Source organism: Vitis vinifera, chromosome 19 (genome assembly GCF_030704535.1).
Source record: "Vitis vinifera cultivar Pinot Noir 40024 chromosome 19, ASM3070453v1".
Lineage (NCBI taxonomy): Eukaryota > Viridiplantae > Streptophyta > Magnoliopsida > Vitales > Vitaceae > Vitis > Vitis vinifera.
In genome coordinates this window covers 3,608,810-3,728,031 of record NC_081823.1, presented here as the reverse complement: position 1 = coordinate 3,728,031, position 119,222 = coordinate 3,608,810, and the positions used below count along the sequence as shown (strand labels likewise).

Here is a 119,222-nt window from a genome sequence, read left to right as displayed (position 1 = left end):
CAAAATCTAGTATTACCTCAACAAACATAAATTGATAAATAGAAGATATTATAAATGAATATTTTATTTATTAATAAATTAATAATCTTAAAATAATAATTTTATATAACATATAAATAATATATAAAATTGTATAATTTATTAATTTAAGATATTTAATTTTTTATTTTTTAAGATATTAATTTATTTGTATTATGATAAATTTATCTTTATCGAAATAATAGTATACTTTTAAGTCGTAGTTGATAACTGAGATTTCAATTATAATTTTTTTTTTACTTTCAAATTTAATTAAAAACTATTAAATTATAATTTATTATTGAAATTAAAAATATATATTTTAATAATAAATTATTTATATTTAAACTTAAGAATTTAGTATTAGTTCAATAAACATAAATTAATAAATAGAAGATATTATAAATGAATGTTTTATTTATTAATAAATTAATAATCTTAAAATAATAAACTTATATAACATGTAAATAATATATAAAATTTTATAATTTATTAATTTAAAATATTTAATTTGTTGTTTTTTAAAATATTAATTTATTTGTATTATGACAAATTTATCTTTATCGAAATAATAGTATATTCTTAAGCCGTAGTTGTCATATATATATATATATATATATTACAAAATTAGTTAATGAAATTAATTACAAAAAGTCTACTACAAAATGTAATTTTTAATAGTTTAATTAAAGTCACAAAAAATATTCACTAAATATTAATATAGTGGAAAATAAAAAACATATATAATCTCACATGGAACCTATGTGTAACTAGATTTTTAAATTTAAATATAAATAATTTATTATTTAAGTATACTTTTTAAATTTCAATCATAAATAGTAATTTAATACTTTTTAATTAAATTTTTAATTAAAAAAAATTAACTAAAGCAGCAATCGGCAACTGCGGCTTTAGTTCAAATATGAAGTCGCGATTGTCAATTGCGGCTTTAGTTCAAATATGAAGTCGCGGTTGCCAATTGCGGCTTTAGTTCAAATATGAAGCTGCATTTGCCAACTGCGACTTTAACTAAAATGATGAAAAAAATATATTTTTTAATGATATGGCGTCTACATGACACCAAAGAGGTCAAAGAGACCACTTTGAACATAAATTTCAAAAAATGGCTAGATGTTACATTTTTTTTAAAAATGGACCATTTTGACCCAAAACTCCCTACATTGTTATGATCAAAGCATATGGTTCAATTTGTTGCGTTTCTTTATGGCTTTGGTTAACTGGTCGGCCACCTCACCGACGATGCAAATTGCTTTTATTTTCGATCTGATAGTGTTTTTATTCAAAATGTTTTTAATAAAAATCCTTTATAACATGATTATTTTATAACATTATAATTTTTAATATTTAAAATTTTTTATCATTCAAATATTAAAAACGTTTTTTAAAATCACTCCAAAACATACTTTAAGTAATTTTTCAAAATTTTAAAATTAATTTTTAAATTTTATTAAATACCTAACTATTTTTTTAGAAATACTTTTTAAATTAAAAACGCTTCCTAAAATAAACATAAACACTGAACGGAATTTTAATCTAACCCACTAAAAACTTTAGTATATTATTTTTTTAATAAGTTGCTTATCATTCATTGATAATCCCTATGTCAACAACGCTATCCTTTGAAACACTTGGGGAAAAGCAATATGGATTAAAGAGCCAAAAAAAAGTGCTACAGAAAATATATGAGTATGCTCGAAAGTTAAGAACAAGAAAACCCGCCCCATGTGTTTATCTTTTTAATTCAATTTGATATATTAAATTTAAATATGAAATATTTTTAATACTTTTAATTATATATACATATATTTAAATTTTTATTATTATTTTTAATTATATATAATATAAGTTATATAATTATGATATTATCGATTCAATCCCAGTCTAATCACCAATTTTACCATAAAATTTGAGGGAAAATGTGAAGAAAATAAAATATGAATTCAAAATCAATAAATTATTTTTATTTGTTTTTTCGAACTCATTTCACATGGTTTCATATGTTATATAAAGATTAAATAATTTTAAAATATATAAAATTTAAAATTAATTTTAATTATATTTAATTTAAAAAGAAAATTATGATAAAATCATTTTTTTTAATATTTTTTTCTTAATATTTTCCGATAACCAAACATATTCAGAATCCTATTTGAAAAATGTTTGATTCATTTAGCTAAAATTGTAGAAATGCAAATAAAACGTAGAAAACTATTTTCCTCTAATAATCAAAATGATTTGTCTTATTTAATGAAGGGCTAAAAATTTAAGGGAGAATTATGTTTTGGGGTTAGATGAGCCCCCAAATTAACAAAAGGTCCATATAATTCTTCAAATTGAGCCCAAGACCCAATGAAAGTATGAAAATTGAGTTGAAGGATATTATCCTTTAGTATTTTCAAAAATGTCCTTGGCTGATTTTGAGAAAAAAAAATATTTAAAAAATATTTTTTATTTTATTTAATATTTTTATAAAATAATTTTATGTAATTTAATATTTTTTAAAAATACTTTTATTTAATTTAATGTTTTTGAAAAATAATTTTATTTAATTTAATATTTTTAAAAAATATTTAATTTATTTTTTTTTAAAATACTTTTATTTAATTTAATATTTTTGAAAAATAATTTTATTTAATTTAATATTTTTAAAAAATATTTAATATAATATTTTTTTAAATACTTTTATTTAATTTAATATTTTTGAAAAAAAAATATTTAATTTTATATTTTTGAAAACTACTTTTATTTAATTTAGTATTTTTGAAAAAAAAATTATTGAAAAAAATTTATTTAACTTAATTTTATAAAATATTTTATATATGTTTTTTAAGGGTATATTTGTCCATTACTATTTCATATCATTCAACTCAATTTGAAGAGTTATATGGACCTTTTGTTAATTTGGGCCCCTATCTACCCCCAAAACATAATTCTCCCAAAATTTAACCACAAAATTGTCCATATTATTACAAGAATCATGATTTAAAATTGGCATTAATTATCATGAAATTATTTTACTAATAACCAAATAATATTTTTGAACTATTCATTAAATTATCACCTTATTAGTAAATCTCATTAAAATTAAAATTTTCTACTAACTTTAATTCCTTTTCCTCATATGTATATTTTTTAAAATTATCATTAATAACCCACAATTAATTATTAAGAATTAATGCATGCTAATTAATAAATGACGTACGGTAGAATCTCATACCCCTTGGAGGTGATTTGAACCCATCTCTTTTGCCTGTCCAGACAAGCATCATAGACAGAGCCACACTCCGGTGCATCACACCCCACCTTAAGACCTTTCTCCAAATTCCGCCACCTCATCTAAAAATAAAACAACATATTTGCAAACCCTAGAACTGCCCGCGTGGATCCAAGTAAGGATAAGGGTGCATGGTTCTAAGGTGGGGGTGGTTACACTGGAACCTTCATGCCGTTTGGCAAACATCTGATGTGTATAAAAACGTGCGTCTAAGTTTTGTTCTCGACCTCTGTGTCGAGTGGTTTTCTTTGGCTTTCTCCTTCTGTGATCATCTCCAATGGCGGCTGCTGCTTCATCTGCTTCATCGCCCAAGACCTGTGGCCATTGCAAAGCCACCAACTTGGTGCAATCTAAGAATGGTTGGACCCTCAAGAGCGGCGAGTTTGCTTTGCTCTGCGAACCCTGTGGGTGAGTACTACTGCCTTTCTTTTCTTTTCTTGTGTGTGTGTTAAAGCGGGTCGATCTGCTTTCATTTTCGAAGGATTTTCTCGGTGGGTTTGATTGTTGGGAGGATTTTGGAGATGGATTTTGGTGAGGTTTCTGATTCATGCATGATGAGGATGAGAAAGTGTTTGTGGGTTGGCGATCAGGGTTGTCTGGGTTGATGCAGCGGCAGTGGCTTTTACTTTTTTTTTTTCCATTTCAGACACCACTTGAAATAAAAATAGGCATGCCAATATAATAGCATGCCTTCTCCTCCGCTGAAATAAAATAAAAAATAAAACATAAAAAACAAGTTAAGAAAATAACTTTTGTTTTTATTTTTTATTTTTATTTTAAACACCATATTAGCGGGTTTTCCATTATCCAGAAACCAAAAAAACACGTACGTTTTGACATCGAAAACTGTTTTCTCTTATCTATTCCTAAAAAAATAAAATATAGAATGTTTTCAAAAAATATATTTAAATTATTTTTCTCGCTTTCACTTATTTTCTAATAATTATTTTAAAAAAATAATTATCTAAATATGTATAATAATTAAAAATAAAATATTATACATAAAAATTATTTTTAAAATATTAAAAATTGGTTTAAAAAATGTTTAAATTTCCAAATAAACTTTTATTTCATAAAATATCATAAAATAGTTTTTAAAAGTTGTTCTCAAAAATTATTTTTTTTTAAAAATTACCAAATAGGTCCTTAATTTTTCATTTTAAATAATTATGAGATCTCAAATGAAAAAAGGTCTTTCAAATAAAATCCTATAAGATTATATATTTATGTTATATGTTGCAAATTAATTATTTTTCTATCTTTAAAATTTTGAGAAGAGATACATGCAATTTAACTTAATTGGATATTTCCAAAACGACTAACAAAACAAATCAAATGTTTGGTTTGATGTTTTACATTGCATTTTTATTTTACTCATCTCAATTTTAAATTTTATTAAATAAAACTTATCTTTTAATCAAATTTGATGGAAAATAGTATTTAATGAAAATTTAAATTAATAACAATAAATATGTTTAATCCAACCTCCTCTTAACAAATGAAGTAAAAAGAAGAGATGAGGGCTTTGGGAATATAATTTTATTTTTGGGTGATTTAATAAATTTGAAAATTTTGAGTTATTGAGAAATAAAATAGGTATGAAAGGATATCTAGGGGGCATATTTAATATCATTATAATTTAATGGTTAATAAAAACAATATTAAACACATTAAGAAACTTTTTATAGATTAAAAATATAAATATTTATATATGGTTACCCTAAAAGATAAGAGGCAAAACAAATTATTTTTATGTTATGAGTAATGATAGATAATTTTTTTAATAGTATTTTAACTTGTTTTTTTCCATATATTAATCAATGTTGAATCCTAGTAGCTTTTTCATGGATGCAATAAATAAAAATAATTTTTTAAATAATAAATTGTGGAATCTTGAAAGTTATAGGCTGATATCAAGGATGACAACAGGGTTGGTTCATGATAAATCACCCTTATTCCAACCCTATTTTATTTATTTATATATATTTCAATCCTCACAAAAAAAAAATTAAATAGGTAGGAAGGGGCTGGCATAGGAAATTTTCCTACTTGTCGTTTATTTTTTTTTAATATTTTATTTTATTTTTTAAAATTTAATTAAAAATAAATATAATTTATAAGTATTTATGATTTATTTTTATGAAAAATAATATTTTATTTATATTTAAAAAGTTGAAAATTTGAAAAATTTAACTAAAATAATTTTTTATTTAAAATTATATATAATCAGGGTGGTGAAGTCGGACAAAATCATATTTGAGTTTGCTCCAAACCTTTTTTAGATTTTTAAAAACATTTTAAACATGTCCTAAAGCTGTTTATCTTTATCCTAATCCTTTCTCATTAGACATTAAACATGACGAATACTTGAAAAAAATTTGTCACGATCCCTACCTCATATATATGTTTTGAATCATGAAAGGAAATTTCCTATTTTATTATTTAATTTAGTTTAATTTTATATTAAAATGATAAATCTAAAATATGTAAGTTTTAAAAAGTGAATTTTATTTTACTTTAGTTTTAGAAATGATTTTATGAAATAAAAAATATGAAATTATTTTTCTTATTTTTAAAAAAATTATTTTATTTTTTGAAAGGTAATCATAGATTAAAAGGTTTTTGGAATTTTAAAAAATAAAAATAAAAAAGCGATTTCGGTAATTGGCCTTACAAAAATAGGTGAAATAATTCATTTTGGAGAACAATTCACCGCCCTTTTCCTTCCTGATTCCTTCCCAACCTCTGCTCCAAAATTATATCTCAGCTTCTCAATTATTCATTATTCACTTTCTTTTGATTTGTCTCCGTCTCTGATATATAGCCTCCTGCGGTTTCCCACTCCATTCATTCAGGAAATTTGTGGAGCTTTTAAATGAACTGGGTATCACGGATTTCCCACAAATCTTTAAGGAATTTAGACGCATATTCACACCGATGTGGGTAACTGATGCCACAATCTACTTACGTTTGCGTTGTGTTTCTATCAATCTTCTTATAAATGCATCTTGTTCAAAGGCAAAATGGGTTTGTCTCTAACGTTTATAGGGAATTTCTATGCATGTTTGGTGGTCTGATGAATTTTCCCTTGTTGATTTTATGTGGATTTGATTGCTTCTTGTTGGGGTTTTTTCCCCGTTGGTGTAAAATGGTGTATTTAGATTTTTGGCTCTGATTAAACTGTCTTTTAAAAAATACGAGTTCACTTTTTACATTGAAAAGATGAGTATTATGTGGAATCTAACTTGTCATTGAAGTCATATTTTCACATGAAATCCAACTTGGCACAAACTACGGTAGTTTTAGAATTAGTTTTGATAGGATGGTTTTTAAAATTACGGTACTTGTGCAGAAAGCCCCATGTGAGGTGGCATGTTAAGTTTTAGCCAGCTTTTTGTTCATTATTAGCTCAAATCCTAACAGTCGAAGATTTGGAGCAAATGGTAATTACGAGGACAAGGGTATTTTTTCTCTGTGTTGGAAATTGGAAGTAAATGGTTAGGCCAAAGTAGATTAATCACAATCCAAGCATTTGTCTTTGCAATTCAAGTCTCATTGCTGCTCTGCTCATGTGATGTGCAATTGTGATAGGCATGCGAAGACTGAAGACTGAAGTCTGAAGGCTACTGTTTAGATCCATGATTAAGTTGAATCTCTGTCGTTACTTTTATGCCTTCTCTTTGTATTCTGAAATAGTAAACTTTTGTTTGGAATTTTGCCGTGTTTATAATAGTCGTAAACTTTTGATTTTAATCAAATTAATTACTTTTCTAGTTTTATATCTTATCCATATAGTTTCTTTCTTCATAGAGCATTATGATTTATAAGTTAAGAATGATAATGCTTTAAATGATAGATGATAGATGCTATTGTTTTTTAATCGTGTCATGACTTGAGTTTTCTATGCTAAATTGTAAGCCATGAAATACTTTTAGAAAATTCAGAATTTAATATGTTAGATACGTAGCTATAGATATATTTCCATGGAACAAAATTGAATCAAATTAAAGCAGGAAGTATCCCCAAAAACAGCAGTAAAACCCAATTGCTTTATGTTGTGTGCTTGAGGTTGGATTTCATTTGTATTATCCTATCAAAAATTTATGTTATACTTGAATAACAGACATAATGGAGCTTTGGGCCCCTGATTTATAGAAATGTGATTTTGGAAATGGGGCTTATGGTCATAAGCATCATGGCTAATTGAGACACAAGCTCCTACAAGAAATGTAGGTTTCTTTTTCATTTTTTCTGTTTTTCTTCATATTTAGGCTCTTGATGATCTGTTATTCATTGGCTTTCATTGGTTTGTTCTTGGAAATCGTCCTCACCTATGGAGGGAAGTCTTCATTCTAATCTTTTCTTTTTATTTTAAAATAGGAAAATAAAGAATATAAATTAAAAAGGGCCTAGCAAAAAAAAGGATGCAACCTAAATACACAAGATGTATATGGATAGACAACACTAAAGGTTGAGAATGATTTTAGTCATGGTTTCCTATTGGATTTTGCATGAAGAGTTCTGATGCTTTCTTATTTTTGGCTTTATTAAGTAGATGTGAGGTTTTCCATATGGATCAAAAGGTACTCATGTTGTAAGCATAGGGTCAATCACCATAACATATGTAGCAACCAGCAAGTATTTAGCATGTTGGGAGGAATAAGTAGAGAATTTAATGGAGATGGAAAAAAGTACTAGCAAAATGTGGATGATGTTCCAATTTAGGTTTAGGGACTTTGGGTGTCTCTAGAAAGCTTTTAGGAGGGGATGATATAATTTCCAAGCTCATTTGTAACCTCTGTAGGTAATAGGTAGAGGACCCAATTTTTGGTGGACATATGGTTCAAGGAGTTGATCACTTTCTAGACTTAGTTCAACATTAGGGTGAATATAGCTGCGCTGATGGTAAATTATTGAAACTTAAAAGGGGGTCATGGATTTTGGTAGTCTAGGTCCCTTAGAAAGTTACATGATTGAGTACTTGATTAGTGGGGACTTCTTATCCTTTTTTTTGGGAATGGAAGTTGTTAACGTTAGGAATAACAAGTTAGTGTGAGATTTATTTCATAATGATTGCTTTTTGGTTATGTTACAAGTTGTTGTCTCAAGGCATTGGTTTGCCTTTTTTGTTTGAGCTCTGTGAGTGTTCCTTACTCCATCCAAGCTTAGTTTTATGTTATATTTTGAAAAAAAATTCATTATTTTTTTTGGTTCAGGAGGCTTTTTGGGCAAAGCTTGTGACTATCAAGCAACTTATGCAGCGATCATTGTGATGTGTTGTGAGAGGAGAAATTAGCAAATCACTTGCATATTCATTGTTTCATGGTCCATTGTGAGGTTTTGTCTAAGGTATTCTTCAAGCTTCAAGATTTCTTGTCCACTCTCTTCTAGAGAGGCCATGAGTAGCAAAGAAACAAAGAAGAAAAGTTTAGAAAAGGCGTCAACTTCAAGTCAAATGGTGCAAGTCAACCTCCCTACTAGTGCTTGGCTTCTACAATCCCTTCCAATGCATATGGAGATATGACGATTGGCAGATGAAAAGAGAGTCTAGGGTAATGGCTCAAAGAATGCTTTTGGCCCCAAACAAGCTTAATCGGAGGTTGGGTTTAGGAGGAGGAAGAGGAAGAAGAATAAATAATAGAAAAAGAATAGACAAAACCTAATAGAAGAAGAAGAAGAAGAAGAAGAAGAAGAAAAGGCTAGAGTCAAAAAATGAACAAGAGGCAACAAATACGATTGAAGAGAAGAAATGATAGGGACTATCTCAGTTTGTTCTTGCTTTTTACTAGTATAAACTCTTGCCTTTCAAATTCTCTAACCTCCAATACATTGCACGTATGACCTTGTCTTCCAATCCTCTCAAAACTAGCTCACATTTGATTTTGAGCTCTTTGAGGACCAAGATCCTTCCAATTAACATATTTTTTAGTCCAAGTTATCTTCATGTTTTTCTTTTTCCTAACTACAACATAGACGAAGTGGCTAAATTGGTTAATGCTCTGTATCTTCTTTTATTTTTACTTTTATATCATAATTTTCCATGTAGTTGCTTTAATTTTTTTTTTTTTTTTCGTTTTTTTTTCCTTTTCAACTCTTCACGATTAAATGGGAGATCTTCCTCTAATGGGAGTCTTTTGATTCTTAGTTGGTAGAGGCAACATTCTAAGTTGACCATGGTACATGGAAAAACCATCATCAATGGCTAGATTTGGTGCTAAAGCTAGCTAACCCTCTCAGGTATCTATTAAATGTAGGTTTCTTAGATCTTGTCTCGCCTTCAAATAGTTGTGTTAATATCCCTTTGGACATCCTATGTTGTGATAATCTTAATGCATTCTTGACCATTAATCCATTTGTCATTGACATGCTAGACACGATGGACGAATCTATCAATTTGTTCTTTCTATTGACCATTAATCCATTTTGTCATTAACATGCTAGACATATTGGATGGATCTATCAACTCATGCTCTCTCCATTTTGAATCTCAGGTTTTTAACATTCTATTAAAACCTCAATCCCAAGCTAAAATTATGGTTCAAACTAGGTCATAAATATTTTCCGTTGCTTGGTTAAAGAAGTAATAACAAGTTAAATATGGCCAAACTGAAATCATTGAACTTACCTACTTTCTTGGCCCTTTCCATAAAATATTTAGATTGCTTCATTTGTATATCATTGTTTACATTCACCAATTTTTACATTGTCTCTCACTCTTTTCTTCTAATATTGTGTGATTCTCCCCAATTATTCCTAGGTGAAAGGATAAGCTCCAAAGATCTCTCCAATTATTCTCTCATGCCTGTCTTCTAATTGTGTGATTCTATCCAAAGATCTCGTGCAAGATTCTCTTGAATCATGACTCTTATATTTGGAACATATTATTGGCAATTATGTAATTGCAATCTTTAATTGATATTTTTATTTTTGGAAGCTGATCTATATGTTTTGATAAGCCTTCCCTCCCCTATGCAATTAAATAGTACACATTCTCTTTCCTATTTTAGTTTAGATCTTTTATGCTGCCAATATGCAACTTGTTTTTTATCTTGGTTTTTTCTTGTTCTATATTGGTGAAGAAGAAGTGGTGCATGCTATCATCTCATGAAAATGGGCACATGGTAGCAATTTGTATCTTGAGTTATGGGCTTGTCATAGTCTTGATCAAGCAGAAAAAATGAAGGTAAGGTAAGAAAGGATGGTCGAATGGCTCTTTAAAATAAATAAATTAATATAAGAAACTTTGTGGGGATGGGGGCAAATGGGGCCCTTGTTTCTCAAGACATTTTAATGATTAGGAGTTGGGTGATGTGGAAACTTTGTTTAAGAAATTACACCCTTTGGTAGTTAGAAGGGGTGTGGAGGACATTCTGAGTTGGAATGATTCCGAGAATGACAAGTTCTCAGTTAGATCTCTATATTGCTCCTTTTCTAAAGGACCTCGAGATCCTTTTCCGTTCAGTATCATGTGGATGACTTGGGCTCCAGTGAAGGTCAACTTCTTTGCCTATGGAAGATATGGTGTTATTTGTGCAAAGTTGAGGAGGAAACCAGAAATTACTTGCTTCTTTTTTGTTCCAAAGCAAGAATGTTGTGGAGTTTGATTTTCTCCCATTTTGGTGTGGAGTGGGTTTTGCATTCCTCAATTAGAAGGAATTTGTTGGGTTGACATGACTCTTTCATGGGTAACAAATGGAAGGAAGTGTGGAGGGCCGCTCCTTTGTGCTTGTGGTGGACTATTTGGAAGGAAAGAAATAGGAGGACTTTCTTTTAATGATGTGGAGCAATCCGATCAAGCGATTAAATCTGCATTTTTGTAAAACCTATCAAAAAAAAAAATTGCTTTTTTGTATACTTTTGCGAATTGGGCTAGGGTGTATATAGAGGACCATACTCTTTCTATGTTAGATTTTGTAGATTGGTTAGGTTCTTAATAAGGAGAAGGTTTCCTTAGCTTTTTGTTTTTATTAGGATTTGTTTGTATACTTCGTGTGTAATTGGTTCACCTATTTTAAGGTGCTTTTAATACATGTCCTCTTTTTGCCTATTAAAAAAATAATTAAGAGAATGAATAAAAGAATTAAATGGAAAAAATAGGAAAATATAATATGTATAATTCTATTATGGTTGAAAGTAGTGTGTAAAAAAAATTCATTTGCCAAATTTTGTGTTTGGGCTAATATTTCATCTTTCCATATCATGTTTGGGTTGCCTAGCCATGTATGATTTGGTTATCTTACCTAAGTAGTTCTATGTTGGGGAAGATATGAAATTGCCTATATAAGATTGAGGGGCTAAAAGCATCATACATAAATCAAATGCAAGAGAAAATATCTCTAGTCATGGCATGGTGGTGGAACTTTACCCAAGCTATAAGAAGTTACATTTGTAACCGGGAGTTGCATTGTAATATTAAGTTTTGTATTTCATTATTACAAATCCTTGTGCATTGAAAGTAATGAGTTGTTCCTTGCTAAATAAATTTAGGGTTCTTATGCTCCGTGGAGAACCTATTTCTTAGCTTGGGAAGTAGTATGGGGGAAGATCCTAACCATAAATATTCTCTTGGGAAGAGGATGGACGATGGTAAACAAATGTAGCCTTTGTAAAGTAAGTGAAGAATCAACAAATCACATTCTAATACATTGTTGGAGCACCATAAAGTAAGTGAAATTTATTATTAGCGATTTTTGGGCTACAATGGGTTTTTTTAGGAGATATTCATTAAATCCCTTTTGGAGTAGTCTTGTGTCTGTGCCTAATTGGGAATTGATAATTGTATGTTGTTGGATTCTTTTTAGGTAGCCTTAATTGTGGTTAATTTGGTCTTTATGGTGGTTGTCTTGACTAGAAGTTTTATGCTCTTCCTTATATTCTCAGTACCCATGTAAACTACCCGTTTGAAATAGAAAGGTGCAATATTAATAAATGCATATTAGATCATAATGAGACATTCCTCTGTTTTCATTTAGAAAGGTGGAAGCTAAGACAAAAAAGGAAAAAGGAAATAAGGAGTATTCCAAATTGTATGTTCCAATAAAAAAAAATTGTATTCCAAATTGTATGTGAAAGATGAGAAGAAGGGAAGCATATATGTGTGGTATATATCTCATCTATATTAAATTGTAGACTAAAAAATGATAGAATCATTGTTATTGAACCAAATATGGTTGCCAATAGAAATTCTAATTTTATATATTTAGAATGAGAAATTGTCATCCCTTTCAAACCAATTGGGATACCTCAGCTCTGACATGTCTCTTGGGAGGAGTAATATGAAGCTCAAAATTATGGGTGTTTTCAATATTGCCATGGTAATTGGTTTGTGGTTGCTAGGGAGCATTGTCTTTTGTTAGGAATTGCTTGATTTATCTTTTGTTTGTCTATCAAAAAAAAAAAAAAAAAAAAAGGATGAAGATGAGCAACATACAAGTCTTTTAGTCTAAAAGGGAGCAGAAGATGTGAATATAAACAATAAGGATTTTGGTCTCCCCACCCTATGTCCTCACATATGTGGGCCTTCAATGCATCCTAATGAATTGAATATGGTGGATGATGTCATGATAGTCCAGAGAGATAACAACAAAATTGACATCCCCAACCATTATTATGCAGCCCATAAATGCTACTAACGACATGACGCTATAAAGAGACACCTTCTAGGGAACCATCAAAACCACCTTCTTATAACAACTTTATTCCTCTAAGAAACAAAGGCATCCCTACCCAGCCCAACCCACCACTACTACCAAAGTAACTGCTACTTCAAACTTAAGTATGCTCTGTTAGATCAACCCAGCCAAATGATCTTTGTTTCCTTCTCTCACACTTATTGACATTTCCCTCTAGATTTTCCCTAATAGCATGTTCCGCAATAGTCTCATTCTGGCACAGTGAATTAGAAATGTGATTTGTAGATTCTTCACTAATTTTACAAAGATTGTATCTTCTCACCACCATGTACCCTCTTCTCATAAGGAGATCAATGGTTAGGATCTTCCTCCATAGTCTCCCATGCAAAATGCCTTAATGGGTCTCAGGTAATCTGAATTTCTTGAGCAAGGATCAACACGAAATTCTCAGTATATAAGGAGTTATAAAAAGATTTCATTGACAGCACGAATGAGCTTCATAAACTGATCTGCATCCCCCATCTCCCAATCCTGAAATGCATTCTGAAATAATGGGACCAATTGCATCTACGCGCCCTTACCTCCAACAATTCTGGCGCTCTAGCATTTCTAGTAGAGGCTAGACTGAAAAGCTAAGGGAAAACCTTTTACAAAGTGCACTTTCCACCCATCTAAACCAAATTGGTTCTCAATCCATGCTTGACCCAAATAGAAGTTCCACAACTGAACTCCTCTTGCCCCCTTCTGGTGTCTTTCCATAGATCTAATCTAAAAGCCTCTCTCACATTTAATGAGCAACATCTTCCATCCAACTCTCCAAACCTGCCTTGGATTATCTTCCTCCAATCTTGCATTTAGGATATGTCATTTTCTTTTGTTTGGGATCTTGTTTGTCAATAAAGAGTCTATTTTTTTTATCAGAAGCAAAAAATCCATTCATATGAGTGGCAAAGCACATAGAAGCACAAGAATCCCATGCTAAATTACACAAACTGACCAAAAAAGAGTATAAAGTTTCTTGATTCCAATAAAAAAAGTAGTATGGGATGAAGCTTGAAAGATTATGCTAAGCATGACGTATTTTCTGATATTTGCTTTTGTCATTTGTGACTCCAGTTCTGTTTACGAGGAGGGAAGATTCTGTGAAACTTTCCACTCAAATGAAAATGGTTGGAGGAAGCGTGTTGCTTGTGGAAAGGTGAGATGAAAACTTGCCCTTTGCTTGGCAAAAATTTTGCCTTCTATTGGTGATTAACATCACATAGAAAACTTGCATATCCAAAACTGTATCTTTTCAATTCACTTGGTGAATCTTTTTTTTCAGCGGGTTCACTGTGGATGTGTGGTCTCTATCAACACAATTATACTATTGGAAACCTTTGGAGTAGCCTGTTTGAATTGCGCAATGAACACCTCAACTATTGTAAGAATGAAATGCTCTACAACATATTTTTTCTTTTTTTTTTTGCTCCTTATGCATATATCTCCAATCTTATAGTACTATCATCCTGGATCCTAATGATGTCCTGCTTGTTTACTTAGCAGCCATATTTCTAGGTTGCAGAATAATTTAATTTTATCAATAATATTTCCAAGTGAGAGTGGAAATGAAGCTTAAAAGGTATTTTATCCGTTATAAGCTGTTATATTCATACAACCTCCTGACCAAAGCCGTCTGAGTAGTCGGGATTAAGTTTTATTGGGTTAATGTTGAGCTGCGCATACCGATAAGCTCATAAGTTCATTCATCATTTGGATCATAATTCTGGATTGGGATGTCTGAAGTCTGCATTATCTAGCATGATTAGATATATATAAGGAACATGACCTAGAATAGTCTTATATTTCCATCTCATTTCTGAAAGAATCTGCCACTGAAGTAGATTACATATGATACATTAACATTCTTTTTTCAGGTTTCGTTATCTTCTGATTTATTAAAAGTTGATTCACAAAAGAAGATTCCTTTAATTGTGAACTATGATCGACTGGACCCATATGAACTTGACTGCTTCCAGCACTAGATATTAGCAAATGGGCTTGAATCTAGCTAAGCTTCAACCTTGGTGTATGTTGAGAGAGAGAGAGAGAGAAGAAAAACCTTAATTCTCATTCATGTAATTTCTACTTACAATTGAGAAATATATATATATACAAGGCTAGGAGTCCTAACTACCATACATGTGACCTATATTAACAAGGAAAGATTATACACTATAAATACATTATATTCAACACTCCCCCTCAAGCTGGAGCATATACGTCATATGCACCAAGCTTGTTACAAATATATTTAATCCTAGGACCTCTGAGAGATTTAGTGAAGATGTCTGCTAGTTGATCATTTGAATTAACAAAACTTGTAGCAACACATCCTGATGCGATCTTCTCTCTAATGAAATGACATTCAACTTCAATATGCTTGGTCCTTTCATGAAAGACTGGATTGGATGCAATATGTAATGCGGCTTGGTTATCACAGATGAGTTTCATCTGTTCATCCTTTCCAAATCTCAACTCTCGAAGAAGATGTCTCAACCATATGAGTTCACATGTTGCCAAAGCAATAGCTCGATACTCGGTTTCAACGCTAGATCTGGTCACTACATCTTGTTTCTTACTCTTCCAAGATATTAGATTACCTCCAATAAAAACACAGTACCCTGAAGTGGAACGTTTATCTGTGAGTGAGTCAGCCCAATCTGCATCTGTGTAACCAACAACCTGAGTATGACCTCTGTTCTCGTACAACACACCTTGGCCTGGTGTACTTTTGATATATTGAAGAATGCGGATTACGGCATCCCAATGGCTATCACATGGTGACTTTAGGAATTGACTAACAACACTCATAGGAAAAGAAATGTCTGGACGAGTAATGGTGAGATAGTTCAATTTACCTACGAGCCGTCGATATCTGCCGGGGTCTCCTAAAGGCTCCCCCTATCCTGGTACAAGTTTGACATTCGGATCCATAGGTGTGTCTACCGGTTTACAGTCTAACATATCGGTTTCTTCCAGGATGTCTAAAGCATACTTCCTTTGGGAAAGGACCACACCAGAACTGGATTGAGCTATCTCAATTCCCAAGAAATACTTGAGTTTCCCTAAGTCTTTGGTCTGAAAGTGGGTAAAAAGATGTTGCTTTAGTTTTTGAATACCATCTTGATCACTGCCTGTAATGACGATGTCGTCCACATAAACAACCAAATAAATACACTGCCCCAAGGAGTTATGATGATAGAAAACTGAATGGTCTGCTGTACTGTGAAGCATGCCAAACTCTTGAACAACAGAACTAAAACGGCCAAACCATGCTCGAGGAGATTGTTTCAAGCCATATAGAGAACGGCGTAACCTGCACACTAAACCAGACTCTCCCTGAGCAACAAAACCAGGAGGTTGCTCCATATAAAATTCCTCGGCAAGATCACCATGAAGGAAGGCATTTTTAATATCCAACTGATAAAGAGGCGAAGAACACATAGCAGCCATGGAGAGAAGCAGACGGACAGAAGCAATCTTGGCAACAGGGGAGAATGTGTCACCATAATCAGAACCATAAACCTGAGTATAGCCTTTAGCAACTAAGCGGGTCTTAAGGCGATCAACTTGACCATCAGGACCAACCTTAACTGCGTAGACCCAACGACAGCCAACGGTAGATTTACCAGAGGGTAAAACAACAAGATCCCAAGTGTCATTAGAGTGCAGAGCAGCCATTTTATCCACCATTGCCTGTCGCCAGCCTGGATGGGAAAGAGCTTCATGGGTGCTCTTTGGAAGAGAAACAGAGGATATAGCAGAAACAAAAGCAAAATAGGGTGAAGATAATCGATGATAACTCAAAAAATTGTAAATAGGATGAGGATTACGAGTAGAGCGAGTACCTTTCCGAACAACAATGGGTAAGTCATTAGGAGAAGGCAGAGCCGGGGCAGGTGAAGCCAAAGGGATAGGAAGTGAGTCAGCAGGTGCCTCAGCAAAAGGGAGAGGAGCAACGACACGAGGGCGACGATGATAAACCTGAAGTGGTCGAGGAGGCATAGCATCAGGTGGGGAGACAATGGGAATGGGCAAGACTTTAGAAACAGGAAGAGACTCAGAAGTGGTGGAAAATAATGGTGAGTCCGAAAAGAATGGTGAGTCCTCAAAGAAGGTGACATCAGCGGAGATAAAGTATCGATGAGTCTCAAGGGAATAACAACGATAACCCTTCTGAAGTCTGGAATATCCCAAGAAGAGGCACTTCATGGCTTTGGCGGAAAGCTTGTCCTGTCCAGGAGTGAGAATATGAACAAAGCAAGTACAACCAAAGACACGAGGAGGAAGGAAATAAAGTGGTTGGTCAGGGAAGAGAAGGGAGTGAGGAATCTGATCGTGTAAGACAGAAGAGGGCATACGATTAATCAAATAACAAGCGGTAAGAACAGCGTCCCCCCAAAAACGAAAAGGAACATTACTATGGAGGAGGATAGTATGAGCTGTCTCAACAAGATGTCGATCGATTCTTGCGTTCAGCTACCCCATTTTTTTGAGGAGTATGAGCATAAGAAGACTGATGAAGAATCCCATGATGAGACATAAACGAAGTAATGGGGTTGAAAAATATTCCCTGGCATTGTCACTGCGTAACACACGAATAGAAATATTGAATTGAGTTTGGATTTCAGCATAAAATTTCTGGAAAATAGAGAATACTCAGCTCGATTTTTCATTAAAAATAACCAAGTACATCAAGAATAGTCATCAATGAAAGTGACAAAATACTGAAATCCTAAAGTAGACGCAGTCCAACAAGGACCCCAAACATCAGTGTGGACAAGCTCAAAAGGAGACTTTGCCCGATTATTCAAACGCTTTGGTAACGAGAGACGAGTATGTTTCCCAAGCTGACATGACTCACACGGAAGCGACGAGAAAGTGGAAAAACGAGGGACCATTTTCTGGAACTTGGAGAGACTGGAGTGGCCCAGACGATTGTGAATGAGGAGAGGAGCATCAGTGGAAATGCAAACTACAGGAGATGAATCCGAGGTGAGGTGATAGAGGCCTTGAGACTCACGTCCTATGCCAATCGTCTTCCCCGTACTCCGGTCCTGCAAGGTCACAAATTTATCAGAAAAAGTAATAGAGCAATTAAGAGTACGAGTGATTTTGCTGATGGAAATAAGATTAATAGGATATTTAGGAGTATAAAGGACAGAAGTGAGAGGTAGAGAAGGCAGAGGAAGGGCCAAACCAATACCTTTACCTACAGTTTGAGAACCATTAGCTAAGGTAACATTAGGTAAAGCAGAGGTAGTAGTAATAGAGGAGAAAAGATCCTTATTACCAGATAGGTGATCAGAAGCTCCAAAATCTAGAATCCAGGGTCCAAGAGAAGATGTGTGGGTAAGGCAAGCCAAGGCATTACCAGGCTAGACAACAGAGGCAACAGAAGCCTGAGATGCCTGAGATGCGGAGGAGCTCGGAGGCTGAGGCAGCTGAGAATCAGAGGACTGGGTCACATGGGCAGTGCGAGGAGGCCGTCCATGTAACTGATAGCAACGATCGCGTGTGTGGCCAAGTTTATTGCAATAGGTGCAATGAGGACGTTGGCCTCTACCTCGGTTACTATTGCGTCCTCCTTGAGAGCTAGTGTGAGAAACTAACACAGAAGAATCTGAAGTGCTATCAAATGGCAAAGTCTGAGTGGAGGAGATACGGAGGAGGCGAGAAAACACATCATCCAAGGACGGATCTGATAAACTACTAAGAATTTGATCACGGACAGGCTCAAGATCCGGACGGAGGCCAATAAGAGTAAGAACCATGAAGAACTTGCCAAGCTGTGTTTGTTGAGCCCCAACATCAGGAATAAGAGGCATCACAGTCAAGAACTCCTTCTTAAGAGAGGCAATCTGGCCAATATAAGTAGATAGATCCAAGTCCTGTTGGCTGATATGGACAATAGCAGAAGCTACCTTATAAAGACGCTGGATATCATTCGTGTATAATCCTTTGGCCTGAGTCCAAAATTTAAAACAAGTTTTGTAGGCCCGAAGATGAAGAAGAATCTTAGGATCAACCGATTGCCATAATACACTACATAACTGTGCATCTATCTTCCTCCACTGTACGCGGTCAACCTCAGGGATATCTGCCTCCTGTGTAATCAAGTGATCCTCATATCCTTGACCCATAAACCAAAGTTCAACAGAGGTAGACCAGGAAAGATAATTGTCACTGCCAACCAATTTCTCTGAAGTAATCATAGGAGATCCAGATATAACAGAGGAAAAAATGGAAGTTTTAGTAGCCATATCTACTTATCTGGAGAATGAAGTATATTTGGATCGAAGAGAGCCCTAATACGGTTGCAGATTGCGGCATGGCACCACTGGAAAGGGAGACGGCTTCAGATCGCGGCGTGGCACCACCGGAAAGGTAGAAGAACACTTCCTTAGGCACGTGCAGGGATTAGGATGGAGAAAAAGTAGCCGAAGCTCGCCGGAAAAACTGTTTGGAGGGTCGGCGGAGGCAAAAAAACCCTAAAAGAGGTACATGCAGGGCTCAGATGGCAGAACCAGGGATGAAGGAAGGCTAGTCGGCATCAGGCGAGGCTGGAGGAGGAGGCGCGTGGCCAGGAAAGTCCTCACGCGCCCTCACGCGTTGGTGCGTGAGATGCAGTCGTCGGCCGAAAAATTGCGCGTGGCCGGCGCGTGGATGATCTTTTGGTTCCGGTGCCTTCACAAAAGTTGGAGATCTCCTCCAGGCGCTCCTTTTGGTATGGTCAGTGTCGGAAAAAGACGTCGTCGGAAAGTTCGTCGGAAAAGTTTGCCGGTGGTGAGTGTTTTCTGACGACGATCCGACTGACCAGAAAGTATTGGGAGATGGGGAAGGTGATCGGAATGAAACACGGTCACCGGAAGGTTTCCCGGAGTTGATGACACGGGAAACTGGAAAGAATTAGGTTTTCTCCCTTGGCTCTGATACCATGTTGAGAGAGAGAGAAAGAAGAAAAACCTTAATTCTCATTCATGTAATTTCTACTTACAATTGAGAAATATATATATATACAAGGCTAGGAGTCCTAACTACCATACATGTGACCTATATTAACAAGGAAAGATTATACACTATAAATACATTATATTCAACAGTGTAAATGCCAGGCCCATGTCCAGCAGGGCCCACAACAAAAAAATATGGGCCTTCTTTTAGGTGGAGCCTTAGGAAATCACCTTAAGTGCCTTAAGAAAGAGCATGCTATGGATACTGGCATTATTTAGAAATCAATTATTCATTGAATAAAAAACCCAGGGACTATTATTCAGAAATTCTGTTTGTCTTTTAAAATTCTTCATTACTGACCTAATAGCTTGTATGAATAAAAAGCCCATGGATTACTATTCCTCCTAATGTCTCAAAATTAATGCTGTACAATTGTATTGCCAGGCACCAAATCAATGTGATTCCCCTTCCTGGAGTACTACCCTTGCTGAGTCTGTGCACAATACGAGTAGCCCCTGTGAAGTTGAAGAGTCCAATAACAGTGACAAAGTGAATGGTAATTGTTTAACTTCCTCACTTCTGTAAAATAAGAAAATTGGAATTCATTTGTTTTATTTATTGGTGGCTTTAAGTTTTTTGCACCGGATGTATTTTCAAATAGGAATGCTGATATAGATTTCTAATAATACTCCATGAGAGGGTACTACATGAAACCATCCATTCTACTCAAGGCGCTTTTGTTCAAGGGAGACAGATATTGGATGCGGTTCTCATAACCAATGAGATAGTGGATGAGAAAAGACGATCAGGGGAGGAAGGAGTTGTCTTCAAAATTGACTTTGAAAAGGCTTACGATCATGTGAGTTGGGATTTTTTGGATCACGTGTTGGAGAGGAAGGGGTTCAATCCTAGTTGGAGGAAATGGATGAGTGGTTGTTTGTCCTCGGTATCTTATGCAGTCTTGGTGAATGGAAACGCTAAAGGGTGGGTTAAGGCATCTAGAGGCTTAAGACAAGGCGACCCTTTATCCCCTTTTTTATTTACTTTAGTCGCAGATGTCCTGAGCAGGATACTATTGAGAGCAGAGGAAAGAAATTTGTTGGAGGGTTTCAAGGTGGGTAGAAACAGAACTAGGGTGTCCCATTTGCAATTCGCAGATGATACCATTTTCTTTTCTAACACTAGGGAGGAAGAACTGCAGACTCTCAAGAGTCTTTTGCTAGTGTTTGAGCATATTTCTGGGCTTAAGGTCAACTTTGACAAGAGTAATATTTATGACATCAATCTTGATCAGAATCATCTTTCTGGGTTGGCTGAATTGCTTGATTGCAAGGCTTCTGGTTGACCTATACTCTATCTGGGTCTTCCTTTGGGAGGGAATCCCAAGGCTTGTGGCTTTTGGGATCCAGTGATTGAGATAATATCAAGAAGATTAGATGAGTGACAAAAAGCTTATTTATCTTTTGGAGGAAGGATAACTCTTATCCAATTTTGCCTCACCCACATGTTCTGTTACTTCCTCTCCTTGTTTAAGATACTCGCTTCAGTGGCTGCAAAAATTGAGAGGTTGCAAATGGATTTTTTATGGTTAGGGATTGGGGAAAGTAAAAGAGATCATTTAGTTAGTTGGGATGTAGTGTGTAATCCGAAGGAAAAAGGGGAATTGGGATTTGGGAAGATTTCTCTAAGGAATCTCGCTCTCTTAGGGAAATGGTTGTGGAGGTACCCTAGAGAGGGTTCAACTCTATGGCATCAGGTCATCTTAAGCATTTATGGATCACACTCTAATGGTTGGGATGCTAACACTTTAGTCAGATGGTCACATTGTTCTCCTTGGAAGACTATTGCACAAGTCTTTCAAGAGTTTTCCATGTTTACTCGGTTTATGGTAGGAAATGGGGAAAGAATTCGATTATGGGAAGATTTTTGGTGGGGGGACTAATCTTTGGGATCCCAATATCCAAGACTATTTAGAGTAGTCTTGGATAAAAATATTCCTATTTTTTCAATTCTCGGTTCTATTCGTCCTTTCTCTTGGAACTTTAATTTTTGCCGTAACCTTTCAGATTCTAAGATAGAAGATTTAGAAGGCTTCATGCGGTCACTTGATGGTTTGCATCTATCACATTCCGTTTCAGATGCCAGATCTTGACCTTTATCTTATTCAGGGTTTTTTTCAGTGAAATCTTTTTTTTTAACCTTATCCCAATTTTCTCGTTCTCCTCCGGTTTTTCCTTCTAAGTTCGTTTGGAAGTCTCAAGTCCCTTTCAAAGTGAAGTCCTTTGTCTGGTTAGTGACACACAATAAGGTAAATATTAATGACATGCTACAATTGAGAAGACCCTACAAAGCTCTTAGTTCTGATATTTGTATTGTGTGGATGAAGTATGGGGAATCAGCAGATCATCTTTTCCTATATTGCTCTTTGACGATGGGGTTGTGGCATAGATTATTTCAATTAGCCAAGATGGATTGGGTCCCCTCGAGGAGCATCTTTGACATGATGTCTATCAAATTTAATGGTTTTGGTTCATCTAAGAGGGGGATAGTTTTGTGGCAAGTTATGAGCATTGCTTTAATGTGGGTGGTGTGGTGGGAAAAAAACGCAAGGATTTTTGAGGATAAAGAAAGGAATTCAGAGTATCTTTGGGATTCTATTTTTTTCCTTGCTTCTCTTTGGGCTTTCTGTTCCAAGGTTTTTAAGGGGACTCCCCTTAATGTGTTACAACTTGACTAATTAGCGGTGTGTAATTCCTAAGGATTGGTCTAATCTAGAGTGTTAGCTTGTTTTACTGTGAACTTTCTTGTTTTTTTATTCTTGTAGTTTAGTTTTCTTTGGTGGGAGGATTTCTCATCCTTCTCTTGTACTTCTTTTTTCTATCAATATATCTCTTTGTCGTTTCTTATCAAAAAAAAAAAAATAATACTCCATGAGAAAAAGGATACTAATGGCTTGCAGTGTCATGATCTTCTGTGGTTGAAAACAATTTATCTAGTAGAATGAAAAGAGTTATTCCTGACTCTGGCCTGACCCCTGTTGCTGCAGGAAGCAAGTGCGAGGCAAATGCAGTTGCAAAAAGTGGTCAGTCCCCTTTTCATGATACTCCATTGCAAATGAAAGCTCCTCTGCCTAATGGGCAGCCTTGTGGGAGTGGTGCAGGACAAAAGGGTTTAGATGCTAAATACCAGCCTAGGATAAGTGATCACGAGCTACAACAGATCTCCAGAGAGTATCCACTAATTTCCATTTTGTTTTCTTGGTTTCTTAGATTTTTTGGTGAAGAAATTTGTTAGATTATTATCATTCATAATTATGCAAAGGAGTTGGGTTGCCTTATTTTTAAAATTTTCTAGGTCTAAGTTTTATCCATTGTTGAGCTGGCCATAACTTTGGTGTAAAGTTTTCATCCCTCTATTTTGTTTCTAGTTCTACAAACTTCATCTTATAAGCCAAGAATCCTTGATCATATCTAAGCCTAAATTCTGTTGTCACTCCTTTGTTTGAGAAAACATTGACCATTTCTGATGCTGACTACAAGCTGGGCCGCCTGGTGATACCCAAGAAATGTGCACAGGTGAGACCTTGCACGCCTTTATGTAGAATTTGAAATTATCTGAGCTGTTAGAAGATTCTTAGCATTAAATTTTAATAAATGTTGGTAGTTTATACACATGCTACGCATGCTTTGGTTGGCAGTAACTGCAATCTGAAGGGTGGTGTAAAAGGCTCTTTTGTGAACCTTTTCCTATTTTAATTCATAATGTGATGCATCAAGTCATGAATTTCCACTTGTTAGTGCACAAAGTGCTGAACCATCTTTTGTGTGGCTGTTTCATTTTGCATTATGTTTTCATTTGCTTAAATTTTCCCCATGTTTTTTTCCATGTGTTTTATTGGGGAAAAAAACCCAACTAGTGGAACATATTTGGGTTGAAAAATGGGTTTGCTGTTAGGTTATATTGGCTGCAATGATGATTCTTTAGTGTTATGATATTTTTTTACTATGCATGCTATGTGGGCTTCATGTATCATGTCTCATCATCCTTGTTGATTCCAATCTACCAGAAAAATGCATGAATGTGGTATAATATTATATACAATTTTATGCTATAATCTGTTGTATTAATAACCACCTACAATGAAACAGGAATATTTCCCTCTAATTTCTGGGCCTGAAGGAGTCACTATAAGAATCCTGGATACAAGAGGAAGAGAATGGGTATTTCACTACCGTTATTGGAGCAATGCTAACAGCCAGATGTACGTACTAGATGGGCTTAAAGACTTTGTAATTTCAATGCAGTGGCAAGCAGGTGATGTAGGTAATTTATGCAATTTACTGTTGATAAAGGTTAGGGGACCTTTTGTGTAAAGCAATCGGTTGATAGGTCTATCTATTAGAACTGGCATTTGGATGGCATTTTGTCTTTCTTATTATGGTGTAAGTCATAGACTGCACTGCAGTCAGCAGTTGTTATTTTGATTGCGATTTTTCTTGGGTTGGCACAGCTTGGCATGGCACCTGGCTTTTTTTTTTTTTTCTTCTTTCCCTTATTTCATTATTATTTCATATTTGGATTTGGTTTCTCAATGATATATGTGTTATATGCATCTTCCAAATGCACCTTTATACATCAACCACTCTGTTTCTAACTTTCCTGTACAAGTTGATAAAATAAATGTTCATATTGGCTAACCTGAGAACATCACCCTGAAGTTTGAGAGGTGTTTATGCATTTACTTGTGAGCTATTAATTTTTATTCTTGAGCATAATATGATTTTTCTTAAAGGTGGGGCTAATATACCACATATTTCTGCAGTAACATTTTATCGGATAGAACCGAAGGGACAGTTGGTTCTGGGGCTCAGAAAGGCTTCAGTGACTCCACCATCTCACAAGGTATGGCATACTAAACTAACCTTGTCTCCAAGTGTATGTGTAAAACAGATTAGTGTGCTACATGAATAAGGAAAATATTAAGCTTACTTAAAATTGTGAAGGCACAAGACATATATCCATATACATGTTCCTGATGCATGCATTCTTCCTCCATTTGATATGGTAAACATGTCATTGTTATTTCATTTAATTGACCGGCAGCTGTAGTTGTATTTTCCACTAAACTCTTGACCATCGTGCCTCTTTTCCGTCCTTGTGCTACACATGAATTAAAAAATTGCTGAAAATCAGTGAAATTCCGATCGACATGTTGGATTTTGGTGGCTGTTGAAGCAATAATATTGGTCAAAATATCGGCCAGTCAGTATTTCAGTGAATTTTTTTTTTCCCAATACAGCTCAGTTTTTTTTTTTTTTGAAAATATAACGTTATTTTCACAATAAATCGCCAGCCACCAGCCATCATCCATGCACCAGCTGGCTATTTTAAAATAAATGGAGAGGAGATTGGGGTTTGAACCCTGGCCTCCCAGGTGTTAATGATGGCCTGCTGCCATCAGGTCAATTTGGCCTTCAATAATATACGCTATGCATAAATATATATACCATAAGTCTTTACTCCTAAAACATCAATTACATATCCATATAAAAATGAAATATTAAAAATTAAGCATTAAATACAAGACAAATATAATGTCTTGATTGTTCGAAATATAAATATGACTATCTTGTATAGTCTTTTTTATATGTTTTGTATAACAATTAAATACAAGACAAATATAAATTTGTAAATAAACTTATAAACATTTTTAAATAAAAATAATTATATATACACACACACACATGCATGCACACACCCACGTGCGCACACACACCCATTTACAATTACTAATAGCTATGTAGGGTCTTCCATCCTGAAATTTGTCCTTTGTATTCACATTCTTTTTGCCGTTTGATCAATTAAGGGGCCCTGATTTTATGAAAGACCTTAGTTTTCCTAACAATTTTGGCTTGGAAAAATGTATCAAGATATCACTTTTTGATAGGAAATGAAAGAAAGATTTAATAGAGAAAGAGGATGTGCGAGAAATATAAGTCATTATTTCTTGAGATGGAAAGAGTATAGAAATAAGGTTTAGACAGCAAAGAATGGTTGGTCACCTCACCTGAGGGCTTTTCAAGGATATTGGTACACTCTATGATGACATTGCCATAATCAATATGGCATCAAACTCCTAGTAGCTCTAGAGGGCTTTCCAAATATATTGTTATGACTTCCCCATGAGTTGGAATTCTAACCTTTGTCCTGCAACTCATAAATGCTAATGTTAACACTGCAATAATAAATTATATTCCCCTAGGGAAACACCACAACCACTTAAGAACCAAGCTCTATTGCTCATAGCAATCCTCTCAAGCTAATGCCCCACACTTAATGCCTACCAACTTCCCCCAATCCTCCCTATTTTATAATGAGACATAAACCTAGGCAAATTTAGGAATTTGTAATTTACTAGGAAAAAATTTGAAGACTAAGTAAATTGTTTATTGAGATTGTAAAATCCCTGAGAAAGTGTGTAACTATTGTACTCATGATTCACATTATGGAACCCTAGAAAGAGAATTGAAAAGACTAAGACTTGAACATGAGCATTCGAAAATTAATTTGGTTTTATGCTAAGGATATCAATTGGGAAGTTATTTAATGAGACAGTTTATGGGAAGGTCTAGAGAGAAGAAGAAGGATTTCTGTATGGTATTTCTATATTAACCTAGAAAAAGCTTCTTTGATAAGGTCTCTCTCTCGTTGTGAATATGCAATGAAAGCAATATATTAATAAGCACTAAAAAAAGTGCATCAAAGTACATGGAATGGATGCAAGGGTGCCACAAGGCAAAAAACAAGATGAGGGAAACAAAAAACAGTCCCTTCCCTTATTTGCATCTTAACCAATTGACAAAATCTACCTTAAACATGGATAAATCCTCTAGGTGGGCTGCTTTTGTATACTCCCTGTATACCTAGAGGGCACTAGTTTGGTGTCTCCTCTTTCATTTTAATACACTTCTCTTTACTTATCAAAAAAAAAAAAAAAATCCCCTTTGATCCACTCCAAAAAATCATTCATAAGAAAAAGATTTAAGTTCTTGAACTGATAGGTCTACATTCTCAAATGCCCTCTTATATCTTTCTTTCCAAATAATCCAAAACAAATACAAAAGAGCAATGTTTCATACTTTCTTCTGCTTTTTCCTAACAAAAAATCCATGCCAACTTAGTAGAGTTGTTTTAATTAATGAATTTAAAACCCATACTATTCCAAACAAGATTCTTCCTCAGCTTTGTACTTAAAATATCTATTCACCCAAGTCCATTCTCTCCTCTTTAATTTATCCATAGTCAAGGTTCCTTTCCAAATTGCTTCCCAAGCAAAAAATTCACTTTTGTTAGAACTCAAGAGTTCCAAATAATGTCCAACCAAAAGGAATAGGATTTAACAGAAAAGTTACCACTCTTTGAAGGCATTCACAATGCCCTATCCTCAACTCCAAAATCCCCCTTAATCTTCCTCCCCACTTTTCTTCCTCAAACTTCCAGATAATAATCTACGTCCAAAGAGATTCCCTTTTTGACACAAACCTCCAACACTACTTACTAAGGAGAGCCTTAAGCGGAAAGATCATGAATTCCCAATGTCTTTTTTGTTTTTTTGCATGTAGGCATTCAACCGATTCACCAAGACTTTTTTCAAGTGTGCCCCCTCCCCACAAAAATTTCCTTTGAATATGTATATATATATTTTCTGTGTGTGTATCTCATGCTCACTAGGCATCCTTCTTGGAATAAAAAACATAGACATAAAATAAATAGGAAGACTAGAAAAGGTACTTTTAATTTAACCCCTCACCTTTTGTTAGATATTGCTGCTTCCACATTGCAAGTTGTTAGATAGTGTACAATTATTTCAGTTATTTACTTTTCCTTTTCTTTCCTTATTGTATTGTGGGTCCCACTAACATGTATATATATACCCAAGTCCAATGTGTATTATTAACAGTTTTTCAATAACAAAAATTAGGGATTCTCTATTTTCTCTCTTTTCACATGGTATTAGAGCCTAGGGAGAAAAAAAAACCTAATTATTTCCGGTTTATCCGTGAATCAATTCTGGGAAACCTTTTAGTGACCGTGTTTCATTCCGGTCACCTTTCCCATCTCCTAAAGCTTTCCGATCAACCGTATTGCCGTCAGAAAACCCTCACCGCCGGCGACTTTTCCGGTGAAGTCCTTTTCCGACACCGACCATACCATCAAATGCACAAGGAGGAGATCTTCAAGTTTTGTCAAAGCACCGGAGGGAGATTTTCAGCCACGCGCGTTTCTTCTCCGGCGGCCTGAACCTCACGCGTCGGCGCGTGAGGGCGTGTGGAGCACTTTCCGGCCACACACTTCCACCTCCAGCCACGCCTGACGCCGTCTAGCCACCCTCTATCTGTGCTTGTCCCTTCCGAGCCCTATAAGTGCATTTTTTGGGGTTTTTTGTCTCCGCCGGCCCTCTAAACAGCCTTTCCGGCGACCTCCAGTGACTTCCTCTCCACCCTGAGCCCTGCACGTGTCTTAGGAAGTGTTCTTCTATCCTTCCAGTAGTGCCACATTTGTTTTTCTTTACTATTTGGTCTCTCACAGCCGCGGATCCTCGGTTTTTTTCTTCTTTCAGCCGCGATCTGAAGCCATATTAGGGCTCTCTTCGATCCAAACATATTTCGTTCTCCAGATAAGTAGATATGGCTACTAAAAATTCCATTTTTTCCTTTGTCATATCTGAATCTCCTATGATTACTTTAGAGAAATTGGTTGACAATGAAAATTATTTGTCCTGGTCTGCCTCTGTGGAACTTTGGTTTATGGGTCAAGGTTATGAGGATTGCCTTGTTACGCAGGAGGCGGATATCCCTGAGGTTGACAGAGTACAATGGAGGAAGATAGATACACAATTATGTAGTGTGTTACGGCAATCAGTTGATCCTAAGATTCTGCTTCATCTTCGGGCCTACAAAACATGCTTTAAATTTTGGAATCAGACGAAAGGGCTATACACGAATGATATCCAACGTCTTTATAAGGTGGCTTCTTCTATTGTCAATGTCAGACAACAAGACATGGATTTATCTACTTATATTGGCCAGATTGCCTCTCTTAAGGAGGAATTCTTGACTGTGATGCCTCTTACTACTAATGTTGGGGATCAACGAACACAGATTGACAAGCTCTTCATGGTTCTTACGCATATTGGCCTCCGTTCAGATCTTGAGACCATCCGCGATCAGATTCTTGGCAGTTCCTCCTTTCCATCTTTGGATGATGTGTTTGCTCGCCTCCTCCGTATCTCCTCCACTCAGACTTTGCCATCTGATAACACTTCAGATTCTTCTGTGTTAGTTTCTCAAACTAACTCTCGAGGAGGACGCAGTGGTAACCAAGGTAAAGGCCAACGTCCTCATTGCACCTATTGCAATAAGCTTGGCCACACTCGTGATCGGTGTTATCAGTTACATGGGCGGCCTCCCCGCACTGCCCACATGGCCCAGTCATCTGATCCTCAGCCGCCTCAACCTCCGAGTTCCTCCACATCTCAGGGTATTTCCCTCACTAACAGTGAGTATGATGACTATCTCCGCTATCAGGCCACCAAGTCAGCTTCTGTTGCTTTTGTTGCCCAGACTGGTAATGCTTTTGCTTGTCTTACCCACACATCTTCTCTTGGACCTTGGATTCTAGATTCTGGCGTTTCTGATCACATATCCGGTAATAAGGATATTTTCTCTTCTATTACTACTACCTCTGCCTTACCTACTGTTACTTTAGCTAATGGTTCCCAAACTATGGCTAAAGGTTTTGGTTTAGCTCATCCTCTCCCTTCCCTACCTCTCCATTCTGTCCTTTATGCCCCTGAGTGTCCTTTTAATCTTATTTCCATCAACAAAATAACTGAAATAACTGTACACTATCTAACACATTGAAACATCTTCTTCGGGAGTTGAGATTTGGAAAGGATGAACAGATGAAGCTCATCTGTGACAACCAAGCCGCTTTGCATATTGCATCCAATCTAGTCTTCCATGAAAGGACCAAACACATTGAAGTTGACTGTCACTTCATTAGAAAGAAGATCACATCAGGATGTGTGGCGACTAGTTTTGTCAATTCAAATGATCAACTAGCAGATATTTTTACTAAATCTCTCAGAGGTCCTAGAATTAAATACATTTGTAACAAGCTTGGTGCATATAACATATATGCTCCAGCTTGAGGGGGAGTGTTAGATAGTGTACAGTTATTTACTTTTCCTTTTCTTTCCTTATTGTATTGTGGGTCCCACTAACATGTATATATATATACCCAAGTCTAATGTGTATTATTAACAGTTTTTCAATAACAAAAATTAGGGATTCTCCATTTTCTCTCTTTTCACACAAGTCTTCTCTAAAACCTCTCTTCCACCATATCCCAAATTGTTGTATATTTGTTGGACACTCCCTAGGGGAGATTGAGATATGTAGATATGAGCATCCCTATTTTGCACTCAAATCTAGCCACTAAATCCTCCACATTTCTACACCCCAATTGGAATCATATCACTCTTTTCCAAATTGATCTTTAACTTGGAAATTGCCTCAAATCAAATTAAAATCCAACTAAGATACATCATCATGTCTTTGCATGCCTCACAAAAAATTAGGGTGTCATCAAAAAACAAAAGATAAGACACTAGAAGGGTGTTGCATATAGAAATAAAGGAGGGAAAGAGGGTGTTCCGAGTGTTTTATGATTGTCGAAACCTTGTAGAACCATGGGAAAAAGTTTAGAAGATGGGTTTGAGCCCAATCATACTTTACAATGTAGAATGGTTGAAGGTCAAGAGACAACATGTCTATAAAATGAGCATAGTGAATAGGCACTAAAACAGAATGAGTAAAAATGCAGCTTTTCTAAAGTTGAGACTAGAAATTAGTGATTTTTTTTAGGTAGCTAAATTTTGTTAAAGAAACCCCCTGTGCACGTAGGGTCCCCCCAGCCCCCTCCTTTCTATTAAGAGCCTTTTGATAGATTTCTGTTTTGCCTACCAGAAAAAAAGAGGAAAACAAACAAAAAGGAGGGGGAACAAATGTACACAAGATGCAGACATAGAGTGTCACAAATAGCAAAAACTAAAAAACAACATCTTAACCCCTTCCCTAAACAATTGAAGAAATCTAGATGGAGCCAACAATCCTTTGACCTAGAGAACATGGTACAAACATTGAAAACTAGGAGGCAAATTGAGAACCTAAAATATACCTTTCTATTTTTTTATTTTTATCTCAGTTCAATTGTCCATGGGGAAGGAGCAATGATTTTTGACCACAAATGCCTACAAAGCTGTGGGTAAAAATTTATGAGATGGAAATTATTAAGCTAACATGAGTCATGGCAGTATAAATTTTGGAGTTGAGAAACAATGTCTATAAAATGTGCACAGTTGATTCATGGCATAGACATGGATGGATGATCATAAAAGAAAAGATAAAATAAGAGCAAAAGCAATCATGAAATTAGAGTTATTACCAATTGAGGACAAAATGGGAGATTTGTTTAATGTGGTCTAGAATGTGCAACAACTAGCAACATGAGGCGGTAAACCATATTTTTATGAATCTTCAGATTTATTTTTAAATTCAAAGTTTTTTGTTAATATCAGTCATTAATTCAATTTATATATCTAAGTTTGCCGACATAAAAATGTTTCACTCTCTTAAAAGTTTTATGCTTTTTTCCTATTATAACCTGATGTTCCCAAACAACATTTTTTATTCTCTCAAGGCTATTGTGAACTGTGTGCCATTGAAGTTCTCTGCCATTCTGTTATCAAAATAACAAATCAGTGTGCCAGAAAAGCCTGTGTGTGTGTGTGTGTGTTTATCTAAAACAATTTTTTTTTTTCCTTTTCATGTTTACAAAGGGAAATTAATTTTTCTTTTATATTATGTTGGTTGAGATGAATGAACAAGGTACCTTTAGTAGCTGAAACTCAATTTTATGTCTTTGCATTAGAAAACTACTATCATAGTAGTGAGTTCAAAATCCTGCAACCCAGGCTTTCTATCTAGCTGCAGTAACCTCCTATATGAGATGACCTTCCCTCTGTGAAAACCCTAATTCTGCTGTTACAACTTGGAGTATTACTTGTGGTTCTTTCTTCATAAACCATAATTTCTCATACAAAAGTCTTAAAATCAGCATGGCAACCGTGAGAACATTTTCTATTGGGTTTGGTAACCAACCTAGTTAGTAATGAATGAACCCTAGCCAACCTTTATAACTAACCTGTAGAATGGGAAACCTTTATTTTTTCCACTTATGATGTTCATGAATTGAGAGGTTGGCTGTAAGTATGATGACACGTATTGTAAAGTAAGGAATATGTATGCATATATATATATATGTGTGTGTGTGTGTATTGATGTATGTATATATGTATGTTTTGTGGGGTGCTCTTAAATTAATATATAGGAATCTCCTGAGTTGCATGAAGATGTGGAATTCATCCTCTTATACCTGTTCTGCATATAGTATATAAGTGTCTTTTCATATACTATACATGTACTTTCCAGTGCTCTTTTCGAATTATTTATCACATGTTTAAAGTTATAATGTGACTGAATGAAGTTAAAAACCCAAGGGACAAAAGTTTGGTGAAAAAAATAATGTGAAGAAGGATTTAAAGTGAATGTTTCTAATAAAGATTGTCAGTAGAAATTCATCAGCCAATTTATACTTCAACCATTCCAAAACTAAAAAAAAATGGTTGAATTTCTAAACAATCTCTGGGAACAAAAATATTAACTTTGAAACTTGAAATCTGGGAGAGGTTGTTACCTATTTGATATCAAATTTGGTTGGAAGTTTATTCCACATGTGGTTGATAGTCTTGGCAACAGTTTTGCAAAGTGTGTTTCAATTTTTAGTTGCCCATTTCCTGGAAATTAAGTTTTCTTCTGTTAATATCTTTTCTGTCACTGCAGACTAGAAAAAGGCTACATCTAAAGCGAACAAGGACCCCCCGATGAATTTTGACAGGCAGAATTCACTGCCATTATTAGGCATTTATATACAATTCTACAGAGAGCTGAAATACTAGCGAACCATCTGTGTCGTTGGTTGGAGACTTTGGCAATGAATTGTGTCGGCAGCCAAAAACCTCTCCAAAATTTTCATTTCTTGATTCTGAAACTTTCTCCTAAATAATGGTCAGCTCATCCTTTAAACTGGACAAATAATAGCATACCCTAGATTTTACAATTTTTCATTGGAAGTTAATAGATTGTTATATAAATTAACAATAACGATCTTGTGTATGGATTGCATTTATTTATTTGCACCATTTCTATCATATGAACCACCATGGATCAAGCTGGTTTCTTAAAAAGAGTATTGGTTATTTATTTACAAATAAGAGGTTATATCGGAACTTCATTGGCATGAGAGAATATATATGGTTATATTGTAACTTCATTGACATGAGAGAGAGAGAGAGGCTCTAAGCTCTTGTTTTCCTCAAACATTTTAAGGGAGAGTGTAAAATCTCTCTGGAAATGCTTAAGACATTTGTTCATTTAACATGTTCTAAATCATTATATTCCTTCAACATTTGAAGAGAGAAGGAGGAAGGGAGGGAGCACAACCGAGAATTTTGTTATTTTCCTTCAAAAATTGGCTGGGGTTGGGGCAGGCATTTGTTCTCTTGGCATGTTCTAAACCATTGTTTTCCATGGGGACACAACTTAGAATTTAGTAATTTTCTTTCATCTAAAGGAGCAATGTATAACACATCTTTGTTTCTTGGTCTCTGGTGTTTATGCTACTGATTTGTGATTCTTGTGGATTCCTTGAAACTGTTATAGGAAGTCTTCCCCTATGCTAGATTCAAATGTGCCTGAAGCTGATGTATTGAACTATAACTGGCATCATGTATCCAACCAGGAATTCTATTCTTTTTGTGGCACAATCATTCATCTTTTCTTTTTCTTCAGTGTTTTGAAATAACATTTTTCTTACACTTATAGCTGCACTATATGTATTTCTACATGCATGAGCATAGATAAATGCATCAGTCTGAAGTTTTGTGGTTGTGGCAATATATCCATTAATAAGCCAAAATCCTTTTTTCTTTTTTTCTTCTCCTTGGCGTCTGTTTTGTGAATTACTCCCCTCTCTCCATATTCACACAAAAAATGGTAGGATTATTGTATGTACAGAACTGTAAAAATAGACATCTATCTACACAATCAACATTCCAACATCTATTTCCTCTCCCCTTCATGTTTCCCCTTGGTCATCTCTCCCATTGGGCCCATTTTGTGAAACTACTTCCCTCTCCCATGTTTTAGTAACATGTTTGTTCTTATAAGGTATTCCCCTCTCCCTTGCTCTTTCTAAGGTTTCATTGAGGCCGATTAGTAAAATCCATATTTAATTGTGCTACTATCATATCCTCTCTCTCATTGTGTATCTACACAGGAATCCCACTCCCTGCTATCCAGGTGAATTTAGTTCTCCTTTCCATGTACTATAATTCATATTATTAGCTAAGTCAGCCAATACCTGACCTTGTCTCCTTGGTTTTCACCCTTATGAAGTTATCACCCTCCCCTATTTTCCCAATTAGTTTTCCAGATTTATTAAAACATTTAAGCCTCATTTGAGAATTGGGATAACTTCATTTTTTTGACTTTATAGCTAGAAGTTGAAGTTAAAGTTACAATTTTTAAAGGGTAACATTGGTGTTGTAAAAGTTTTAATAAATAGGAAAGAACTTCTTGTACAAGGCAAAATTGAACTTCTATAAGAAATAACATTTTTTTAGGTTCCATATTAAGCTCTTTTTTAAGTCAAACTCTTTGAACAGAATTAGTCAAACATGTATAAAAACTCTTATTGAGCTTAAACAAGAGCTTTTGGCCTTTCAAAAATGAATCAAAACATGTCCTTCGTAAAGATTTGTATGATTAGTCTATTAGTTAAGCCAATACCTTAGCATTTGGGTCCTCTATCTGCCTTGTTAGAGCTTTGACCTAAGTCAACTTGATTTTGTGTAGACTGTCCATTATCTAACAGCTTAAACTCTTGGGTTAAATTGGTAGCTTAAATCAAAGCCTTAGTTCACAAGTGGTCGAGAGTTTGAACCTCAATGATGTTTATTTCCCCATTTATTGTGTCCACATTGTAAGTTCAAAAAAGGTTGCCCATGAGGTGGGGTGCTACAGCTTAAATCGAACTTGATATGCATTGCCCCCACTAAACAGGGAGCCATCAGCTAAAATCTCTCTTCTATCTTCCTTTTCCTTTTAGCTTTCTTTCATCTGTTCTTTTCACCATTGATGCTTTATACTGAGAATGAATTCTTTTCACATTAAGTCCATGCAGACATGCCTGACAGGTCTTCTGTTCATATTTTATGTTTCTTCATTTCTAACTGAATCTCGTGGTAGTGGGTCTTTTGATCAATTTGAACCATGATTGTTGTCATTTAAGGAGAGTGGTAAACCGTCTGAGAACATTATATTTGATCAATATTCTATCTTTATTTGGTTCATATCTAGTCTGGTAAAAACTTGATAACCTGTATGTGCTATACTTAATTATTGACTGTTGCAGGATGAGCAAAGGGAGGCCTACCTTGCCCCCAAAAGGTGTGCTGCAAATATGAAGCCATATTATGCATAAGCTACTATTCTTTGAAAGATTGAAACACATTTTCAGATTGCTTCTATGCCCTTGCTGGGTTGAGTTTAGTTTTGAGTCCTCACTTTTTTCATCTTGGTATTATTTATACTTGTTTTTAATCCATGGTGGCCTTTTATGTAAATGCCACAAGTTTGTTGATTAAAAATAGCAATCAGATTGTTGGTATAGCAGATTGAATCAGGTCCAGTTCCTCATATCAAACATTTGTCCAGATGAATTACCCACACCTCCCTCTCTGCAAGTTTCTTTACTATTGAGGTAAAACATTCCAAAGGTTCTCTCTGAACTTTCTAATATTACAATTAGGTCTGATTTGAGCTTTGTCTTATGTATTCAGGTTAGTCGTGCTTTCTGCACTCTGGCACAGGGGATTCATCCTCTTGGGCATCAATATGAGGTGGTCAAAGGAGAGGATGAAATGATCAATTTATTTATTCTACATCTGCACATTCTCAGTACTCCTTGAGCAGAAAACATTGATGATGTATCTCTGAATGTACCATTTCTACTATCTAGTTTAGAAACAATGTAAAGATCTTATGAAGATGTTTTTTTGTTCAAATTCTATATGGAAATTGAAGATGTAATTATGTATTTCCAAGAGTAAATATTTTCCAGCATTTGAAATCAAAGGGATTTTTATTAATATATCCATGTAAATATCTCCCTCTCCAACTATCGGTTATTAGCTACATGGTTATTTAGAAATCAAAGCAGAGTTTGTGAAATGATATCTCGTTTGGGAGTGAATGGAGGGAGGATTGGAGGGGATCCTTAATACTTGAAAATGTTTCCTTATAGAAATTAGGTATTTCATAAATTTTTTAAAATCTAAAGAATCATTTTAAGTGAGTTTTTGTATCGACATGTTTCGAATCATGTAGATGTTGTTAATTCTAAGTGACCCTTAAAGTTTCAAAATGTATTTATATGGTTAAGAGGAGTTTATAAATACATATATGTGTATATATATATATATATATAAACATCTCACATGGAGGTGACGAATCGACTTTAATACTATCTATAATGATCCACTCCCGATCATGTACATATCGTTTGCTTTAAGTCTAAAGAACTTTTAAGATTTAAAAATGTGTTTATAAGGTTAAAAGGAATGTAACATTAGATTTTTTTTCCTTCAATGGGATATTATAATCATCTCTTTTATCTACACAATGTTCTCATGTTGTGTTTTACAGGATTATGAGATCAAACAGATAAACACTCTTTATGAGAATAAATAAATCCCGTATTAAGGTTTAGAATTGATTTTAATACCATTAGTAAAAGTATTTTAATTAGAATTGTTTTGTATGGATATATTTTTTTATGTTGGAAGTAAGATTTGAGAATATCAATGATTCCTTTTTCCTCTTTGTCCGTTTATTTTCAATTGAACAAATATATGAAATGTAATTCAGAGTGGGAATAAACCCTTTAATTATTATGATTTGAACAAAAAAAAAAATTAAGTTAGCAAGGTTGGTTAAATTTTCTTGCATAAGAATATAAAAATATAAAATTACATGGCATCTCATTGAATTTACAATGAAATTCAATATATATATATATATAAATTTTTAACATTAATTTGGAAAATAATCATTAAATAAAAGACAAATTCTTAGTTCTTGGAACTATTTTACAATTTTTTTTTTGCAAGATTTTAAAATTAATTTAACATTTTTTGTGATTCCCATATAGTGGTGTCGTGGCAAACTTTGATTGGTTCGAAGATTGCTCATTTGAAACAGGGAAGCAACTCTCTCTCCCCCGTCGAAGTCGTTTCTGCCTCTGATATTTTCTCCATTCTTCCTTTTCTTCTTTCTGACTGCGCGAGATTTTTCCCCTGAAGCTACTTTCCGGAGAAACAAACAGAGGCTAGAGAAAGAAATTGAATAGTTACCCCTTAAATAGTTCCGGTTTTGCTCGTATTTCTGAGATGAATTTGGTCATAAATCATCGCCACAGCAGTTATGGCACTCCTTTTTGCAAATTCTCAAGCCACAAACATGAGACTGGTGAGTCAATAAACGACCCATTTTTTAGTTATGCTTAAAGATATTATATTCCATGCTCTTCTCTCAAATTTTATATTCAAAGGCAAATATAAGGTGCCCGTCAGAGTGCCTAAGAGGTCTGCCATGGCTGAGGATCTTACCCAAGATATTGTATCATTGTCAAAGACTGAAAAAAGTGGCAGCTTTCTAATTAAGACAGCTGCAACTTCCTCTGCATTTGCAGGTAATCATCTCCATCCTTTACTTTATCACCTTACATTATCCTCCCTTTCATGCCTTAATTTGGGCTTTTGAGTTTAATTACTTGCATGTGAGTTTACATGGTATTGTGATGTCTGGGATTAGAGTAGTGGGTTTGTAGGAAAAGTATGAATTTTCCTGTAGAAGTTTTTTTTTCAGTGAGAAATTCTGAAAAGACAAAAAAAGTGGGATGGGTGTTTGAATAACTCAATTTGGCACCAATGAGGAGAGTTACTTTAATAGAGAGTTTCTATTTTCTTTGTCAGCTTTTCCCCTTTCTTCTCTTCATATAGGGGGTGGATTTCATTTCTAACATGATTGGAGAATACATTACTTTAACATGATTGGACAATCTCAATTCCTTTAATAGAGATTTGCTATTTTGGAATTTTGCAGTCTATTCATGATTATTGTGTCTCCTTTTGTGCTTTAATTGTTATTTAACTGAGGGTGTACTTGAAATTTCTGTAGCCGGTATTGTGAGGGGTAAGTAGTTGTTCAGAATAGTGCATGAGTTATATTGCTTGTGGGGTACCTAAGTATGGTGAATTGCAATTTCCTCTGAGTAGTCTTCAGTCAACATTGCTTTGGTTGAAGCATACTACTGAGATGACTTGTTAAAGCAATCTGAAGTTTGGCGTTTTGACCAGTCTGTTTTGCTGTGAATTGCCTTAATACATGAAAACTCCAATGCCTTTAAGGGTCCTTTTCCTTCATTTTGTATGCAGATGCTCCCGTTTAGCTATTTTCTTTTTCATTTTTCAAAAATCCAATGCATTTAACAGTGTTCAAGCCTATTTCAGTTGTTTACAGATTGCTCAGTTATTAGACTTGTGTAGGTGTTCTTTTAATTCTCTAGGTAATTTATTTGCAATTCTGGTGATTATTTAAACCTCTCAATTCTGAAAAATAAGTTTAGAAATTCTCTTTACTTTATATTGGTGAAGAAATAAAATATATTCTTTTGGTGAAAAATAAATAAAACATGTTGTTTACTCTTATTTATTTGAATTTCTTTCGAGGATGAAATTTGTACAAATAAATTTCTGCTTTTCCGTTTTCTTCCCTTTATCTTCCAGTTTATTGACAGCCATCATGAGGATTTTGGTGCACTTGCATATAAACATTATTCCTGTTTCTGATGTTCCAGCAGCAAATTTTTTTGCAACAACAGACATGGCAAAGGCTGCAAATATAAAGGATATATTGGTGAGAACTTTTTTAATGTGTTTGCATGGATATCCTTCAACTTTATAGTAGATTGTTTCCTTTTTAAAATTTAATATATATTTTCGTGCTTTATTGATTCATTTGTTATTAACCTTAAGGATATTTTCATTTCATCTGAGATACATGTATTCTCAAAGGAAATTTTGAAGATAGAATCTTTGAGTTTTAACAAGATAAGAAATTCAAGATTGCAAGAAAATTGTGCAAACATGTCTTGGCTTGGCACTTTGATGGGCATTTATATGAGGTGTCAACAAAATGAATACTTTTCAATTGTTTGACAGATTTATCCTTTTTCTTATTTCAAATATTGTCCTTGTTGTCCACAAGATCAAAGTATGGACTACATTTGTTTTCTTTAATATTGTTTTTTATCTTTGCCCTTTTTCATAGGAATGATTATTATATGAAGCATGATCATTGTTTTCCTTTTTCTACTCCACTTCATCTTGGTTATTTGATTTTTATATCTTGATATGATTGTATTCCCCTGATGGGTTATTGAAGTTTCAAGCCACCATATACCCATAAAAACAAAATGGACTCCTCTCAAATGCTATGTAAAACAAATTGTTTTCATTTATTTCTGGTTTGATCTTGCTAATGTTTTACAGAACAAATATGCTAAATGGCTGTTTGTAGTAGATTATTTATATTGGAATATTAGATGCAAATTATATTTCTCATATAATCTCAAGATCCAAAATTATTTTCTATTCAGGAAGGGGCTACTTCTGTTTATACTTTGGCCGATGGGAGCATTGGAGATTGGTTTGGAGGCTTCCTATATTCAGCTGGACAACAGGCTAATGCAGCTGTTCAGGACCAGTTGTCAGCTCTCAGTTTCACTAGGTTTCCTCATAGACTCTTTCTCTTGACTTGAAGTTGGTATTTTTGATAACATGTAAGCATTTTCTTCGTACCCATTGCAGTTTGGCAGTTATATTTGGGGCAGGTCTTGTAACCAGCCTTTCTCCTTGTACATTAAGTGTCTTACCACTGACCCTTGGTTACATTGGTAAACCTTTTTAATATTAAATCTTGTAGTGATTCACTTTTTCATAACAAGCTATCATTCTTTTGAATCTTTTGTCATGTCTGATGCTGATTTATGAACTGGTTGAAAATCATCCAGGAGCATTTGGCTCGGGGAAAGGCAGAGCAGAGGTAATGACTTGCTAAATGAGTTCTATTCATTCCTACATTCCTCTATGATTCCTATTTCTTGGCTTATCTGTTGGAAAATCTGTCATAGTTGAAACATTGAATTAGCTCAGAAACATGACAATTGAAAAAGTTAAACTGTCACATATTTTTAACTAGATAAAATAGAAAAAGAGAAAAACCATTTGAAAAGGAAACTACAAAACTATAAGCACTTCTACTGCCAAAGTGCCAAATATTTGAGGTATTAGGTGAGTTTTTGGCATGGGTGCTTTTTCTTCGAATTTTGAATTTCTTTTGAGAAAACCAATCAGTCGGATTAAACCTTGCTGTTTGTTACTATTTCCTTCTTGTATATTTAGTAAATATGTTAGTGCAGCTTGCTTTTTCGAGCTTCAATATATTATTGTATCTTGCTTTTGTGAGCTTGGCATCCAATTGGATTTCACATTTAATTCTCCATTAAAAATTCAATTGCCGATCAGGTCATTGGGAATTCAGTTGCATTCTCTTTAGGATTGGCAACAACACTAGCAATCTTGGGTGTAGCAGCCTCATTCGCAGGAAAGGCATATGGACAGATAGGACAGGGACTACCTTTGGCTGCTTCTGGTTTGGCTGTTATTATGGGTCTTAATCTCCTTGAGGTACTAGGTCATTTTCTTATTTTTCAGTATCTTTTTATCCTTGGAATAAACTTTGGATTTTATTCTGCATAGATATATAAATTGTCATCTAGATCCCTTTTTCATAACAATAAAAATCCTAAAATTTCTTATAAAACTATAGAAGCCATAAGAATATGTGGGTTTTTTTTTTCTTTGTTTTGTTTTGGCTTTTTTAGTCAGAGCCATAGGAATATGTGTTAGAAGGTAATATTAGGTGCTTCATGGTATTTTCATGTTTACATTGTGTGGAAGACTTACAGTTTGTTTAAGCAATACCTATAAATATGGTCCATTGTTATGAGAAGGTGGTAATTGGTTTTGATGAATAAATTTGAGGTTTTGAGTGACCATGTACACTTTGGCATGCCTAAATAGGACTCTGTTTTGGAAAACTTTAGGAACAAATTGGAGACTACTCATATATTCAAGTTTCTAATTCACAACTTATGTCAGTTTATTTGTCCATATTGATCAAGTTATTGGAAATGGACTGCACTTTGTATTACCTATAAGTTCATACTCACGCAGAATTCTTTCAATCGTATGTAAGATTTGAACTTTGTTAATGATGATCTAGTTCTCACATCATCTTCCATGGGCTTGTCTGGCTTTTGCCAATTTTGCAGATAATTGAACTACAACTTCCCTCATTTTTTAACAACTTTGACCCCCGTTCTGCTGCGGCTAATCTCCCTTCAAGTAAGAGTTTTTGTTTTACCTCCATTTCTCAAGTTTCCATGATTTGGGTGAAACTAAATTCTCCAGGTGCTTGCAATTTTGATAGCTCAACGATAATCTGGACTCTCAATTTCTAAAAGAACTGAAATTTTTGTATGCCAGGTGTGCAAGCTTACTTGGCCGGGCTTACGTTTGCATTAGCTGCCTCACCTTGCAGTACGCCTGTGCTGGCTACTCTACTTGGATATGTTGCTACATCAAAGGTACATCAGAATTGATTGAATAGCATAATGAGAGTCATTTAGGGCCTAGTTGGGAATGGTTTTTGCAAATAGTTCTCAAAAGACGGTTTTTTAGAATAGTTTTCAAAAATAATTCTCTCATGTTTTATAAAACAAAAGTCTGTTTGGGAACTTGAATGTTTTTAACCTGTTTTTTGCATTTTTAAATATTTCTTAAAAATAACTTTTATCCGTTGAGTTTCATTTTCATCATTCTTCATATTTGTACAATTATTGTTTAGAATAGTTCTCAGAAAACAAGTGAAAATAACTGAAAATAATTTAAATATATTATCAGAAAACACATGTTTTTGAGTCTGGAAAACAGTTCTCAAACGGGCTCTTACTCTCTCTTAAGTATTTTTTTGAGGGGAAAATTTTTTTTTTCTGTATTCTACAAAAGATTGCAATGCATGAAAGAATCAAAGAAATTAAAAATTAAAAGAAACCCCCCTGAAAGCAATCTATCCATGGAAGTAAATAACTAACACGACACAATACATAACAGGATCCAGTGATTGGAGGCAGCTTACTTTTGACATACACGACTGGCTATGTTGCTCCTCTACTTCTTGCTGCTTCTTTTGCTGGAGCATTGCAGGTATCTGTCCGTCTTCTCTATAGTCCTTTTGTTAATATTGTTCATTAGCAAAATCTAATGTATGGGTGTTTGCAGAGCCTGCTTTCGTTCCGCAAGTTCTCAGCATGGATTAACCCAACCAGGTACCTCCTCCCATATGTGATGTTGCTTTCTTAGATTTCCTTGTAGCTTTGTTTCTAAAAGGTCTTCAAATCTGCAGTGGTGCACTTCTGCTAGGTGGGGGAATCTACACTCTCTTGGATAGGCTTTTCCCTACCTCAATGGTCATGTAGGGATCTCCCTTCCAAACATATGGTAACAAGTACTGTTGTACAGGGGGGGCGCAAATATGGTAGGATCAAAGATTACAACATGAATTTCTCACTTTTGAGATTCAGATATTAAAACTTGTGTTTGGAGAGAAAAATATTCAGAGAATCAGAGAAAACAAAGCTACTCCTTGGTTGTCACACCAAAATATTTGGTGAGAATTTGAGTTGAACTCTCAACTCTCTCTGCAACGAATGTAACCAAGTTAATTCTACAGCAACATGCACTAAAGCATGATATTCCGACTCATACTTGATCGAGCTACTACATTATGCTTCTCAAAGTTCTAAGACAAAGTATTTACTCCTAAAAACGCTATAACTGTTGGTAGATCATCTATTATCCAAGCAGCTTGTCCTATTAGTTTCAATGAAGCTCACAAGAGTTAAATGCTTATTGGATTGGAATTGAAGGCCATGGGTTATTGTGCTTTTCAAGTAATGAAGCACTTTTTTAGATGCTTGCCAGTGAGCATTTGTAGGAGATTGTAAGAACTAACTCAACTTGTTGACCATATAGGAAATATTAGGACTTGTAATTGTGACATATTGTAAGGCCCTAATAGTACTCTTGTAGAGTGAGGGTTTTGCTGTTAAGACCTCTATCTCTTTTTGATAAGATTTCCCTGAGCTAGCAAGAGTTGGTAGAGTTTTAGCTTCATTCATATTTGTAAGTTTAACTAAATCAACAATATGTTTGGATTGAGCTAAATACAACTCAATAGTTTCTTAAAAAGCTTCAATTCTAAGGAATAGTGTAAAGGGCTAAGATCCTTTAGGGTAAAGCTATAATTCATGCCACTTATTAACTTCGACACAACTGTTAAACTACTATTTGTGATCAAGATGTCATTTGATATAAACTAATAAGATTAACAAAATACCTTTGATTTATACATAAGCAAAGATACATTAGATTGTGAATTGATGAAACACCAATCCAAGAGTGCTTGCTTTAAGTCAATCAAATGAAGCTTTACGGGTCTACTTCAAACCGTAAAGGACTTTTCTTGACTTGCATACAAACCAAACTAAGGTTTGTAGAATCAATAAACCCCTTAGGTTGACTTATATACATGTCCTCTTATAGCCATTCAAAAAAAGCATTATGTAATATAATTAGTGAATATCCCATCTTTGTTGCACAACAAGATTCAAAACAACTCGAATAGTAGAAGGTATAATAATTTTTTTTTTTTTTTGATAGATAGTAGAAGGTATAATAATTGAACTATACGTTTCAAAGAAATCTACTCCAGGGATTTGATGAAGCCCCTTTGCTACCAAATAAGCTTTTTACTTGTTTAATGAACCACATGGATTGTATATCAAATTGAATGCCTATTTATTTCTAACTACTTTATACTTGGACTGATAGGGAAACTAAATCCCAAGCATGATTCCTCATGAGAGCTTGAAACTTGACATCCATGGTGTTTTTCAATTAGAATCATTAAAAGCTTGTTTGACTAAGAGAGGCTCATAAGGACCAAGAGAAATAGGCAACAGATGCTTAAGGGTATTAAACAACTTGGACTTGTATAGTCCAACTTTGTTTTGGATCACCATGGGATGAGTTAAAAGATTTGGTTTAGTGGTAGGTCTATTTGCAGGGTGGGTCAACCACAATGAGATTTAAGGGTGGATTAGTCTCCAAAGGTGGAGTGATATCTAAAATAGAAAGTGTTAAGGGCTCAACTTGTGTATCATGGAACTGTGAAGAAATGTTGGTTTCTATTCTCTCAAGAGTAGTCATAGTTTCTTACTTATACACATCACTCACCAAAAATACTCTTCCTATATGAAAGGTTAAATACAAAGTTGGAAGTATATGTGTGGTCGAAGAGGAAAAGCACCCGTTAGACAAGAGAACAACTCCATCTAAGAAAAATCTAATTCGTTAAAGATTATATTCCATGAAATGAATAGTCAATCAAAGAAGACACAAATATCCATCATGAATTCAACTATATTCAAGAAAAAGACATTTGAAAGAATGAAATTGAAGTTTATGTATATTGTAGGGCCATATGAGGGTAACATAAGTAGCTGAGAGTACGAAAAAGGAGTGAGTCATCAGTTTTTGGAAAGAGAAAGTGTTTGAACGAGCCAAAGTTGGAAGACGATTAATCAAGACAACTGCAATATGAAAAGCCTCCCATTAAAGGGATAAGAGCGTGCAAGCTTCAACTAACAAAGTCAACCTAAGCTTGACAATGTGATAATGCTTTCTTTTGGCTTGACCATTTTGTTGATGGACACAATGAAATTGAATCTCGATTTGTGAAAGAAAGACAACAAATGAACGAAACTCAACTCTCCCCTTCCCTCCTCCCTCCCCCAATCGTATGGACTTGTTCAAGGAGTTTGAATTAGTTAAAATGCCTTTGAATTTTTGTTCAAGGGGGTAAGTCCATATGAAATGGGGATAGTTATCAACAAGATGAATATAATATCCATAACCAACACTTTCAGAAATTATGCCCTCCAAAAATCATTGTATAATCGCTAATGATGAAGTACTTTTGGTTTCATAAATAGAGAAAGTACATGACTTTTGTTATATTGACAAGTAGTACAAAAATCAAGACTTTTATTTAGTGAAGAATCACCCAACTTTCAAACTTGACTGAGAACCTTAACAAAGGTTGGTTACATCTTTGATATCATGTATTGGAACTCAAAGATGTAAGAACCGAAAAACAAGCTAAAGTAAGATTATTCTTGACACAACAAGTTGGCGACACAACATGACTAGAATTAACAAGAAGATTTGGCAGGTTTGAGGAGTTTAGATTGAGAATCGACCTTTGATTGTGGATCATGTAGCAAGTAGAGACTATCTTTAAACTTTGGTCAAAATAGAATAGTTCCCATAATTTTGTCCTTAACAAGACAACAATTAGCATGAAATTCCACAAAAAAACATTTTTATCTACTCTAAAGTTGGGAAATATTGGTTAAACTTCTTTGTAGTTTAGGGAACATGTAAGACATTTTCAATATGAAAAGAGGAAGAGGAATGTGTTGGGAAAATAGCTCGAAGTATATATGAGGAATGGAAAGTTGCTTACCATAACCGATAGTAAGTTTCTCTTGGCCTCCATATTCTATCTTCATTGCAATGTTATCCAAGGCAACAAGCATAGGATCAAGAACAGTTTTAGGCATAGTAATGAAAACAATAGGAGTCTTCTTGTTATCAGCATTTGGAGTCGGTGGAGCCGGAGGCTGAAAGATTTCATCTACATGAAGCCAACAGATAAAAGGCAAACTACAGGCAGAACTTGAGATCTCTAGAGTAAATGGTTGTCATGCTCGAGCTTGATCAAGCGAGTTGTGCTCAGGGTAATCGTAAGTGGCAAGCAGGATTTGTCTTCCGCAAATTCTCCAGACTTGAGATCACACAGGCAGAACTCACTAATACCAACTAAAGATTGTGTTTGATTGTGATTGGAGAGAAATATTTAAGGAGTTAATGGAACTACGAAAAAGAAACTTGTATTAGAAGGAGATACAGCCTTCCAGAAACTTCCACAGTTGTGACAAATCCTATAAATCTGTTACAAAAATTAAACAAACTTCAATTCAAACAGCCAAATCTGTCTTCACAAAGATGATGGAGATGATGAAACCTGGCAGGGTTCCAGGAAAATGGTTTCAGCCGCAGGGATGAACAAACTGGAAAATAAAATTCCTTCCAGATTAAAATAAAAGCAGAAACATGACTTAAAAAGACTTTAATTCACTTTCCAGACCCCCCCAATATTTTTCCCCAAGTCTACCGTGCCCCACGGCGGATCATCTCATTGTACTGATTCAAGGATTCCTGCCTCTGCAACCTCATCTCCTCGTTGAACTTCTTAATGAACGCTTCAACTCGCCTGTTCAGCTCGTCCTGACTCAGCGACGGCTCTCTCTTCATCTTCCCCGATCCCGGCGACGACGCCACCGACGAGTTCGTGCTACTCCGGTCGGTGAACGTCTCTGATTTCTTCACCTTCTGCGGCGTCAGATCGATGCTGCAGCGCTGTGATTCCAGCGAGTCAGCTTTCTTCAGGTGCCTCGTTAATGGCATCGGACGCCCGTCCGTTATCGTCTTCCACGTGCTCTCTAACGTATCGTGCCGTTTCGGCTTGGATACTCCCAGTACCTTCCCAGCTGAGCCAAAGAAACAAGGAAAAATAATTAATATTAATTAAAAAACCCATTAAGGCCTAGGCTTTTGAGGGAATGGTGGGGGTAGTCTGGACTTTCAATAGTAAATCTGATTTGAAAAAAGAGAGTTCGGATGGTGGTGATACCAGCGGCGACGGCTGGTCCTGATTATTCTGGACCGTGACCGATACCGGAGATATCTGATTCTTTGGTTTCATTTGTTGAAACTACAGGGTATAGGTGGTCTGGAACACCTATTTTCAATTCCAGTTATAGCATTCAGGAGATTCACCGGTGCAGGATTTGTAGTTGGATATTTGGAAATGTAACAGTAACGGTCAAATCCGCTAAATGCGCCGGGATCCAAAACAAAACCCTAACTTTCTTGCTCGAAACCCTAGCTTACAGATCTAAGTAACACTGTTCGATCAAGAGGGAGAGAGATAAAAAAACAAAAAAAAACAGAAGTACCTTCAGGACTGGATTTGACGGCTCTCCGGTGACCGAATCTCATAGAAACAAGCGGTTTCTCAGCAGGAATCATGTTTTCCATAGAATCTTTCCTCTCCGGTGTCCACGAAGACCTCGAGATGGTGAACTCATCACTATCGTTCATCTCCAAACCTTTCATCTCCGTCTTGGCATCTGGAGCCCTAGCTTCCACCACCGCATTCGCGTCATAAACATATCCGAACTCCGGCCGCAGCTCCACTACATTCTTCGAAACGACCCCGTTGTACGGAACCGCGTAGTCCATTGCCACAGCGCTGGAAATCGTAATCTCGGCTGTCTCCGGCGGCTCCTCGACCTTGTGCTGAAGCTTCGAGGACGCGACGATGATGATGATGATAAAGTTGATGACAAGGTAGAGATACGGAGGTCTCAACCAGGACAGAACAAAGCTCCAAATAGAAGGAACTTCCGAGACTGCAAACTCCACCACCACCGGGACGGAGATTTTCAATGCCACAGCCATGGACACCACCCCAGTAGATATGAGCAACACTTTCAGGGACAACCCCCAGTTCGTTGAGTCCGTTGAGAGTATAGCCATTTTTTCCGGCGTCGAAGCTTGGAGACTAGTCGGTATTTTTACTTACCCCTTCCGGCAATGGCCTTGGACAGAGACAGAGGCGCTGAAGATTTGAGAAAGAGGAACAAAATTACGATATATAAGCGGGGAAGATGAGATGATGGATGGGGCCCACGGCGTTTATTAGACCAGCCAGATAGGACTGGGCTACGAGAATGATACATGTGGCAGGTGGTCCACGTAAGATTATAATACGTGGTGTTATGCAACAGTGATTCGTGGCGTCAATATACATGTGGCAGAAGTCGACCTTTCCAGGTAAACATCAGCCAACAATTTCCTCCTTATTTTTTCCATTATTTTCCTAATTTAAAAAAAAAAATCTAATTAATCTCTGGCACATCGAAATACTGCCGTTACTTTCATATTTGAATATTCAATGCAATTCACTATACTCATGTATGTGTATTTATCATGTCCTATAAAAAAAAAAAAAAAAAAAAAGGAAATTAAATGCAATTCCTTGTAGTCATTCAGATAGAAAAAAAAAAATTATTTTGTTAACATAATAATGATGTTTGCGTCTAAATTAATCCGGCTGGTTTAGCTTTTCATGGTCTAAAACAGGCACGGAAGCGGCTGGCGCTGTCAGACCATTTGAATTTTTTTATAAGGATTTTCCCCAACGGCCATATTCTTGACCGTTACGGTCCAGGAGCCTACTGGCCCAGAGGCTCTGCCTCGGTGGCGCGGTCTTCCTCTAAAAGTCACCATAAAAATGAATAAAATTTTATTTTATATTTTTATAGAAAGGAGCTAAATGAGAAAGGTGGAGTGATTTGGTACGGCATGGCCCACCGTAATGTCAAAATACCTTGAAATGGACAGGGAAAGATGAAAGGAGGTGAAAGGTGTTGGGCCCATAGGATGAGAGCACCATAAAGAATCTTCTAACGCACTTCTTTTTCATTGGGAAATGGGGACAAGGCACGTGAGATTTGACGTCTTTTGTGACCGCACGTACAAACTCTAGACCATGGTATTATCATTGTGATTAAGTTAACGTTTGAAAACTGTATTTTAAATAATTCAATTTTATAAAACAAAGATTTCCATGTGCATGATATTTGAGTAGAAATAGAAGTTTTCTTCTTTTTTAAAAATATTTGGGAGTTTCACTTTGACTTTCAATAGTGGGACTCTTTTCAAATATTGAGGTCTAATCAATTGATTTTAGCTGAAAACTAATGATGGGTGATCAAAATTTTGATCACGGCACGATGAGAATACGCTAAGGTTCACTGGGTTTGGTGCATATGTAGGTAGAGAGGGAAGGGCCGTACACGTAATTAAGTGGTATGGTCAAATAAGAAGGCGTTCTATAGAAGTCATGTGACGGCCATGCGTGGTCTTGTTTACTCCGTATGTGTGTGATTATAAAACGCTTAGGCAGCTCGGTCATAAGTCGTGTCTAAGGAATGGCCTGTCGATATCGGTTCATGCTTGGATGATATGCAACAAGTTGGATTGATTAAGATTGGGAGACTGACATTGCGGCTAAGTCTTATTTGTTCGTTGTATTATGCGGAAATTTTTTGAGTTGGGACAATGAAGAGGACATTGAAAAGAATAGGACGTAAGTGTTTGTGTGATTCTCCTTGAGCCCCTCCCACCGCCGATCGGAGTGGTGGAATATGAAATTTTTTCTGTCATGTCAAATAGAGAAGAGGATGAAGGGAGTTGAAAAAATGGCAAGAGTGAATGCTGGACGTTTGGACGGAAAAGGCATGGGAATGGGCCCAAAGGGGGGTCAGAGATTTGAGGTGTGGAGTTGCCGGCTTACTGCAAGTCCACGTGATATGCACCGTCCAGTGGACAGATGAATGACAAGTGTGAAACCAAATATATGATCTCACTGGTCTTTAGTTTCTCACTTCTCATCTTTCTTTTACCTCTCAACTTCTATTGTGGATATCAATGGTTGTTGTCCGTTTGAATATATTTTGTAGTTTTTATTTTTAAAATAAAAAAAGCTCATATTAATTTTTATATAATATACAACAATTTTTACAAATTTATATTAAAAAGTAATAATTTTTAAAAATTATTTTTAAAAAGTTAAGATATAAATAAAATTTTACTATCTCAACTTTCAATATTTTTAAAAATTATTTTTGAACACACAAATTCATATTTATGCTCCTATTAAAAAAAAGTCCTATTTTTTATATAAATTTTATTGTTTATTTCTATTTAAAAAAAATAAAAAGTAAAAAATATATCCCAATAAATACTTAAAATATAAAAACCTATCTAAATATAAACTTTAAATTATATTAAAAATACAAAAAAAGAGAGTTTTTTTTATCAGTTATAAGGACCACTTTAAGTGAATCTTTCAATCTATAAGAGCAACTTCTACATCTTTATCAAATACCTCCATTTTAACAATAAAAAAATTAAAATTGGATGCATTTCTAAAATTTTCTATATAAAATATAATAACTTCTATACAAAAAAAAATATAAATTTACCTTATGATTCTAAAAATTAATTTTTAGAATAAATTAAATTTTTAAATAATAAAAACTTTTTAATATCTTCTATCATATTTTTAATATAGAATTTCTTTGGTTGGTGTTTCCAAGAATTGTATTTTGTTTTCAAAAACAAAAAACATTGCAAATGTGTTTGAAAAAATGGATGATTTTTGTTTTTTGTATTTTTGGAGTTCTTAAAAGGTCTTTTTTTAGAGTACAAAAAAAAAAAAAGGTGTTTTGGTGGTTCTTTTCACCATTAAGAGAACAATTGCTCTCCATGCTTTCTTTTTCTATTTTTTGTGTTTTCAGATATGGTAATAATGATAGCATTGTTGGACGGTAGGGGTGTCGACACTAATTGTGAGTTGAAATGGGAGAGGAGAAAGAAGAAAAAAAAAATGAAATATTTGATTAAAGGGGATGAGAAAAAGAAAAAAAAAATGGTGTGACAGGTTTTGAGTATGGAAGAGAAAGGAAAATGTTATGGTTTTCAGAGATGACGACAATGATGGCATTGCTAGACGATGAGGGGCGTTGGCGGTAATTATGGATTAGAATGGGAGAGGGAAGGAAGAAAAACAAAAGAAAGAAATATTTTAATATATGGGATAAAAATAAAATAAAATGTTTGGATGAAGGGAAAATGGGAAAAATGTAGAGGAAAGGGAAGGAAAATGGTGTGATAGGGTATGGGTATGAAAGAGGAAGGAAAATATTGTGGTTTCCTAAGATGACGAAATAACGGCACTACTGGATGACAGGAGGGTCGATGGCAACTGTGGACTAGGATGGAAAAGGAGAAAGAAGAAAAAAGAAAAAAGAAAAAAATGTTTGGATGAGGGGAAATACAGAAAATGTAGAGGAAAGGGGGTGGGACGGCAACGGAGAGTTGTTCAAAGGAAAGAAAAAGCTTTCAAACATATTTTTTACTTATCCTAAAATAATTTTTTTTATTAACTCAACCAAACATGTTTTTATTTATTTATAACAACGGCAAGAGAAGATCATCAATATTTAAAACTGCAAGAGAGATGAATATATATAACTCTGGCCATCAGAAATGTGTAATTAATCAATTGAGCATAGGGTTTTGCAATTATGGAACCGGAATTCACAAGCATGCATGCAAGCACTTCAAAACCCATCTTTATTATTCTCCAAAGACTACTCATACAAATGAACCACCACCCAAATGACAAAAGGGAAAAAACTGAAAATTGCCTCTACAGATATAGTTTACAACCCCCCCACCCCCACCCAACATCTCCATACAGGAGCAAAAAAAACTCCAGCTGCTATTTTTCTGGTAATAACTACTGTGGTATCATATTCATACGAACAAACTCATGTCATTTTCCCCAAGGCTACTTAGGGTTTCGAGAACATGCCCTGTGTTAATGACGAGAAATCATATTCTTTTCCTGGCTGTGTAGGAGGCGTAGCTGGTGATGCTGATGGCGGTCTACTCACGCTAGTGGTTGCGACACCATTGGTGGGAGCAACTTGGCCCATAGTATACATACTGCGATTAAGAAAAGGTAAGATCAGTTGATATGAAATGAAGTCTTTTGAGTAAATATAGAAGACTTGGAAGTCTCGATCTAATGTGTATCTTGATTTTGATGATATAATCTTTGTTTAAAGCAGTACCTAAGTAAAGCAAATACGGTTTTCAACATGACAAGAGAATCAAGATACAATCTTCTAAAAATGCCATGAAAAGAAATATAGTGGTGTTCATTCATCATACTGATTCCAGAAAAATAAATTAATAAATAATCTAGGTTTGAACATTAAAGCACTAACCTGGATGTTGCAAATGGAACTGAGTTCCCAGCTGGATGTGTTGGCCCCATGTTTGCAGCCTAACTCAAGATGAAAAATAACAAAATGAGACTGGGGTTACGGAAATTCTAATTGAAGTTAAGGATCAATATATATAGTCTACCTGCATAAATTTCTGCATATCGTTGTTCCCTGCAGCTTGCATCATCATTCCAGGAATTTGGTAGCCCATGTTTGGCCAGTTCTGAGTGGGTAAATCGGTACCATTTGAGCTATGTTGTTGTGCATTGATGGAAAACTTTGGGGCCACACCTGTGGATTTAGCTGCAGCAGCCATGAGAAGGGACTGTTGCTGCGCCAGCATGGCAAGTTGTTGTTGATGAAGAGAAAATGGTGACACCATATTGGACTGGAAGACATCCAAACCATTAGATTACATGATACAGTGTCATTTCATTTATGTAAGACATCAAATAGAACATATCTATTTTCCTAGTAGAACTCAGAGCAATAGATATTATAATAATAGTTCTCTAACACAAACTGAAAACTGAAGCAGGATATCCATATATATATATAGTCATCAAACTTTATCATCATATGATCAATGTGATGAAAGCAACAAGAATCAAATACATGATGCTGTAGCATATTACCTTCTCAAAAAGACTCATTATATCATTCTTTACATCTTTCTGGGGCTTATCTGAGGCAGCTGGCATGATTGAAGGTGAATCTTTAAATAGATCCTCAATTCCAGAAGTGGACTGGGTATTACCTTCAATTGGTTTTGCAGGAGCAGTTTTCTCAGCTGTTGAAGTTTGTTCAGCAGCTGCAAGTTGTTAAGCGTCAAAATCAATGGCAATATTAGCTGAACCATCATATAACAATTTTAACAAGAAACTATTGCCATTATAATTTTTAAGAAACAAAAAGAAAAGGTATAAATAAAGCAAAAAAAAACAGAAGAAAAATTGTGAAGGGGAAAAGGAGATTTAAGACATACACTGGAAACCAGCCCATGCATTATCATCAGCAGAGGCTGCCTCTGAGCCATTTTCAGTAGGATCATCCATAGAAAGCATGTTAAAAAGATCAGTAGCATAATCAACTTTAGGGGGAGGAACTACTGGAGTAGAATCTGCAGCCTGCTTAGCTGATTCAGCTTGTGGCACTGATGGTTCTGGTTTCTGAGTAACTTGATGAGGCTTTGGAATAGGGGCAACCTATTCATAAATCAGGTGTCAGCATCATAGTTCTAAAGCTGCAAACCTTCTTTTTCAATGCAACTAAAGGTAATGCCAACATCATTTAGAAACAAGTAGAGTATCAACTAGAACCATTAGGAAAGATGCGTTTACCAAATCTAGAGAAACCATGGGTCTAGGAAGTTTTTCTTTTTTCCTTTCTGTTTCTTTGTTAAAGGAAAAAAATAAAATCATAACCAGGTCCTGTTATTGGGTTTTTTGCAATGGTTGGATTAGCAACAGACTATCCTTCAGCATTTTTGCGTTAAACTGGCAGCTGCATGGAGACTCAAAACATGTTCTTCAAGGCTTGACATTCCAACAAGTAGCCATAGCACCAAGGAATGGACCCTAGTGTCACTGACTCAGATGTTTCCTAACTAACTATGCGACACTTAGATAACTCAAGACGCTTGGAGATGCTAAGTCAGCCTTCCTCAAACTTAGCTTTCAATGCTAAGCAATGTTGTATGACACGGAAACTAGAGACTACCACACACAAGTCATGTAAAAGCTATGTATAAGAATTCTCTAGAATCCTCTACACTACTCCAAGGACTTTTACCCTTTTATCAAGATGTGTAGATGCCTCTGGGTCCTGGAAGCTTTCTGCCCCTCTATAAGCTCAAGTGAGGGGACATTTGAGGAGTATAAGAATAACAGCTTAGGCAACAAAGTCCCAAGTGCATAGATTGAATCATTGTAGTTTTTCCTTTGATACAGTGCATAGATTGAATTTTAATCAGTTCAACATATTGTTAGAATCCTATTGACACCTCTTGATTAAAAACATAATACATGCATTCTAGTGGTGTTATGTTTATACAATGTCTCATTATATCTGATATATATATTGGGCATACCCCTGGCTGGTCCTCACACCAAAACTCATAACAGATACCTGAGCTGGATTTGAGTGTTTTGCACCCAGAAAATTGCATATATGATGATCAATGAAGAATTCATATTTATTGAAATACTTGAGCAATTGTAAAATCTCAGCAGAAACTACTCAAATGAAAGAATGTAGACTTATCATTGGTTATCTTTGACACTACATAATTAATACAAGGTAATGTATTGCACATGTATGTACAATGAGAGCATTAAAAGACTTCATGTCCTTTGTGATATCTAGAAATTGTGATAGAGGGAAAATAATGAGAGATGTCATTCAAAAACCCCCCACAGCAATTTGATGAAATGAGATGCATGCAGTAGGATTCAAAGAGCATAGCCACGCAGTGTAAAAAGATGTATGATAAAAAAATACATATGTTCAATTGAATCTAAAATATCAACCTAGTTATGATGTTAAACCCAAAATGCCACATTGTTTTTGTCTCAAGAACTCCCACCTAACCAGATATTTAAATCATCATATCTTAAGCAAATGTCAATAGGAGAATGATCTACATGATCCACACCTCATTCTCAAAGTCAGCAGCAGAAAGAGGATTTTTCTTATCACAAACCCAATAACAAATGCAACAGGCAACAACATTTAGACACAGTTTCTTGGAAACAAAAGAGTAAAAACAATAAATATAGAGGTGACCAAATGCATGTAAGAACAACTTCACATACTGGCTCAGGTCCTTTAGGAGGCACAGGAAGGCTAATCCTTGTAGCAGGCCCGTTATCTTTTATACTAGGTGCCTGAACATTCTTCTTTTCCTCAAATGAATTCTCAGAATTGCTGGTATTTCCACTCCCACCTCTATCCCCAGGCCTATGCCAATGTGCGGATGCCTTTTCTTCTCGACCCTGAGAAGTTGATCTTGGTTTTCCATCCTTAGGAATCCATCTCTTATCTTCATACCTGGAAAAATATGCATTGATTAGACTATAGATATGCACCTTTAAGACTGGAACCAAGTATGAGACCAAAGAACAATAATACACTGCAATTTTATCAAGGACGATAAGTACTAGCTGACAGAAATGACCAGAGGCACATACTTTGCACGGATAAAATTCTCAATCCCAACTCTATCATAGTTTGGAGGTAGCTCTGCTTCCCAATAACTATTTGCCTTCTCATTTCCCATAGCTGCATCATGAACAAGAATCATGTTGGTTTATAGTAGACCCTTTCTCAAGCTGGAATCAACATCAAGAAGAAACATCCCAAGCACATGAACCACTAATGAAGCTTACACTGAATAAATGCAACCTGTTCAGGAAGCCATGTGTCCAGTGTGGCAGACCTCACCTGCACCAACATCCAATATGAATATATAATGCATAACACAGAAAATAAATAATCAACATTCAAAATGTAGGAAATAATTTTATAGGACAAATGTTGGCAGCCATATTTTGAGGGCCGCGGATCTTCAGAATATGAGCACAGTAAGAATCAGTGGATAAACAAAAACAGAAGCTGATGTACTGACTACAAAGCAAAAGCAAAAGCCAGTTGGAGGTTCACCTAACCCACCATAGAGGGATGGGTACCCCCCTTGGGGGCATGTATAGTTGGATAATTAATTACAACACAAGGTATTATCAATGGTCAAGGTGCACTAGAAGGGTCTAGATCTCGAAGACATGAGGCAAAAACATGATTTATGCTCCAGTTGAGTAAATTCCATATTTTCCACAGAACTAAGCACATATTATATTGAAAAGTGACAAAAATCATAACATGTCATGTAATTTTTGCACATCATCTCAATTGGTTAAAGTGAGACACAAATAAAAAAGATTGCGTGGATCCTCCACAGGCCAATAAAGAAAGCATTTATATTTCCACATAATGAGGCAATATGCCAAACTATGAGATATGCAATGTAATGCAGCAATAGTGCAATGACAAAAATATCTTGAGTTTAAACATATATCATATTTCGATAAGATAGTGTTGTTATTTTCTCTTTGGTTGTTCACAACTTTGAATGGGAATAATCAAATTGATATTTCTTATGATAACCATCTTACATAAGACTGTTTTCCTGGGAATATCGTTGAGTGCTTTAAGAAGTTGCCAGACACTTGCCAGGGGAATAGGACAGCTTGATGCTCCTAAGAAGTGCCCTTTCCAACTTGTCAATTTACCCTTTTTGTGATCCCTAGTGTGGTTTGGCTATGGCTGAAGATGACTTGACATGAAGTCCTGAGGGTTGGTCTGCACAGGGAAGGAAAATTGCTCTTGGTTAGGTTTTACTGTCTGTTCTGAAAAGTCTAACCAGTGTGGTATTAGAGACACTTTGAAGATTAACACCTTGCTTCACAATTGTTTTGGAGGGTTTGCTATAAGGCAGGACATTTGTGTAGGGAAGCTAATGTTTAAAAGTTTTGGAAACATAAAGCAAAACATTTGTAAAGAGAAGCTGTTTTGTGCACATTTGGGGAGACTAACGGAGATTGGTACGCTTGCCTTCTAGCAAAAAAGGAATGGGTTTATGGAACAAGTCTTTGGACAGCTATCAGCAGACAGACTGATATCTTCCAGTCTAGCTGTCATATCTAAGAGGGAAACAGCCTCCGAACTAGGTTTTCATGTGATGTGTGGCAAGGAAGGACTGTTCCAAGAGACTGCTTCTGGGACTCTTTCAACATAGCTGCTAATAAAAAAACATCGCTAGATTTGTAGAATGAGGATGGTTGATGTCATTGGAATCAAAAATTTTGAAGAGTTTGCAAGATTGGAAGGAGTTAGTGTAGTCATTTTGAATCTGTTCATGGTGGGATTAAAAGTTGGATTGGCATGGAGGACCCCTCAAACACATGCTTTTCACTGAAGTCTTTCAGCAAATCTGAGTGCTCAGGTGCCTTTGTTCCATTCCCATCTAAGGCGGTGTAGCACTGCAATGCTCCTTTTAAGGTTGGTTCCTGTCTCTGGGAAGGACTACGGAATAAAATTCTTACAAGGGATCGACTCATGAAAAGGGATTGGTCTTTGGATAAGACATGAACTGTAGATGTTGTATGCTTTAAGTAAGATGAGGAATCAGCTCAACATATTCTTTCCCATTGTGGTTCCAAGCCAATTTGTGATTTTTTTTTCTTGATAGACAAACACATTTTTGATGAAGGCATCGAACAAGGAGGCATACACTATGCATGCAGGGGTATACAGGAAGCAATTTCTTGTCCTGTTTGGAATGTCTTAAGTTTTACCTCATTCTATGAAAAATATACTTTCAGCTTAGCATGGTGATTTTGCTGGGAAGGACTTTTATGGTACATTTGAACAGAGCAGAATCATAGGAATTCTTTATGATTTAGAGTGTTCCACATACAAGTTGAAAGATGTTCTTCTCAAATCTCTGTTTGCTTAGTCAAGAGAGCTGTGGGGGTTGAGAATTTCTATTTTAGATTGCAAGGGCAGGAATTAAGGCCTGTTGTAATTACTTTTCTGTATTTTTTGTCTGTGGTACTTGCACTAGTATTGGACCCCTTCTTTGCTAGGAGCTTTCTTTCTCTAATAAATAAATAAATATATGTACCCAACCAAACCCAGCACCCCCCTTCTTGCCTATCAAAAAATAAACATAAACAAATATATTATTATTCTTAACAATGAAAGTACTCAAAAGCCTGTAAAAATAAAAAACAAATAAATAAATAAAAAGCAAGAAAACAAAAGAGCTACAAATGCTATTTAAGTGTTCATTGGCACATTATTACTAATCGAAATTAAGCAGTGGCTGATTTTCTTCTTTGTTAGGGGATGGTTGGCTTGTCTAGGCATCAAGGAACTCCATAGGCAGTAGTGCAGGTGCTTCGTTCCCCATGTTGTTGTACTATTCTTAAATCAATTCTCACATAAAAAGGAAAGGCAGATAAGTATCCAAGTGGGTACTAACAGTCTCTCATATCAATTTACCAATTTGACAAAAGACCCTAACCCCACCAAGAAACACAAAAAAAACCCAGCCTGACACACCCACAACACAGCTGCCCCAAATATAAAAAAAGAAAAGATATATTGCTTATCCAGTTAAGGTTTTCACAAAGCTTAATCATACGTGTCTTCCTCTTTCTATGGGTTTTACAAAAGTAACTGGATTTTTTTATAGATTACCAACCAAAGGAAAACCACTAATATTCAGCTTTACTCCAGCATTAAACAAAGCATAAAACTAATAAATTGATCACCTTTGATATGTGTACCCCAAGGCTTCTATGGATCCCAGAACATTGCATGCATATAAATATGCCTAGATTCACACTAGCCCATCTAGGACCTCTGCATGGTAAAAAATTCATTATTAGCAACTCATATAGATAGAAAGTAATGAACTAAAGATAACTGTTACTGATCAGAAGATCCATCACTCTTAATTTAATTCTTATTTTTTTTCCCAATTTAGTTTTGACCATTTTAGTAGCTAGGGCCTTTCTTTTGGATTGTTTTGATACATACTTGCTTTTGCAGTCAGCACATTCTCTGTTCTCAGGCAGTTTAAGAAGGCCTTCTAGTATCTGGAATTATGGACATTAAAAAGGAAAATCAATTTAAATAAAAAAAATACATAGATGGATTAACAAAGCCAACAAAAGATGCTTGTTCAGGGACCCTGATCTGAAAGCATATTATAAGTGCATAGGATGACAAGAAAAAATTGTGTACAAAGTAAACAAAGACCAACAAATAACATGGATCAACAGCGTAAATACGGCACCAGCATGATTTTTACAATTACCCACTGGCATAAGATAAATACTTGTCCTATTAATAAAGGCTCTTCTTGCAAGGTAATTAGATGCATTGGCACCCACCTACATGATTTTAGCTTACAATTTAATAAAGGCTGTTCTTGTGAGGTAATCAGATGCATTGGCACCCACCTACATGGTTTTAGCTTACAATCAATTTAACTCTGTCTGAAGATGAGAACAATAGTACAATGGTTAGATATTTTAGCACATACTCATACAAAAATATGATTGGATTTCTTGCCCTCAATTCTCTTGAGTTTGGATTGTTTTGATTGTTGGTTTGTAATATAGATCATCGTTCTTGTTATTTACCAAATCATATTAAAAATACTTGTTTGTTTCTGATGAAAATATATATTCATCTGAATATGGCATTAAAATGACAGGTCATTATCAAAAATTGATATGACAGGGTCATTGTCAAAACATCAATCTTTTTTCCTTGATTAAGTTCAGTAAAAGCAATTTTCCATTCATGTTGTCATAACCACTTAGATGCCTCAAGATTTTTAGGCATCACAAGTAAAAACAAGGATAAATAAGACACCTTTAACATGAAGATGAAAAGAATGAAAACAAAACTAGGGGCTAGTATAGTATTTACTTGAAACAAGACATCACTGCAATTATAAAAGGTAACTTTTACTCCAACAGAACTTCATTCATTCCAAAATTATAAATAATTTGTTGAAGTATTGAACTTATTTGTTAGTCCATGGTTTAAAGAATGCTTAATATCCCATTTTTTTGATAGATAAAGAAAATGCATTATAAATAAATAAGGGTATGCACGATGTATACAAAGCAGCTAAACAATACTTAATATGCCATTTGCACTAATGAGCATATGGAAGTGGCTGTCTCATCGAATACTTCTTCTTTGGGAAGTGTTCTCCCAAGTTAAGGAGTCAAAAAAATGAGTCATGGTCTCATATCTACCACATCAAAATTTGACTCAATGGTGGAAATCTGACCTCCATTTCAGTGCATATTGACACACATGATCAACAGATGTTAGCATATCAAAGTTCTTTCATGGGAAATAATTAATGTGAACATAGTACATATTCACCAGTAATCTACCACACATGATGTGCATGTGACATAAAGTGATGTTGGCATAATGAATGCAATTTCATTGTACTGATTAGTCATGTGCAGACTTTAGAGGTTGTTTCAGAGGTCAATGGAGGGGTTATTTCATGAAGATAGTTAAATTGAGAAAGGAGAAAGAACCCCTCCATTAGTTTTTAGGTGGTGTTTTGAACCAACTAAATTTACCACCCTTAGCAAGCCCTTTGCTAGTTTTTAGGTGGTGTTTCTAACCGACTATGTTTACCACCCTTAGCTTTTATGACCGATAAATTTTGTAATTATGCCTAAAGCTACCCTCCAAATTCATGATGTGCATCAAATTGAAGAGTTCTCTTAATGCAATTGGGGATGGACCAAAGGTTTTTAAGCCAAAGCACCACTTGAAAACAGTGGCAGCTGTTACAAGAGCTGAATCCCTGAGAATATGATAAACAAATGTTTTAACTAGACAAATTGGCATGCGTGTAATAACGATGTGGTGAATGGACAGTAGGAGTAGATCATATCTGAATTCCAGGGTGAAAAGTAGATTTGCGAGCATGAACTACTAAATATAGATTAAAAAAGGGGAAAAAAAAAACAAAACAACACCCGCAAACCCAAATAAAATTCCAAAACAAAAAGGAAATTTTGTATCCCTTGACTGTACCCTTTTCTTGATTCTACATATTCCAGACACAATTCTCAACCAAATTTTACAACATTAAAATATAAATGGCACATCAAATAAATGACTCTAAAATTAATACAAAAACAAAATCAGACTGTGAATCATTAAGGCAGACGGCTCTACAGAACATTTTAACCTAATCACCATTTATTCATACAAAATCAGCCCCTGAAATCGGAGCAATGGCTTAAATGTAGGGCAAAATAAGAACTAAAATTAATGGTACTAACAATTGGAAACCCAATGATCCAACTTCAACTCTACATAAATCCCTCATCAATCACACAAATACCAAACTGAAAAATTGAGAATAGCATCATCAGAATTAGCATCAATGGATCAATCAATCATTCAATACAAATCAGATTTAGCGCATTTATGGACCAAAACATACAGATCAAATCCAAACCAAACCAACCCAATACGATAATCGCCCGTTCGGTCGCTGAGAAACCAAAGAGAAAAAAAGGGAGGAAACAAACACGGTAGGATCTTATTACATCATATTCAAACCCAACCCCCGCTCCTGTAAAGATTCCGAATTTTCCTTCACCTCCCAAGATTTCCCAGAAACCCAACAAACAATTACAAAATTGAATCAAGCCCCATGACAGAGAAGAAAACAATTGGCTCATAAACCCAAGAAACTAAAAAAGAACGAAAAAAACAAACTAGAGATGAATCAAACCTTTCTGTGCCTGGCATTGAGCTCCTTGGTAACGTTGGCCTTCTCGTTCATGATCTCTGATGACGGTGATGAATCAACGGCGTGATCTTTCTCTCTCCACCGTCCGATTATCTGACCAAACCTGTGAAGAGAGAAAGAAAAGGGGAAGAGAAAAATGGCAACCGCGTCTCTCTCCTTGACTTCATTTCTTTTTCTTTGATTTTCTATACTCTGGCACGTGTGGGGATTTGATGTTTGTTGATTTTCCTTTCTCCTTCACGCGTGATGGCTGGCAAATCTTAGGCCCCGTTTGGGAAATGACAAAAGTAAAAAAAATATTTTTTTTTCTATCGTGACTATGTATTTGATGGATTAAAAAATTATATTACAATAACAAAAAAAATTACTTGAAAACTAACCCTTATAAATACTTTTTATCATTTCAAATATTTATAATAGGTTTTCAAAGAAAATATTATTTTTACAAAAAAATAATGAAAATATTTTAATAAAAAAAAACTTTCAAATAGTTAAATTTTAAAATTTGAGTATTTAGTGACCATTTTATTCGAATAACCTTATAAAATTTTATTATTCTTTTAAACTAATTTATAATTTTATGTAATAGAAGTCATAATAAGAATCATACATTAGCCTGAATTTTTTCTTTTATTTTTATTTTTTAATTTAGAACATGTTTGATCCTACATTTTTAAATAGTTTTTTTGTTTTTAAAAGTAAAAAACTATCTAAAATTTTTTAACACCGTTTAATCATTGTTCTCTATAAACAACTTTTAAAAACAAAGTAAAATAAAAAACAAATAAAAATTGTTCTTACTAGTTTTTAAAAACAAAATAAAAATATGGGTCGTTTGGTCATATTTTTTTAAACTTATTTTTCAAAATTTTTTTTAAGTTAAAATAATAAAAATAGTTTTTAAAAATAAATTTCAAAAAGTACGATGAAACGGGCCCTTAATAATTCCATGAATTTTGGAAAAATGCTTATTTGAATTGAAAAGTCTAATGTATACTAAGAAACCTTATTATTAAAAAAATGAAATAAACAAGCGAGCTTATGTAAGAAACCTTAAACGAATATAGCAATAAAAAAAATTATCTATATTTTATGAGGATATATAATATAATAATATGTGCCTTATATACAATAATCTGATATTTTAATTTTCAACCATTGTATGTCTTAATGTCATTTCTTAATTATTTAGCTTGTTTGACCAATTTTTAATGAATACTAATCCACGAAATTTCAGCAAAAATTGAGGGCTTATTTGATAATTATTATTATTTTTTATGATTTGTTTTGAGAATCATTTATTTTTTTAGAACAATTTTGAGGTATTTTCAAATTTTTTTTAGAGTTTTTTAAATAAAAAATTTTAAAATATGAAGAATACTTTGTATATTTTTGCATTATATGTAAGTGTATAATACATTTATAAAAAATAAATTGAGAAAATAATTTACATATTTGGATTTTCAAAATTACGATATATTTGTCTCAAAAATGATTTTTTGTTTTTCAGAACAAAAAATAATAATAAAATATATTTAATAATAAAAAAAAGTGATATTTTCAGATAAATATTTTTATTGTTTTAAGTTATTTTCACTTATTTTTAAAGATAATGATATAAATATGAAAATAATTGAAAATAAAGTCATATGTATAAAATTTATTTTTAAAAAAATTGGAATCATAAAAAATAAATTAAAAATATTTTAAGTTCCAAACAAACTTTAGGTCTAAAATAAAAACTATTTTTTTGAAAACAGTTTTCAAAAATATTTCTAGATACTCCTAACAACGGTTTTTTAAAACTATTTATGAAAATGGTATCCAAAAATTACTTATTTTTCCTTAAAATATATGAAATTAATATTCATTGTCTATAAGAAAATTATGTCATATAAAAATAAATGTTTTAAAGAACTAACAAAAATAAAAACCTTCCATTGGCCATACCCCTACTTTCTTCAAAAGTCAAAACTAGCACTATAAATGTTAAAAGCTAACCAATTTTGCCTCTAACCTATCTTTTTTGTGCACCAAAATGCAATATTATTAGCAGGCAACATATCAAAAACCCCATGATTACAAGTGAGGAAGATGGCACCTCCAATCCAAAAATTTAGTGAAATATGAAAGGACTTAGTGGGAATCTTTTGTGTGTCCACTCAACAAGTGGGGTGTCAAAAAAGTTCTATGAGGTGGCCATGTGATAACAAACCCCTTTTTTGGGGGTCCAAAATAAATTAGGCAAAAAATAAATAAAATAAAAAAGGAAAAAAAATAAAGTTTGATTTTGTTGAGGTGTCTTAGTCAATTGTGTTTCATATAATTGGCTTTCAATAGCCTTCAATCTAATGATTTAGTCAAAACCCTCCAATGGGGGCTCTTCTTCAAACTTTTGAGGCTTTCATGCCATTGACTTTTGCCTTATTCATATATATGTTTTTTTTTTTTTTTTTGATTTTTTTGGAAAAAAAAAAAAAAGTTGATTTCTTATTCTTTTTGTGATTGTACGGGAAATGGCATCCAATGAATAGTGGCTTCAAGCAAAAATTTATAAATATTGTAATAATAATATCAAATATATCCATAAAAATAAAATTATTACATCATAAAAATAGCAAAAATAATAGAGATAAAAGAAGAGACATAATATCTATGAAGTTTAATAAAAATGTTTTTAAATTATCACATCAATTCACTAACTTCAAACAAAAAAATTATAAATTTAGAAGATTATCAAATTGACTAAAACTATTTACATTAACTAAAGTCACACTCATATCTTGGTCCAAAATACTTAAAGTTATGTATGAGCTTCTAAACTTTGAAAACTAACCCATAATCCACGTGGAATCCAACAAAAACTAATTAAACCAAAAAGCCAAGAAATTTCCACTAGGAGGAAATTGGTTTTCCAATACCTATTTCCAAAATTCAAGTATTTTGTGACAAGTGACTGAATCTATCATGAAGACCAAATGTGTTGCCTTGTAGACAAATTATGAGATTAGGCAACTTAGGACTTAACCTCTTAGTAAACATCCATTTATAAATGAGATTAATACCATTCGTGTCTGTGTTGTTATAGTCAATTTCCAATAGCTAAAGTTAAGAGTAAAATATATAATAGAAATGACAAATATATAAGTCCAATGTATAAATATTGTACGATAATTGTTTTAGTCAATGACCATATCCTTAGATTTTGCGAGGAAATAGTTGAATTTGATCGTCCAATAAAATCATCAAATAAAAACAAGTGAAAGAATGGATGAAGTTGACGCCTAATATAAAATAAAAAATGATGGTAACCCGACAAGCAATAATAAGATCATAGGAATTAAGTCCATATAGATAGTAACAAGCCATTTTTGGACTATGTCATGCACCATTTATTATTTATACATGAGAGTCCAATCCTATGATGTACTTAGTGCATGTTATGGTAGGTGAGCACATATTCTTAATTAATGCCACATCTCTTATTAGTGGTGTGTTTTGATCACAAACACACTCAATGGATTCAACCATATGCAAGTGGAAATAGTGTTTCTTTTCATGAAAGCTTAGACAAGTCTAGAGTTTTTCCAAATATCCAAGGGTTAATTTTATTGATCTCTCCTAAGGTTTTGGCTAAATATATCTAAACCCCATTGATTTTAAATTTCATCATGTGCCTCCCCTATCACTCTCATTTGAAATTTTCAGTCACCTCCCCTATAATTTAAAATAAATGAGGTATGTGATGAATTTTCAAATAACTGAGGATTAATTGTATTTAACTAAAACCTCAAGGGAGATAAGTGGAAATATCTCTATATTTTATGTGAAATTTATTATTACTTTCTATTTCTTGAATTTTTTTTTCTTTTAATTGGTAATTGCTGGTTGATACTTTTACTACATTTCCTTGAGCAAAAATAAAAAAGGGGTAAATTTTTTAGATGGAAATCACATTTGTGTCTATCACATTGATAGTTGCAACTTGCATCCATGATAATGAATAATTTTAGAACAAAAACATCTCTTAACAAAGTTTCTAAACTACGATATTCTTATTCATTCACTCATCTTCTAACATCTCCATGCCCTTACTAAAATTTATTTTAAAAATTTTTATTTCTCGCTATGGATAAACAAATAAAATGATAGTATAAGTGTAGAAGTATGTTTGTTATAATATTACTTTATTTCTTTTTGTATTTTTTTGAGTTGGAAGAAGAAGGTGTTATTAATGGTGTTCGGTGTTATAAAGTCCGATGTTCTATAAGCGTTTGACACTATATTTTCAGACATATATATAATGTTTAGAATTATACATCCAAACACCTAAAACTATACCTTTAGACACTCTATTGACCAAATAATTGAACTTTGTTCGTCTTTATACATCCCAACGTTTCTATTGTGTACAACCTTCCCGTTTTGATTTTTTTTTTATTCGAACTTTTAGGTCCGAATCTCTCCAAGAGTTCGGTCTTCTAGGTTTGAACACCATGAAACGAGTTATTTATTTATTTATTTCTATTGCACTCTCCTCATGATTTTCTCACCTGTAAATCAATTCTAAATTCTTTTTAATTGTTTTTGAACTGTTTTTACAATAAGGTTTTTTTTTTTATTTATCACAAATTACATAAAGAATAAGCCCTAAAAGTATTCATATGATACATTATATAATTCAAACAAAATGTATAAAAATAAAAAATAATAATTTATGGTTTCGATCACTCTTCTTTTATCAAATGAGCTTTAGAGAAGATGATTTTTTTTCTTGTGATAGGATAAGATAAGTACATATTCTATAATATCAAATTTCATTTGATAGGAAATGCATTTAAAGGGATATATATATATAAAGATGAATGATATATTTCACTACTTATCATATCCTATTTTTGGTTCAATATATGATAGAACAAATGATGAGATAACTCATTTTATTTCATCATCAACCACACATGTGATATAATATATTATCCCTTTTATTATCCTATGTTATGCTATATCCAATCAACCAAATACGGACTTATGATTTATGATTGAAACAATATAAATTGAGAGAAAAAAAAGGAAGATGAACGGGAAAGGAAAAACGAGAAATATAATTTAGATAGTTTTAAATTGTAGTTGAATGTATTAGTAAAATTATTATTTTTAAATGGATGTATAAGTAAAGTTCACATAATGATGAAATTGGTGGGTGAAATGGGTTTATTTGGTAAGGGTTTTTAAAAATTATTATTTCATATTTTGTTCAACAAATATATGTTTGTAATTTTCTATGATTTTAAATATATTTTAAAACTATTTTTTATATGAAATGCTTTATTTTTAATCATTCTTCAACTTGTATAATATTTTTGACTTGTATAATTATTTTTCAAAACAATTCTAGGAAAATAAGTGAAAATAAGAGTTTGTTTAACGGTATGATTTAAAAACAGTTTTTTGATTTTGAAAATAAAAAAAATTGTTTTTAAGAATTTTGATATTGTTTGGTTGTTGTTTTCTAAAAATAATTTTTAAAAACAAAGTGAAATAGGAAATAATTTTTAGAGAATAATTGAAGTAGTTTTCATCGCTCTTTTTTTTTTTTTTTTTTTTAAGTTTGTTTGACCGTATTTTTTAAATTTGTTTTTAAAAATCATTTTTAAATTAAAAAATAAAAATAGTTTTCAAAACAAGTTTCCCAAAACACACGGCGCTGATTAAAAAAGGTTAAGAAAAACCTATTTTTTCTTTACTTAAAATAAGTTTCTTTGATTGGAATCGTATAGAACATTCTAGGGGGTGCGGTGTAACCCGCCCTTTTTCCTCTAAAAACGTATCGATTAGAGAGAAGGTGGAGACTTGTGGGGGCCTTCCGAAAGCACCGCCTGTAAGTACTTTTTCTACGCTTATCGTCTTTCGTGCTCTGTTTGGCTTCCGAGAAATCGGAGGAAAACGTTGAAAAAGAAAAATCGGAAAATTTTTTACTGTGTTTTTCTCAGCGACCAAACGGACCATTAGGCCTACGTTGTTTCCATTTTTTTTTTTTTTTTTTCTGTTACTAAGTTTAGCTTCTGTTCGGCATTGCGGATTTGCGGTTGACTTTGTGATAGATGTTTCAGGGTGCAATTATATCGAAAACTTGCTTGAAATTTTCTTTGAATTAAATGTTGATGATTCATGAAATCCTGATCATGTTGCAATCCATACCTCGTTTGGCTGTTGACAAAATGTGGAAAATTAAGAAAAGCGAAAGATAACAACATCCGCAGAATTGAATCGTGAAATCAGACATGAAATAAAGCTACAGAATAGTGTGGTGAAATCAAACATCATGGAAAGTTCGTATTTTGTTTAGATTCGGTCTTGGTTGTGGATGGTACTAGACAGGAAGAAAAATGGTATTATTATGGTGTTTTGGTTGTGATTTGGGAAAATTTTCATGTGATAAAAATGATTTAACTTCTCACTCGCTATTTAAAGATATGAACAAAGCTGGAGAAACAATAGCCCATTGAACTACCAATTATAATTTGAATTAATTTTTCCTCGATTGATTATGGTTTTTCTATTTTTCCATAATTTTGAAAATCAAAGCAAAATTGCTTATAGCTTGTGGATTGGACATGTTTTCAAGATTTATTCGAAAGGAATTTAGCTGGGGTCGGATATGTTTTCAGTCATCATGAATTTGATGACTTATATGAGAAGGAATTGAGGTTAAAATTTTTACTGTCAATATCATTGATTTAAGTTCCATGCAACATTTAGACAATTCCAATTTGCACAACTTAAGCATGCTTGCAGAGTCTAAAAGTTGAATAAATGAAGAGAACACAGTTGGAACACTTCAAAGAATACAAGACTATTCTCATAAAAGATTACAAGTGTAGCTCTTTGCTATACCTCAAGAGAGGCCTTCACCTATTTATAGGCTCCTTGGGACAGATTGCCATTAACACTGAATGGGCTTACACAACTTGGAAGAACTTTACACTTCTTTGAGAATGTTTTGACAATCTCTAACAAGCTTCAAAAAGTGACTTTAACTCGATGTGGACAGCATCTACCTTCATGCTTCACTATAAATACAAGCAATGACCTCATTTGAACAGGGCATAACATTCAACTCCAAGCCATCTTCATTATTTTGAGGCTAAAAGATTGGTAAAACACAGGAGTCTTAGTGAGACAATAGTGTTATAATAGCCTAATGACCCATCTCTTAGGTACCAATTTTGCTCAAGCAATAAATTTTGTACCTTTTGCCTTGTTAAGAAGAAGATAATTATATGTGCTATCTACGTGAGTTAGGACCTGGTTTTGGGATGGTCTTTGGTGTCTCTTGTACCAAGTATGAAGAGTAATGCTCATGTCCAAGTTCAATCTTAAAAAATTAACATGGAATTATAAATTGTTTAGTTTAAGTCACTTTGGTGTATGGAGCAAGTCGTGACTGTTTGTTTGTCTGTGTATATACTGTACTCACATGGATAGACCTGGCCACATTCTTGACTAGTCATTTGTTGTTTTGTTATCGTATTATTAGTTTTATGCATTTCTTTGTGTTTGTTTATTCGTTGGTGTGCCCACAATAAAAAATCATTTTCTTGTTTTTTCTGGACCAGGTTTACTAGAAAAAGGAACCCACTTGATCATTTTAAGGGCAGTAGCGTCCTTGATCAGACTATGGAGAGTGGAACTAGTACTCAAGCACAACATCAATGGAAGCAAATGGATTCCGAAGGGAAGAAGGTAGCAGTTCATGAAGAAATGAAGAGAATGAACCAACTTCCTACAAACAGCACTTATGCAACGCATCGCCTGCGAGTCCTTAACAAAATATTGCAACTTATATCCATTCAGGTAAACAACCACTGGAATAGCTCGAATAATATTTTATATGTAAATTATATGTTGTTCTTTTTGGGGCTTATTACTTTTGTAAATATATATTGATTTTTTTGGGAATTATTGCTTTTGTAGTCATTTGCAAACTTTTGATAGTTGCTGGGTTGATATGATTTTGAATATGAGATCAGGTGAGAGAATGTATATGGAAAGGTGAGTCACCCTCGAGATATGTTAGATAATTGTTCAGATTGGTAACTAGGAGTAGGAAAAGTAATGGTTTTGAGACTGTGTTGGACATACTTTGGTCCTGATAAATAATCTTATATATCAGTTTTATAAAAATTGTAGTTATAAATTGTGTGAGGAAAAAACTTAATGAACAATATTTGTCCATATAGATGTTCTTGTGCTTATAAATTGGCGAGGACAGTCGATAATTTGAATAGATCATCGCAATCCTCACACTTAAATGCCGCCAGCTCTGCCTTCCTATCCATTCCCTTGTTTGTGAGGCACAAGCAATGAATAGAAATGGTGTAAGTTTGATAAGAACCAACTGGAATCATGGCCTCAATAATGGGTTGGCAAATGTACCCAGAAGTGGGCTTTCAGCAATTCAAGTTTAAATTCTTCACAGATCCTTAGGAAGCCCAAGCAATCAGCTTTACAGCCTCTTATGTTGATGTCTGAGCATTAAAAATCAGTAAATTTTTTTCCTTAATCTATTGTTGGGCAATTTCGTGTTAGTTCAGATTTAGTTTTGAATCTGGAAGATTGTGAAATTAGAAAGGAGGCTAGGGAGTCATATAAGTCTTGGGTGTTGAGGGAAGAAATCTCTTGGAGACAAAAGTCTAGGGAATTGTGGTTGAAGGAGGAGGACAATAACACCAAATTCTTTCACAGGATGGCGAATGCTCACAATAGAAGAAACTGGCTGTCCAAGTTGAAAGTGAATGGCTGTTGGCCTACGGAGGAGAATGATTTAAAAAATAGTGTGGTGGGGGCGTTTCAGAAGTTGTATTCAGAAGAAGGGGGGTGGCGTCCTTGTATTGACGGACTGTCTTTTATGCGGTTAGCTAGGAGTGAGGCTGAGGGGCTGGAGATTCCTTTTTCGGAAGAAGAGGTGTTTGTAGCACTCTCAAATCTAGGCAAAGACAAAGCCCCCGGTTCGGATGGCTTTACCAGGACTTTTTGGCTGTTTTGTTGGGATGTGGTGAAGGTTGAGATTATGGGTTTTTTTTAGAGAATTTCATAAGAGGAGCAGATTTGCAAAGTCATTGAATGCTACTTTCCTGGTTCTAGTCCCAAAGAAGGGAGCTGTAGAAGATATGAAAGATTTTAGGCCAATCAACCTTGTGGGTAGCCTCTATAAGTTGTTGGCCAAGGTGTTGGCTAATAGAATTAAAAAAGGTTATGGGGAAAGTGATTTCGGAGTCCTAAAATGCCTTTGTGGAGGGTAGACAGATTTTAAATGTAGTTTTGATTGCAAATGAGGTTGTGGACTCAAGGTTGAAAAGCAATGTAGGGGGTGTGCTATGTAAGTTGGATATAGAGAAGACTCATGATCATGTTAGTTGGAGTTTCTTGATGGTAGCGCTTAAAAAGATGGGCTTTAGGGAGAGATGGATAAAGTGGATAGAATGATGCATCTCTATTGTGAAATTTTCTATTTTAATAAATGGTTCTCTTTTTCGGTTTTTTCCAAAGCTCGAGGGGATTGAGACGAGGAGATCCCCTCTCCCCTTATTTATTTGTGATAGTCATGGAGGTGTTTAGTTGTTTATTGAGAAGGGCTATTAGTGGGGGCTGGAGGGTGAGAGGTAGGAATGGTGAGGGGATTCTAATCTTGCACTTGTTATTTGCGGATGACACATTGGTGTTTTGTGAGGAGTCTCTAGACCAGTTGACTTATCTAAGTTGGCTTCTCATGTGGTTTGAGGCTTGTTTAGGGTTGAGAATCAATTAGGAGAAGAACGAGTTAATCCCGGTGGGTAGGGTGCATGATATAGAGGACTTGGCCTTGGAGTTGGGTTGTAAAGTGGGTGGTCTCCCTTCCTGCTATTTGGGTTTGCCTTTGGGGCCCCCCTTAAAATCAGCGGCTGTGTGGGATGGTGTTAAAGAGCGATTTCGAAAAAGGCTTGCAACGTGGAAGAGGCAGTATATTTCAAAAGGAGGGAGACTCACTCTAATCTGAAGCACTCTATCTAGCATGCCTATGTACTTCATGTCTCTCTTTTACTTGCCAAGAAAAGTGAAGTTGAGATTGGAGAAGATTCAGAGGGATTTTCTGTGGGGTGGGGGAGCTCTTGTGCAGAAGCTGCATCTTGTTAGGTGGAACTTGGTTTGCTTGGAAAAAAGGAAAGGTGGTTTGGGTGTGAGAAATTTAGCTATGATGAATATAGCTCTCTTAAGTAAGTGGAATTGACATTTTGCCAATGAAAGAGAGGCTTTTTGGAAGCAAGTCATCAGTCACAAGTATGGTGAAGAGGAGGGGGGATGGCACACTCGGGCAGTAAGTGGGAGATATGGTGTTGGGCTCTGCAAAACAATTAGGAAGGATTAGTTGTTTTTAAATGGTAGGTTAGCCTACCAAGTGGGTAGTGGGCAAAGAGTGATTCTAGACGGACAAGTGGTGTGGAGATGAGCCACTTTGTGAGTCCTTCCCTTCTTTATTTTCCATTTCTTTGTCTAAGGATGCTTGGGTGTCGGATGTTTGGAACCCTGATAGTGATGGGGATGGTTGGACCCCTCTTTTCTCAAGGGCGTTTAATGATTGGGAGATTGAGTTGGTGGAGCGTTTTTTGCATAAGATCCAAGCCTTTCGGGTGCCAAGGGAGGAGGAAGATAGAGTGATTTGGACAACATCAAAGTGTGGCACTTTCTTAGTCAAGTCTCTTTATTCTATTTTGGAGCCCGGAGTTTCTCCTTTGTTCCTTAATGGTAGTATTTGGAGGGTGAGTGTGCCTCCTAAGGTGGCCTTCTTTCCTTGGGAGGCTTCTTAGGGCAAAGTCTTAACTTTGGAGAAACTTCAAAGGAGGGGGTACTCATGGGCAAATAGGTGTTTTCTATGCCTCTCTGAAGTAGAAACGGTGGATCACCTTTTTACTTCGTTGTGTAAGGACGCGGGTTCTGTGAAATCTTCTTTTCTCCCTATTTGGTGTGGCTTGGATTCTCTCGTGTACAGTGAAGGAAACTCTTCTTGGGTGGCATGGAGTGTTTGTGGGGAAAGCTTGTAAAAAGCCTTGGCAAATGACCCCTTTATGTATATTTTGGTCAATCTGGAAGGAAAGGAATTTGTTAGCCTTTGGGAATGAGGAGCTTTTGCTTCAAAGACTGAAATATTCTTTTGTATGTAATATTTGGTTTTGGGTTAGGGTGTCTATAGTTTCAAGCCTTTTTTCTCTTGTAAGTTTCTTAGATTGGTTAGGCTCTAAGTAAGGGAAGGTGGTGTGTTTCTATCATTTCCCCCTCGGATTGCGACTTTGGGCTGTTTTTGTATACCCTGTATACTTTGAGGGCACTGTTTTTGGTGCTTCCTCTTCTCGTTTAATATACATCATTTTATCTTTAAAAAAAAAAAAAATCATCATTTTTTTACTTTTTCTTATTTTAGATTTGATGTATCATGATTGCCTAGAAGAAAATCAAATTATATTGATTGGGTCATGCGGTTTTCTTGTGGCCTTCATGTGTCATAAGGATTTTGATTTCTATGTTAGCAGTAGCCTTTGAACTTGATTGTTGATTAGCTTAAGCTATTTAGGGAGTAGTGTTTGTGTACTATTCAAGAGAGAAATATGAAAATCCCAAACTTCATACAAATGCCTTTTTCTTACATCTAAATTCTTTGGGGTGGGGGAGCTTTGGAGAAGAAGCCTCATCTTGTTAAGTGGGCAATTGTTTGTTCAGATAAAAAGAAGGGTGGTTTGGGTGTTAGAAGCCTTTCTACTCTCAACAGGGCCCTTTTGTGCAAGTGGAGTTGGCACTTTGCGGTCTAAAGGGAGTCTTTGTGGAGGCTTGTCATTAGTAGGACGTTTGAGGTGGAAAAAGGAAAGTGGTGTACCCGTGAAGTAAGGGAGGGCTATGGGGTGGGATTATGGAAGGAAATCAGGAAGGAAGGCTTCCTAATGTTTAAAAATATTGTTATTGTTGTTGGTTTTTTTTTTTTTCTTTCTTTTTTTCTGTGAGGGATTGTAGAAGAGTGAGATTTTGGAAGGACAATTGGTGCGGGAACAATACCCTTTGTGATTCTTTTCCTTCTTTGTACGCTTTATCGGATTCAAAAGATGCGTGGGTAACGGACTGTTGGGATTCTTTGGGGGAAGAGGGGGGTTGGAATCCCTATTTCTGTAGATCTTTCAATGATTGGGAGGTGGAGGCGGTGGAAAGGTTCCTTTCGACTTTACAAGGAGAGAGGTTAGTCATTGACTTGGAGGATAGGGTGCTTTGGAAAGAGATTAAGGACGAGAATTTTTTCTGTAAAATCCCTTTATAGTGTTCTTGAACCTAGAATTGCAGTCCCGTTTCCGTGGAACATCATTTGGAGCCCTTGTGTTCCCACTAAGGTAGGTTTCTTTGCTTTGGAAGCTTCTTGGGGGAAGGTTCTAACCCTGGATCAACTAAAAAGGAGGGGGTGGGCCATAGCTAACAGATGTTTCCTTTGTTGTGCTGAAGAGGAGTCGATTAATCACATTATTATCCATTGTTCCAAGGCTAGGGTTTTGTGGGAACTTGTTTTTGTGTTGTTTGGTGTGACGTGGGTCCTTCCGTATTCGGCTAGAGACACCCTCCTAGGTTGGCATGGATCCTTTGTGGGCAAGAAGCATAGAAAGGCTTGGAGGGCAACTCCTCTTTGTTTATTTTGGTCGGTTTGGAAGGAAAGAAGCAGGATAACCTTTGAAAATGAGGATCTCTTGGTTCAAAGGTTGAAATATTCGTTTGAAAATGAGGATCTCAAGTCTTCAAGGCCAATATAAATTGCAGGAGGTGTGTAGAGTCTGATTCAAGAATGCTTGGAATAAAATTCTCAGCCTAAAGTAGCTAGTTTAGCTCACTAATATATATATATATATATATATATATATAATAGATATGTTGTTGGTTGGTTGATTTAACCTTCCTTTTCAAATTATAGCACAATGGGAAATGCATCTTCACTAAATCAGGTGAAGTACATTTTACTAATTTACATAATGAACTATTACTGATTCTTTATGGTTTCCCTAATTTTAATTTAAAATTTGATGCCCTTTTGTTTTTGTCCTCTCTTTTGTATGACAGAGAACTACGTCACAAGATGCGGAGTTGGAGTTGCTTTTTGCTGGGCTTTCTCTGTGAACAAGAATCCAACTTATGTTTGCAGAGGTCAGTTTATATTGAATTTATCATATGGAATAGGATCAAGTTTGTAGTTTTCCCTGCTATGATCTGTATTAACTCTTGGATTTACTTATATATTCATTCATTGCTTCTATCTTTTGGAATATACTGAAATACATGACTGCCCTCCTAAGGATGGAGCAACCTAAAAGATCTTTGTGAGCTTTCCTAAGCTTCCATTCTACGTCATCCTTCAATGAACTTCTGATGCTTTTCTCCTCACTATCTCAATTGTGTATGGTGGAATTTCTCATGCTTTGGAGCTCTCTTCATGGCTCGTTACACTTACAAATAAGTGCATTCTTCCTTGCTGCAAACATTGAAGTAATGAACTTGACTTTCTATTTTCTCACATATTGCCCATGAAAAAGTTCTTAAGAGAAATATGTTTCTAGTTCTATTCTGTATATTATCCCTTCTGGTTGTGCATCTCATGACACTCCTGTCTCAGCTTTGCTTATTTATGGACTTGTTCTTGGCTGCCCAAATTTTTTATGAAGCATGTGGGTTAATATTAGAATCGTATTTTATTTGTTTTATGAACATGTTCTTGGATTGCCCCTACATCTGATATTCCAAAGCATGGAGGCATTAAAATTTAATCATATTTGTTTTTTATATGATACTATGTAGTAGTATCTCTGCACTCATTCCCCTACTTGAGCCTTTTGATTTGACTGCTTTTCAGTCCGCCCAATTGCACTAAAATTACACATGGTATATTTTATTCTGTTCTTAATATCATGAATTTATTGATTTGGTAATATTTCATCAATTCTCATTCTAAGTTAGCAACTACCTGTTCTTAGATTTTTGGAGGAGAACTGTTGTATATGAAAAACCCATCATCAATCTTCTTTTTGGATAGCTTTATCTCTATCCAGTCAAATTGTAGAGGGAGATCCTGCAACTGTTATATCTTGGGTGAATAACAAGGAAAGGAGTTCATGAAAGTTTGACAATTGGATGTGCAAAATCATGGATAATGCAAATGAGTTGGGTTGTTCTCTCTTGGATTCCTTGTTCAGCAAACCGAGTCGAAAATCAGTTAGCCAAGCAAGGAGTAGAGCATACGACCTCCTTTGTTGGAGATTTCCTTTCCATTTGAGTGTCCAATTTTTTTGCTCCTATTTATATGCAGGTTTTTACGAGGGGGGACTAGTTTTTGTGGTTTTATCTCTTGATTACATTCTACCATCTGTTGCTCATCTTTGAAGGATTGCTCATGCTTCTTATATTTATCAATTGTTTGATGAATGAAAATATTTGTTTCTGATAAAAAAAAAAAAAAAAAGCCTTGTTCAAGAATATGTTCGTTCTAAGTACTGTTTTGAGTATTAGCTGGTTGGATATGCATTGTTGATCCATTACTTTTAACTACTTAGGGTTTTGGGTTAATGGGTAGTTTGATAAGATATTGAATCCTTGGTTTCCGGAAGCCCCGGTTTGAACCTTCTATCTGACCATTCTCTTATTAATTCAACACTCCAGCAAGAGGTGATTGCATGTGAGACATGGTGTTAAGCATTAGTTGGCTTCCATTATCTAACTGCTTCAGCTTTAGGGTTAATTGATTGTATGACATTCAGTAGAATCAGTACATAGATTTCAGTTCTTCTCGTCCTTGGAAAATAGCAGTAATTTCTTGGCTTGAATATTTATGAAACACAGCTTTTGCAGATGGTGTAATACTCTTTACATGTCCTGATATGTGACTAAATTCATTGCAGAATGTCAAGTCTTGTACACTATATAAAAGTGAACATATGTTGGGTATGCGGAGGTTTGTGGAATATCGTGGATCGACATGCTGTGTCTGCTACTGAAATATCGTGTAATGGCATGCTCTGTTGTAAGCTAGGCTTGGTGAGAGTGCTCTGCTAGTTCTTGTTTAAAAACAATTGTCGACTCTTAGACTGGACGCGTATGTAACGAATGCTAATCACCTGTTTTCACTTTATAATCTTGCTAATGGTAATATAGGGTGGTTACTAATACTTAGATCCTTTAGGGCTTGTTCCAAAAATAGAAATATAAATGAAAAAGAATGTAAATCATAATATTATATAAAAATATTCCAAAAATTATGTAAATGAAAACTGTTATTTTCTTGTAAAAAAAAAAAAAATTCATATTGTTTTATCAATCTCACCAAGGTCTTTTTTTTTTTCTTTTGCTTAAGAAATTTATTTATTTTTTCTACAATAAAAAATTTGAATTTGTTTGCTAATTTAAATAAGAACCATTATTTTTAAAAAAAGAAAAAACGAAAGCAATATTGGAAATTTGTTTGGTGGTTTAATTTTCAAAAACCTCACTGAAAATATTTGTTAAAATTGAATTCAGGTTGGATTTATTTAGAACTATTTTGAAAAAATAATTTTTAAGAATAATTTTTAAAAATTGTTATCTAATAATTTATAAAATAATAGTTTGTTTCGAAATCTAAACTGTTTTAAATTTATTTTTAATATTTTAAAAATAATTTTTATGTTTAATGTTTTATTTTTAATTATTTTATAATGAATAATTATTATTTTTAAATCCCTTATAAAATATGTTAAAGTAATTAAAAGATATTCTTTAAAAATATTATATTTTTTGTTCTTAATAATACAAAAGAAGATAATAAGAAAACAGCATAAAAATTATTTTTGGAAATTGACCTAAAAATATTATTTTCTATGCTTTGAATGATACACATAGTTTAACAGTTAAAAATAACATGTAATTAATGTTTTATTTTTGAATATGGAAATACCTATAAACATATTGTTTATCACAATGCAATTACCCATTTTTTAAAAATATTTTCATATATGGTGGAATCATTTTCAATTATTTCGGAAATATTTTAGAAAATCTAGGGTTAATTTGGCACTTCGGCACTTTCAAAATCTGAAAATTTTAAATAGTGTTATTTTATTTTTCTTTGTTGATATATTCCAATAACTACATTATTTAGCAAATTCAGGGCATAAATTGTTAAATTTTGGAAATAATTTACTAATTTGGATTCTACCAATAAATTCTTCCCCATTTAAGCGAAAAGGGCGACATTTTGATTTGTACAATAAGGGGGTTATGTAGAAGAAAAGGGTAATTTGGGCATTCGAAAAAAACTCTCCCATCTTGTCTCTTTCCTGTCACGAACTTAGTCATTCATTAAGCTCCTGCAACACTTAGGCAAGTCAAGAAGCTTGATCTTATTAAGTTTCCCAATACTTAACTTGTTAGACTAAGACGTTCACGACTCTAAAGCTTAAGAAGCTTAGTAGACAACTCTTTAAAAAATGGAAGCTCTTATTAACTTAAGAAACCCTTTACAAGTACTTGGAAGCTCACTTACTCCAATGAAACTCTTTGGAACCTTAGAGGGTTTCTTATAATTCAAAACTATTCTAGAATATCTTACGTCATTCTATATACAAGTCTATGTACAAGAGACCTCAAGAACTCCTCTCATGTCTTCCACCGTAATATAAAGTTGTGTTCCATAAGCTTCCTGGCTCCCTCGGGAGGTTCATTTGAATCAGCTTGTGACATTCCGCTGTCTCAGACACTCACTCTCGACTCTTCTGCTTCAAGCCAATGGCGGCGTGGACAGCTGTGGCTCGTCAAGCTGGGAACTTGACTCGGCTTTCCTCTCCCGCTCCTCTGGCTACTTCTCTAATCCATCGGCGAGGTCTAGCCAGCGGTGGCGGTAAGTTTCTCCCTTTTATTTCTCACCTTCTCAATTTGTCGTCTTTTTCTTTCTCTATGCTTTGGTTGCCGAGAAAACAGAAGAATGGAAAAGCAATCGACCTCTTGAATTTTACGATTTTTCGTTATATAGGAGGTGTATACACACAAAAAAAAAAAAAAAAAAAAAACGTCTGGGCTAGTTCGAAGTGAGTTTAAAACTTAAAAACCCTTGTTTTGTGTTGTTGTTTCTCAGCAACCAAACAGTTTAATTATGAGGTTTGTTAATATTTTAGGAAACGTTTTTTCTGAAAATTTTCCATTATTTGGGGAATTAATTATACAGCATTAACCCAAAGTAATTTGACAGGTTCTTAACAAAATGAAACCCGAAGTGGTTTTGGATGTGAGTCATCTGGCACCGTCTTCTGTTGTTTTGTTTTTCTTGAATAAAAAAGGGAAATGCCTTTTTTGGTTGTGGAATTTATGAATTTTATATGTTCTTATGGGAAAATACTAAAGCATTGAATCGGTATGAACTTCCGGTATCAACTATTGAATGTGTGTGATGAAATGAAGGTCATTGAATGATGGTATAAACATATGAGATTATGGTAAATGGTATAAATCAATGTGACTCGGGTGCAAAGCTATAGGATGGAAGGTATGCACATGGTGCTGCCTTTTTGGTACCCATAAAAAATGTACCTTTCGGTACTGTAGTGGGACTGGTTCTTAGAACATGAACCTGTGAATTAGGATGTTAACTGGCAATGGTAAAGGGAAATGATATTTCTCTGCTACTGAAAAACTGAACTTGTTCATTATTTATCTTCAGAAACTGTTTATATTTAACTTTGGTTGTATTATAGATCATCATGGACCTCCGAAGGTGAACTTTTGGCAGGATCCCTTGAGCCCATCCAAATGGAAAGAAGAGCATGTGAGTTTTATTTACATGTTTTGATGTTTTGTATTTGTCATCTTATGCAGTATGATTGAAAACTTCGCATATTTTAAGGGACTTCTTCCAACATAAATATCATGATAGTTTGATACACAATCCACATGCATTGCTTGTATGTGTGTGTGTGTGTGCGCGCACACACACACACAGACAGAGTGTAATCTACATATGAGCACACTCAAGTGCACACACACAAACTCACGTTCTTAGACACGTTCAATGTCTTTCACATGCTTGTATGTTTGCCAACTAAATAGCTGATCCTGAGAAAACCCATTACTCAGACATGTTCGATGTCTTCCCCTGATATGAAAACCATGCAACTAACAAGGTTTTTCCATTTTGTCTTCTACCTCCTGCGTGAGGGACGGGAGCTTATGCATCATCATTGTTATCCAGGATTATCATGTGATGTCTCTGTTGCTTCTAGGCCTGTCAGTTGTAACTGAATAGGCTACTACTCAATCTCTTATATTCACAACAGCTGGAATCACCACATTCCAACAAGAACTTGAGCATCACTCCTGCAAATTGATGGTCTCCGTCATACTGTCCCAGCCCAGGAATCCCACACAAATTTCTCCAATTTTCTTTCAGACCTCTACCCACTATCCATAGGTGAAAAGGAAGTTAGTAAATTGGAAAATAATGTAAATATCTGAGGACTGACCTATTGGAGCCACTTGTGAAGAAAAATAATCAGACATTTTTTTTTGATAGGTAATAAAAAGGGTTGCATTAGAAATGTGTAAAAAAGGGCAAGAAAAATAATCAGACATTATTATCTTTCAAATTAAAGTCTTGGTTATCTTGGCAGCTCAAGTTTCTGAAGAGAAGAATAAAATGGATTTGAAATTGCTAAATGATTGTAAATGTGTGCTTTATTCTATGAACCGAAGAGACTGAGTTTCTATGAGGTTAGTCTTTGAAAAGGAGGATTATTCGAATCAACTTAAAAGAGCTCTAAATTCCAACTACTTGGGACTTATGAGATAAGCACCTGGTATTCTCCCTACTATGTGCTCTGTTCAAGGTGTGAACTTTAAACTAAATGCATTTCATTTTTTTTCCTTTTCCGCCCTGACCAATTGCTGTAGGTGCTGGACGATTATGATTTAGTGGGGTATTTCCAATAGATATAGAACCTATGACATCAGAATATTTTCTGAACTGATGTTAGACTTGTATGGTTCCACTTATTTTGCCTCTCGTCTTGTCTGATTAGATCACTATGATGTTCTAGATAATCTATAAATTATCTGAGCTAGTTGGGGTACTGTTATGATACTGGAGCTCTTTCCATTTTGCAGTTTGTTATCGTCTCCCTATCTGGCTGGGGCTTACTCTTCTATGGGGGCTATAAGTTTTTCACCAAGGGCAAGAAGGACAACAAAGAAGAGGTATTTGATTATATCCTCAATTTATTAGCTTGCTATTTTTTTGGGTCTTTTTCCCCCACTATTTTTGTTGTTGTTGTGGATGCGGGCATGCCTATAGTCATTCCTATATCCTTTATTCGCCTTCATCTAACCTATCATTCCCTTGGTGACAATGGCCATAATAAAAAATTTGTTTGACTTAATCCTTTTTGTGAACATTTTTTTAATTCCATGGATCAATGTTTTAGCATGATAAGGAAGAGCAAAGCTGTTTTTTGCCATGATGATTTAGCAGGCATGAAAAAGAACTTCATTTTTCCAGTTTGGATCTCATATTTAATTTCCAGGTATTTAGGCAAGCAAGGCAATTTTTTTTCTGCTGTGCTGAAATTTCTGATTCCATATTTTATGTTGATCTGTATCATGGTGCCAGTTAATTTCCCAATTGATTTATACCATTGTGCCAGTTAGTTTCCTCAATGCCGGGCCATCATGAAACTTACCACCATTGGAATGGTTAAACCCATCCAAAATGCTACTGGAAATCACTATAATCTTTCTGAACCTGACTTGCCTCATCTCTTGGCAGAAAGTTGGAGATGCTTCCCATTAGATTGGCGTCGGTTTCATCATCCAGAAATAAAGAGGTTTTCCAGGGCTAAGAAGTAGCTCTAGGGCTAGAGGGTGCTTTATATGTTGACAGATTCCGGTTTTGGGTAGTTCCGGTTGTACATTACTCTTGGAAAATATGGTATGTGATGAATGCTGAGACCCTGATCATTTTCTCTTCTGCTTGTCCCTGTGGCCATGATGATAACCTTATTGCATTCTAAATACACATCTTAAGAGTTAAGCCCTTGTTCCTTTTTCTCAATAAAGATAAAAAGAGACATTCTTAAGCATTGAAATTCATCAAGCTGCTGGAGCAAATTATTACAAAGCCCTAGGTGATGTGGTCAATTTTTTTTTATGTGGCCTACAAGTTCAAAAAATACACAATACCATAGGGAAAAGATCATGGAGTCTGTGTACCAAAAACTAATGTACAAAAGGTATGGCAGAAAGACATCATCTTGGTCAAAAATTTCTTCACTGAGACTGCTGCATTTCTCGGCGGCATGAATCTGGCCATCTTTATTCTGTTCCAACAACAATATACCTGATGTAACAACTAACATGCAAGGGCAGCACCTGGAGAGATATAATGCCTTATAAATATCGGGCAGTCTGGCCAGAAACTGAAAAGATCCTTGAATTTTGTACATGATATGAATTTATCTACTAATAATTCAACAATTTTCTCCTATTGTAACTCCTGAACTCCCAAGTTATTACCATCTGTGAATAACTCAAGGAACAGAGTTGTAACCCAAAAATAGGATTTAAATTGCATTAAGAAATTGGTAATCATTCACTGGGGTTCTATAACTAGTTCTATACAACAAGTTGACAAAATCAATAAGCTCAATTATTGAATCAAAGACTGGTATCATAAACTGGTTGGCGACAATGATAAAAGTTGGCAGAGGCCCTGACAAAAATTCAGCATTGTAGCATTGTTAAACATTCTTCAATGGTAAATATGAGCAGCATGTGCCCAGATAAAAATTAAGAGGTGGACAGATATTGATAGATCATCAAATTCAAGACATACCAGGAGTTGTATGGCTGCAAGGAATCATTCTGCATCCCTTATTTCTGCTTCAACATCAACTACAGCTGTGGAAGATTCCTTTCCTGCACAAAGCACAGAGAAAAAAAATTCAAGAATTTTTTTTTGGTTGGTGGTTAAAAATTTAAGCAACTCAACGGTTCTCGAGAATTTTCTAGTGACAAACTCATTTTATTTAGTTCATGAAAACAGGTAGATATTGTATGGTCCTCAAAAAGTCTGGAGCACAGAGATAGTATAAACTCAATAGGCATGTAACATTGAAGATCGAAACAAATATTAGGACTAAATGCTGCAGAATATAAAGGGGCTACCTTTCTTAGAGCCAGGAAAGAAGTCACTGAATGCTTGCTCGAATGTTGTAGCTTGGTTGGAGAATTTCACAGGTTCCTTTATAAACTTATTATCCTCCACTGAAATGCAACAAAAATATGTTTGACAAAGAAAGATGAGGAGACTAACTTCATTGATACAACAAAGACAGGAATCTGCTTCATTGAATAATGTGTGTGCATATATATATTTATTCATTTTTTTTATACTAAATACTAGAGTGATGAACAATCCCATCAGCTATAAGATAAAAGTTTAACAAATATAGCTTAGAGATGAGATCTGACAGATGTTAACTTTACAAGTCAATCTCAGAGATATCTAATATATTGCTGTACAACAAAAATCAAATGGCCATTAACCAGTGGTTCATTCATCATACTCAAACAATACATCTGAGAGTATTCCAGATAAAAAAGGGGATGATATCAAATATCTTCTTGTCGTTAAATCAAAGAGCCCGGATTAAGGTTTAATAATGAGCTCAACTTTGACAATTTCAGCATTCTGCTCCTAAGGTCTGAATTAGGTGGCAAGGGATTGGGGTGGAAGGTTAGATTCCATATAAAAGATGGCTTATTATTTGATTGAGTTTCAGGCTCTTTCTCGATATTCTCAACTTATAGTTTCAAAACCAATTTGGACATATCCACATAATTTTTTTTTAGTAATTTAACAGATTTAGATGTTCAGAGAAACTTGGAACTTCCGGTTCCGTTGCAATGTTGTCAGGACTGAAATTGATTTCAGAATTGATAAATTAAAATCTTGATTTTGACAAAGCTCATAATCTAATCCAATTACTACCTACTGAAATGAAAAAGAAACTAAAAATAAAAAAGGTAAACTTCAGTCTCATCATCATCACCAAACAGGGCAAGTCTGGTAATCAAATATGGGGACTTTGGAAATTAGAGAATTATCTGATTATTATAATTTCAATCAAGTTTTGGATTTCATGGGCGGACAATAAACTCATATGTGAGAGATGTAACTCCAATCCAGAACAGCTAAGGACATTAAACATAAATATTGTCTATTTGACTTAATCTATCAGCAAAACCACTTGGAGATGGAATCGAGTTGAACTGAGAGAGGTTCTCCAGTAATCACCCATTTCTACCATTGTAAAACGGTGATAAAGCATTTTCACACATTTAGAGAACTTTAAATCAATCACATGAGCATGTCATTACCTGAGAATGGTTGACTACAGTAGGGGCACAACTGCAAATCGTTGTTCATAAGAGACCTGCAACAGATGCACATTACTGGCCAAGTTAAACAACTTGAGAAGGGAAGATAAAATAGACATGAAAACTTCATAACTTGGCATTATATCAGAGAGTTTGAAATTATTCTTACTTAAAAATCTGAAATTCATTTCCACAGTTTGGACACTGCACATACAACAGAGAGGTAATTAACGAATGCTGGAGACCACAGAGCCAGTTCAAAGATACTCCTCACATATAGCAAAGGTGCATCACATTCACATTATACAGTCTTTTGAATAAATAAACAAACCACATATGGTAGCATCAGAAAAAATGATGTGAACTCTATATGCTAGGGAGCATCACTATGAGATGGATAAAAGTATATCAATGTCTGAACAAACTTGGGGATTGTCCAGGATAACCATAGATCCATTAGTGACATGGAACATCATCGCTTCATATATCAGTCTCTTGGACCAATTTAGGAGGACAATCCATGGGATAGAGCAAATCTTTGCTGGGTAATATAGACAATCAGCACAAGGATGCTAAATATTCACTTAATGCTTGTGTTCTTTTATCTGTATATGCTATTCGATGGTTTTAAAAGTAACTAATATATAGTGCTTTTGGATGATCAGATCAACTTGGAATCTCTGAACAATAGTCGAGTAATACATAGTTCTATTGGATGATCAGATCAACTTCGAATCTCTGAACAATAGTCCATCCTCCAAATGTTTCTACAATTAGATGAGTTCCATCAATTATTGGGACCATAAATTGATTCCACACTACATAAACTGCCACATGCGACATTAACTTTGTATGGTTACACATTCTGGCAACAAAATGTTAATGAACAAACAGCCCTTCCATCATCATCACCAAATTTCTTTCTCAGTCCCCAAATATTAGAATTTGAAAAGGAGTGGTAATGCCACAAGCATAAACTTAAACAGAAAAAGTACCTATTAGCAGACAGCTAAATTGTGATATAGATATCAACATTTAGGGTTCACTTAGGGCAAAATATGTTTTAAACTCCAATTCAAAATATGTACAACAAATGATCATATCATACATATCCACAAGATTGGCTAAATTCTAATTTTTTGGACTAGTATACTTGTTTCATGTGCCCCATAAAACAATCAACAGAAGAAATCAGAGATACATTCAATAGGCAACACAAAACCACAAGTTAAAGAAGCCTCACAGTGCTTTGAACTATATCCCTTCCTGCCCACCATAGAAAAGCTCCTAAGCCCACGATTGGTAAAAGCACAGCGATGAGCTGCAAAATAAGTGTCACCCGATGAGATCCAAACACATAGTTTCATGTGAATGTCAAATTGAGTAGTACCAAATAAAGACAGCACCAATTATGCTCGCAAAATCATCCATACATAAGAAAATCTCCCAAATAGTTGCTGTATGGTAAAATGGATGATGATATTGTTGTTCTGATAAATGTTTGTATCAAACATATTACTAGATTCCAGGGATATACTGCAAATTTATACTTTGAACTTCTCATGGCATGAGGATTTCTTCTTATCTTGACCACACAATCTTGCTGTGTTTTGTAATAGTTATATAGCTTGCTCTATTTCTTTACTGCTTTGTGACAAGATACTAGGGTTTATCCTTACAGCCATAATACTTATGTCAAAGAAAAACTCCAAAACCAAATCAATTTAAGTATGATAATGTTACAGCAACTTCTGTATGCTTGACTTAGCTCCAACAATTTGTCAAATCAACTAATCACACAAAGTTGGGATACGTTTTCAGAATTGCTGAACAGAGTATGCTCAACATGGTTCCATCAATTTAGCAAATCAACAAAGACATCTCACAAAGTTGGATAAGGTTTCAGGATTGCAACATAGAGAAGTGAATTTATCAACAACAAAATAATGCATCAAAATGTATAACTAAACATGAGAAAATTCAACAAGAGAGTGATAAATCTTACTACATATACCCAGGTTGTATTTCAATAAGGGAGAACAAAAGAAGAAAGTTTCCACAAGCCAAGTCCCAGAGTTGCAAGGACACATGAAAATTAATCAAATAATATTCCAAACGAAGAAGATACTGACCCAATCAATCCTACCCCAGATTATATGTTAGCGAGAGAGAGAGAGAGAGAGAGAGAGAAATACCCAAATGGAAACAATAGCATCCAAAACCCAACCAAGCTGCCCAGTCACTGAAAGATACGTCAACCCAATTGCCAGAGCAAGATTGCCCAAAATCCTAGCAGTGCCACCATCATCTTTCCCACCACCACCGCCACCACCATTAAACCCAAAACCCTGATTAAACCCAACCACAACCACTCTTCTCTTCCTCCTCCACCTCTCATCCCTCAAAAAAACCCCAGCTCCACCCCCGCTCCCTCGCAAGAAAGACCATCTCTTCCCACCACTCCTCAATTTGAACTCATTTTGATGAAAGGCACCATTATTTGTCCTTGAAAGACAGTAAAATTTGATGGGTTGTGGCAGCTTCAACCCAGAATAGCTTTGCTTCTTGCACGAATCATTACACAAGCTGCTGAAGGCGGAGAAATTGATGCAAATTTGTAAACCTGTTGACATGGCAAGGATGGAAACTTCAGAATCAAAGCACAGACTTTTCTTTTGGGTTTCTTTACGAAGGATTATTCATGAGCTTCAACTCCAAATTGGATAAACCCAAGTGGATTTTTTTTTGGCTGCATAGTCAGAGAGTGGAAAGCAACTTCTCTAACCAGAGATTTTCAACCATACGTGGCTTGAGGAAGAGTCTCGAATGTACAATTCTAAAGTCTACAACTCATCAGGTTCACAATATTCTCAACAGAATCATCTTCTTTTTAGAATTATTTATCGAAACTCCAAAAAATATACTAAAAACATAAATATTTTTTTTTAAAAATATTTTCTTATATTTAATTTTAATTTTAAAAGACATAAAATAAAATCAAATATAATTAAAATTAATTTAAAAATTATATATATTTTAATTATTTAATCTTTAAGTATTAAAATAAGTGAAATTTAAAATAATATATAAAAATAATTTATTGATTTTAAATCTAATTTTTAGATTTTTTATTTTTTTTTTCTATTTTCTTTTCTTGGTATTCTTAATTAAATTTTTTTTTTTTGACATTATTTTGTTCAAAAGTTTCTACTAAGTTATAAATATTTTTATTTTCGTAAATAATTATAATATAATTGCGTCTTGAATTGCTTACTTTCATAAATTTCTTTAGCGACAGAGTTTAAAAATAAGGTATGATTATGGTTTTCATAATACAATAAAATACAAAAAAGAAAAAAAAGAAATAGGGCTTTGGACAATAAATCAATGTCTTATCTTCAAATAAGAGAGCCAAACACCTGGTATGCAGCAAAGCCCCAGACTGGAAATTTCTCCCCTTAACTTGCATATTAGACAGTTGTTTGGCAGGTGAGAAACTGATTCTGGGTCCATTGTTTCAGGGCAGATGAGTAACAATGAATGATAAGAAGGCATTTCATTCAAAATGGAAGAAACAAAAGCATGGGCAGAGCAAGGAATTGTTCCAAGATACCTACATGAAAACAGCTGCCTTCTGGGTACATATTTCTTATTTGATACTTCAGCTTCCTTTGAGTTATAAATACAGGCTATTAAGTGACCATATATGACCAATGTACATAATGCAACAAGTAAAGATTGATACCCAAATCCAACAGTAGAAGGATCTCCATATTTGGTTTCTAAATCAATCTTTTTTCTTGTCTGATTTCATGGTTGATGTTGTATCATCTCTGTATGGTGCTACATTGAATGCATACTGCTGGAAAATGGAAAAGAAAACCATCTCCACACACACCATCACGTTCTGTAGGGCTTCTTCAATTTGCTCTACTTCTAGCCAGAAATGATGAGATTTGATCATGCCCATTGCCATAAGAATATCGAGCAAGACTCCCTGCAAAATGAAAAGCAAAAAAAAAAAAAAAAAAAAAAAAAAAAAAATCAAATAAGCTGTTTTGTAAAAAATAACCTTGTACATGAGTGAATAAATTATCTCTAAGTCATAGGTTCATTGGTGGCAATGGTTTAGGGTTACCAGTCTGAGAAAATTACTGTAAGATATTCAAAATCGAGATTTGAACTATCAATTTTTTTTATTTAAAACACGGTGATTTTGAAGGCTCAGAGATAGCTACCTATGTCACAACTCACCAACCTAGCTCACTAAGCCCATAAATTGATTTCTGTACTTAAAGAACAAAATAAGATAAATGGCTCCCTACTTGACCATTATGGAACTCATAGGTCTGACCAGATAAAGACAGCCTCTCAACATATTATTTCTTGGGAATTATTGAATAAATGAGATCATGAAGAGATATGAGAAAAGTTCAAATTTCTTAAAACATCAGAGCTGTCTGGTAATGAATTTGGAAACCTAGGTGGTAACTGTTGATCCACTTAATGGAGATTCGCATTTGTAATAAGGTTTCGATATCTTGGTCAGATTACCGTTTTGTATGTATCTTGAGATCTTGTACTACACTCATCATGACTCATAACCAGAACAAAATTTAAGAAATTTCATCAAAATTCAGAACCTTGCAAAGCATGACCTTGGTTCCTTAAGTGGAAAGGCATGATAGAGTCAAGTAGTTAAAACTTAAAAGTTGACAAGTATGGGAGGGAATGAGGATGAAAAGCATACCTGCCAAAAACAGAAGAATACAATCCCTTTTACACACAAGAACTTGGCAAGAGGTTTGTGTGGTTCCAACTCTTTGGCAAAGACATGGTAAAACAGCACAAGAGAATATAAAGCCACCGAAACTGAAATGTTTAGGATGATGGTGAATGTCCAGCTGACCCAACTGGGGTATATCCTAAGAACTTGAAGAGTTATCATCAAGATGGAGCACACAGGGCGGACTATAACAAACTGCCATGTCCAGTACTTGAGTAGCTTCAATGTATGATGGTTCAAATGGACAGTGTGAGGCTGCAATTCAAAAGGACAATGTGTCAAATATACATTCATGAGTCCATGACCAATTGAAGTTACAAATAGGTTAAAGCACAAAGCCTAGTTTGACAGAGATCCAGCCAAAACCACTAAATGAATGCACACCCATATATATGCTGTAAACATGTAAAAAAGTTGGCATTCAAATAGCAGCTTGGTTCAACATGTCAGGCTTAAGAACTTTCCAATGATCCAGCCAAGCTGAATAGCGAAAACCAGTTGATCAATACCCTAGTCAATTCTAGAATCTTTGACATTTACGGTAACGTTGAACATGAACAAGATTTGTAAACTTCTTGCCCACTTCATTATATGAGCTTCTTGAAGAATTACCAGTGAAAGGTTTCATCCATGAAACCAAAATGAACCAGTTAGAAATGTGCTCAAACCAAACAAGTTGAAGGATTCATTATCATTATCATTATCATTCCCAAGACCGGCTTCCTCTATTGAAAGATTCATCAATATTTCCTCCAGAACCACCAAAAAGATAGTCCCCTACACATGCAAGAACTTTCTATCTCTGGGCATGATGCATCAGCCACCAGATAAATCTCAAATTTCACTATCACCTAATATTTACCAATGTAGCTGAAGTTAAGAGAGCCCACCTGATGATAAACTAAGCAATGCTGAAGGTAAGTGATCTGCTGATTAGGCAACTTGCTTTTACTTGATGCACCAGTTTGGAATTAGTCATTTCATTTTAATCAGGAGGTAAATTGTCAAAAGTTTATTTGATATCACCAACCAATAAGCCGCTTGTAATGAAGATAAATTCCCAAACAAATTTTACAAGGAATGCTTTGTGTTACTGAAGAATGGATTACAGAAATATTGAACTTGAAATTTCCTAGAGTTACTCCACCCCAAGATCCCTGACTCCATCCTGTAACCGTATGCCTACTGGAACAGATTCTACACAGTATCTGGGAATGTATGCCTTGGTTCCAATTTCCATTCTTCAAAAATTTTGATAAGGAATTCCAATGGTTAGTGCCATAGATCATTCCAAAACAAAACTCTCATACCATCTCCAATGGAGAAGACAGCCCCTTTAATATTCAGATGAACCTTTAAAATCTCCTTCCAGAAACCTCCCCATGTCATTCCCTCATATTATCTTCCTACACCTTAATTTGCTTCCACATCCCCTCTCAACAGGTTCTCACTCTCCATCTCAGATATGTAAAAAACCAGTACCTAAAAGAGTCCATATTCATTAGGAAAAAAATGGATACTCCATGATTATCATGCTATTAATTAACATCACAAACCAATATTTACAATGCAATTCTACTGCTCTAGAAATAGAATGCATATATCATTTTCGAAGCACAACAAATGGATGAAACAAGAAACCAATAATAAGACTACTTTACCTGGAAGAGAGTCATGGGGAATGAATGGTGAATTTGTCTTCCTTTGATTTCATCAGGAACTATATTTTTGCTAATGGATATGTTCAAGTAACTATACATCAAAGCCAAGAACTTAGCTATAACCTGCCACAAATGAAATGTGAAAATTATTAGCCATAAAGGATTAAACTCGTGGGTACACTTTTTACATTAAAATTTTGACAAAAAGAGCATAACAATTTATTTCAAATTCAAATGCCCCATTCAATGGTCTTACCAGAGCCTCATAACATTCTTTGATCGACTCCAAGAGCATAAAAAATGCTTTGCTCCCCTGAAAATCTAACAAACCAACAAAGGAAACAATAGCATATACGGGAGCCATGAAAATGATAATTAATATGGCTTTTTGCTCCTTGGGCTTCTTCCAGTAGAAAGAATGTTCCCAGAGTAGTTGTACTGTAAAATGCATGGTTAGCATCACACAGAAACTGGATCCCAGCAGAGTAAGTTGTCCGGGATTCATTGTAGCTATATCTGTCATTTAACAAAACGAAAACCCAGAATTAGTACCTAGAAAGGATGTTTTAGCTTCAATTCATGATCTAAAGCTATGCCAAATGGCCCAAAACCACAATCTTGCTGAGCAAAATCAGATGTGACGCATTAACCTTTTGGAAAAGAGACTTTTAACATGGATCATAAAATTGTCAATAAAGAGAATCTCCGATTTCTGAGACAATTATCTCATGTATCCAGAAACATCTCTTTATTTGAGGTTTCGTGTTCCCAGCAAAGCTATTTCTAGACAGAAAATATGATTACATGATCTGATTTTTTATTTCACCTACATTTCCTAGAAAATGTCACTAAGAAGAGAACAAGGTTAGATAAGTGTATTTTCCAGATTTTCCAACAGTTTAGCAGCTAGAAAATGTAGGAAAATAAAAGAAACTGAAGTTCTTAATTTGATTATCCACTATTGGATCACGAGAAAATAATAATTTCCAGTATTTTCCAGACAAATTTCCTATTCTTTGTCACAAACCAAATGGAGTATGAAATATAAGTGAAGAAGATCACTCACAGTGTGTTTGGCGTCTCAGAAAAATCGAAACCACAGAAAATGAAAATTCGACCAAGTGTGTAAGTCAAGTTAATCAACTTATGGAGGTTGGAAAAAACTACGAAGGGGGCGTCCACATGCTAAGAAGCGTGGTGACTTCTTTTCGTCCGTTGGATTGAGAATCTTCGAGAAGTTTTCCTTGTGATTTTAATCTTTATTTTAGTATATTTTTATTTATTGTAATAATTGCATTATTATTTCCTTTTTTAATAATATTTGTCTGCATTTCTTTTCCAAGTATAAATCCATCTCCTAAATATTATTAATCAACACAATTATTACAATCTAAATCTTATATTTATATTATAATTATTTTAGACAAATAATTCCTAAAAAAAAAAGGAAGAAAAAGAAACATTGAATTCTATTAATTTTAGGAGAAAATAAAAAAATTCAACTCACTCACATAAATTTGCATCCAATAATAAAAAAACAACAACATTAATAATAATATCAAATAACCAAAAAAAAATAAAAATTCAACATTATTATGAAACAAATAAAAAAAAAATTTAAATGGAAATTATTTCAATATATAATTTATAAATTAAATTAAAAAATTAAGTTGAGATAAAAATTCAAAAATAATTTGAAGTGGAACAAAATGAGGTTTTAAAGAACTTGCCTCATAAATAGCATCCATGATTAATTAGTTCTTATTTGATTATGTGGCATTTTATAGATAGAAAATAATTTTTTTATCATCTAAAAAATAAATCATATTTCTATTTAATTGCCCTAATTTTTATCTTATCTTATATTCATGTATAAGATTATCATGATTTGAATATTTAGAATGTGTTTCACAGTGATTTTAGAAAACGCTTCTACCATTTTTAACACTTGAATGATAAAAAATTTCAAGTATTAAAATTGTTAAAAACGCTTACCAAACAGGTTCTTACTGTTATGAACTCCATTTTCCATTTTTTTTTTTTAATTTTGAAAGTGTTAAATGGCTGAATAAATAATTAAAATTGAGAACTGTCCAGAAGTATTGAACACTTTACTTGCATTGGCAACTCCATCAAAATTTAATCCAAAAAAAAATAAAAAATCACAGCTGGTTTGAACAGCACCCATGTAACTGTGAAGTCAGGTAGCAGCTCCATTTATCAACTGATGAGTCACAAACCGAGTTCTTCAAATTCCCACCTGCTGATTGGGAAAAGAGTCATATTTGTTATTACCTTGAAGCCAAGATTGAGTTGAGTTCTGCCAGGAAAAAGATATTGTCAGTCACATTGCAATGCGGTGTTCAACTGATCCTCCATTGAGATTGGTGAAGATGGTAACTTCAGAAGAAAGCAGATACATTATCTGGATTTCAAAACCTCTCCTAGAACCAGTCTCCATTGTGTCCAGTGGCTACCACCCTGCATTGGAAGATTCGAGGAAAAAAGGGTACAAGCACAGTGAGACATCTAATTATTCTTCTGTTGATGTCTTTGGGTGGCTCAGGAGTAGGTAGAAGATGATTGTCAAGCCTGAACTGGGAAAGGAAAACAAGGTGATGCAACCACGCACCTGGCAGAACATGGCAAATGGCTCCCTCAGCAGCCCATCGCATGAGAGCTCGCTTATACTTCCATCAATGAAGGTTCTATCAGCAAGGATAACCTAAACCATGAGAAAGAACAATATAAAAAATTCCATCGGCTTCATTATTGAAAGAAAAGAGATTGCCTCACTGCCTTTTGGTACATCATCAGGTTTATCAGTTTAATGTAATGTAATGACATTACAAATATGACAAGGAAAAGATAGTATATGTCTGTACCAGATACAAATACCAAAAAGCAGGAACTGCTATCAAGGAAAAATGTAATATTTAGATCGAAAGACTCCAAAAATTCTGCAATGGATTGAATGGTTCCGGACTGCAAGCTCCTAATTGCTTATCCTATGTGTATGATGCTACTAGCAACACCATTTTGTTCTACTTGATTTGGAACTGGAATATTACATGATGCCTCTAAATGCTTAAAAGAGCTTCCGGTTCATTAAAACATTACATCAACCTCCAGTGCATATCAGGTCCTCAGGTTCATGAGGCATTTTACGTGCCATTTGTTAGTTAGAAATGGGTTATACAGATGCTGTTACTGATGTTGCCATGAGGGAGAAAATGTTAAAAATTAAAATCGATCCCTTAACATTATCATATTTGAATGAAAAATTAAATATAACAAGACCTCAGATGCATATCCAGGAGTGGAACCCACGACTGGTCTGGTGAATGAACCTACTGGGGAGCTTCTCTGTACAGCCTCACAGAAAGCAAGAAGACACTCTCGGGTTCCAAGCTGTACTGCCTGGAAAACAGCACAGAGTAATTAAGCTTATTTTGCAAAGTTCTTTCCAATCTTTAATATTTATCAAAACTAATCTAATTATGGGGCATACACTATGAGTAAGGAGTACTACAGTACAACAGTGACCATGTTAATCACCAATTACAAAAGAATAGAGAATAACAGAAGCAACTAGTTGATGGGTGCAAGCAAAGATTTTCTCACCCAAGCCAACAATCTCGATCATTAGCCAAATGGACTGGAACTCATCTAAGAATGAACCATTGAATGTTGCAATTTAAAAGAATGGAGACAAACTAGGATAACACAAACCTGTACTGTATCATGCCGTGGTACTCTAGGAGGTGGCTGAACCTTAAAACCTTTAGAAGCCATGACCTCCGCGATCAGAAAGCCCCCCTTGCAATAAAGAAGAAAAAATTGTCATTACAAGTGTAATTAACAATACCGCATCAACTTAGAACAAGCAGATTCCAAATACCTTGATTGCCTCCCCAACCATTTGATGTGAAAGGAACAACCCCTGAAAGAAAGTCTGCATAATATCACCTGGGGTTGAACCACAATCCATCCCAAGCCCTGGTGCAGAGAGACGAGCTGCTGCTGCTTTTACCCATTTTTCCTTTCCTGCAACATATCCACCACAGGGTGCAATAGTTCCACCATGGTTTTTTATTAAACTGCCTGCAATTAAATCTGCACCCTGCTCATCATTAATAGTATAATGTTACCCATTAGAGAAAATAAATAAAGTTTCTGTGACATACCACCATTGGAGGTTCGACATTTTCTGAAAATTCACCATAGCAATTATCCACCATGACCAAGCAGTTTGGATTTTGCATCTGCATAAAAATGCATGACTGATGATTGGGTGGAAGTTTATGAGTATGAAAGCTACAGAAAATGGTTGAAGCATTTGCTTGAAAAAGAAAAAGCCATAATAATCAACTGCTTGAGCTAATAGAATTGTGGGATAACTTTGGCTGTCAATATTGTGGAAAAACTCAAGGTACTACTTAGAAACTCCTTTTATATCTAGATTCCAATTTGATAAGCTGCAAATGATGGTAATAGAATATATGATAAAAGTATGACTTATTAAACCGTTCTTAATTGAATTGGTCAAATTTCAGCCATGTCTGATCAAGTTTCTAGCATTTAAACATAGGGAATACCATGCAAGCCTGAGGCTGATGCATCAATTTAAACCTGAATCCTATGCTGCTTCTTGTTGTGATCCCACTTCACTGATCCATATCAGGTAAAATTATAGTTATGATAATTTCTACCACACATCTTGATTGTTTTACCTTGATCATCTTTATTGCTCTTGCTGTCTCCATCTATGCTTAAACTGCGGCACCATGAATATCTGCATGACCTCTGTATGAGTGCACACTTTGTTTGAGGTTTCAAAGCACCCATAAGTGCATCCCAGTCAAGTCCCCCATCCTCAGCAAGCTGAACCATCATGTGTCAGATAAATTACACAACTGGGAAAAGTTGAAATTTTTTTTTTGCTTTGTGAGTTGTAACTTACTGGAACTTCTCGGTAGGTAGTTCACTCCAAAATCTTTCAGGGAACCCAGCCCATGAGAATCTCTAATTCCAATAACTTCCTCTAAGGTGTCATGAGGACCACCAGCAACTGCTAAAAGCTGATAATTATATCACTCTAAAGCATATCTCATTGACAAGCTGAGCTGAAAGCTTTACATAAATACAGAAGATAACTTTCAATTAAGAATGTAGTGAAGGGAAAATCAATCGATAGCTTACCTCATCCCTGGCCTTTGGAAGGCAAACAAAGCACAAGTGATTGCATGAGTACCTGAAAAAACCTAGAGGCAAAATAGCAATGTCTATTAACAAAGTGGCAGACAACCCCAAGCAGTAGAAGAACAGAAAGCATGAAGAAAACCTGTGAACGGAAAATTGCAGATTCAGCCCCAAAAATTTCTGCAAAAGCTTTGTCAAGTGCTTCTCTACCCCTGGTTTCCTCATGACCATAGCCGGTGGATCCACCAAAGTGCTGACATAAACATAATTACAATACATTGCACATTAAACACAAAAAAAACTTGCCTCTTAGAGTTTACCATTAAAAAGGAATAGGAGTCAAACAAACAGATGCACATATGCATATACAATAAGTTCCAATTCTAAGATGAGCATGAAACTAAGTAGGCTACCAAACAAGTACTGTTAGGCTCATGAAGAAGGTTCAATTCAGTTAAATCTTGAAAAGGGTGATCTGAGCTAGGATGAAGCTTGAATTGGGACCGAATCCAACCAAGCTGAACTTGAACACCGCAAAACCCAGATAAGCTCATCCACAACATTAATGACTATGGCAACAGCAATGTTCATTGACATATTCTTTGCCCAAGTATAAATGGAATAAACACCATTCATCAAAACACCATTTTACAGAAAATATCTCAATAATCTCTCACTTACATGATATCCTACCCGGGCATTCTGGTAAGCCTTAAGAACACGGGCTGTGTTGCGGGCAACCAGATTGTCCACAGCTCTGAACTCTGAATACAATGAGTCCACTGCTTTCACAACCTGCAAAATAAATATGTTAAAATTTGCATGTTAGCTGCAAAAACAGGCTCTCTGTGCATAAGGCAAACATTAGGCTTCACATTTTCAGCAAGCCAGGGCAAAAGAGAAGGCTTATCATAGGGTTTTGGAAAAAAATGGAATTTTGGTTTCTACTTTTACTAAGGAAAAGGAAAGAAAAGAAAATTTTCAAATCCTATTATGCTGTTTTATATCCATATAAAGAGAACTCACCAACAGACATTTTAGTTTTCTTGGTCCCATGTAAATAAAAATTCAGAGTTTCAAAATTCAATTTCCTTTCTTTTAATACACTTTCTCAGCAACCAAACATTTACTCGACATAGCAAGGCACATTGCAAAAAGGGATTTGCTTTTAAGGACGAAAGGGAACTGGGATTTGAGCGCTTGAGCGAACCGAGAATATGGCTCTGGTGGGTTTGAGGGTATGCGCAGGATAAGCAGGGATGGGAACACGGTAAGCAGGGGTAGCGTATGATACCATCATCATCTTTGTGAGTAGGGAAGCGAATGTCTGCGTCCGGCTTTATGAATAAACCGGGCCCGACTGATATTGGGCTTCAGGCCCAGTCCTGACCCTGCTAGGGCCTGGGCTTCGGTCTTGGGTCCTTGGCCTTTCTGGTTTTACAGTCCAAATTCTAATATTTAAATTTCATAATTTAAATCTAAGATCAACCTTATGTATGAGGTGTGTGATGTAGGCCAATATCATTCCTCATTTATATCAATGTAATAAATTTGACCTAATTTTGAATAATAAAGATTGAGATTTACAATACTAGAGCTAATCTAAAAGCCCCAATTAGAGCAAAATGAAAACTTACATTCTTTCAAAATCTTTTCCTCTATTTTCCCTTCATTACATAGAAATAATTTGTGTAAGGAATATAAAAAACGCATTTCTATAGGAAAATCTCATAATAGAATACTTCTTTTTATAAAAATTGGAAGAGAAAAATATTGAGTACTTAAAACTTGACTTGAAAGAGAATTTTTAGATGCTTCCTAATAGCTAGTATACCTTTACTTGAAGTTGGTCTTTTATTTTTAAACAATTGAAACATAAGGCCATCCCTATCAATATAGCTATATTGGTACATGCAAGCAAGGATTGAAATATCGGTAAATACGGATATATCGGTACTTGGATTTTACGGATATATCGGAAATATCGGAGAAATATCGGTGGATATTTTTCATCAAATATCGATGAGACAAAAATTATCCAAAATTGATGGGAATTCTTAGAAAAATCCAAAGAATGATAAAAATAAGCAAGAATATACATGTTAAAGTTATTTTATAAGTGTAATCAATGTTTTCAGAACCGAACCGATGATCGAACAGGTGACGTCATAAATATATAATTTATATATTATTAAAATTAAAAATAATTATAAAAATTTTAAAATATATATGAATAAATTAAACATCAATAATATTATTTTATATCTTTGATATTATCAAATTAAATCATATTAATATTTTAAATTTTATTAAATGAAATATGTATAATATTGAAATGTGAATATATAAAAAAATGAAAATTTAAACTAATTTCATAATTTTTAAAAATATTATATTATTTTTATTTAATATTATAAAAAAATTTAAAATCTAATATATATTGTTTTGTTTGGCATATTAGATAACAAAACACATGTAGCCTAGTGGTGTCTTAGGTGGACTATAGTAAAAGATTGGTCCAAGGTTCAAATCCTCTTGGTGGAGTTTTGTTATGTTTTTTTTCATTGATAATAGCAATCCCACATCGGAAAATGAGAGGAACAAGGAGTCAAATGACTCCTATAAAAGTCATCCTCAGCAAAGTCTTGGCATGGTCTTGTGGGCTGAAAAAAAAGCCCACAGTAATTGGAGTGGATATGTGGGCTGTGTCATAAGACAGGCCCAACATGGAATCCTTCCTTTCATGCTTACAATGAGAGGGTAATATTTTTATTTTGTAATTTTTTTATAAAAAATTAAATTACACGGGTGAAATCTGGTTGGAAAAAATCGCCGATTTTTTGAAAAAATCGCCGATTTATCGCGATTTTATCAGCAAAAAATCGCCGATATATCGCCGATTTTGCCGATTAATCGCCGATTTTTTTCCATCCACCTCCGTCTTCTCCGCGCGTGCCTCCACTCGCCGATGTTTCGCCGATTTTTCGGTTCTCCACCGATATTTCGCCGATATATCGGCGATTTTGCCGATTTTTGGCCGATTTTTCCGTCGATCGATAATCGGTGCCGATTATCGTTTCGATGCCGCCCGATAACCGATATTTCTCCGAAATATCGACGACATTTTCCGATTTTTCAATCCATGCATGCAAGTCATCTGCACATTTTCCTTCTTTAAGACATAATTCAATTAATCATGTATAATTTTTTCATACCTATTCTATGCTCATAGAACACAAACAAATTTAATCCTAATAAATTAATATACAAATCCCTTTACTTTACATTTTTCTTTGGATGCAAACAAGGACAAGATACAAATTTTTTGTAGTAAGACTTTTTAATTGGTCTTGTACCCTTCTCAACCTTCCATCTCTCTAAAAATTAAAATTCACTAGCCAGTGCCTTCTTAGCATGCAAGGACTATTCTTGGCCAAGTTGTAAACAATTAGCCATTTAAATATGAAATATTTGGTTAAAAGGGATGAAATAATCCCTAAATTGTGAAGTAACCATCCCTATATTTTTTTCTTGAAAAGTAATCCATTTTTTATATAAATATCCTTTATCATTTCAGGTATTTACATATAGGTTTTAAAAGAGATGATTATTTTTATAAGAAAATAATGAGAGTATTTTTGTTCAAATGAGACCAAAAAAGGGTGGAAGGTCAAATTTCAAAAATTGGGTTTTCAAAGACTCTTTTAATTAAATAACCCTTTAAATATTAAGGGTATGGTAGTCTTTCAATATTGAGAAAAAAAATAATTTGGGAAAACCAACCTTCCTTATAACAAAGATTTTTAATTTTTTTAAAAATATTGTTTGGGTAACCTTTTTTCTTTTTTGAATTTTTTCAATTAACAACCCAAAATCACCAAAATGAGCATAAAAACTTAAAAACCGTAATAATTGAGTTTTTATCATTGGCATGTGTGAGTCAAATTATTATTATTTTCCTCCTATGCACATAAGGGAAAAAATTTACCCCTATTCAAATTATTTGGTTTTTTATTTTTTTATATATGATTAAGAGATATGTTTTCCTATTTTTTAAACACCATTAATGATGACTAAAGTCTTTTCATTGTTTATTCATCAAAATTAATTTATTTCAATTCAAAAAGCTTGATGGTTTTATAATAAGATGGTGCACTTTACACTTGACCTAAATTTAACAATTAATCAAACATGAGTAGTGACGATTACATTTACTCTTAAATTGCCTTTTATTGTTGTTTTAGCTTATTTAATTTGTTTGTATGTACAAGGTATTCAATGTAGGTAGATATCACTCCTTATTTATGTATTTCTTTTTTTTTTCTTTTTTCTTTTATTATAAAATTTGAATTTCATTTTTGATAATGTAATAAATTTGACCTTATGATTATGAATAGCAAAGATTGAGATTTGCGTATCTCAAAGGATTTATTTAATATTTTAGAAATTAATTGCGGTCTTCTTTAAAAGAATGACGGTTCTTCTTGATTCATGTATTGGGGTTTGTAAGGATCCAATATTAACATAAGTATTGAAAGAGAGGAAAAAGCATAAGGTTAAAAATCATCTTGGGCTTCCACAAAGCTATCAGATTAACTTTGATATTCTGAAATGACTCAAAGTAAAGTTCTAATGTCATGTTTATTCATTAATTAGTAACCACTGTTAATGATTTAGATAGTTTAAGATTAATTTTTTTAATTGGAAAGTTGAAGCTTCAATCTTGATTTGCATAATCAATATAGATTGTAAGACTTTAGATTACATGGCCATACAAGATATCGCAAAGCATAGTGGATAGTATAGGAGACCTAGGTTAAATTAGCAAATTTGTTCATGGACACCCATTTTAGGATGAAATTACATCAAATACCAAAATTCACAACCATCTTATGACGCAAGCTGTTTTTAATTTTGAGTAAATTCCATTGTTTAGGGCCTCAAAATCACAAATTTTCAAGGCCCTAAAAAAGGGAGTTTGGCAAAAAACAGTGTGCCTCTTAATGATGTTTATGATTTTTGTTCTTTGCACTAATTCCCTTTTGGAGTGGTCGTTTATGACCAATTTTTGTACATTTAATTCCCAAACTTTGCACTATTTATCATGCCTTGTGATGATCTAGTAGGCCATGCCATATAGTCTAGGGTCATACAATTTACATTGTATAAATTGTAAATATAGACTCATTTAAAAAATTCAAATGTCATTTAAATGCATTATTTTTTTTGGCTCAAATTTGATGTGAGTTTTTTTTTCCTCACAATTGGTTAGAATTAAAGATTTGGTCTGTTGTTTCTAAATTTTTAAAATTTGAAAATTTTATGGTCTAAATTTTTAGATGTTATAGTACTTTTTGATGTCCTTTTAAAGTTTGAAGCATAAAAAGTGGTGTGATTGCGTTCTTTGCTATAGAATACGAACATATGAAAAATCAAAATATGATTAAATGAGTTGAGGCCTTCGAAGTATAAGATTAGGGCATAATTTTTTTTCTTTTAATGATTTAACTTTTAAAATATTTATTATTTTATTTATGAATAAAATATTTCAAATATTTTTGGGTTAGTGTTTTGGAATCAATCATCTTAAGTTTTTTTTTTTTTTTTTGGTTTTTTTGGGTTGTTTAACCTTCTCTAATTTTGAATTAATAGTATATTAACAAACGCAAGCTCTGTGCTAAAAATCTGGTTGTTTCGTCAAGTTGGCAAGTTTGATGTCTGTACTAAATGGGTTCTAGATGATTTCATTTAAAGAGAACTTGGAAGATTTTGTATTTCTATTATTTCTAATTGCTCTTACTTACAGTGGCTAATGCAGGTACAAATGAACATGAGTGGATATTTACCGGAGAAGAACTGAAAGACATACATGTTTTAAGGACAGGAGGAGACTATATTGAGGTCACCTGCGGTTGCACCTCCAGAAAGTATGGTGATACAACAGGAAGACTTAGGATTTTTGTGGGAGGTCAGCTTGAGATCTCCTGCGAGTGTGTAGAGAGTTGCTCAGAAGGCACGTCTCTTTCTCTGTCACATGTTTTTGCTCTCCATACGAAATGGGTTGTGATCTTTAGACATGCTTCCTGATTTTTTAGTACAAGCTTTTGAAACACTAGCAACCTGCTTCTCTGAAACAATATGTCATACAAATTTTTTGTCAAGCAAGAAACCTCTCTACACTGTTTTGTTGAATAATATTTTCTGATAAAAACCCACCAAATCTTCTAGAAAATATTACCTTTTGTAAGAACCTTTCTGAGTGCATTTCTCGATGGTTAAACCATGCTTCTTCTTTGTTTGTTGTTGGTTGTTGAATAATATTTTCTGATAAAAACCCACCAAATCTTCATCTTAGGAATCTAAGTATATAGTTTTAAAATATGCTTCACAGTGCATAAAGGAATATCTTATTTTGGTACACCCACTGAAGGTAAAGAACAGTTAGAAACCAAGGAAGGAGATTTCTTGGCCAGGACACAATCAACACACACAAGATCTCATAAACCTTACAAACATCAATTTGGCCCATAGTTGTCAATCCAATTTCATCTTAGTCATGGTTCAAATGTTTGGCTAAGTTTTTCAAAACAAAATTACAACATGGATGATGATGATTAGAGATCAATATATGATTTGACTGTGCTTTATACATAACTGATTAGGGGTTCTTTTTTAACCAGATAAATTGACTCCTGCTCAGTTCGAGAGTCATTCTGTCAGAGGACAGCCGAAAAAGAAGTGGCAGAGCTGCATTTGGGTGCTAATCAAGGACAAAAAGGTTCCACTCTGCAAGACAGCTCTTCTAAAATACTACAAGGAAACTTGGGAAGGAGAGAATGGGCGCTCACGTCCTAAAAGAGCTATCCACCGTGATGAATTTATTCGTTGTTCCTCATGCAACAAAGAGCGCAGGTTCAGTCTTCGAACCAAGGAGGAGTGTCGCATCCACCATGAGGCCTCCATCAACAAACATTGGACTTGTGCTAGCTGATCGCGTAGAGTAAGTTCCCTCCCAATATGACTGATCAAACAATTTCTTTATATGCATCTCTAATGCATAATTTCATCAAATAAGACTCAAATGTACAACAACCTGTCTTAAAGCAGATATTATAGTGATGCTAGGATAGTAGAGATCCACAAATGCTTGATTAAGATGTTTCTGGTTGTTGATGATGCTGTGTTACAATCTAACAACATGTCTTACATCGTTATCCTGTCTAATTTGCCAATGAACTTAATATGGACCTTTCTTGTTTCAGCCTAATATGTGAGGATAAGGATGAGAGAGAGCCGAAAAACGCTGAGAGGCTGTCCATACTCTCCAATGTGTAGTTGCGTGTGTTTTGGATGTCCTGAATGTCGTTTCATGGGATGCAACTGCCGCACCTGCGTCGACTTCTATCAGAATGCGGTAGCAGGGACACCAGTACGTCCTTTGCTTCAATGATCTACTCGAAAGAGGCAGGCGATGGAGGAGTTCCAAATCTTAATTTCTTTTGTACAAGTTGTTTCTTTTTTATATATTAGCCATGTCGATTCACGTCAATTCAGAGAAACCCTCTCTGTTTTTTTTCTTCTTGTATAATTCGTTGAAACTGGCCTTGAAGAGCATCACTTACGTCATTGTTTATAGCTAATTTTCTTATGCTATGTTTGGTTCTAGAAGATATTAAAAAAAATATATATTAAAAGGAAAACGATTTTCTCATATTGTTTTAATATGAAAAATAAAAAAAATGTAATTAAAATTAGTAGAAAATTTGTATATTTTTAAATTATTTAACCTTTATATAGAAAAGCTAACACAAGTAAAATGAAATTAATTTTTATTTTCATTCACTTTTTCTTTCTTTATAATTTTCCTTTATTTTCTTTCCATCATGTTTTCCCTCAAATTTTTTGAAAACCAAACATAGCCATAGGAAACAATTGAAAGCCTGAAGGAAGATGTGAGAGAGAAAATTATAAAGAGAAGAAAGAAAATTATAAAGAGAAGAAATAGAAGGAAAAAGAAAATAAAGAAAAAAAGTAGAAGGAAAGAATACATGAGGAAAAATGAGAAATATATTTGAAGTTAAGAAATTATTTTTATATATTACTTCAAGCATTTTTCACTTATTTGATTATTATATATAAAGATATACATTTCTTAATAATATATAAATTTTTTAATAAATTTAATTATATATGACTTTCGATCTCTCTTTTTATTTTTTATTTTTTTTATAGTAAAACTAAATATGAAAAAAAAAATCATTTTCCTTAACTTCATTTTTCTTTCTCTAGTAATTTTTAGGAACCAAATATAATCTTAATTTTTCTTAGAAGTTTGAGCTTTCTTTATGAATAGGAAAAAAGTTGCCATTCGCTTTTATGAATTTATCATAATTAAAGTTTTCTAAAGATAAGAATCCAAATATGGAAAATGACAAATCATAGTGAAATTTTTTTAATATAATAATCCAAACATGGTATAATTAGATTGGAATAGATAGGAACAAGATTTTTTTCCCATAAAACATTAAACTCTAACTATATTAAGACTATGCGAAATAATATATAATGAGGCCTTATATCTCTTGTTGCCATGAGTCACTCGGAGATGCTTCTCAATAAAGGTGAAGGTGAAGATAAAGGTGAAAGTGACTCTAAGGATGAAGCAGAGTATGAAAAAATTGAAGATAATACCGATCGAATCAATAATTTAGCCAGGTTAACAACAACTTTCATTTATTTGTTTGTTTGTTTTTTTCTTTTCTTTTTTTAAATTTGAACTGTTGTTTCTTCAAAAATATCCTTTTTGAAGAGCCTATACTTCATCATTTAGATTTTTATTTATTTCAATTTAAAAATTGGTTTTCTTTTTGAATAGAAATCTTTCAATCATGTTAAATGTTTTTTTTTTTGGGTTGTTTACCCTTTTCAAGTTTTAAAGAATGCTCTCTGGTGTCATGCAACTAGCTGACTGTCAACCAATATGCTGCTCTTCCCTTTCTACATATTCTTTTGTTTTTAATTGCTCTTTGTTACAGTGGTTGATGCAGCTACAAGTGAGAATGAACCGATATTTACCGGAGAAGAACTTAAAGATATCCTGCGAGTGTGTTGCTGGTTGCTCAGAAGGCACGTCTCCCTTTCTCTCCATCACAACTTTTTCCTCTTTATATGAATTGGGTTTTGATCTTTATACATGCATGTTTCATGATTTTATTGATCTAAGCATTTGAAACACTAGCAACCTGCTTCTAGATCTGAAATAATAATCTGACATAGAAAACTTCTGTCAAACTAGAAACATCTCTGAAGTACACTACTTTGTTGGATAACATTTTCGATCTGATCAAAATCTAGCAATCTTCAGTGAAATCTGCTAGAAAATATTATCTTTTGTATGAATCTTTCCGATTGCTGTCTATGGTTAAACAATGCTTCTTCTTTTTTTCTTGGTTGGTTCTCTACATGTAAAATCTTATGTGAATTTCCAAAAATGATACAGATAGGTATGTGTTGATTTATATATGAATGCTTGTGTTAAGTCATTTTTGTTCTTTTTCTTGGGCAGAAATATTTGTCAGGGCAGATAAAGAAGCAAGATCTCACAGGCATAACTGACATCAATTTGACCAATGGTTAGTCCAATTTCATCTTAGTCATGGATCAAATGTTTGGCTTAGTTTTTCAAAGCAAAATTATGACAATATGATAAGGATCAATGCATGATTTTTCTATGCTTAGTTTGTACATAACTGATAAATGGTTCCTTTTTAATCAGATAAATTGACTCTGCCCTCTTTGAGGGTCATTCTGCAATAGGAGAACCAAAAAAAATGGAAGAGCTGCATTAATTAGGGGCTGGCCCCAAGGACAAAAGGGTTCAATTATACTACAAGGAAACTTGGGAAGGAGTGAATAGGCTGATAGCACTCACGTCCCAAAAGAGCTATAATAAATTTATCTTTGTCCATCTTGCAACAAAGAGCACAGGTTCAATCTTTGAACGAAGGAGGATCACCAACAAAAATTGGAATTGTGTTGATCCATGGAGTAATCTTCCCAATATGACTGATTAGAAATTTCTGTGTATCTCTAATGCATTATTTCTATTAGGAGATAATTAATTTCTCCCACAATTCAAGAGTAGTTAATGATCAATTGTTATGTTTAGGAGTGATGTATGTATATCTTGTATAGTTCATGCATCCTTTGGAAAGTCATGTATATATTTAAGGGTTGTAATGTATACCATGAATAATATACATTTTTTTTTAATTTTTTTTTTTACCATTCATTCATTTACCTTGCTTTAATTTCATAAAGCAAAACTTATATATAAGTGCATGTACTAGAAAGGGAAGAGAGCAGCATGTGATGTGCAATTTGTCTTAGAATTGTTCTAATTATGCATTGGTTAACAATTGCTAGTTGTCTGAAATCACCCAAAAGGTCATGGTCATGTTGAATATAAGAATGGTGAAGCTTTTCATGTCTCAAAAAGAATTGAAGAAATTCAAGTAAAGATTATTAGCAATTTTTTTTTTAAATAATCACACCCTTCTAACTTACAACAATGGAAAATGGAGAAATCTTAAAAGCAAAATCACATGAGACCAAAGTTTTTTAGCACAATGCTTGCATTTGTTAACATAAAATATTATTGCTATTAATTTAAAATTTGAAAAAGATAGAGCAAGGGAAAAAAAAAACATTTGTACATGATTGAAAGATTTTATTAAAAAAGAAAAAAATAATTTTAAAAGTGAAATAGATGAAAATCTAGAAGCTGAATTGTAAGGCTATTCAACAAGGAGCAATTGACCTAAACTGATTTTGATTTAATGTTATAAATCAATTATATATGTTTTTCCTTATTCTTTAGCAAAACTAACTTCCCCATCAAATAAATTCCAAAACACATGTCTTTGCTCTTTATATGAAATAGGGTGTGATCATTACATATGCTTCCTGATTTTTTTAGTACAAGAGTTCTTGAAACACTAGCAACCTGCTTTTCCGAAGTAATGTCATACAAATCTTTTGTCAAGAAAGAAACATCTCTACACTGTTTTGGTGGATAATATTTTCTGAACAAAAACCCACCAATCTTCTACAAAATCTGCTAGAAAATACTTTTTAGTGCATTTCCTGACGGTTAAACTATGCTTTTTTATTTTATTTTATTTATTGGTTGATTCTCTACATGTAAAATCTTATGTGAATTTTTAAAAATGGTACAGATGGTATATGTTGATTTATATATCAATTCTTGTGTTGAGTCATTTTTGTTCTTTTTCTGTAATGGTTTATCATGCATGAAAAGATGGAGTACTTTTTCTAGCTTGTGGGTGTTCTAGTTAATAGATCATGTTGATATGATTATGACTCTGGGGCTTGACATTCTCCTTTAATTCTATGTTAGCAATTGTACAACCTTCATCTTAGCAATCTAAGTATTTAGTGTTAAAATATGCTTCACAGTGCATAAGTAATATCTTATTTTGGTACACCCACTGAAGGTAAAGAACAGTTAGAAACCATGGAAGGAGGTTTCTTGGTCAGGACACAATCAACCCACACAAGATCTCATAGACCTTACAAACATCAATTTGGCCCATAGTTGTTGATGCAATTCCATCTTAATTTCTTTTATACAAGTTGTTTCTTTTATATATTAACCATTTCAATTCAGAGAAACCCTTTTTGTTTTTTTCTTGTTTAATTCATTGAAAGTGGGATCTTGGTGCTCAATATTAGCTTGGCCTTAGAAGAGCACTACTTTTGTCATTGTTATTGCTAATTTTCTTAGGCTATGTTTGGTTCCTAGTAGGTACTAAAGAAAGAAAAAAAAAATGTTAAAGAAAATGATTTTTTCATATTTGGTTTTAATATAGAAAATAGTAAAAAAAAAAACATTAAATATAATTAAAATTTGTTGGAAATTTATATATTTTTAAATTATTTAACCTCTTTATATAGGAAAGTTGACACAAGTAAAATGAGATTTATTTTCATTTTCCTTAATTTTTTTCTTTCCTTTTAATTTTTTTCTCTATTTTCTTTTCATCGTGTTGTCCTTCAAATTTTTTGAAAACCCAACATAGCCATAGGAAACAATTGAATAAAGTTATTTTAGGCTATGTTTGGTTTTCAGAAAGTTTGAAAGAAACTACAAGGGAAAAAAAAATAAAAATAAAAAGTAGACGGAAAAAGAAAATAAAGTGAAAAAGTAAAAGAAAAGAAAAATGAGAAAAATTAGAAATGGATATAAAGTTAATAAATTATTTTTATGTAATACTTTAAACTTTTTTACTTATTTGAATCTTCTATATAAAAGTTAAATAATTTAAAAATATATAAATTTCTTAACAATTTTAATTATATTTGACTTCCTATCACATTTTTCATAGCAAAACCAAATATAAAAAAAATCATTTTCCTTATCGTTTTTTTTCTTTTCCTAATACTTTCGAAGAACCAAATATATTCTTAATTCTCTTTAAATGTTTGAATTGTCCTTATGAATAGAAAAAAAGTTGCCAAAAATTCCCTTTTATGGATTCATCATAATTAAAGTTTTCTAAATATAAGAATCCAAATATAGAAAATGAAAAATCACAATGAAATTTTTTAATATAATAATCCAAACATGATATAATTAGATTGGATAACAAGATTTTTTTCCCATAAAACATTAGACTTTAACTATGTTAGGAGTGTATGAGATAATATATGATGAGTCTTATATCTCTTGTTGTCATGAGTCACTAGAGATGCTTCTTTGTGAAGGTGAAGGTGAAGATAAAGGTGAAAGTGGCTCTGATGATGATGAAGTGAAGTTGAAAAAATTGAAGATAATGTCGATCGAATCAATGATTTAGCAAGGTTAAAAACAACTTCATTTTTCTGTTTTTTTTTTTTTTTTTTAATTTTTGAATTGTTGTTTCTTCTAAAATATCCTTTTTGAAGAGCCTTATAATTCATGGTTTAGATTTTTATATATTTCACTTTTAAAATTGGCTTTCTTTTTTAATAGAAATCTTTCAATCATGTTAAATGTTTTTTTCTTGGGGTTGTTTACCCTTTTCAAATTTTAAATTAATAGCAGTAATATTTTATTTTAAGAATGCTCTTTGGTGTTATTTCATTCAACTAGCTGACTGTTAACCAATGCTGCTCTTCCCTTTCTACACATTCTGTAATGATACATGTATTTACAGACGTCATGGATGAGATTAGTACAAAGTTTGTTTCTGAGGCTCCCTGTTCTGCGCTTTTTTTCTCACCAAGTTGGTGGGTTTGATGAAGATTTTATATTGCTATTGTTTTTAATTGCTCTTAGTTACAGTGGTTGGTGCAGCAACAAATGAGAATGAACAGATATTTACTGACAAAGAACTTTAAGATCTCTGCTCATAAGGCACGTCTCTCTTTCTCTCTATGACAAGTTTTTCCTCTTTGTATGAAATGGGTTTTGATCTTTTTACATGCTTGTTTCATGATTTTACTGATCTAAGCATTTGAAACACTAGCAAACTGCTTCTAGATCTGAAGTAATAACATGGCATAGAAAACTTTTGTCAAACTAGAAGCATCTCTACAGTACACTGCTTTGTTGGATAATATTTTCGATCTGATCAAAATCCAGCAATCTTCAGTGAAATCTGCAAGAAAATATTGCCTTTTGAATGAATCTTGCTGATTGTTGTTCTCCATGGTTAAACTATGCTTCATTTTCCTTTTTTTTTCTCTTGGTTGGTCTCTACATGTAAAATCTTATGTGAATTTCAAAAAATTATACAGATGGGTATGTGTTGATCTATATATGAATTCTTGTGTTGAGTCCTTTTTGTTCTTTTTCTTGGCCGGGAATATTTGCCAGGGCTATTAAAGAAGCAAGATCTCACTGGCATAACTGACGTCAATTTGATCAATGGTCAGTCCAATTTCATCTTAGTCATGGATCATATGTTTGGCTTAGTTTTTCATAGCAAAATTATGACATTATGATAAGGATCAATGCATGATTTGTTTGTGCTTAATTGGTACATAACTTGTTCCTTTTTTACCGGACAAATTGACTCTTGCCCAGTTTGAGAGTCATTTTGGAAGAGGACACCCAAAAAAGAAGTGGAAGAGCTGCATTAATTAGGGGCTGGCCCCAAGGACAAAAGGGTTCAACTATACCACAAGGAAACTTGGGAAGGAGGGAATGGGCACTCACGTCCCAAAAGAGCTATGATGAATTTATCTTTGTTCTTCGTGCAACAAAGAGCACAGGTTACAATCTTTGAACGAAGGAGTGTTGCATCCACCATGATGCCTCCATCAACAAAAATTGGAATTGTGTTGACCCATAGAGTAATCCCTCTCAATATGGCTGATCAGAATTTCCTTGTGTATCTCTAATGCGTTATTTCTATTAGGAGATAATCAATTTCTCCTACAATTCAAGAGTAGTCAATGATCAATTGTTATGTTTAGGAGTGATGTATGTATACCTTGTATAGTTCCAAGTATCCTTTGGTAAGTCATGCATATATTTAAGGGTTGTAATGTATACCATGAATAATATACATTCTTTTGACCATTCACCCATTTACTTCTTTAAGATTCAAATGTTTTACAACCTGTCATAAAGCAAAGCGAAGAAAGGGAAGAGAGCAGTATGTGATGTACAATTGTAAGAATTTGGATTCTAATTATGCATTGGTTAACAGTTGGTCGTTGCCTGAAATCACCCAAAAGGCCATGGTCTTGTTGAATATAAAAATAATGAAGCTTTTCATATCTCTAAAAAGGCATTGAAGAAATTCTAGTGGAATAGAGACATTTAAGTACATGATTGAAAGATTTCTATTAAAAAAAGCAAAATTAATTTTAAAAGTGGAGTAGATAAAAATCTAAAAGATGAATTATAAATCTATTCAATAAGAAGCTAAAGACCTAAAGATGATTTTGAATTAATGTTATAAATCAATTATGTTTTTCTCTTTTTCCTCATTCTTTAGCATAACTACATTCCCCATCACATAGATTCCAAAACACTGAGGTAAAGCTTAAAAATATTAGTGTTTCAAATCTTTTTCGTGCATGGTAAGCATAACCATAAAAACAAAATTGGCAACTTAATATTTTACTTGAAAGGCCTCAACACAAATACATCAAACAAATAAAAGATCATTTAATTATATTTTGATTTTCATATATATGTATGTACTCTATGGTAAAGAAAGCAAACAAAATAATATTTAGTGTTAATTTCATTCACAACCTTTGAGGTTAATTTAGTGTAAAGCACTAAACCACACCAATGGTTTCAAATTTTGTCATATTGCACCTCCATAAATTTACTTTATTTATAAAATTTATTTTTCTATCAATTAGCATCCTTATAAATGTATTTCATATATAAAATTTAATTTTTAGAGAATTATTAAACACACCTATTTAAAAATATATATATATCTAAAATCTTTCTAAAAAATAAATGAAATTAATAAAAATTAATTTATAGGGACGCTAATTGATAAAATTCAAAACTTATAGTGGTTAGGTGTGAGTGAAATTAACCCTAATATTTATGCACTAGAATTTAAAAGGAAAAAAACACTAAAAGTACTACTTGATCACCTAAACATCTAAAAAAAATTACACTATAGAATTTTGAAAATTTAAAAACAAAGCTTGGATTCATAATTGAAGAGACCAAACCTTAAACTCTAACCAAATATGCGATGAAAGAAATTACAAATTTACATCAACTTTGATTGAGTAAAAAAAATATTGCATTCAAATGATATTTGAATTTCTTAAATGATTCTATATTTACAATCTATATGATGTATATTGCAAGAACCTCGATAATATGGTGTGCAAGATCATCAAAAGGCACAATAAATGGTGTAGAGCTTGGGTTAGACATATCAAAATTGGTCATAAACACCTATTCCAGAAGAAAATTAGTGCTAGGAACAAAACGCAAAATTATGTCATATACACAATGTTTTTTTAGTCAAACTCTTAGGGTCTAATTTTTTTATTTTTTTTTATTTTGAGGCCTTAAACAAAGCATTTGGTTGAAAAATAGCTTACACAATGGGTTGGCTATAAATTTTCTTCTTTACTCTAATTCCCTTTTAGAATGAGTGTCCATAACCAAATTTGCTACCTTTAACCTAGGTCTCCCATACTATCCACTATGTTTTCCAATTAATAATCTTGTAAAACCATATCATCTAAAGCCTTATGATCTACTATGATTGTGCAAATCAAGATTGGAACTTCAACTTTCTAATTAAAAAATGGATCTTCAGCTATATAAATTCTAAACAATGCTTAGCAGTGAATAAACATAATATTAGGATTTAATTTACCTTGAGCCGTTTTCAGTAAATCAAGACTAATTTGAAAGCTTTGTGTTGTAGTTAGAAATTATGGAAACCCTAGAGGATATTTAACCTTAAGTTTTTTTTACTTTGTCTCACCTCTTATGTTAGAGTTGGATTCTCACAAACCCTAATACATGAGTCAAGAGAGGAATCACAATTCTTTTAAAGATGACCATAACTAATTTCTCAAGTATTTAATGAATCCTTTGGGATATGCAAAAGCTCAATCTTTATTATATAGAATTAGGTCGAATTTATTACATTATTAGAAATGAAATTCAAGTTTTAGAAAAGAAAATGCATAAATGAGGAGTAATATCTACTTACATATATTGCATTCCTTTTACATAGACATATTAAATAAGCTAAAAGGAGCTACTTAAAAAAATGACAATTCAAGAGAAAAACATGAACCTTATAATTTGTATTTGATTGTTACATTTAGGTCAACTATGAGGTGCAACATTTTATCATAAAATCACCAATTTTTTTTTAATTGAAAACAAAATAATTTTCATGAATTTTAGTCATCATTAATGACATTTAAAAAATAGTAAGAAGTATCTCATAGTCATATAAAAAGAAAACAAAATAATTTGACCAAAGTAGATTTTTTATTTTCACTTTTTCCTTGTGTCCACATGACTTACACATACCAATGATGAAAACTCAAAAATTACATTTCAGAAATCTTATCTATACTTTATTTGGTGATTTTGGGTTGTTATATTGAGGGTGAAAAATATATATATATCAAAACAATATTAAAAATGAAAATAAAAAGATTAGTCTTCCAAACCTATTGCCGATTTCAATGGCATGATACAAATTTGTTGTATTAAGACTTTTTTAACTAGTCTAGTACCCTTCTCAACCTACCATCTCTCTAAAAATTAAAATTCACTAGTTAGTGTCTTCTTAGCATGGAAAGACTATTCTTAGCTTAGATGTAAAAAAATTAGCCATTTAAATATTAAGGGCATGGTAGTCTTTCAACATTGAGATAAAAAATAGTTAAGGAAGACCAATCTTCCTTTTAAGAAAGATTTTTATTTTTATTTTTAAATATTAATCGGGTATTTAAAAAAAAAATCAATTAACAAACCAAAATCACTAAAATGAGCATAAAGACTTCAAAAATGTAATATTTGAGTTTTCATCCTTTGTACATATGAGTCAAATTATTATTATTTTCCTCATGTGCACGTAGGGGAAAAAATTTACCCCTATTCAAATTATTTGTTTTTTATATGATTAAGAGATACTTTTTCCTATTTTCAAAACACAATTGCCGATGACTAACGTCTTTTTACCATTTAGTCAAGAAAATTAATTGGTTTCAATTTAAAAGGCTTGGTGGTTTTATAATAAAATGGTGCACCTTACCATTGACATGAATGTAACAATTAATCAAGTGGTGAGGATTAAACTTACTCTTAAATTGCCTTTTATTGTACGTAGTTCTTTTAGCTTATTAATTTATTTGTATGTAATCTAGGTAGATATCACCCTTCATTTATGAATTTTCTTTTATAAAATTTGAATTTCATTTTTGATAATATAATAAATTCCACTTTATAATTATGAATAATAAAGATTGAGATTTGCGTATCCCATAGGATTCATTTAATATTTGAGAAATTAATTGAGGTCTTCTTTAAAAGAATGATGGTTCTTCATGACTCATGTATTAGGGTTTGTAAGAATCCAACACTAACATAAAAACTGAAATGGAGTAAAAAGCATAAGGTTAAGAATCATTTAGGGCTTCCACAACTCCGAATTAGTGTAGGAAGCTTTCAGATTAATTTTGATTTTCTAAAATGGCCCAAGGTAAAGTTCTAGCATCATGTTTATTCATTAGTAAGCATTGTTTGTAATTTAGATAGTTGAATATTCGTTTTTTTAATTGGAAAGTTGAAGTTTTAGTCTTGATTTGCATAATCAACTTAGATTATTGTAAGGCTTTAGATTACATGGCCCTACATGATATGGCAAAGCATAGTGAATAGTGCAAGAGACCTAGGTTAAATCATAAAATTTGATCATGGACATCCATTTTAGGAGGGAATCACATCAAAAACTAAAATTCACAACCATCCTATGGTGGAAGCTGTTTTTAATTTTGACTAAATCCCATTGTCTAAGGCCTTGAAATCACAAAATTTCAAGGCCCCTAAACAAGGGAGTTGGGCAAAAACCAATGTGCCTCTTGATGACAGTTATGAGTTTTGTTCTTTGCACTAATTCCCTATTGGAATAGTTGCCTATGCACAATTTTTGTACATTTAATATAGACTTTGCATTATTTATTGTGCCTTGTGATGATCTAGTCTATGGTCCTACAATTTACATCATATAAGTTTTAAATATAGACTTATTTAAGAAATTCAAATGTCCTTTGGATTATTTTTCTATCTCAAGTTTGATGTAAATTTGTGAGTTGTTTTTCTTACATTGAGTTAGAATTAAAGATTTTGTCTATCGTAGTACTGTAAACTTTGTTTCTAAATTTTTAAATTTTGAAAATTTTCTTGTCTAATGTTTTATATGTTATGGTACTTTTTGATGTACTTTTAAAGTTTGAAGCATAAATACCGGTGTGTTTGTGTTCTTTGCTATAGAATACAAACATATGAAAATCAAAATATAATTAAATGATCATAAATGACCATTTATGTTTTTTTTATAGACCCATATATTTAAGTTGAGGTCTTTTGAGCATAAAGATTAGGGCATGATTTTTATTTATTTCTTTATGATGTTACTTTTTAAATATTCATTATTTTATTTATGAATAAAATATTTGAAACAATAATATTTTTGGGTTTTACCGAGTGCTTTGGAATATATTGGATAGGGAAGATAGTTCTGCTAAAAGATGGTTAACTTGAAAAAAGCACCTAAAAAAAAGCAAGAAACATAATTAATTGATAACATTCAAAATCATCTTTTAAAGTCTTTACCTTCTTGTGAACAACCTTAAAATTCATCTTTAGATTTTTACTCATTTTACCTTTAAAATTAATTTTCATTTTGAATAGAAATCTTTCAATCTTGTTAAATGGTCTTTTTTTTTTTTTGGGTTGTTTAACCTTTTGAAATTTCAAACTAATAGCAATCATACTGTATATTAACAAATGCAAGCACTATGCTAAAAAACTTTCCTCTCAGGTGATTTTACTTTTAAGAATCTTCTGGTTTCAGCTGTTGTAAGTTAAAGCATGTGATTATGAAAATTCTTCTATTTATTTATTATTATTATTATTTTCAGCCATAATAAAAGCTTCATTTCTTGTTACATTCAACAAGACCATGAAATTCTGGATGGTAAGTCTTTAGGAGAATCCTTTGGTGTTTTTCATGCAACCAGCAACTGTTAACCATTGCATTAAAACCCAAATTCTGAGACAATCGTTACCTCACATGCTGCTCTTCCCTTTCTACATGTTCTCTAATGGTACATGCACTTATTGAGGACTTGGATGAGTTTAGATACAAGGTTGTTCTAAGGATCCCCACTTCATTTTTTTCCCTGGTTGTCTCACCAAGTTGGCGAGTTCATGTTTGTAATGGGTTATAGACAATTTTCTTTAGAGAAAACTAGGAAGAGTTTGTAGTTCTATTATTTTTAATTGCTCTTAGTCATAGTGGTAAATGCAGGTACAAATGAAAATGAGTGGATATTTACTGGAGAAGAACTGAAAGACATAAATGTTTTAAGAACACGAGGAGACTATGTAAATTGAGGTCACCTGCGGTTACACCTCGAGAAGTATGGTGATACAACAGGAAGACTTAGGATTTTTGTGGGAGGTCATCTTGAGATCATCTGTGAGTGTGTAGCTGGTTGCTCAGAAGGCACGTCTCTGTCTCTCTGTCACATGTTTTTGCTCTTCATATGAAATGGGTTGTGATCTTTAGACATGCTTCCTGATTCTTTTAGTACAAGCTTTTGAAACATTAGCAACCTGCTTCCCTGAAGTAATATGTCATACAAATCTTTTGTCAATTTAGAAACATCTTTACACTGTTTTGTTGGATAATATTTTCTGGTGAAAATCCACCAATCTTCTACGAAATCTGCTAGAAAGTAAATGTGATCACAAACTACATCTTAGCAATCCAAGTATTTAGTTCTAAAATTTGTTTCATAGTGCATAAGTAAAATCTCATTTTGGTACACCCACAGAAGGTAAAGAACAGCTAGAAACCATGGAAGGAGAGTTCTTGGTCTGGACATGATCGATCAATTCAAGATCTCATACGCCTAACAAAACATCAATTTGACTCATAGTAGTCCAATTTCATCTTAGCATCAAGTGTTCGGCTAAGTTTTTCGAAACAAAATTACAACATGCATGACAATAAGGATCAATGTATGATTCTTCTATGCCTTGTACATAACTGATAAATAGTTCTTTTTTAACCAGACAAATCTGACTTCTGCCCAATTCGAGAGTCATTCTGCAAGAGGACAGAGGAAAAGAAGTGGAAGAGCAGCATTGGGGCGCTGATGAAGTTAAAAAAGATACCGCTCTGCAAGAGCCTCTTCTAAAATACTACATGGAAACTAGGGAAGAAGGAATGGGCTTCACGTCCTAAAAGAGCTATCCACCTTGATGAATTTATTCATTGTTCTTCATGAAACAAAGAGCGTAGGTTCAGTCTTCAAACTAAGGAGGAGCGTCACATCCACCGTGGTGCCACCATCAACAAACATTGGACTTATGCTAATCGCATAGATTAAGTTCCCTCCCACTATGATTGATCAAACTCTTTCTTTATATGCATCTCTAATGCATCATTTCATAAAAGGAGATTCAAATGTTTTACAACCTGTCATAAAGCAGAAATTCTTGTAATGCCAGAATAGTAGAGATCTACAAATGCTTCTGGTTGTTGATAATGCTGTGCTGCAAGCTAATTAACAACATCTCTTAAGTTGTTGTCTAGTCTAATTCGCCAATGAACTTAAAAAAGATTTCAGCCTACTCTGTGAGGACAAGGATGAGACAGAGAGAGCTGAGCTGAAAAACGCTGATGGGCTGCCCTTACTCTCCAGTGGGCAGGGGGTGTGAACTATCCGTGTGTTTTGGATGCCTTGAATGTCGCTTCATGCGATGCAACTGCCGCACCTGTGTCGACCTCCATCAGAATGCCGTAGCAGGGACACAGTACGTTCCCAGCTTGCTTCGATGATCTACTTGGTTTGCTACTTGGAAGAGGCAGGCAATGGAAGAGTTCCAAATCTTAATTTCATTTTTACAAGTTTCTTCTTTTATATATCAGCCATGTCAATTTAGAGAAACCCTTTTTGTTCTTTTCTCGCTGCTTAGTTCATTGAAACTGAGCTCCTGTTGTTCAATATTAGCTGGCCTTTGGAAGAGGTATTTCTATTGGTTATTGTTGCTAATCTTTTAGGAAACACAATTGAATAAGTTCATTTTAATTTGTTTTAGAAGTACGTTAAGTATTGATTATTGGACAAGAAAAAAAGCTCCCAAAAGAATTCCCTTTTATGGATTTATTATAATTAAAGTTTTCTAAATATAAGAATCTAAATATGATAAATGACAAATTATAGTCGAATATTTTTAATATAATATTCCAAACATGATACAATTAGATTTTATTAGAAAGGAACAAGATTATTTTGACCTTTATTGTGGGTACAGTGAGCAAAACCCGAGACCGGTGAACTTGTCCGAGTTTGGTGCCCGGGAAATATCTTGCCAACCACTCGGTGTACCATTCATCTTTTTAAGACCATGTGATATAATATGTAGAATGAACCTTATATCTCTTGTTGTTACGAGTAACTCGTAGATGCTTCTTAATAAAGGTGAAGGTGAAAGTGACCGTGATGATGTAACAGTGTGAAAAAATTGAAGATGATGTTCATTGAATTAAAGAATTAGCAAGAGTAAAAACACCGTTCATTTATCTACTTTTAATATATAGGTTTCTTCTCACCTAGACTAATTCATTTTATGGTTTACATGTTTAGAATGTTCTCTCTATTATACTCTACTTTTTGTTTTTTTTCTTATCTCTCTAAGCGATCTATTACCGAATATCTAACCCAATGTTTGATCCTCTTTTTTTAATCATTACATTCTATTTTTATCATCATCTCTCTCTCTCCCTCATTTGATACTAATTGTCTAACCTTGTGTTTGAATCTCTCTAAGTGTTGTTCTCAATCATTATGCTTCACTCTCTCTTCCTCTCTAGAATCTATTACCACATATATAATCTTATGTTAAAGTTTCTCTAAATACATTTTCAATGGTCATACTCTACTTCCTTTCTTTTTTTCTTCTTCTGTGTATTGCTTAATTGAAACCTGAGATCTAGTATCACATATATAACTTTATGTTTGAATCTCTTTGAATACATTTCTCAATCATCATTTTTTGCTTCTCAGTTTTTTCCTTCTGCTATTTATATGCTTATTTGAAGTCTCGCATACCAATTCTTTAATTAAGTCCTTCCTCTCTCTCTCTCTCTCCCCCTTCTATTAAATATATGTTAGCAAAAATATGACCTTATGTTGGAATGTAAGTATATTTTTCAATCATTACACTTTGTCTCTCTCCTTCTCTTTTACCAAATATATAAACTTATTTTTGAATGACTCCTAATGCATTTCTCTCTGCTTTGTTTCAAGTATTGTAATCAAATAAATAACCTTATCTTTGAAAATCTTTCGAGTGCATTTCCCAATCATTATTCTTTGTCTCTTTCTGGTATAACTTTATGTTTGAATATCTCTTTTCGATCTCTTTATAATATCTATTACCAAATATGTAACCTTATGTTAGAACATATCTAAGTACATTTTCTCAACCATTTTACTCTAGTCTCTCTCTTCCTCTCTTAGGAGTCTATCACCTAATGTATTTCTCAATTATTATATTCTTTTTTTTTTCTTCTACACATTTTTTGTGTTTCTTTTTTTAAAAAACTCATATCAACTCTTCAATTGAGCCTTTTTTCTATCT

At 33.9% G+C, this 119,222-nt stretch overlaps 10 protein-coding genes and 1 non-coding gene across 26 annotated transcripts; 5 read left to right on the top strand and 6 right to left on the bottom strand.

The window, feature by feature from the left end:
• The first annotated feature begins 5,996 nt into the window (after nucleotides 1-5,996).
• On the top strand, nucleotides 5,997-36,276 carry LOC100854644 (B3 domain-containing protein Os07g0563300). 11 transcript variants are annotated; one of them, XM_059735648.1, is made up of 12 exons: nucleotides 5,997-6,252; nucleotides 6,905-6,959; nucleotides 14,062-14,143; nucleotides 14,270-14,368; nucleotides 20,386-20,497; nucleotides 22,988-23,023; nucleotides 23,102-23,171; nucleotides 23,417-23,516; nucleotides 24,090-24,264; nucleotides 24,764-24,843; nucleotides 35,539-35,886; nucleotides 35,966-36,276. In XM_059735648.1, exons 2-11 carry the CDS (start codon nucleotides 6,952-6,954, stop codon nucleotides 35,605-35,607), a joined length of 831 nt encoding a protein of 276 aa, XP_059591631.1. In that variant the 5' UTR covers nucleotides 5,997-6,252; nucleotides 6,905-6,951; the 3' UTR covers nucleotides 35,608-35,886; nucleotides 35,966-36,276. The 11 variants fall into 11 exon arrangements, with proteins under 11 accessions (XP_059591631.1, XP_059591635.1, XP_059591636.1 ...); XM_019217415.2 differs by adding an exon at nucleotides 32,907-33,131 and having other exon boundaries at nucleotides 5,998-6,252; nucleotides 22,988-23,171; XM_059735652.1 differs by lacking the exon at nucleotides 6,905-6,959 and adding an exon at nucleotides 9,459-9,550 and having other exon boundaries at nucleotides 22,988-23,171.
• A 1,087-nt stretch (nucleotides 36,277-37,363) lies between these two features.
• LOC100245228 (cytochrome c-type biogenesis ccda-like chloroplastic protein) lies at nucleotides 37,364-43,072 on the top strand. Of its 2 annotated transcripts, none has more exons than XM_002284510.5 (12): nucleotides 37,364-37,652; nucleotides 37,735-37,875; nucleotides 39,043-39,101; nucleotides 39,844-39,974; nucleotides 40,055-40,140; nucleotides 40,258-40,289; nucleotides 40,772-40,933; nucleotides 41,581-41,653; nucleotides 41,795-41,895; nucleotides 42,422-42,514; nucleotides 42,590-42,636; nucleotides 42,714-43,072. In XM_002284510.5, exons 1-12 carry the CDS (start codon nucleotides 37,574-37,576, stop codon nucleotides 42,784-42,786), a joined length of 1,077 nt encoding a protein of 358 aa, XP_002284546.1. In that variant the 5' UTR covers nucleotides 37,364-37,573; the 3' UTR covers nucleotides 42,787-43,072. The 2 variants fall into 2 exon arrangements, with proteins under 2 accessions (XP_002284546.1, XP_010644236.1); XM_010645934.3 differs by having other exon boundaries at nucleotides 37,376-37,652; nucleotides 39,046-39,101.
• A 3,231-nt stretch (nucleotides 43,073-46,303) lies between these two features.
• On the bottom strand, nucleotides 46,304-48,142 carry LOC100267532 (uncharacterized). The gene is made up of 2 exons (XM_002284515.5): nucleotides 47,452-48,142; nucleotides 46,304-46,983 (listed from the first exon to the last, which is right to left on the bottom strand). The coding sequence occupies exons 1-2, from the start codon at nucleotides 48,032-48,034 to the stop codon at nucleotides 46,604-46,606; spliced, it is 963 nt and encodes a 320-aa protein (XP_002284551.1). The 5' UTR covers nucleotides 48,035-48,142; the 3' UTR covers nucleotides 46,304-46,603.
• A 3,531-nt stretch (nucleotides 48,143-51,673) lies between these two features.
• On the bottom strand, nucleotides 51,674-61,954 carry LOC100262374 (ADP-ribosylation factor GTPase-activating protein AGD5). The gene is made up of 11 exons (XM_003634640.4): nucleotides 61,709-61,954; nucleotides 58,960-59,018; nucleotides 58,692-58,782; nucleotides 55,746-55,800; nucleotides 55,548-55,638; nucleotides 55,173-55,407; nucleotides 53,345-53,564; nucleotides 52,995-53,170; nucleotides 52,502-52,747; nucleotides 52,360-52,418; nucleotides 51,674-52,075 (listed from the first exon to the last, which is right to left on the bottom strand). Exons 1-11 carry the CDS (start codon nucleotides 61,757-61,759, stop codon nucleotides 51,922-51,924), a joined length of 1,437 nt encoding a protein of 478 aa, XP_003634688.1. The 5' UTR covers nucleotides 61,760-61,954; the 3' UTR covers nucleotides 51,674-51,921.
• Nucleotides 61,955-75,084: 13,130 nt separating this feature from the next.
• LOC100255450 (uncharacterized) lies at nucleotides 75,085-76,947 on the top strand. The gene is made up of 2 exons (XR_002029011.2): nucleotides 75,085-75,274; nucleotides 76,681-76,947. It is a non-coding gene; the product is annotated as an uncharacterized LOC100255450 (transcript).
• A 1,421-nt stretch (nucleotides 76,948-78,368) lies between these two features.
• LOC100252136 (uncharacterized) lies at nucleotides 78,369-81,830 on the top strand. 2 transcript variants are annotated; one of them, XM_002284543.4, is made up of 4 exons: nucleotides 78,369-78,653; nucleotides 79,504-79,574; nucleotides 80,909-80,998; nucleotides 81,567-81,830. In XM_002284543.4, exons 1-4 carry the CDS (start codon nucleotides 78,542-78,544, stop codon nucleotides 81,588-81,590), a joined length of 297 nt encoding a protein of 98 aa, XP_002284579.1. In that variant the 5' UTR covers nucleotides 78,369-78,541; the 3' UTR covers nucleotides 81,591-81,830. The 2 variants fall into 2 exon arrangements, with proteins under 2 accessions (XP_002284579.1, XP_059591648.1); XM_059735665.1 differs by having other exon boundaries at nucleotides 78,389-78,653; nucleotides 80,909-81,830.
• Nucleotides 81,831-81,851: 21 nt separating this feature from the next.
• On the bottom strand, nucleotides 81,852-87,064 carry LOC100257260 (uncharacterized). Of its 3 annotated transcripts, none has more exons than XM_002284553.4 (7): nucleotides 86,374-87,064; nucleotides 85,422-85,499; nucleotides 84,348-84,382; nucleotides 84,179-84,234; nucleotides 82,964-83,062; nucleotides 82,632-82,714; nucleotides 81,852-82,508 (listed from the first exon to the last, which is right to left on the bottom strand). In XM_002284553.4, exons 1-6 carry the CDS (start codon nucleotides 86,809-86,811, stop codon nucleotides 82,656-82,658), a joined length of 765 nt encoding a protein of 254 aa, XP_002284589.1. In that variant the 5' UTR covers nucleotides 86,812-87,064; the 3' UTR covers nucleotides 81,852-82,508; nucleotides 82,632-82,655. The 3 variants fall into 3 exon arrangements, with proteins under 3 accessions (XP_002284589.1, XP_003634686.1, XP_003634687.1); XM_003634638.4 differs by having other exon boundaries at nucleotides 81,852-82,168; nucleotides 86,374-87,046; XM_003634639.4 differs by having other exon boundaries at nucleotides 81,852-82,116; nucleotides 86,374-87,046.
• A 645-nt stretch (nucleotides 87,065-87,709) lies between these two features.
• Nucleotides 87,710-91,813, bottom strand: LOC100247002 (uncharacterized). Of its 2 annotated transcripts, XM_010645930.2 has the most exons (5): nucleotides 91,692-91,813; nucleotides 90,882-91,141; nucleotides 90,626-90,748; nucleotides 88,929-89,219; nucleotides 87,710-88,175 (listed from the first exon to the last, which is right to left on the bottom strand). In XM_010645930.2, exons 2-5 carry the CDS (start codon nucleotides 91,128-91,130, stop codon nucleotides 87,966-87,968), a joined length of 873 nt encoding a protein of 290 aa, XP_010644232.1. In that variant the 5' UTR covers nucleotides 91,131-91,141; nucleotides 91,692-91,813; the 3' UTR covers nucleotides 87,710-87,965. The 2 variants fall into 2 exon arrangements, with proteins under 2 accessions (XP_010644232.1, XP_002284596.1); XM_002284560.3 differs by lacking the exon at nucleotides 91,692-91,813 and having other exon boundaries at nucleotides 90,882-91,148.
• An 866-nt stretch (nucleotides 91,814-92,679) lies between these two features.
• On the bottom strand, nucleotides 92,680-95,832 carry LOC132253444 (uncharacterized). The gene is given in 11 exon segments (XM_059735499.1): nucleotides 92,680-93,106; nucleotides 93,258-93,350; nucleotides 93,926-94,045; nucleotides 94,358-94,444; nucleotides 94,527-94,748; nucleotides 94,813-94,890; nucleotides 95,359-95,388; nucleotides 95,390-95,509; nucleotides 95,589-95,606; nucleotides 95,608-95,713; nucleotides 95,828-95,832. Coding segments are annotated over 11 exon segments (939 nt in total). The 3' UTR covers nucleotides 92,680-93,046.
• On the bottom strand, nucleotides 95,829-97,129 carry LOC100250269 (uncharacterized). Its single transcript, XM_059735498.1, has 3 exons — nucleotides 96,854-97,129; nucleotides 96,509-96,622; nucleotides 95,829-96,080 (listed from the first exon to the last, which is right to left on the bottom strand). The coding sequence occupies exons 1-3, from the start codon at nucleotides 96,881-96,883 to the stop codon at nucleotides 95,829-95,831; spliced, it is 396 nt and encodes a 131-aa protein (XP_059591481.1). The 5' UTR covers nucleotides 96,884-97,129.
• Nucleotides 97,130-101,554: 4,425 nt separating this feature from the next.
• Nucleotides 101,555-102,818, top strand: LOC100267453 (protein ULTRAPETALA 1). The gene is made up of 3 exons (XM_010646077.1): nucleotides 101,555-101,558; nucleotides 101,634-101,840; nucleotides 102,508-102,818. Exons 1-3 carry the CDS (start codon nucleotides 101,555-101,557, stop codon nucleotides 102,816-102,818), a joined length of 522 nt encoding a protein of 173 aa, XP_010644379.1.
• Nucleotides 102,819-119,222: the final 16,404 nt, after the last annotated feature.

Excerpts from the sequence above, each read along its gene's own strand:
- LOC100257260 (XM_002284553.4), bottom strand. The coding sequence starts at position 86,811 with ATGTCAACAGGTTTACAAATTTGCATCAATTTCTCCGCCTTCAGCAGC. Across the intron at positions 85,500-86,373 it reads ATGCTATTGTTTCCATTTGG|CTCATCGCTGTGCTTTTACC; the intron begins GTATTTCTCTCT and ends CTTATTTTGCAG. Across the intron at positions 84,383-85,421 it reads GGGATATAGTTCAAAGCACT|TGTCCAAACTGTGGAAATGA; the intron begins GTGAGGCTTCTT and ends TTGTATGTGCAG.
- LOC100252136 (XM_059735665.1), top strand. The coding sequence starts at position 78,542 with ATGGCGGCGTGGACAGCTGTGGCTCGTCAAGCTGGGAACTTGACTCGG. Across the intron at positions 78,654-79,503 it reads AGGTCTAGCCAGCGGTGGCG|ATCATCATGGACCTCCGAAG; the intron begins GTAAGTTTCTCC and ends GTTGTATTATAG. Across the intron at positions 79,575-80,908 it reads CCAAATGGAAAGAAGAGCAT|TTTGTTATCGTCTCCCTATC; the intron begins GTGAGTTTTATT and ends TCCATTTTGCAG.
- LOC100262374 (XM_003634640.4), bottom strand. The coding sequence starts at position 61,759 with ATGAACGAGAAGGCCAACGTTACCAAGGAGCTCAATGCCAGGCACAGA. Across the intron at positions 55,639-55,745 it reads ACAGGTTGCATTTATTCAGT|CTATGGGAAATGAGAAGGCA; the intron begins GTAAGCTTCATT and ends TTCATGATGCAG. Across the intron at positions 52,419-52,501 it reads ATATGCAGAAATTTATGCAG|GCTGCAAACATGGGGCCAAC; the intron begins GTAGACTATATA and ends ATCTTGAGTTAG.
- LOC100267453 (XM_010646077.1), top strand. Across the intron at positions 101,841-102,507 it reads TGTAGAGAGTTGCTCAGAAG|ATAAATTGACTCCTGCTCAG; the intron begins GCACGTCTCTTT and ends TTTTTTAACCAG.
- LOC100854644 (XM_059735646.1), top strand. Across the intron at positions 20,498-22,987 it reads TAACAGTGACAAAGTGAATG|GAAGCAAGTGCGAGGCAAAT; the intron begins GTAATTGTTTAA and ends CTGTTGCTGCAG. Across the intron at positions 24,844-35,538 it reads TGACTCCACCATCTCACAAG|GATGAGCAAAGGGAGGCCTA; the intron begins GTATGGCATACT and ends TGACTGTTGCAG.
- LOC100247002 (XM_002284560.3), bottom strand. The coding sequence starts at position 91,148 with ATGACAGATATAGCTACAATGAATCCCGGACAACTTACTCTGCTGGGA. Across the intron at positions 90,749-90,881 it reads AAGAATGTTATGAGGCTCTG|GTTATAGCTAAGTTCTTGGC; the intron begins GTAAGACCATTG and ends CATTTGTGGCAG. Across the intron at positions 88,176-88,928 it reads TATTCTTCTGTTTTTGGCAG|GGAGTCTTGCTCGATATTCT; the intron begins GTATGCTTTTCA and ends TTCATTTTGCAG.
- LOC100245228 (XM_002284510.5), top strand. The coding sequence starts at position 37,574 with ATGAATTTGGTCATAAATCATCGCCACAGCAGTTATGGCACTCCTTTT. Across the intron at positions 37,653-37,734 it reads AAGCCACAAACATGAGACTG|GCAAATATAAGGTGCCCGTC; the intron begins GTGAGTCAATAA and ends TTATATTCAAAG. Across the intron at positions 41,896-42,421 it reads GATATGTTGCTACATCAAAG|GATCCAGTGATTGGAGGCAG; the intron begins GTACATCAGAAT and ends AATACATAACAG.
- LOC100250269 (XM_059735498.1), bottom strand. The coding sequence starts at position 96,883 with ATGGGACCAAGAAAACTAAAATGTCTGTTG. Across the intron at positions 96,623-96,853 it reads GAAAACTAAAATGTCTGTTG|GTTGTGAAAGCAGTGGACTC; the intron begins GTGAGTTCTCTT and ends TTTATTTTGCAG. Across the intron at positions 96,081-96,508 it reads ATGCCCGGGTAGGATATCAT|CACTTTGGTGGATCCACCGG; the intron begins GTAAGTGAGAGA and ends TGTTTATGTCAG.
- LOC100267532 (XM_002284515.5), bottom strand. The coding sequence starts at position 48,034 with ATGGCTATACTCTCAACGGACTCAACGAACTGGGGGTTGTCCCTGAAA. Across the intron at positions 46,984-47,451 it reads CGTCAAATCCAGTCCTGAAG|CTGGGAAGGTACTGGGAGTA; the intron begins GTACTTCTGTTT and ends TCTTTGGCTCAG.